Source organism: Channa argus, chromosome 11, assembly GCF_033026475.1.
Source record: "Channa argus isolate prfri chromosome 11, Channa argus male v1.0, whole genome shotgun sequence".
Classification (NCBI taxonomy): domain Eukaryota; kingdom Metazoa; phylum Chordata; class Actinopteri; order Anabantiformes; family Channidae; genus Channa; species Channa argus.
Window position 1 is genome coordinate 8,631,103 of NC_090207.1, and position 119,455 is coordinate 8,750,557.

General features: G+C 37.9%; 9 protein-coding genes across 19 annotated transcripts; 3 read left to right on the forward strand and 6 right to left on the reverse strand.

The window, feature by feature from the left end:
- Positions 1–342: 342 nt before the first annotated feature.
- Positions 343–7,238, reverse strand: cdc45 (CDC45 cell division cycle 45 homolog (S. cerevisiae)). The gene is made up of 18 exons (XM_067522432.1): positions 7,044–7,238; positions 6,806–6,865; positions 5,776–5,868; positions 5,542–5,679; positions 5,074–5,226; positions 4,921–4,979; positions 4,767–4,815; positions 4,075–4,136; positions 3,927–3,977; positions 3,650–3,769; positions 3,406–3,537; positions 3,216–3,314; positions 2,940–3,101; positions 2,414–2,552; positions 2,235–2,318; positions 2,030–2,148; positions 1,184–1,260; positions 343–672 (listed from the first exon to the last, which is right to left on the reverse strand). Exons 1-18 carry the CDS (start codon positions 7,092–7,094, stop codon positions 608–610), a joined length of 1,713 nt encoding a protein of 570 aa, XP_067378533.1. The 5' UTR covers positions 7,095–7,238; the 3' UTR covers positions 343–607.
- Positions 7,239–7,827: 589 nt separating this feature from the next.
- On the reverse strand, positions 7,828–15,588 carry plpp5 (phospholipid phosphatase 5). Of its 2 annotated transcripts, none has more exons than XM_067521725.1 (8): positions 15,425–15,588; positions 14,513–14,642; positions 14,277–14,385; positions 12,949–13,039; positions 12,795–12,858; positions 12,579–12,703; positions 12,096–12,266; positions 7,828–11,145 (listed from the first exon to the last, which is right to left on the reverse strand). In XM_067521725.1, the coding sequence occupies exons 2-8, from the start codon at positions 14,581–14,583 to the stop codon at positions 10,976–10,978; spliced, it is 801 nt and encodes a 266-aa protein (XP_067377826.1). In that variant the 5' UTR covers positions 14,584–14,642; positions 15,425–15,588; the 3' UTR covers positions 7,828–10,975. The 2 variants fall into 2 exon arrangements, with proteins under 2 accessions (XP_067377826.1, XP_067377825.1); XM_067521724.1 differs by having other exon boundaries at positions 14,513–14,647.
- A 1,859-nt stretch (positions 15,589–17,447) lies between these two features.
- On the reverse strand, positions 17,448–40,736 carry nsd3 (nuclear receptor binding SET domain protein 3). 4 transcript variants are annotated; one of them, XM_067521089.1, is made up of 25 exons: positions 40,257–40,736; positions 37,513–38,372; positions 36,131–36,379; positions 35,876–36,038; positions 35,613–35,767; positions 34,417–35,046; positions 32,690–32,852; positions 32,479–32,579; positions 31,898–31,943; positions 31,678–31,808; positions 31,099–31,224; positions 30,882–31,008; positions 30,590–30,790; positions 29,239–29,418; positions 28,348–28,494; positions 25,213–25,369; positions 24,627–24,829; positions 24,418–24,530; positions 24,168–24,314; positions 23,938–24,060; positions 23,238–23,354; positions 22,994–23,135; positions 22,792–22,898; positions 22,509–22,713; positions 17,448–22,178 (listed from the first exon to the last, which is right to left on the reverse strand). In XM_067521089.1, exons 2-25 carry the CDS (start codon positions 38,326–38,328, stop codon positions 21,907–21,909), a joined length of 4,821 nt encoding a protein of 1,606 aa, XP_067377190.1. In that variant the 5' UTR covers positions 38,329–38,372; positions 40,257–40,736; the 3' UTR covers positions 17,448–21,906. The 4 variants fall into 4 exon arrangements, with proteins under 4 accessions (XP_067377190.1, XP_067377191.1, XP_067377189.1 ...); XM_067521090.1 differs by having other exon boundaries at positions 28,348–28,371; positions 32,690–32,855; positions 40,257–40,735; XM_067521088.1 differs by having other exon boundaries at positions 32,690–32,855; positions 40,257–40,735.
- Positions 40,737–44,151: 3,415 nt separating this feature from the next.
- letm2 (leucine zipper-EF-hand containing transmembrane protein 2) lies at positions 44,152–56,111 on the forward strand. 2 transcript variants are annotated; one of them, XM_067522071.1, is made up of 11 exons: positions 44,152–44,414; positions 45,083–45,151; positions 46,525–47,059; positions 48,792–48,935; positions 49,668–49,811; positions 50,604–50,807; positions 51,168–51,287; positions 51,969–52,088; positions 52,507–52,605; positions 53,623–53,691; positions 54,184–56,111. In XM_067522071.1, exons 2-11 carry the CDS (start codon positions 45,105–45,107, stop codon positions 54,238–54,240), a joined length of 1,539 nt encoding a protein of 512 aa, XP_067378172.1. In that variant the 5' UTR covers positions 44,152–44,414; positions 45,083–45,104; the 3' UTR covers positions 54,241–56,111. The 2 variants fall into 2 exon arrangements, with proteins under 2 accessions (XP_067378172.1, XP_067378173.1); XM_067522072.1 differs by lacking the exon at positions 52,507–52,605.
- Positions 56,112–57,353: 1,242 nt separating this feature from the next.
- On the forward strand, positions 57,354–60,803 carry LOC137136577 (uncharacterized). Its single transcript, XM_067522075.1, has 2 exons — positions 57,354–57,457; positions 58,146–60,803. Exon 2 carries the CDS (start codon positions 58,153–58,155, stop codon positions 59,266–59,268), a length of 1,116 nt encoding a protein of 371 aa, XP_067378176.1. The 5' UTR covers positions 57,354–57,457; positions 58,146–58,152; the 3' UTR covers positions 59,269–60,803.
- A 423-nt stretch (positions 60,804–61,226) lies between these two features.
- On the forward strand, positions 61,227–65,896 carry prnpb (prion protein b). Its single transcript, XM_067522073.1, has 2 exons — positions 61,227–61,501; positions 62,885–65,896. The coding sequence occupies exon 2, from the start codon at positions 62,892–62,894 to the stop codon at positions 64,017–64,019; it is 1,128 nt and encodes a 375-aa protein (XP_067378174.1). The 5' UTR covers positions 61,227–61,501; positions 62,885–62,891; the 3' UTR covers positions 64,020–65,896.
- An 87-nt stretch (positions 65,897–65,983) lies between these two features.
- Positions 65,984–69,214, reverse strand: sprn2 (shadow of prion protein 2). Its single transcript, XM_067522080.1, has 2 exons — positions 68,844–69,214; positions 65,984–67,647 (listed from the first exon to the last, which is right to left on the reverse strand). Exon 2 carries the CDS (start codon positions 67,642–67,644, stop codon positions 67,075–67,077), a length of 570 nt encoding a protein of 189 aa, XP_067378181.1. The 5' UTR covers positions 67,645–67,647; positions 68,844–69,214; the 3' UTR covers positions 65,984–67,074.
- A 127-nt stretch (positions 69,215–69,341) lies between these two features.
- rassf2b (Ras association domain family member 2b) lies at positions 69,342–84,183 on the reverse strand. Of its 4 annotated transcripts, none has more exons than XM_067522079.1 (11): positions 83,915–84,183; positions 80,471–80,510; positions 78,269–78,342; positions 75,261–75,336; positions 74,923–75,074; positions 73,890–74,005; positions 72,442–72,581; positions 71,838–71,991; positions 71,584–71,705; positions 71,349–71,446; positions 69,342–71,130 (listed from the first exon to the last, which is right to left on the reverse strand). In XM_067522079.1, exons 3-11 carry the CDS (start codon positions 78,319–78,321, stop codon positions 71,061–71,063), a joined length of 981 nt encoding a protein of 326 aa, XP_067378180.1. In that variant the 5' UTR covers positions 78,322–78,342; positions 80,471–80,510; positions 83,915–84,183; the 3' UTR covers positions 69,342–71,060. The 4 variants fall into 4 exon arrangements, with proteins under 4 accessions (XP_067378180.1, XP_067378177.1, XP_067378179.1 ...); XM_067522076.1 differs by having other exon boundaries at positions 72,442–72,584; positions 83,915–84,182; XM_067522078.1 differs by lacking the exon at positions 83,915–84,183 and adding an exon at positions 83,423–83,883 and having other exon boundaries at positions 72,442–72,584.
- Positions 84,184–84,819: 636 nt separating this feature from the next.
- On the reverse strand, positions 84,820–118,765 carry slc23a2 (solute carrier family 23 member 2). Of its 3 annotated transcripts, XM_067522068.1 has the most exons (16): positions 118,467–118,765; positions 103,563–103,611; positions 100,970–101,187; positions 99,029–99,127; positions 98,237–98,353; positions 97,876–98,033; positions 95,845–95,933; positions 95,557–95,624; positions 94,583–94,764; positions 93,535–93,655; positions 92,620–92,776; positions 91,648–91,795; positions 91,415–91,520; positions 90,700–90,967; positions 90,273–90,368; positions 84,820–89,915 (listed from the first exon to the last, which is right to left on the reverse strand). In XM_067522068.1, the coding sequence occupies exons 2-16, from the start codon at positions 103,609–103,611 to the stop codon at positions 89,641–89,643; spliced, it is 2,151 nt and encodes a 716-aa protein (XP_067378169.1). In that variant the 5' UTR covers positions 118,467–118,765; the 3' UTR covers positions 84,820–89,640. The 3 variants fall into 3 exon arrangements, with proteins under 3 accessions (XP_067378169.1, XP_067378170.1, XP_067378171.1); XM_067522069.1 differs by lacking the exon at positions 103,563–103,611 and having other exon boundaries at positions 118,467–118,764; XM_067522070.1 differs by lacking the exon at positions 118,467–118,765 and having other exon boundaries at positions 103,484–103,609.
- Between the last annotated feature and the right edge of the window lie 690 nt (positions 118,766–119,455).

Genomic DNA, 119,455 nt, shown 5'->3' on the forward strand with positions numbered 1-119,455 from the left:
CTTCATTAATAGAAAGTATTATATTGTATTGGTCTTTTATGATAATTTCGGTGAAGATTTTACTACTGATGGTTTATCCAAACTTTCAATCAAACCCCTAATTTTAAGTAAACGGTCTTGACTTCTTGAAGGCCACTTCACTTTTACACAACTGCGCTGGTGTACAGAGCCAAAATTATGACAACTGTGCAACTGTCCAAATACACATGAACCTTAATAACTGAAGGCAACCTTTTCACCACTGCCTTGTAACTCAATGAGGGAATAAAGAGGACTTTGTTTTCTTTCTTGTTGATAACTATTAAAATAAGGGGAAAGAAAAGCAGTAAGTAGAGTTTAGAATTTAGCATTTAATATGATTTATTAAAAGTTTAAAATGCAGTTTAATATTAACTACATACACATAGAAGTTAAAAGCAAGAATTCCACACATTTACAAAGACTGTACAAAATACATACACAACTCATCAAACCTTTTGAAAACAAAGATAAAGCTGGGTCCTATCTGATGCAACTGATTCATTTCAGTCACATGCAACACAAAGATATGCACAGCTGTTCAAGACTACAAACACAATTTGCTCATGTTCTTTCCAAGTGGAGTTTCTTATGACAGGAGGGTGATGAGTGCATCCAGAAACTTGCTTCTGTCTTCTGTCTTAAGTACAATAACTACAGAAGAGGAAAAACACAAATTCTCACATGAAAAAAGTTTAATGAACATGTGAATGTCATCTCTCTGCAACATGTTTTCACTGGTTTCTGAAAACTATGAGAAATGTCAAACACAAGACACAACTGAAGGAATACATGTTTGTGGTAGAAAACTGGTGTCCCATTGATCTCATGAAGCCCGATGCTCAGTCAAACAAATACCAGGCTGCCCCCTAGTGTTCAACACCAAACCAGGGTTTCTGCAGTGTTGCCCTATAACACTCGTTTAATATCACATACAATTTGTTAACATTTCTGACAATATTTCCTAATATGAATAATCAATTATTGTCACCTGGACAAATAATTTGCTAAAAAGTTCTGCACAGTTCAATCAAATGAAAGTTTTGTTTCAGCAAAATTTGACACTTGGGCATGATGAGTTGATAAGCTACAGTGACAAATGACAAAACACCTGTAGATATGATGCTATACTGTGTACAATAAAAAAAATTATACAGTCACTTACTTGAAGTGTCAAAGCTGTCATGAAGAGTTCTGGAGCTGGTGCTCTCTGCAGCTTTCTCAAATGCTCGACCAAAGAAACTTATCAAGAACAACAAGAAAAAAAAAAAAAGAAGAGTGTAGGAAATAAGTCAACGACTCGCATGAACAACACAAAACACAGAAAAGAGGAGGTACATTTTTACAGAAAACTTTATCACACAACGTATTAAGCTACACCCTTAATACGTTGTTTGATACAGTTTTTCTAAGCACAAATGGCAAATATTTAAGTATTTCACATTCTAAAATGTGAAGTTGTGCAGCTTTTCTTTGATTTCTAAGAAGATTGTGTAGTAACGGTTTAAAGCCTTCGGATTCTGAGCAAAAACATTGTTTTCTCATTCAGTGTAACACAAAATTGAAAGTACATGTATGTGTACATAGCATAAACTACAGCCACAGAATTGATCGTTTTAGTAAAGAATTGCTCCAAAACATCTCAAGATGTAAAAAGCTGCTATCAAGGTCATGCAGACAATGCAGACATATTCTATACAAAATAATTTCTGTTTTACCATTAAGTTCTGCAGCATTCTTATTTATTGTAATTTCTTTTCACTATTATCTGAAGGCAGTTTCTCAGGAGGTGGAAGAGGGATGGTTACATCGATTTAATGCCTTATATTAGTTAGCTTAATCCCCAAAGGTTGTTCCTAAAAGACTAAATAGTACGTCAACTATTTTTTCACTAAAACCCGCTTTTGAAAACAGCATCTTAAGAGGTACAAGACATGTACATTATGTGAAAGCTGTCTTATCAGTTGAGCCCCTGTCATGCCAGGAGCAATGGTACAAAATAAGGTCCTACTTCTTCTTGTCAGATGTCACAGATTCAGGGGGGATTCCCACAACAATGACTGTTCCCTTCTCCACGTCCTTGGGAGCAGCCATAATGAGGGGGAGCAGTTTGCAGCGTTTATTCCTTGTCTAAACAAGAAAGACAAGAAGACATGAAACTTAAGTCTTTATTTCATCATTTAAGAATTAATTTACATTAACTATACCATACTCACTGAATGGACAAAAGCCTTCAGGAGGTATTTGCAGAGCAGACTCAAGGCCATAGGCTCAGAAAAGAGCTTCACATCTGGAGTTCCCTAAAAAAAACAAACAGCAGCAGGATAAATTTATCTGAGCAGGATATTGCTGCTAACAGCCACACACATCACACATAATGTACAAATAGTTGTACCTCCATGAGGTAGCAATAGAGGAAAGGACCCTGCGAAAGGATGAGGTTGGTACAGATGCAGCTGGCAACAGTCTGCTGGATGGCAATCAGCTTCTTCTTTGCCAGCTCAATGCCTGAATGTAGACGATCAAGGTTACTCCTGCACAAAGAAAGAGAAACAACTGTTATGTTGAGGACAAAACAACAACAGTATATGTGGTTTTCTTCTTTGCCAGAGTCATACAAACTTTTTCATTTGACTTCATTGCTTTGGTTTGTGTGCGCGCATGTGTGTATCTCTACTACATAATAGTAAAGATAGTACTATTATCTTTAATAGTAAAGATAATATAGTGCCATACTATATTTAGATACAATGGCATAAATTCCTATTATATGTTTGGAAAATATTAAAACTAGTAATGTACATGTATTGAATCTGCTAATCGGATGCATATTCAAACTAACAAACATGAGATGATATTAATGATGCTGTCCAATTTAGAAACTGCACAGTGTAAATGGGCCTTTAGTTTCTGCTACACACCTAGAAAGGGAGTCAAGAGCCTTGACAAAGTTGGAGCTGTCAGTCTCATCTTTCTCAGTGCCCTCCAGCAGGGCAGCAGCAGCATGCACCATGTCACTGGCTATGAATCGGTTCTTAAAGCCAAAATGAACACCAAATGTCTGGATACGGATGTCCTTCATACTAATAAAAAATGAGAAAAGAAAGTTGTTGTTTCTGTCCCAAAATGGATTTGCATGTAACTTATAAATGTAAAGAATGACAGCATGTGTCTTTAAGTCTTTCCCAAATGTATACCCATATTTATTAGAAGATTCTTCGATGACATCTCTTAGGTTCTCCTTGATTGACATGTCCATAGAGTTGAATTTCTGCCGTACTTGTTTCAAAGGCAGCCTATTACAAAAAGCATCAAAAAATATTAACTTGTACAAATAGTATTCGTCCTTTACCATTAACACAGACCAAAATTGATTTCAAGACTTACCCCATGTCAGCTAGGAACTCTTGGAGCTTCTTCTGTCCTTTTAATGTCCAAAGCTTAAAATGGCATGATGTGTAACATGAATTACAAATGCTTTCGTATAGAGACCAATGCTGGTAGAGGGTTAAACGCAGGCTGAAGAAGGGGGTTAAAGAAAACAGAAAACATAGCTACACATTTGGTATTAGGGTGGTCTGCACTTGTGAAAAAAAGTTTAATATAAAGCTCTGAAATGAATTAAGGATACTCATATTCAAAGGAAATCCTCATACAGTCAATAGATAGAGAGTTCTCCTCGTCCTCGTTTCTGTGGTTATGTCGGGAAACATGTCGCTGCATTGAGGCCACATCTGTTACATACTTCATACTAAAAAACAGGGCAAACAAAATGTATTTTGTGTTAGTAAACCACTTCATGTCAACACATAGTAAATACATTCTGTAATACTCCAAAAAGATTGCTCTATAACACCAAGAACTCCTGTTTAATTCTAAGGAAGTCAGCTTTTACTGAAGACACTTACTGTGTGATTTTATCATGAACCCACTGGTCCGTCAGCCCAATGATGGCCCACCTTAAAAAAAAAGTAAAAATAAAATAAGTAACTACATGTAGATGTTTGTAGTCCACTATGCATATACACAATGTTAACGTCATAAAGCTTAGTTTACCAGAGCATGTCCTTGGTATCTTTAGTCAGCACCCATGCAAGCTCAAAAAATATCATTGCAGCCTGAAAAAAAGAGGAAAATGTAAACATTTGTTTTTAGGAATCCATGAAGGATTAATAAAACAATAATAAATTAAAACCAACAGACAGTCATGCGTAGTAAACTCTTAACACAGGTCTGACTCTTCTCTTCCCCATGGCATAGGAGACAAATATTCTCCCATGCACCCTCCAAAAATGCTTGGTAAGCCACTGTACGTTCATTTTACCAGTTGGGCAAAAACAAAATGTTTCACCTTTAGCCAACTTCTGAATTTTCAGTGGGGATCCCCAACCACTGGTGACAGTAGAGAGCCAAATAACACACCAAAATAAGGAGAAGAAGCTACATTTGAAAATAAACCAAAGAAAAAAAAAAAAAACACAAACCGCCATACAGAAGCTAGATCGAGTTAATTGTTATTTTTAGCATCACAATGCATCTGCACTGTGAAAATGCAGTTAATCTGAATTTTTTTAAAAATTACTAATTTTTAATTATAAACTTATTACAGAAATTATTCTTCAAAGTGTAGCTTGGTTGATAGCTAGTGTTACTGGGAGGTCCATCCTCACTGCACTGGAAGCATTTGCGAACTGAGCTATGTGAACATTCAAATGTATGTTGATATAATTTAAAAACCATCTACTCACAGAAGTCCCATGATATTCATACTGCTCATAGTCAAACAAGATTTCCCTCCTGTGAAATGAGTGAAATGTTAGTGTCAGAAACTGTAATGTATAAACGACCAGCAACATTCCTACATCTGCTTTAAAATAGATACATGAATAAATAAAAATTCACCTTCGTGCCTCCCACTCCCTCCTCGCTCGCTGTCTCTCAATTCTCCGCTCAACTGCCCCCTGCAACAACAGTGTTGCAAATATTAATCTCACAAGCCTTAAATTTGGCTCTATACTGTTCTGACTCATTTCAGTGAATCTGCTCAACACTTACTTCATCAAATCTCCTACGTTTGCCAGATGGCTCAGAGCCTTCATCGCTCTCATTTCCAGAGTCACTTCCTTCTTCGTTATCATCTTCATCTCTGAAAATATCATCATACGAGGGCACCCCCAGGTCATCATCCTGTTTGATTAACAGCTTTATCTGTGGATGAAATTTAAAGAAATTACAAAAGTGTAAACACACCCAAAGTATTTCCACTTTGTTTTGGTCACAAACTTAAGTAAAGAGATCTTAGTCATTTAGGTGTGGTTGTCTGACAGTTAAGTCATGTCAGCTTGTATTCTTTCTTCTGTCTTTCCAATTAAGAAGAAAGAAGTCCAGTTGACATGACTTAACTACGAGATAAAGAGGACAAAGCAACTAACCAATGTAGCAGCTAATAAACACGAATAAATACGGTGCATTTTATTCCTTGTTTATCAATCACCTGAGCTCATTTAATTCCTTATCTCGTACCTGGGTGTCATTGTAGACATTGACCACATCTACCGGCCGGTGGGTGTCACAGATGAAGAAGATAGAGTCATCATCTGGCTGCAGCATCTCAAGTAAATCTACGTTTGCCCCACAGTTGATGAGAACAAAGAATCGGAACTACAACACAACATAAACCATATGAATGAATGTAACTCAGCATCATCAGTTCTTTTTGTCATTTGGTCTTTTGTGCACTCTGGCCTGATTTGATACCTGCTCTTTGTGTTCAAGGAAGGCCGTGCTAAGATCCTGCCACCCACTAACTGGCACAAGTGTATACTGGACCTGCTCACAATGGAAGAGTGCCTGATAAAGAGAGACAACATTTAACATAATTCAAATTAATCATTTATCATTAGCTTTAGGGACAGAACTGTGAATTTGCCACTTTTTAAACCTGCAATAAACCTATGCACTTTAAAATATTTGTACTTGCATCTCATGAAACAAAAACTTCTTCTCATAGCACATTGCTTTATTGTCTTCTCTGTGACTTAAAACATTTGCTTGCCTTGTAACTCACTTGCAAGTAATTTCAGATGAAAGCTTTTGCTAAATTACTAAATGTAAGTGTGAATGTAAATCCTAAAAAGCTTTGAGATATTACAGCAGTATTTTATGTATCTGGCTATTAACCTGGTATCAGACATGCAAATCAATAAACAGACATTAAACCCAATAGAGCTAGTGAAAAGTATTTTGATGCAATTAAAATTACACATATTTGAATAACTACTAAACAATTTCAAACCATTAAATTACTTCCCAAATTATTTTTCAAACCATTGGTTGACCTCGGCTTGCAATTAGACTTATTATTCAGTTTACCAATGAATCTCTGGATATTTAGCTGTCTAAAATAAATGCCCATCATAAAGTCTCAAATGCATTTTCAATGCATTAAACAATCAAACCGAATCTTGTTTACATTTACGTATGGCATACAACTGGGAGTTATTAGGTAAGATCACGTTTAGGAGGCTGGAACGGGTAAATATTTTTCGCATAAAATGACAAAACGATTATCGGGTAATCAAAATTGTTGCAGTTTCCTTTTACTAATTGATGAAATAATGTTGATTGCTCTCTTAACTGACAGTGGTGCGGCTCTAGACGGATCGTCTAGCTCGTTACGACTTGATACATTTCATTCAGAGAGATATAAGCATAACAAAGTGAACCTTGCCGTCAGAACAGAGGTAAAAGCAGCTAATGTTTGCCAACAGTTAGCTGAGTGTCTCACCTGTAGTATCTTACAGGCGCAAAGAGCGTCGATGTCTGATGCCACCAGGAGAGCGACTCTCTGTTAAAAGAACACCACGTACGACAGATAGCATTTAGTCAAGTATACCAAATACAGTAAATACTTTGCTTTACAAAATGATACCGCTAATTTACTTTGACATTAGCTATTTACTTAGTAGCAAAGAGTCGTCTATGGTTCAAGTCAGCTAACATAATGTTAAAGTCAAACTGCTTACCTGATTGGCAACAACATCATAAAATTCCTTTCTTATGTCTGTGATAAACATTTTTAGAATCCTTAAAAATCTGTTAAAAGCTTTCAGTGTAAGACAAGCTCAATAAAATAGTCTTAAAATTGCATAAACAGCGAGTTATTTTGGTTTGCTGTGAGGAAACGATGCGCTCTTGCCCCCTTAGAAATGTGGCGCCAAATCTGCACATCACGTCCAATCAAACAACTTAACGTACGTCATACGTTCAAGGAAACGTCACCACGTTGAGAAAACAACGCCTGCACAAAAGAAAAGCCTGGGAAGAAGTTCGATTGCCTTAAAACTGTTTTTGTCTTCGCAAAAAACGTGCTTAAAATATACACATTTTGTTGGCTAGATTACAAATTTCAAAGAGACCAAACCCAGTGGCTACAAAATCTATTCAGAATTCTCTTTTTTTAAATATTTGTATAAAATGCTAAAAAAAATGTTTTCCCCCCCAAGATCATATCTAATTCATTTGTAATATGCACTGTTAAGCAATAAAAAGATATTAATTATAACTAGTGTTATTTGCCCACTTTTCAATTTAACATTTGAATTAAACTTTATCTGAGCTAAAAAGCTGCCTGTAAGAAAATGCAGCTGTGCAGACATGATCAACAATCTATTCTGAAAATCACATATTATTGGAAACCAAAGATTGTGGACATTTGAAGGGAAGTAATGAGTTGTGAAACATATGTCGTATTTCTTAAAAAGTCAGCAGAGTATTTACATTTTTCTGTCTAAAAAAATCCCCCGGAAATCCAAGTACCCACAAATATTTATTTTAATGAAATAACATGACATCATGACATTTAGGGTGAACAAATTCAAGTAAAGAAAGTAATCTCCTACGTGCCCCCAAATAAAATACACTTGTGCACAGACCTGTGCATCTTCTCATTAAAAGCTGCAAGATTGACCAAGTAATCTACTATTTGTCTCAAAGGTCTGTGAAAAGTGACCCCCCCCACCCAACCAATGCCATCAGTTATATGTTTGACACTTACACATAGAAACATCCCCATTTAACTCCACTAACCATTGCATTTCTAGAAAGTAGGTAAGGAAAAGCAGCATGCCACATTTAAACAATGTATATTCACAAGTTAATCCTTTACACTGTAGAACAATAGAAAACTAAAGGTTCTAAACAAAGTCTACATGATCAAGAGCATACACTGTTACATGCAGCATATACTTCATTAAAAGAGAGCCATTAATTAATGTAATAAACAAAGGCACAAATTTGTTTGTTTTTACTCTTAGGTTTGGTGTGAAACCATGGTGATCCAGCTGTTCTAAGCCTGATTCACAACGATGGGCAAAAAGTGCTTTGACCCTGCAAAACTTTGGCTGGTTTTACATGCAAATGAAAACAACTGGGAGTTTAGCTCATTCTAATGTTTCAACTTGCCAAACCATTGCATACAAGTAAAACCTTTTGTTCTTTTGCTATTCAAAGCCACTGATAGAACATAATAGAATGATTAAAAAAAAAAAGTTGTAGAAAACTGAAAATATAATGACTGTAGCATTTGCAGTCTTAAATAAAATGTGATTGAGAAAAAAACAAACACCAAACTTCACTTGCCAATAAAACTACAGTATTAACAGGATAGAAAACCTGACCAGCAGAATCACTGGGAGGCTAGCACCATCTCCTGAAGAGGTTACAGTCCAACCCCATTTAGGTTCATCAGAAAGACCTGATTCCACTGTAACTCCAAAAATAAAATCTACAGTATACATGATGTTCCTCCAATTTGTGTGAACATTCTTCTTTTGGACGGCTTGACAAAAGACCCAGATAACTATGCAGTAAAGATAGTCAGACCTACAGGAAGTCTGGGACCACTGATCTAGTGCAATATGTATCTCAGAGTTCTTTTACAGTCACATGATCTTGTGCTAATATTACTGTAGAAGATGTACTGTTCAGTTAGAGCATCACCATTTATAGCCATCAAAATAAATGCAGCAGGCACAACAAAAACAGCGGGAAAGGTTGAGTGGAGTGCTACATCAAGATAGTAAACTGAAGATCTGGGCATATGAACCTAGATATCGATCAAAAAAAAAAAAAAAAAAAATCTATATATACACACAATAAACAACATGAAGACAGAGAAAGCGCCCATGATAGAGGCAGTAAAACTGCAGAGACTGAAGGTGTAATACTGACCAAGTTGTTTTCAATTAATGATGAAAGATGACAAAATATACTATGATAAATTGTCAACAGACATATTTAATCACAGTTTGTGTTTTCTACCCGTTTAAATTATTATTTTACTTAATAAATTACATGACCATTGACTTTGTTAGGAGGTGTAGTTGTATTCATTGCTGTCCAAAAAAAAAAAAGGGGGTGGGCAGGACTAAATGTAAATCCATTAGCAAATGAAAACTATCCCCAACAAATACACTACTCACGCATTCTTGAGTAACATCTATGAAAGGCTGTGCCTAGCTACTAAAGGAAATTCTTTAGCCTGCTTTCAAAATGAAATAACAGATATGACATCCTGATTTTAATCAATGAACAGGTTCTGTAGGCATAAAGGATTTTGGGACTAGAGAATAAAATGGTCAAAGTACTCAGATACTCATATTGTTGGCTTTTGTCTAATCATTGGGCACTGTTTTCGCAAAGAAGACTATATCAGAGTGATAAAGAACTTTGCTTCATGTACGTAATTTGCTGGATTAGAAAACATATTCACGTCTGGTTGTTCTATCAATTAAAAATTTCTCAAATGAGACTTCAGAACGAACAAAGTATAACATCACATTGGTCGGTGGCTTACCACGAAATGCTTCAGCTTTTCTGGTCCTTACAGACAGATGACGCTGTCTTTAACCATTTCACAGTTAGACCACACAGTGACAGCTATACCAACTCCAAGACCGTAAGAAGCGGTTGAAAATTAATAAGCAACAGGATCTTTGAACCTGACTTTCCTAACCATATACCCCAATCAGGCATAACATTATGACCACCTGTGCAATTTAATGCAATCCAGTAGCTCTGATATGAACTCTACGTGTACAAGGTTATAATTCCTCAGTATTTAGATTGAAACAGTCAGAAAGGTGATAACTCTACCATGTGTTTATTATTTAGGTCAAAGTGGGTAGTGGAGCCGTACTAGAGTGTGTTACAAGACGAGGTAGTTCTAATGTTTTGGCCAGCCTCTTCTTATAATTCACTTTAGTAAGACTCCACTACCCACTTTGACGTGAATAATAAACACACTGTAGAATTATCATCTTTTGGACAGTTTCAACCTAAAAACTGAAAAATTCTAACCTTGTACAAGTAGAGTTCATGGCAGAGCCACTGTATTGGATTGCATTAAATTGCACAGGTGGTCATAATGTTATGCCCGATCAGTGTATTGTTCCTTAAGGTCAAGATGTAACATCTGTTCACAGAAATCAAGTACTGATTACAAGCATTTTCCCTTTAAACCTCGACCTAGCTTAGAAAAAAAATTAAACAATCACCAGGTAGTGGCCTTACATGAAAAACTGTGTCACAGCAGCTGAGCCAGCTGAGCCAGCTGGATGTCATTGACCTGTTCAGCTGTTGTGAGTCTGGTCAAGCAATATCATGTCAATGAGAAGACCTCCAGTACTGATACAGTCAGTGTGTGATGGCAGCTTTTTGGGGGTTTAGAAATACACACTACTGTAGGTTCTCTGTGTAGTTTATCTTCACTACTTTCACAATTTAAACTGGAGTTGTGATTTTCAGCAGCTCTCAGATACTAAAAAAATGACAACAGTGCAGTTATACTGACCTAAGATAAATAACACATATTGTGTGAAAATTTAGAATTAGAATGAATACCATGTAAACCAGTATAAATAACACCAGTAAATAGCATTTTCCAGTTACAGCTTTTCTACAGTGGCAGGATGTAGTTGGAGTTGGCCAACTTCCTTTCCTGTGCAGTGGGAATAGTCTCTCTGTGACGCAGAGGTCTGTGGCAGTTGAGGTCCTGTAGTGGGGGGTAGTGCTGTCTGTAACACAGCCAGGCGAATAAGAGACCCAGCAGAGAACCCACTAATACATCTAGAAAGAGAAAGAAAAAGAGTGATTCGAAGGAGCACCAATGTTTATGTGAATGCATACTGTGAGAGGCAGTACATGCCATTGACATACATGACTGGGAGGAATTTTAAAACTACACAACAAAATTACTTCTTTTCTTGGCCACATCCTTCGATAGGTACTAAAAATAATGAAGACTTTAAGATGGTGAAAAAAATAGGGGTGTAACGGTTCTGAAACTTTGAAGGAAACTGCGACACAAGTGTTTATGCCATGGTCTCATGTCAGCCCTCCCCCCAACACAAAGAATTTACAGTATAAGTTCTCAAGCAGCTGCTATGAAAAGATGAGCAAACAGTAAACAATCTCTCTTCTTCAGAAAAAATGTCAGGTAACACTGAATGAGTGATCTTTAAATTCTCTGAAATACACTTTTATGAAGAATTAATAAGATTCCATGAGTTTCTACCTAAAGATTTGGTCTAAAACTCGATAATCACAAAAGTAAACTCAATCAAAAAAACAAACTATAAATCATCCACGTTTGTTGAGCTGATGGACATGCAGTGTTACAAAATGACATAACAATGGCTGGCAGTATTCCCCAATCTAAACTTAATACTGAGTGCCAAAAAAAGACAAAGCTATAACAAAAGAAATGCATCATTTGGCTTTAATAATTAATCAGATTATTGTCAGTAAACCTTTGTTTTTTTTTCAGGGGGGGATAAATGTGATACTGTAAGGGTGCTTAAATTGTATTTCTTCAAGAAAAACAAAAAGCAAAAAAACCCTCTGCCCCAGCTTCCATATCAACTGAAAAACGGTAACTCATCCGGATTTTGAGACTAGACTATTTTATTATTAAAATTTTAAGACTTTTTACTTAACCAGTCTCTGCTAATGATCACAACTGTCACGCAAATAGCTATATTTATTACACAAAGCTTTATGCCACTCTAAGCTCTGACCTTGCCAGTGGTGTTTGTAGTCACAGGTTCTAGAAAGGGCGATCACAGTCGCAACGAGTAAAGGGATGAGGAAGGTACAGAGCCGCCACGCTCTTCCTCGACCTGCTTCGCTAAAGCAACGCAGCTTTCCTGCAATGTACAGCGCTGTGAAACCCAAACCTGCAAAGGCAACTGAGAGAAGAGAAAAAGTTTTTATAAAGGAACAGATAAAACACAAAGAGAAAAGATTAAAAAAAGGGGGCATATAACAAAATAAGTGCTTGGAGAAGGGACAAGGATTAGAGGTGGAAAAGATACTTTAACTTTAAATGGCCTCTTTCATGTAGGATGAAAGAAGAGACCGGAAGAAACGATACGTTTGTAAACATATGCAATTTCAGATTTATCTCATACCCCACTTTATAATTTAATTTCCTTTCATTGTTGCCTGCTGATTAAAATGTAGCAGCTATAAAGGCATTATAATGTATCAGAGCCTCCTACAGGAAGAGTGTCCACTTGGGAAGCTCTTCCTGCCCTCCATAATGACATCTGGGTCACCGCTGCAGCGCAGTTCCAGGTTCATCTGACCATCTGGAAAACAGCGGTAGAAAAAGTCTGGTCGTGGCCTGATAGAAAAATCAGAGGCGATATTTAGGCATATTTATGCACTGTAACACTGGCTACATTATGATCTGCTGTGTTGTATACAGTGTTTACCTGCCAACAACAAGTTTGATGACATTGGTGAAAACTCCATTCAGCACCAGAGTCAGGGTTACAGCTGAATGACAGAATCATAAATAAGACAAAATTTAACCTCCCTTTTAAATGGGATTAATCAAGGGCTTGGATGGAGCTGCCTGTTTCTTACCAAGAGAAGCTTCTTTTACATCCCCTTGCTCAGACTTCTTCAGGAAAGTGAAAACCAGGATTACAATCAGTGGACTGAAAACTGCAACACTCTGAAACACACACACACACACACACACACATTATAAGAACTCTAATACAGAACTCTTTAAACTGACAAAGACAGTTAGAAAAATGATAACATTCTAATGACTTCAACTTTAATGTCTGTCTGCATGTACATGAATAAGAACAATTTTACTTGAATTCCTTCTTTGTGCTAATACTAAAAGAAACTACAGAAACATAAAATATTCACGTTGCTCCTCTGTAGATCCTCTAGCATTTTAAGGTTTGCGAATTTACAGAAAATGGAGTGCAGGAGAGCTGAAGTGGAGGCAAGCAGGGAGTGATGTGAAGATATTGTGTGGCATGAAACTCATGAGGACAGTGTGACTCAAACAGAGTGCAGATATCATCATTTCAGACATCCTTCACAATTAAGTTCCATAAGTCTGCTTAGAAGCTATATTATTGCCTGGGAAGTATCTCATTTTAAAAAACTTCTTTAAGTATCAGATTTTTATCCAAATTAAAATCACAGAACCGCACACCGAGACTCCTACCGTCTATTTGTGTAACTGTTTTTTACTATTAACTACAAATTGCTTGCACTTTGCAATTTTACAAAAACGACATTTTCTAGTTTCTGTTTAGTTCACTACAGGAAAGAAGTTACAAAAATGTACCTCATGAAGAATATATTTTAATCTCGGCCCATGTTAAGTTTTTGCTGAGCAAAACATGCAGTACTGCATGTAGAACCAAGAAACGACAAGAAAACTGCACTATCACTGAAGTTTTTGACAAAAATTAAAGATATTAAGTCAATATATTAGTCACTCCAGGAATTTGTGATTTTGCGATCACAAAAACTAATTCCACCAATCCCCATGAATCCTGTACAACCTTGCAATTTAAAACGTCATAAAAACATTGCAAGTTGAATCACAATTGATTAGAAAAGCTGTCACAGAATCAAGAATTTCAAGCTGCAGCTATCAAAACAAGGTCAGTGAAATCCTGGAGGGACTTATATATGGTGGATGTGCAGAAAAACATAATATGCTTGGAGAACGGTTGTCACAGTACAGTACCCTGTGTTATGAATAAGGTGCTAAAAGTAAACATAAGTATGATCCTTTAAGAACAGTGGGAGGATTGAACTGAGTTCACATTCTCTATACAAATAGTTGTTAGGGGTAAAAAAAACTGGATAAGATAACAAAAAACTGGACTGACATATTGATTTTATTCCAGTTGACGTCTAAAAGTAGATAGTTTACTTACAAACATAAGAGATGTGGGTACATGGTCGCGGTCCACACGGTGGAATTTATACAACCACATCTCCTCTGCCTGGATCTCACGGTAGAAAGGAGGAAGCTGCTCCGTCACACTAAGTGTAGCACAGACAGAGTTATACTGGTGTTCATTTAAATAGGAACACTATACCTGCATGAGGCAGTGGACCCATTTTCAAATGTTGCATTCAGAGATATAATTAAAATAGAGGACATACTTACAGGAAAACTACCAACAATGTTATCCGGATGGAAATTTCCGACAGGAAACCACGAAGCAGCCTCCTCTTCATTTTGTTTCTCGGCGTGGACTTCAGTCAACAGCAAACATCATCACTCCACCTTCTCTTAACTAAACTAAGAGTAAAGAAAAATTTGATTAATCTTTGTTAACAGGGTTTATAATTGTGTATAAGCATTATTTTCCAACTATGTTTCCCATTGAGTACCTATCAAATATATTTTAGGGATTCTTATCAAGGCTGTTTGGTTATGTTATATTTGTTATGTTAAAACAATATCAGCTAACCCCCTCGCTCCAAACACACACACACACACACACACAGATTTGTTAAACTATTGAATATACATAAATACACACGACGTCACAGCACTAGGAAATGAAGGGCCCCATACTAGAAGGGTTTTCCTGGTCACAGGGCATCTCTGGTAGGGCATGTGACTACTTTGCCTGGTTGATTGTCGAGCCTGATTGCTACTAGTCTATGTGCCTGTAGGAAGAAGGGTAAACACACCATACCTAACAAAAGGGGGAAATTGTACTTTAAGGAGTGCATCCCCCCTACTTTCAGTTTTGAGTATGAATCAGGCTAAGCGTAAATAATGGTAACCCGATTTAAAGGCCAACATGCTGCACCTGTGCCCTCCACTTCCTATCTACGCGGCTTAGGTGAATATAACATTAAGCCTTAATGTTTCAAAATGTTAAAGTATTGAACCGCGTGCTAGTCTTTGTCAGTACACAGAATAAGACAAAAACGCGAACATTAAACCCCCTTCGCGTGGAAACAAAATGACACCTGATCAAGCTAAGCTAGTTAGCAACATCTGTCAGACAAGACATCTGGCACATTTCCGCATTGTTAAACAAAAAATCCTTCGTCCTTTACTAACCTTAAACAGGTCGCTTTTGTCTCTTTATCCTCACACCAACATGAGTGGTTAACGAAAACCAAGTCCCAATACTCTCTATTTCTCACGAGAATGGAAATTGCACATTTCAGGACTGGAAGACCAAGGGATGCCACGGAGATGAGCGGTGTACGAAGCTAACGGTTAGCATTACATCTACATCCGGTTTGGGTTTGTCAAATTAATATGTGGGTTTCAGTTTTTAGGTTGAAACTGGGTTTGTCAAATTAATACATTTGACAAGCAGTAAGTGCAATTTCACAAACAATCTTATTTTAAGTTGCGCCACTTGGGTGTTTTCTCTGGACTATATCGCTATGATTTACATTTTAGAAAAATCTAAAAATTTAAAATAATATATATACGTTTTTTTAAACATTGGTATATTTTTTTAGGACTGAATAATCAGTTTAGTCCAGTTTTTTGCATTATGGACAGTTACTTGATTTTCATACTTGTTTCTTGGTTCTATTGCAGGTTTGTTAAGACTTTTACTAGTTAAAGTTTATACTGTCGACTAAATGAGCTTTTCCCTTTAACCATAAGGGGTTTGAAAAATAATTGCTATTTTTAAATGATTGAACATTTACCTGCATGTTTAAATAAACAATGTTTGATACGGACCTTAAATAAACAAATATATTTGACCAATTTATCTTTTGTATTTTCACTTCATAATATCTGGACTTTAAGTAAATGAGTTTCGAGTTTAATAGATTGGTAGCTTTGTAGCACGCAGTGCTTTATAAACAGGAAATAGTTCTACTGTTTCACTTGAAATGTTTCCGCCTTGACATGTGGATGCAAGAAGCCACGTCAGCTGACTGACTGCCATCCATACTTAAACCAGTTGTTTTACTTGATGTGTTTGCTTTTCCAGTTTCTCTAGTTAAACAATAATAGTTTTAACTTACGTTGCTTTAACCTTTACACCAATAAGTACATTTAGGTAAATTCCTAACTGTAACCACACTTTGTAAATCAGCTCCAGCTAGCATTTATTTTAAATTATCCTCTCCATTAATTCATTTTTGTTTGTTTTTTTATGCTTTGTCAGAACCTAAAAGGTGTTTCCTATCTTTTCCAAGAGCCCACAAAAGCTCACAGTTATTTCTAGAACTGAACTATAATTAGCAGAAAGTGGAGAGTAATCAGTGAAATTTTAAGTAATGTTTAATGTTTATTCACACATTTAGAATTGTTTAGAAAACGTGTTAAATTATTGATTAGCTGGATATTATAATAATAATAGAACTGGCTAATTTTCTTATTTATTTTAAACAGTTTTGCTCAGCTGTCATCAGCTTGGTGAACACACGGTAAAATCTGCCTACGGACACTTAAGAAGGTGGGTTATGTGTGTTTTTACTACATATACCAAAGTGTTTTCACAAAAATTAAAAAAACACATACAGTGAGTGTTTCACTGAGACAGAGTACAGCTTTATTAAAGTGAAACTTCAGGCATGTCTGAACTCTTCAAACTCAACTTTAGAATGAAAAAAGGACAGAATCAATACTGTCAAATAAAAAGACAGTCATGTACAAAAAGAGTGTCATCTCAACAGTCACACACATTTAGAAGCAGAATTGTACAGGCAAAAAGAGCACGCCACAGTAACATGATCCTATGCAAGTTCAATGCAAACTATTTACAGGTTCTTCAACAATATGCAGTATGCAATAACACAGGTTGAACAGTAATCAACATGGTATTTTGTGTTCATCCACTTTTAATTAAAGCAACACCAAGAGAGATACATATGACCCCAGTTAGTTATTGTAAGCCATTTTACTACAAGTAAAAAGAGATGAGCGCTTATGAAGGTGTATTTGTTAATTATTTCCAATGCTATTTCTCCCCTGGCAGCATTTCAACAAAAAACTCAGTGATAATCATCAACATTGTACAAAAACCAAATGACGTCACAGTGAACTGAAACATACCGTTTAACATACAAAGGTGGGGGTGGTCCATTCTACATTTAAGTGTTATAAAAAAATAATAACAGTTATAAAATTCCTGGACACTTCGAAAAAATTCCCCTCAAGCCATGGTCACTTAAATGACAACAAACATGCTGTCTTCTCAAACATATAAGCACTACACTGAGAATAAACCAAAAAAACACATACATCAGACAGTATTTTAAGTGAATTCAATTAAGAGACATTTAAATTTGGCGAATGTAATACTGCTGCTGTACCAGCTGAGAGGGGCAGACAAGGACAAACTGGCACAAAGTAATGAATGATCAGGCAAACTGCAAATGCAGAAAAATAAAAAAGGCTGTTTGGTTTTGCAGAATCTCTGTGCAAAACAAAAAAAAAATTATATAAAAAAAAACACAAATAAAAACATTGGCATTAAAATTAGGCATGTTGAGATTAAACCAGTGTCTGTTGATGGAAGCATGCATTCCAGCTGAACAGTACCCTTGAAAAGAAAGAGGTTAAGTCTTCATAAGAGAGACATTTCTCTTAAGACACAAGAGTCATGGATGCCTTCGCTCTGATAATCACATATATGAATCCTATGTTCAAAAAATATATATATTATAAATAAAAACATCATGAAAATTCAAGTTTAAACAGACCATTTTGAGTTTACAAATAAAAAAAGTGCATTAATGATGCACCTACCTGATGAAGAATCAGTAATAATAAAAAGTTTGGCAACATTTGGGAGCAGTGCCGAGTTGCACAAGAGAATAAGCAAGTTGTCTTTCTTCCCCTACATCCATTAAAACAGTAGGAAATGGGTCAATTAGGATAAAAATTATAAAATGGATAAAGGATAAAAAGAGAGGACCCTCTGAATGCAATGTAATTTAATATGGTAAATGTGTGTACAGCACTTATTGTCATAGAGACGGACAGAGTTTTTCTGTCTCTTTATGAATCCACTGAGTGGAGTTCATTTAAGATATTTAATGCAGGTTTAAGACCTTACTGTCCAGCAAATATTCATGTGACATGGACATCTTATGCTTAACAAACTTTTAGATTTTGTGTATTTTAACAAGGTACTTAAACATTTTTGTATAAAAAAAAAAATGTAAATGCAAAAATAGTAATTTTATATATTACATTAATATATAATTTCAGTCTTGTCTGGAATATTTTTGCTATTCTGCATTTAGTGACTCCCCTTCTTTTTACCCTCCGTAGTTGCACTCAGTTGTCAGTTTATTAGCTAGATATAGCTAAAATTAGCCTAGTGTCATTCAGTAGTGTTTCAGTTATTTCTACTCCACGAAGGTGGTAATGTTCCATTTTGTTTTAGAGAGGTGTTGGTTCGACTGTATGATCATTTTAGAGACGCTACTTTGTGCTGCTGTTGAACTGGATAATCTTACACAGAGGTGTGTTTGTTATTTAGCTTCTCATCCCTGATATAAATGGGAATAACAGAAATGACAGTCAATGTAACACAATACAATTCAACAGCAGTATAAACTGCATCTCCCTGAGATAGACTGTGACCTGTCCAGGGTTTACTCTGGCTCTCGCTTAATTAGGGCTGGTATAGGTTCCAGCCCCACACAACCATGAACAGGATAAGCAGGTAAGATAATGGATAGATAGATGGATACACTGCATCTTTCACAATTTTCATACAGTTGAATTAACACTTTAGGAAAGAGAAAGTTTTTAACAAGAATTGAGCATTATACCTTTCACGAAGGATGATTTATTACACCACTGTATTATTTGGAGCTTGGTGGCCCTAAGAAAATGTTAGTGGAGAGAGTCTACTCTTACATTTAAAACAGACCAAATATGAAATGAAATTATTTGAAAACACTGGCACCGTTTCTCCCTGCGGCTCGACTTTTAACATCATCCACTGCAGGAGGCCTAAACATTTTAAGGACAGGACACACAAACAAACTGTCATGTAATAAGGAAAGAATCACAAACAAAAGGATGAAGGCCACGGAAAAGCTTCCCCCTGTGATAATCTCTGGAATCCAGGTTAAAACAGCACTAAACGGCTCTAAAACAGAAATGTATATATTCCAATATTAAACTGCTTCACACTGCTTTTAAACAACAATTACAGTAATATACAGGTTCATGGGCAGCAGCTGTTACTAATTGTGGAATCATTACACCAAATATTAAAAAAAAAATATGCAATGACTAGATACAGATATATTATGTAAAATTCCCTATGTTTTTTAAATAGTCTATTTCACTTACACCATGGTGGTGGTGGAGACAAATTACTGCACTGGTGTTTGTAAAAGAAATTGGTATAAAATGTGGTGCCATAAATACAAAAAGTTTGGATCTGACAGATGAGCGATTAAAAACACTGTACAGAAGTTTGTATTTGTACATTATACTGGACTGGACTGTTGTTATACTATTGTGTCTTTATATAAAGTCCAGCCTTGAGGTGAAAAATGAAGACGTGCCCCATCCCCCCTCCCCCCTCCCAGAACACACAGGACTTTTTTTGTACAAACAAAGCCAGGCTGGCAGTCATTCCTACTTGTGCCAAAAAAATCAAAATAAAAACAAATACTAACCAAAAACAGAGAAAAACAAAACAAAACAATCGTGCCCAGCACTCACCACATTTTTGACAGAGAAGAAAGAAGTTACAACACAGTTTAAAGTCTGATATTACTACAAGGAGAAGAGGTATCAATTTCAAAACACTTGTCATATCTTCTTTTAATATACATTTCTGTATATGTATGACGTAGCTAAATGGTGTAGCAACAAGCTGTGTGAAAGTGCTTTTCAGAAAAGTTTGGCAACATAAAACAACCAGAAGTAAAAGAAATGATAAAAAAGAGAAAATAAAACCCATCAAAGCGGTCACAGTACACAATGTTATTAAAATGGACTGCATCTGGGCAGATCCTACAGCCAAATTCTAACTTAAAGGGCGACCCCACCAATTTTGCAACCTCCTATCGCCCTAGTTTGAGGGGTTCATGTATATGAATGATTTTAAATTTCCCTCTGCCTTCTATGTATTAAAAGATTTGTCCTCTTTTGCTGAAAAGCTCTTTTGGATGATGTTAAATGAAGGAGTTTGTCTGTATTTCAGTTCTGATGTTTGTCATCTAGTTGCTACAGAGTTGTTAATCTTGGTCAACACCTCTAGCTTCAGATGATGGCATCTGAAATTAAAAACTCCTCTGAAAGAGGTCATCCCGAGAAGTAAAGAAATATTTAGATAAAGCGAAGGCAGAATAAGTTTATTATCACTAATATACATGTATTCCTCAAACAAGACCATATAGGAAGCAAATGAAAATTGGTGAAGTCACCCTTCAAAGCTGGTTAACAATACTTTAAGACAGCACCAGTGATCACAAGCTGGGTCCCTCATCTACAACACAATATTTTGAAGGAAATGTCTGAACAGACCTTATAATGAAAATAAAATTTAAGAAATGATCTATTTCGATTTATGATCTTATGTTAAAAAAACAAAAACAAAAAACGTTTCCTTCTTCCAGGAACAACCAGAGAGGTGAGGCTCTATCCCTCCTGATCTTTAAGTACTTTACAATATTATGAGCCAATTATGTACACAAAGGTGAGACTGGCAATATGAAAATCACAAGTACTTCTGTAATGTCATAACATTACACTATATACCAATATATTTCACCTTAATAGGACTATTTTCACAAGGAGGTCTGCGTAATGCTTAACACCTAAACAAACAAACAAACAAACATAATACACAACTCACTGAGATGAAGTGAGAGAATCTGTCTGTAAACATTAACAAACATAGATACTGTATATAATTATATTCATCTATACCCATAAGTATATTAAAACCATGTTTAAGGTTGGAATGTAGTGTTGTCCTGAAAAAAATTGCACAAAATCTGTAATTACTCCTCCTCCTTTTTTTCTAGAAGAAGAAGAGATAAATACAATGACAGATCACGTCAGGAGTGATGGAGAAAAGCTGGCTCATCTCCGCAAAACCTTCCTATGTTTGAGATGCTGACCACAGCTTACAGCAGGTAAACAGGGAGAGGAGCAGAGCCCTGGCAGAGAGGATGAGCTTTACATGTCCTCCTCCTTCTCTCTGCCTCTCACCACCACCTCACTCATTGGGTTCTTCAAAGTGCCGGTAGCTGACAACGTAACAACACTTAAAATTTTCATCAACAGATGTAAAAATAATAAAAGAAACCTAATGAGGTGGTGGTTTGTGCCCTCCGATGGGTGCAGGCGAGCTGTGGAGAGCATTAATGGTGGTGTTTTATGGCAAGACAGGAGGAATGATGCCTTGACACTTCCCCTGCCAACACTCCAGTTATTCTGCGAAGGTCGACGTGTCCCGGCCCTGAATTGAGGCCGTCGCACTGGTCAAAAAACACTGTATTCCCTCTCGTAAGTGCACTGCCTCAGATCAGAAGGTGATCGGAGCCAACAGGAGCACACTTTACAGGGAATGAGGTATTTAGGGAGCTGCCGTGTCACTCTGCTGCCTGCTTGGTTAGCTCCATTTCCGGCTCCTCTTTGACCCTCACGGGGCTCGGAGCAGAGCAGTGCAGCTGGGCAGAGCTGGAGTTGGAGACCAGGGGACTTAGGGGGTTGTGACTGGTGCAACAAAGACGACCTTCCAGGGTGGAGGCTGTGAGCGCCCCCCCCTCGTGATCTCGGCAGAATGAGCGAGGGCAGAAGTCACAGAGAGATGAGGCTGGAGTGCCACAAATGCTGCAGTCGTGCCATGGACATTCCCAGCGCCCTGAAGACAAGAGGAAAAGTGGTTGGTATGGAGACAGTAAACACAGTTTATAGTGTATACAATAGTATGCAAAACATTTTACTTTAAAGTTTTACTCGTCTCAATCAAGATAAAGATGGTGACACGTTAGGCTATAGTAACAAGTGAGAATACATTTTTAATGTCTGCATTATCTGAGCTGTCATCATTAGAAATGGTGCAACAGGGAAAGTCCACAGAACATGGACAAAATTATAAACACTACTTAAATTACCTGAAAGTGGAAAATGTTATACTTTATAGCTAAAATTGTTACAGAATTACACACGTATAAGGTCATTTTGTCATTACCGTATGGTGGCTTAGTGAGGTTGAGACACAGCAGGTGGTACGCTTTTGGACAGTCCTTCCTGTCACACATCACTAGCTCTCCTCCTTCGCCGCAACAAAAACAGAAGTACTCGTGCGTGTGCTTGCCATCCGGTCGCAGCTTCCGCTTCTTCGGCTTCAGCTTGGCGTTTCTGGCCTTCTCCTCTTTCTCCATCACCACAGCACTCTGGAGCAAACATTATAAAAAGGTAACTCTCAGTACCGTACAACTAGATTCAAGATGAATAGGGGTAAATATCCTTACCGGTGGCTGCACCCCGAGGAATCCAGAGCAGTTGTCTGATCCACAGTGACAAGATGTTCTCCTGTTGCCCACACAGTGCAGGTTGTAATTGAACGTCAGCTCAGTACCTACAGGAACATTAAGGAAACATCCAACAGATCATCTAGCATGCTCTGCGAGCTTGTGTGGCAAACACGTGTGTTGTCTTTCCGTGTAGACTCACCAGCCTCTATATCACAAAGGGCGAAGAGTCCAATGCGAACGTCTCCATTTACTGTCCATTTTTGGGTTTCACAGTTCGGACTGCAGCTGTGGTTCATAAACCTAGACGAGTTTCCTTTAGGGCCAGCGTCTATCACACGATCCTACGAGAAAAAGCAGACATTAAGGTAACAGGGTCTTTCAAAACCCTTGGCAGTCTGTTCTTGGGGGCAATCATTCATATTTTTTGTGTCAAACAGTGTTACCTTGGTGAGTGTGAGCATGTAGAAGTTGGTCACGTGATTTTCGTGGGCACGTTTGATTCGCTGTTGGCACTCCTCTGAGTCTATTACTTCTCCCACGTACTCTTTCACAAAATCACCCTGGACAAAATAACATCATCACATTTTACACTGTTTTAGACATCACACACACACTACTCAATTACTGGCATTCTATATTCAATCAAAGTCAGACATATTTGGCTGAAATTGTTTTCATCTCTGCCACTGTTTCTTTTACTACCACTTGGCTAAAAAAAAACAAAAAAACAAATCACAGAAGAGTGTCATTCAATCCCCTGATGGAAACTTCATGCTTTGAATTTTAACCAATATTTTGGTATTCTTCTCCTCTTGACTTCATTGAAGTCAATAAAGAACATTTCATTTTTACTAACCTACAGTTCCTGATTGACTGTGAAGACCTTTCAGAGAGCAGTGCTGGTTCATAATGTTTGATTTTTCGTATACTGTAGGTTGGATTTTCCATTTACACTTGACTTTTAATGTCTGTTTTGTTTCAGTTTGGGATATATTGATTTAATTATAAGGAGCTCATTAAGAAATGCATAACAGTCCAAGCCATTAATGATTTAGGATTGGTTTAAGATAAAAGTACTTACTGATTAATAACTGTGTCATGCTGATGCTGTTTTGGGTGAGAGTACTACGCATTAACACCCACCTTCTTGAGAGCCTGGTTGGTCCTGAGGCCCCAGCCACGGCCCTCTGTCTTTATCACTTCTGTCTCTGCATACAGTCGCTTGGTAAAACACTGGTTCTCACACCTATCTCCTGCAGGACACACCTGAAGACAACAACATAAAGATAATAACATACAAGATACTCTTGTCATGATTGTCTGACTGGTTTAATTGGCAATCAAAACAAGGAAGAATACAAATGCACACAAACCTGTGGATGACACTCGTACTGCAGCATACGGTTGAGACACTGGGAGTCGACGCTGCAGGGATGCTCATCTGTTGGTTTGCAGTTGCATCGTGGAATTTCTGACAGGTCAGCTACATGCATTTGCACTTTCCCCACAGGTTTGTTGGACTGCCACAATAAATCAATTTCAATGAATAAGTAAAAATACTGGGTACTTAATACAACACACAGTTGTTGGGTCAATTATCTTGAGATTTTAAAATGTCATTACCTTGATAAATTTGTAAGGCGGGGGCTTGCGAGAGTTACGTTCCTGCTCTAGAGCCTCCCTGCTCTCCCTCTGTGCCTTAAGCTCCTGAAACCGTCTGGCTGCTTCTTCCAGAGCTAAAAAAACCCAACATCATTTCAAAAATTCATCACTCCTGCCAAGTTTTACAGGAAGAAAAAAAACAAAACAAATTTTTGTCTTAAACAAACTACCTTTCTTGAAGGTTTTGTTGATGTTGATCTGACCCGTTACAAAGTTCTTGTCATTCTCCACATAGGGGAAGACACGGCCCTGATTGATCCAGTAGTAGTCATGGGAGCCAAAGAAGAAGACAGGGAAGTCACCGATATCGTGGCGAAGGCTCTGAATGTTTGATGGCACCAAGCGAGGGTTGCAGATCTCAGCTGGCCACCACCTGCAAAGTAAACAAGGGAGAAAAGGAGGCCCAGAGAAGTTTGTGATAAAAACAAATGATGTTAATGTTATTAAAGAAAGAAATCGCTTTAACAAAAAAATATTTATATAATAATATAATTGAAAAGCTGGGCATTGTTGGTCTTAACAATCTTTTTCTTTGGTGGACTTTTTAGCAGCAGAGTAATTTGCACTTGGTGCTTTAGTGAGTACTATGTAGTAATAAGTTAGATCAGAATTTGTCATAATAGTTTTGGTCTTTTCATGGATTTTGATTTAAAAAAAACTAGAAAATATCAGTTACTAATACTACGACAAATGTAACTACCGCAAACAGACAGTTGCACAACCGTCAGCAGTCTGTAATCAGTCCTCTCTACATACCTGTAGTTGCCCAGTTTCACCCAAACAATTTGTTTGTAGTGAGGTTTCTTCCCTGCCCTGCAATCACTGCAGGACCACGCACCCTCTGGCATCTCCATCTCCAGACACTCCGGATGGAAGGAAGCTGGGCATGAGTCGCAGCACAGTAACTTGCCTCCTACATTTGTATGGATGTACAATGTGTGTATAGATGTGTGTGTTTTTTATATATATATATATATATATATATATATATATATATATATATATATATATATATATATATATATATATATATATGTATGTGTGTGTGTGTGTGTGTGTGTGTGTGTGTGTGTGTGTGTGTGTGTGTGTGTATGTGTTGTGGAACATGGGTATGCAAAGAGAGGAGGAGTGTATGATTAGGCGATGCATCTTAAAACCTGGACAAACTCTGAATCTCATTTGCAGACAAGCCTAACAAAAGTGTAAATAATAAACTGAAGCTGGCAAGCAAAGTTGAAAAGAAAAGACTAAATGCACAATTAAGAATTATATAAAAATAGTCTCCTTCTAGGAGAAAAACATTGAAAAAACATTGTAGCTGCATTGAAAGCTACAAGAATAACATTTGGCCATTATACTGACATAAAAATTAAGAAGCTTTATTTTTGAGTGAAAGCTCCTGTGACAGCTATACTGCATGAAAAAGACTGAACATGGTGAGAAACCCTTTAATCGGGTTTTCAGGTGAGTTACAGCTTATACTGCAGCAGTAAGAGCATGTCTGGCAATCAGATTCAGAGCACTGTACCAAGACCAGTCCATGGGAAATACATGCTGCAGCACAGGAATAAAAATGAGCTAGCAAGTTAACAATGAATCAGGGTTATACTCAAACAACAAATTATTGGCAAAAAAAAAAGCAGGCATGCAGTCCTGCCAGTAAAGCAAACTTTTCCCACCACACATATTGAATCCTGCACAGACCAGCTTGCATGGAATCATAGATTTATACTACTGCAATTTCCAAAATGTTTATCTTCAAAATATATGTTTAATTAATGATTAATTTCAAAAATGTTGTCCAAATTGATATTCCATCCAAGGCAGGTCAAAGCTCATGAAAATGAGATGAGCCAAATTTGTATTTCATTTCAAATTTTAAGTGAAAAATAAAACTTAGTTGCAGTCAGCATTAAAAGGTGAGGCTGAACAAGTCCTTTAAAATAAAAAAGCCCAAAGTGCTCAAGCAGAGTAGCAATGCATCACCAGCAGCAGTGTGTTCCACACTTTACAGACAGAATCTGAACTCACCCAACATCAGAGCAACATAATGCCCCGCATTAGGGCAACACACAGCTGCTTAACTACTGGACATTTAATGACCAATTATATTTTCCCAGCAGAGGAATTTTACTCACCGAAACAAGAATTTCATTTATGGTGTTTATAACTTTGCTACAGAGATGTGCACCCAGATATATTCTCACAATGGGCCTCATGCAATAACCACTCATTAGAACAAATGTGTTCATATATTTGTATTTGCACAAAAAAGTAATTTAACAGATTCATCAATTTCTTGGCAATTATGGGTATTTAAATGGATATAAAAACAATTCACAAGCCATGTAGATCTGTTGTATCATGTACAGGAAGAAATTATGGTTGTTTTTAGTATCATAATGCAGTAACATAAAACAATGTATTTTACAGTTTAAATATAATGCTAAAATCAAATATATAATTAAATAAAAATTATTTTCAACAAGACAAGGCAAACCTGCTACTTAACCTTATTCTTTAAAAGCTTTTTAAAAGTTTAATTTATGCTATATTTCAACTGCTGCCTCCAACAATAAAACTTTATCTTCTAGATACCATCTTTCTAAGTCACGTACCAAAGACATAGCCAGGGGGACAGATTTACCGGGTTTAGTGTTAATCTGCAGTGAAATTAAGTTCACATTTACAGTAGTTGTCATTGAGGCTGTTATTAAAGCCAAAATGTTTATTTCCAGGAAAAGGAAAATATTGCTTACTCTGTAGAACCAAAGTAGTTGTTTCTGGTGTTGTAAAGGGGTTATCAATTTTGCCACATAAATGTGCAGTAACTAGGTCAGAGCCAGTCCTCTATAATAGTGTTTTAATTTGACATACCAACTGTTAGCACTATGAACTCTGTGGTACACTTTCCATCCCATTTCACATTTAACATGGGGTTTTATGTGGTCATAAAACCCCATGTTAAATGTGAAACGGGATGGATGTCCTCAGTTGTCCTCTGTCACCTGAGGACAAGTGTTATCTGCTGAAGAAGATCTGCTTAAATTTTTAAGAATAACTAAGTAAATGAGCATTGAATTTATAACTTTTATCCAGACAATTCTTTATTTCTATGAAAACTGACCTGCCTGCTTTGGTTTTATTTTCTTCAATCTGATTCAATGCTGACCTGCAAAACTGTAACGTTCTCCAGTGTCCAACCAGTTTGACGTTTTATTTGTTAAACAACGTTTGTTTAAATTCTTGCTCTATGACTGGAGATAATATAATACAAGCAGCAGATAAGGAGATCTGCTGTAGTAAGAAAGAAGGTGGTGACAGAGCTTAATGAAAATGTTTGATAATGTCCTGTTTAACTTACAACTCTGAAGACTGCCATTTTAGCCCACTAGCTCCTGTAGGTTATTTTTATAAACCGGTCTGCACAATTTTCCCCCTCCGGCTTTTGCCACGGAGTGGAATTAAAGTAGGTATGATTTGGTCTGACTGTGAGCCAGTAGGTACAATATTAGGAGCCAGAAAGCTAAAAAAAAAAAGATTTTGTCATGTGCTTTTTATATTGTGACATGTCAAAATATCAAAACTTGACTGTTAAGGTTTGACAAAATTGATTTGTCATACAGCAGCTAAAGAAAGTGGGTGGGATGAATATACAAAGATGGTCTTGCATGAGGCCCACTGTTATTTGTTAATGTGTTATGGAACTTAGCTGGGGTTACTTTGTGCCGCTCTGCATTAAAATTAACTGCAAGTTTAATCAGTTAATTTACTTTGCACCTCGAGGCTTTGAAATCAAAGACGCATACAAAGGGAAAATCAGAATGGGAGCAGGCACAACACAAACACAGAGCAGTGGGACAAGGAGAAAGAGAAAAACTGTTCAGTTACCTTTCCCAACATTCTTTTTGGTAGCTGACGAAGGAGAGGGAATCATAGGTAATTTCAACTCAGCACGATTTGACTCAGTCAGAAGGTAGTGGGACTTATAGGCATATGAACTTAATATGGTGTCAGTAAGGTCTTGCACTAACAGCCCTACACAAGACACACAGGAAGAGACGGGGGTGAGCCTCAGTCAAACTCGAAATTACCCGAAGTTCACAAAAAGAGGAAGCACAAATACACACGCACATTCACACACGGTTATGTCACGAGAAAGAAACAAGTGAAAAAAAAATTGTCTCAAAACAAAAAGGCCAAACAGTGCACTCAACTTACTGTCTGACAGACAAAAAAGTCATATATAAACTGGGTAAAAGTTTGTTTTTTAATAAAAAAAAATCAGGGGGGGGTAGGTAAAATCTGTGTTTCTCACTCATCAACCTGGAAAATAGATTCTTAACAGTGGAGTGCAATGTGGTCTGTATCATTCAAAGTATTAGCATCGTGATGGATAACAAACATTTCACAGCACTGCTACTCATGAACAACAAATGGCAAACATTAAACATATAATATTAAAATATATAAATATAAAATGTATATAAAATTTATTAGGGTTTAGTTTTGATTCACTAGGTCTAACTACTGTATCAAAAATGCTTTAAAAAAATACTAACAAACACAAATGAGAATGGTGATCAGGTCTTGTTGATGCACCAATGTGCAGTGCAAGTAAGAAGAAATACATTTTTTCTTTGTCATTAAATCTGAACTCAGAGATGGTTGGAGGCAAAAATAATCAAACGTGGTGAAATTAACAACATTTGCTCCATCTTTATATGGTCACAGCTGTAGGAGACTAAGGCTATTAGCGTGTGTGTCGCTGTGAGAACTTACCTCTAGCACACAGGAAGCACCAGCCCACATTGACTGGGGAGGTGAGGAGGCCGTTCCTCTTGGCGCTGCTGTGATTGCTGCAGACCATGATGTGATGGGTGAGGATGACGCTGCCCGCTGCCACACAGTTGTCTCCTGTGTGATAGGCCAAGGGACAGCGGATACAACGAATCAGGCGACCTGGACAGCAAAGGAGGAAAAGAGTCAGTGATCAGTGTAGTCACACAAATCAAATAGCTGTGCAGCACATTGCAGTTTTTACAATGAATTAGGTCAGATTTCTTTACGGGTTCCATCTGTAATTAAATGAAATTAGACGAAAAAACATGACCCCTTTTGGGGCAAGACAACTGGGACTCAGAGTCTTCACTTTTAGAAGTTCAACAATAATGTAAAATGTGGTTTGTCACTGAACCTTCAAGCCTCATGTCGCTGATTTTAGTGGTGCACCTCAGCATCTAAGGTTAATTTTTAAATTACACCAATCAGCCATAACATTATGTCCACTGACACGTAAAGTGAATAACCCTAAATGGAAGAGGTTGCGATATATTAGCCAACAAGTGAACATTAGAAGCGGAATATATGAGCAAGCTTAAATATTTGAGCAACAATAACAAGGGTCAAACTCTGATGGCTTGAAGCTTGGATCAAAGCAACTTTAAAAACTACAGCTGTTGTTGGATGTTCTTACTTTGCAGTAGTCAGGACCTATCAAAACTGGTTTTAGGAAAGTAAGCCTGGTGAACTGGCAACAGGATGATGGACGCCCAAGGCTCACTGATGCACCTGTGGAGCGAAGGCTAACTCACGTAGTCCGTCCAGATAAACGAAAGGAGCTCAAATTTATGAAAAAGTTAATACTGATTCCAATCAAAAGGTGTCAGAACACATGCCCCAGAGGTCTAGTGGAGTCAATGCCTTGATGGGTCAGGGCTGTTTTGGTAGCAAAAGAAGGACCAACTCAATATTAGGTTGTTGTTGTTGTGCACAAAGTGTTTCGGTTCCTCCTTTTCAAGTGGGACATTACGATCAGAATGCAGCACCATCATCATCATCATCATCACCACATTTCAGAAACATGGCAATTACTTTAAATTTCTCCGGGGTCTGCAGCCTCCACGTGCCTCCCATCTCAAACCAAATTAACACTTTTAGTTTGAGGCAGAACCAGATGTTGATAGCAGGACCATATATTGTGCAGGATTGCAGCACAAGATTTAATTCAGGGTGAACTTATTAAAGTTTGTGTGTCTTTTTCAATCTACTTTCATCTCTACTAATATGCCTCTGTAACAAACACTATCAATTGCTCAAACTTTGCATTGCTGTGAACAACGGTCTGTTTTACCTTTACTGGCTCGTTGAAGGTCTCTCTCTAGGCAGCAGGTTGAGCAGATGTGCTGAGGGCAGGAGAAACCTCCGCTGGTACTGCTGGTGGTGCCTGAGAGTTTCCGAACACATTCGTCATGGTAGTAACAACCACATCCCGACATAGAGCATTGCGTCACCTCTCCGCCCACTGTTTTACAGCTGAAACAAGGATGATTGCCTAGAAAAAGAATGACAGAGTTTGTTATAGTAGAGCAGAACACAACAGTTGTGGTAATAAAGATGTAGTTGATTCATTCTGATTTGCTCACCATTTTTACATTCCAAGCAGGTAAATCTGCCTTCAGGTAGAGATGTCAGACCAAGACACTCCAGGTGAAACCGTCTGTTGCATTCCCCTTCACACACCACCAAACCCTCTCCATACACCTCACAGATCTACACACGAAAGCAGAGAAAAAGGATGAGAACATCATATTTCAGAGGAAGAGACACATTAATAAATGAACCATGAGCAGCAGCACTGACCTGACATACGGTGTCTCTTTTGCCGTTGCTGCTGTCCTGACGGGACAAACCAGAGTCCACAGACTGAGTGTCTGAAGCATCTGCGTCTGCTGCTGCCGGACTATCGAGATTCTTCCCAAATAAACCCTTTGAAAAAAAGGAGCGTGTACATTAAGGTGTTTTATGCTAAGGAATCCTTTTTCTCGTAAAGCAAAGAAGTAGCAAATGTTAAGTCACCATTCAGCAACTCTTTCAAGTTGAGTAGATTATCCAGGCAGATACGTAATGTGATCAGGGTAGAGACAAATTATTGAACTGTTACTTATTATTTTAGCGTCAGTTGTTATGTTTTGGTGATTGTGTAAATGTCCTCAACGTTGATGAAATTGGTAATTAAAGAAAGCAAATATGCAAAGTTAAATGCACACAATGATGTTTAGAAGACTGAAATTCTGACATCTCTGCAGTTAAGTGTAGAGTCTGTGTAAACTCCTTTCCTTTTGCCACTAGATTTATGTTTAAACATGCTATGTGTAGGACAAATGTAGTGCCTTCCTCTCTTTATTTGTAGCTATTCCTGTACATGTTTTCAACGGCTACCTGTGGGTCATTGAGGCCTCTAGAATCAGAATCAGAGGTGTCTCTGTACTGAGAAGAAGCCATCTCAACATCTGTTGACGCTCTGCTTCGCTTCTTCAAGGGCTTGCAGGCATCCGAGATTTCACTGGCACCTAAACAATCATAACAAGGTGAATTTCCCCTTTAGGAAATAGAAGACGAACCGACCACAGGTAGATAATCCTACTTTCTCGCCTCCTACCTTTTTGTGAGCCTGTCCTCAGTGTGGTCTCAGGAGCCATCTCAGCCTGTGAAGAGATTAAACAAAGAAAATTATGTTAATGGAGTAGCCATTTTGTTATTTCGCAACACTGCCAGACTCGGATCAACTTTAGCACACCATAGATTCACAAAGCCTTCTTAATAATTACATTAAGTCACTGCATTGATGCAGTAGGTTTGCTCATACACAGGGCTCTAGCAAAAAAAAAAAAAAAAACTGTTCAATTTTACATAGAGTAAAGAATTTATATTATGGTATATGCCTTTATAGAGTGAAAAGTGTAATTCCACTAATAAAAGGAAAGAAAAAAATATGTCCATTGTTGTAAAATCCTCTCTCTTAAGATTACAAATCCCTGAGTCTGTTTTAACATCTAGTAAGCTTTTAAAGCTCATAAATCTGTCACTTTCCATTTGTCTGCATACTTTAGACATTTTTGCCTTGTTTATTTGGGTAACTGTATAGAAGCAATAGAAAATGTGAAGACAGATGGGTATGAAATGCAAAACTCATGTACACAGCAGGAATCCAAATGGGGACTAAAATGGAATGACTGATACCTGTTCCTTTTTTGTTTTCTTCTTAGGGACAGGATCTGTGCCTCTCTCTGACTCAGACCTGCTCCTTACAGACCGCCTCTGCAGCTTCCTCTCCTGAGAACCTGAATACAAATAATATACAAATATTACACTATGTGAGTATATCTTACTGCCTTACAATTGTCATTTGACATAAAAAACAAACAAAATCAAACTGCTTATCTGTGTTTACCTTGTGGACTGCTGTGATGTGATCCAGGAGAGGACGTCTGCTGCATTCCTCCCTCTTCACTTCTTCGACTAGCTGGGGAGCCTCTCCTCTCTTCCCCCTCTTCCTCTCCTTCATCAGCATCCTCATCCTCCTCTGGACTGGGCTCAGGCTTAGCCCTGCTGTCCTGCTGAAAGCATCAACATTGAAATATCACCTCTCAGATTAACAGTAAGGAATAGTACATATGTACCATGACATGTCAAAGTTTGTGAACCCTTTAGAACTTTCTCTCTTTTTGCATAAATTTGAATTTCATTTGATCTGATTTACACTCAAATTATAAAACTAGACAAAGGTAAATAAAAAGTTCTACTCTGGTCTCAACTGTCCACAGAACATGCTTCAATTAGCCTCATCCATTCAGCCTTGAGCAAACTGTAGACCAACAGCAATGTTCTTTTTAAAGTGCGTTGGGTTCCTTCCTGTAACTCTGCCATGCACAATTGTTATTCAATGATCTCCCGATGGACTCAATAATATTAGCCAATGCAAGAGAGGCCTTTAATTTCCCAGACATTTCCTTAAGGCATCTTGTGAGCTCGTTGACCTTTGCAGGTCAACAATGGTGTTGAATATCTACACTTTGTACACAATCTACCCGACAGTAAACTGGTGAAGGCAAAACTCTTATGCAACCCTTATGAGCATCCACTGTTCTTCTAAGGTCTTCACAAATCACCTTTGTTCAAGGAATGACATTGAGGAATGACTTTTAAACTTTGTTGTTGCAAGAATGGAAAAAAGTGTTGGTGCCCCCCCACCGCCCCCACTTCGTTGAGGTATAAGTTTAACATAAATGCAAAAAAACCTTTCGAGTATTTGGGTGTGTGAACTTTTATTTTTTTCAAAACTAAAACAAAGGGTGTCCTTAGTTTCCAAACAGTGTGGTTAAATGAAGAGGCAATGCAACACAGTGATAAACATGCCAGGGCTCTAACTTTTTGACCACATTTTGACGGCATCAAATTCAAAATATTAAAAAAAAACAAAAAAACAAAACAAAAAAACAATCAAATTTCTCTGTTTTAACATTTGTAAATTTGCCTTTCTTTTACATAGAATCAAAAATACGTTTCAAATGATTTGCAAATTACTGCATTCTCTTTATTTTCCATTGTACAAAGCATCCCAACTAGGGTTTGTGATTTTAATAATAATAATAATGTTTTTAAAAAAAAAAGTGCTGAATTTTCTTTCTTTTTACCCAGTCTGCCTGGTGAAACTTTTTAGAATTATTTTTGTTTTCATGCTGGTGAGCATTTAATCCTCCTCTAAAGTCTTTAGAAGGTCTTCTCTGATGAGCCACACCACACGCTTCCACAAACCTGTGTTCTCAGAATTAGACTGATACTGAAGATGCTAATTTCTCTTCTTTAAATTAGACAGGCCTCCAATATTCACATCTGACTGTAATCCCACCTAACTGTAACTTCCCCTTCAAATGACTAGATCATTTCAGAAGTTCACAAACTTTTGCCACACACAAATTTAAGACTGGGTAATTTTGCACATTAAATAATATGAACTTTGTCGTTATTTGGTTAATTGATTTTCCTTTATCTAGTTTATCCTAGTTTATCTAGGACTAAATATGATTGTGCTTTTTAATGCAAAAATAAAGAAAATTCTAGTTTACAAACTTTCAAGAGTCACTGTAAATATTTTTTGTCTGCCTGAGTTGCACCAACCTCAGGCGAGCAGTATCCCAGGTCTGGCTGCCTGGCCTCCCTCTCCACTCTCTCCCCTTTCTCTTCTTCTTTGTCTTTCTTTGGAGACAGTGCTTTTTTCTGCAGGAGAGGCCAGTCACACTTTGTAATCTCCACATTCAGTCTCTTCATAGTGATGGAGAGAGGCAGCAGCTTTCTGGCAGCTGCTGTTTTCCATGCCCTGACTGGCGGCGGAGAGTCCTGCTGTACTTGTTCATCACAACCAGTGTTTGTGACTTTGGGGGAGCTGGTTTTACGCTGGTCCCCCCTTTGGTTCTTCTCTTCATTTGAAGCTTGGGAGTGTGTGTTATCATCTGTATTGGAAACACTACACTGTCTGCGTGGCAGCTGCCTTCGTGGTGGCTGCTCTCTGTCAGGCGACTTCACTCCTGCATCTTCCTTCTTACCGACTGAGCCACTTGAGCGCCTATTTCGTTTTTCAGCTCTGACATTGGGCTTCTTGCTGGATGGGGCTTCATTAGGGTCTGGGTCCACATAGATGAAGGTGTAGTTGTCAATGCGCTCCTGTCGTGTCATCTGGAAGGCATCCTCAGCATGGCCCACACCCACCTCCCATTGATTACGTTCCCGCTGAGGGATAGGCTTCAGAAGCTGGAAAAAAACATCAAGAAGATATAAAGTGGTTTAACTATTACTAAATTGACGCCCTATGTAGGGTTACCCAAATGTATCTTCTTTTATATTTCATTTTTTAAAGTCTAGTTTCCTCAAACTATTATGATTTTTTTGCTACTTTTTTAATCAAACTAATGAAATGTTCAATGATATTCACGTAGATTTTACGTCACCACAGATTATCGTTTTCTAAATATATAAATAAATTCAAGTAATTTTTTTATACTGAAAATAATATACATATAATTCAAAAGGATTACAGCTGACACTACTCTCCTAGATCTGCATCATTCTCAAAACTTCAGTATTAGTCAAGGTCTGTTTAAAATCTTCTTCTACACTAATAATATAAAGGGTTAGCTTTTTAAACAAGAAAACTGGGCTTCCAATTCCATAATATGATTTACTACATACAATTCAAAAAAATTAAGTCAATTTTTATCTTAATTTCCTTCTTTTAAGATTTCGTCCAAAAATACCCTCCTTGGAAAAATGATTTTATGTAGTTTTCATATTCACAGAATTTCTCCTTTCATACGTACTTTGTGTCTCTCTGTAGGGTTTGTCGTCTTGCGCAAGGTCTCAGCCTGAAGCTCATCAAATTGTTTCTTTCCCTGGTACATGACTATCCTCTTCTCGTGGATCCACGCTCGCTCAGCAACACTGCCAAAGAACTGGACGTGATACTCCCTGTGACCTGCGCAGCAACATCAAGAGTTGGGAAAACAATCTTGGGAAAAATCTTTACATTTTCCTACAGTTATGAAAGAAAATTTGCAGATGTCTAAAAGATGGGTTCTTTTACCTCTGGTGTTGATGCGAGTGTGGACCTTCATCTGCGGGTCCGAGGAGACCATGCAGGGCCACCAGGGATAGGTGCCCACCTTGGACCACACCAGATCTCCTATCACAAACTCCTTACAGAAGCCCGTCTCTTGGATAACTGATGGATGATGGACCTTCGGAACCTAATCGTGAATGAGACGTGGGTTGAAATAAAATCCAAACAATGACAAATAGGTTAAAGAATATAAACTGCAAATGAGTATGAAACTCTTGCCTTTGGCATCTTTGGTTCAGTTTTGATAACAGTCTTCTGAGGCTTCTCTGTCTTGACCGGGGATATTTCTCTCAGCTGGGGATGGACGTGGGTGTCCTCTGTCTGGCCTGTGGTACCTGCCTGTTTTTGGCTCTGGCCCAGGCTCTGTTCCTGGACCTGAAGTTGCAGCCTTGCGCTCTTTTTCCTCTTCTCCTTCTTCCTCTCATGTCTGCACTGCATCTGAGCTGCCTCATTCTTCTGAGACTCCTTCTGAAGATTAGAAAGTAGAAAAAAAGTGAACAGCGAAGATGAGACATCAGGCAACTTTTACATTTTCCATAAAAAGGTACCACAAAAATGGATGTCACCGTTTGCTGAAATCAAAACATCCTCAGATCTCTACTCCGTAAATGTTTCTGAAGAGGTGATTAAGAACAAACCAAGACACACACATTGTAACAGATTATATTTCTATTTGTTGTGTTTATTTATTGTAATAATGCCATTGTTCCTACTTAAGCTAACACATAAAGCCGACTGATACAGGACAGACACTTTACCTGGAAGAATTTTGATAATGGAACCATTTCATTTCAAAGGAAAATGCCACAAATTGCTTGTTCCAGACAAATGTGAAGATTCCCTGCTTTTCACGATCTGAACACCTTTGAGTTATGAACTATTATTTGGAAAAAAGCAAAACATTTGAAAATGTCACCTTGGACTCAAGAAACTTCTAATCGGCACATGTCATTATTTTCTTGTGATGTCAAATGATCTTTCACATCCAAAAAGATTATTGTGCATCACTTTTCTTCTGATTATTTTCATAAATAATTAATAGTTTATTATGAAAAGTCTGAAAAGTCCATCACAACAAACTTGTTATGATTGAAACCCAAAAATATTACTTTTATTATTAAATAAAAACAGACAAACAGCTTATTTTCTCACTTACGAAGCTGGGCCACAAATTTAGTATCAAGCATTTTTACTTAAACAGTAAAAAACGAATTCGGTAGCAGATTATTTTTTGGTACTAATTGATCACGTAATCATCTTCCTTTTAATATCAAGTGTGTTTTGTTTTTTTTATTTAGAAGAATATGTATTCCCCCTAAACTGAGAGCAACTTTGGGGGTGAAGACCATAAAAAGACAAATAATAACGACAATATACTACATAAGACACTGTCTTCAGTGATGGGGACACAATTAATTTGACACCATTGTTAAAATGACATTTTTGCAAGTAATGACTATAGTAATTAGCTGTTTTTGGATTTAGACTTGGTTTAAGGGATTGGGTTACAATTAGAGTTCGGGTTTAGTATTAAGTTAATGAGTGTCCTCAACTGTACAAAGACAACTGTGTGTGTGACAAGCTTGGACAGGATGCATTACCTGCAATTCTTGTAGTAGGTCTCCACAAAGTGCAGATTCAAACAGCTCTTTTCCATTCTGATACGTCTTTATGATCTTCAGCTTGATCTCTGGAGAACTGGTTTTCTTCAGCACCCCACTGGGAGCGATGGACGGGGCATGACAGGGTTGAGAAGAGGGGGTACTGTCAACAAGGGAGGGGGGAGGACTGGAAGAGGGCAGGTGTAATGGTGGAGGAGGGGGGAGAGTGTGAGTCATGATGTGAGGTGTCTGAGGCAGGTGGTGCTGGGAGGGCAATGGCGGTGGCGGAGGACTCTGTGGGTGCTGATGGGTTTGTATATGAGGTGTATTTGAGTGAAAGTGGTGTGTATGGTGGTGGTGGTGATGGGGGTGATGATGATGGTGGTGAAGGTGTGGGTGATGTGTGGGCAGTGGCGGAGACACAGGAGATAAAGGTCTCTCTTGGAGACCAGGGCCCCTCAGGACCGTCCCTTCTCCCGGTAAGAGGCTGTGATCTCCATAGTTACGTATGGCCCCGTAGCCATTTGCTGAGCCATTATGGAACTGTGAGTACATGGAAAACTTGGCCTGCGGCTCATACATGCCCAGAACAGGTGGAAACCCATTGGAGACCTGCTGTATGTCCTCGGATGCTGACGTCGGGTATGAGAAGTCTGCATCCAGGGAAGCATCATAAGAGGGGCCACCATCCTCACCCGGGTCACTGCCGGTGTCACAGGTGCCTTCCTGTCTGATGTTGGCGGAGTCAATGAGCTGAGGGGGTTGCTGAATTGTATTTCCCATGATCCCTTGCATGAAAGAGAAGGAGAAATCCATTGTTGGGCTCCTGCATCCTTAACTGTCTTTTTCTTTGACTGGACCTGTTGAGAGAGATTAAAGTGAGCTTAAACGAGACACAGGTAATTTTATATCCAAGAAAGACAAAAAACATTTTAATTAAAATAAAAAAAAACGTATTTAAGATCATCTCATTTATCCTTCTTGAAGACCGGAGATTTTTTTTCACCATGAAGCACCAACTTGACATCACATAGGTCATGAATTAACTTTATATTTACATACTGTAATATTATACATACCGTAAGGGTTATCTAGGCATTATACAATCTGGAATTTTAAAAATAGATTTTGAGACAGGGACCATTAAGTTAAAGTAAAATGGCATATTGGTGGCCTAATGATGAAGCCAAGTGTTTGCATTGCATAAGAAATGCAAGATCCTTGGCTTGATTAACACTAATGGAAAATGTCCTTATTTGCAAAAAAATAATATGTGGTGCAAACAAAATATTTATGAAGCAATAGACTACGGGCTTTTAGGGCTGCGATCCAGTATCGTACTTTGCCTAATGTATACTAAAGATGTATACTAAGTACTATGAACCATTTAGTAGTAGTAGTAGTATTGTAGGCAAAATCGGTTCTTGCTTTTCAAGTGAAACTATTTGTTTTTTTATTTAGTCCTCTATAATTGTAAACTGAAAATATTTGAGCATTTTATTGCTGATCAAACAAAGCCAGGAACTACATTATGTTGACTTGTGGAATCAGGAAGAATTTTGATGGTGCTTTTTTAAACTTTCATAGACATATGTTCAATAAAACAGCTGAAGTAATATGCAGATTAACTTGTATTACAACAGGTTTGAAACTGATAAAAATCACAGATATGTCTGAATGCAAGGTGCCAGTAGACAGGAACTGAACCTGAAATCTTAGCTGTTTCCCCCAAAACTGGACAAACCTATACCAAAATTCACCACCGATTATCTCACCAACAAATCTAATTCCAGGTAGCTTCTACTTGTGTCTGCTAAGTTTTGCGGACTTTTCTTCGAGTCAGCCATTAATCATCTACAGTGAAGATCATTATGTGTTTTTATGTCATCAACACAAACACATGGGCGCCTGCTCTGACAAACAAAACAAAGAGCAGCTACCAGTGGACGGTCCTCTTATATTTAAAACTTACTTATCTATGATTAATTAATCAGGACGAAATCGTTGAGCCTTACGATGAAAGGACCAGAGATTGTCGTTTACTGTGTGAACACACTCAGGCAGGGTAAAGGTGGATAACGGTGATGTAAACATCCATAACGTGTCAAGTAACGGTCACTAGATACGGCTACATCGGCTGCTGATTTCATCTTAAGACTTATATCTAGAGCTGTGAACTCTAACACCTGGTTACAAATGTGGGGTTGTAGTAACAATCCATTGCGCAGACAAAAATGTATCACTGAATGATCTTTTAGCTTTCTGCGATGTTAGCTTAAAGCTACCTGGCATCAAAGGGTTTGTGTTTAAAAAATGTGGACCGTTTTAAACATTGGAGCTAACTAGATACCAAACACATAACCGGGATGTGTCTATTTATCCATTGGCACACATGGCTAAACGCCTCGAGTTATTGTTTATCCGTCCATGTTAATAACACATGGAAGAAGATGAAAGGGAAAGCTAATGTTGGCTAGGCTAACGTTCCTGTGCCAATATGGCTGCCTTTGCCCCTTTAAATCAAATTGTCTGGCGTGATTATACCTCCATCATTGGCAGTTTAGAGGAAAATGTGCTTAGAAACTGCGCTTAAACGACCCGAAATCAGCCAGTGTGGGATAACAACATGCACCAACAGCCGCAGCAGCCATGGCAAGCATCGCTAAAGAGGAGCGAAGGAGCAGCAGAGATTTTAATGCCGAGTCGAGAGATGCAGGGAAATAAAAAAAAAACAATGTCAATACCTTCAGCGTGTCCCATTATAAACACATACACCAGCCAGCAGCGTTTCCTCGTTTAATCTATAGGAACAAAAAATAAAAAAAATTCCTGTAGTATTGATAAAGCGCAGGCCTTTCCTTTTCGTTTTAACGCAATTCTCCACAGAGAGGAGGAGGGGGTGTTACGCTATCTGGTTGCTACCCAATCCCAATGCTGGGCTCTTCCTCAGTGTAGGAACCCGAGCATTTCGTAAAAAGCCCCTGCTACAGGCACATATGTTCAACTCTCGCCCGCCTCCTGGGTGTAAGCTTCTTCACAATAATCTCTAGCTCCCTCTTCCCCTCGGTCAACAAAAGCAGCCTGCTCCTAGTCTGGGCCTAGTCGGTTTCTCCAGCTCAGCGCCAATTTACACGGATCCAGACTGCGGGGTCAAGAGGTGCACTCCGGGATGTGTAGTTTACTTCAGATGGCAGCACACACTTGAACAAGAAAAAGAAACTGGTCAAACGATCATATGTAGTAGCCAGTATTAAGTCACGCCTACACTAAAATGAAAGAGGAAATAAATGTTTCATTTGAAGAAGAGACTGCTGCACATAAATATTGAAAAACTGTCACAAAGAGGAGCTTATATAGTGCCATCGTGGTATTTTAGGATGACAATTGGAAGCAATGTTAAACAATTGTTTATTATATTTCTTCACCCTAACCACAGCGCGATGCATATACTGTGGTTACTAGTTATGTGTGGTTCGCGAACGAGTCGGCTCTAAGAGCCGATTCTTTGTAGCGAAGGAGAAGGGTCGATAATTCGCTTCAGCTGCTTCTGCAGACACGGGCGGGACTTTTATTTGAATGGGTACACCATGTGGCCAATCACATGTGAGGACACACTAGGATCATTCCATTATGTGAAAGAAAGAAGGGGGGGGGGGGGGGGGGGTCATAATGTTAAGACTTTGGCCACGTATGTTGTTTTTCATTTAAAGGTTTGATTAAAATGTTTAACAATAGTAAGTGTTTTTTGTATTGAAAAAAAAACAACATAAAAGGTCTAGAGCAGGGGTCCCAAACTCACTGCCGGGGGCCAATTGCGGCCCGAGACAATATTTTGTGGCCCATAGGACCATATAAAAGTTTAATGTTAGTGCTGCAGCAATTTTTAGTTGAATGGCACTTTACCTCCTTTTTTTGTGCAAGCTGGAGCTGAACGAGCCTGCCAATCACAATGGAGTATATGGCTTCCGGGGGGGGCATCGGCTGGGCAGAGAAACATTGCACAACTATGCCTTGCCCATGTAACATCATATAACTGTCATAGAATTACTACTTCTTACTGTGTTTGTAATGAGCATGTTTGACTTCTAACTGGACGAAGTCAATGTTACTTGCATTAATGACCAACACCGATTTTCTGTTGACAACGTCACCAAGGGGAGTGGACATCCGATGGGGCCACCTGCCCAGCTCCCGCCCGCCATCCCGCTTCGGAGTCAGGCTGGGTCTCATCTTCAAATGGAGCTTATTTACCTGCAGTGCAACTCTGACCTCAAAGCCAAGTTCAGGGAGGTGAGTGGAAAAGCAGACAAGCTTGAGCAATTTTTGAAAGAATTGACCCCCTGCTCCCCTGAGATTTCCAGAATGTTCAAGTGGACCATGTGCCTTTTTGGGAGGACATATTTGTGCGAAATGTTTTTCTCTAACTTGAACTTCAATAAGCCTAAGTACAGGTCCAGACTTACTGATGATCACCTTCAAGCCATACTGAGGGTCTCAACTACTTACTCCCTCAAGCCAAATGTGGCTCAGCTATGTGAGAGGAAGTGCTGCCAGAGAAGTAGGCAAGAGAAGCGACGTTCAGAAGAACTGTTCATGTTCATATTCAGAAGACCCCATTGAAGTTAAAGAACCGTTAGTAGTGATGATTGAGAAATTTAGATTTTTTTAACAAAGCTATTTTTGTGGAATACCTGATGTGGCCCAGCCTCACCAAGACTCTGCCTCCTGCGGCCCCCAGGTAATTTGAGTTTGAGACCCCTGGTCTAGAGGCAGACTTACTAGTGTCCGGTGGTCTGAAAATAATCCACTCCCGGGATCGTTGTATGATAAACTGAACATTTATTGAGTTCAGCGTTCTACAGAAAAACGATTCTCAAAATAATTCCACAGAACAAGGTAAAAAAAACCAGTACCTCCACAGGTACACACTCAACTTTCCACTATTACCTTGTAGTCCACGTTAATCAGTTAGCTCCAGAGGTTAAGCACATTTCAAAGGCCAACACTTCAAAGGCAGTTATGTGATGTCATTGATGACATCATCTGGGCACTTACACATCTGCTTCTTAATCTCCCTAACCTTTCAAGACACAGAAAAAACAAAACAAAACTAACACAGAAAAAACCCTCATTAGCTCATAGATAAGGCTTTTATGTAAACACCGAATAACAAATTGCTTAACTAGACACAAACCACCAAAATTGCTAAATTACGCTAGAATAATAGGCTCCAAGTGATACTAAATAAAGAGCAGGCTGAGCCAAAAGAACCAAATCTTTGAAAAGAACTGGAACTCCCATTACTAGTTCGCAGCAGTCTGATTGGCTTTTATGCCTTCCTCGCCTGATCCATGGCTGAAAGGAGAGGAAAAAAAGAGAATGCTCACTTTGACTGGTCTTTCAGCAACAGTAAATGTTGTAGTCCACAGTGTGTTTGTGAGAACCTTTTTTTTAAGACTTCTGCTGTATTTACTGCTAATTTGTCAAGATTTACCTTTAGCTCACACAACTTGGAATGTGATGAATTGGAATATACAGTTAAACACAATGCAAATGGAATTACAGAGCTTCCCTGCTACCCTTTGCATCAATGGTCAGATTTGTATTGCTTCTTTTTAGTGTGTTTGTTTCTACTTCTCACTAAAAAGACTTAGACTTACTTAGACTGTGTGGTTATTTCAAGACTGTAGCCACTTTGTTGTTATGTTTCATTTATTTAACTACCTTTCACATTTTAGCACATGATTTGTGATTGTCTCTCCACATGGACTTTGGTGGCCAAATCTGAGTCAAGTCCTGGGCACTTTTTTATTCCCACCCAAGCCCCCACAATCAGTGTACTAAAAGCCAGCCATGCCCTGCAGGGACTAACATTTCATGTTAAAAAGCTATTGACCACCAGAATATGTAAAATGACCATGAAAAGGGAATCAGAGAGGTGAAAAAAAAAATACAGATGCAGAATGACAAAACACACAATGGGCACAACAGGGCACAATTACGATCAAGTAAAACAAAACAACAACAAAAAAAACTATTGCAAAATAATCATAAATGCTAACAAAGATACAGATGGCAAAGAGATACATAACGATGGTTTCATGTAGCTTTCTGTATCCAGGGGTTCACCCAAAACAATAACACATTATTTGCATGTAGGCCTATAATTGTTGTCATGCTATAACACTATTTAGTTGTTTTGTGACTCTTTATGATCCAGTTCTTTCTCTGTGGATGTTTTGTGTCTCTTTACAGTTATTCTGTGCTTCTTTGTTGTTGTGTTGTGTTTTTTAGTTGTCGTTTGTGTCTCCTTGCCCACCCCACCTTAGTCTTTCTTGATGCCATTTGTGTCTTTTTGTCATTCAGTATCTTTTCATTTCATTCTTCATTTCATTTTGTACATTTCTTTTAACTAGGCCCTCAAACAAAAAAAAGTCACTCACTTCATACTGACGCCCTGGCACGTCCACTAATTCATTCATATAGCCATGCAAAACATGCTCTGATACAAAATAACAGTATAAAGATTTGCGTTTGGGATGACGCCCATTTTTCCTGAGCTTCGGCAGATGTAGATTATTTTTAGGCATAGAGTGATTCATCTTGTTGGGAGTGGACGATCTTCGGTGTTTACGCACACAACATTCACGCAAGTCCAGAGCCTCCGCTTAGTGCGGCTGCCTGTGAAGGCTGCGCACTCTCGGTCGATCAGTACTAATGACGGCGCCTTCACAAATGATTTAAACTATAACCCCGGTGTAAATGTCTCACCAGCTGTTGCTGTCGTCGTTACTGTTTTGCCTCGACCGATTTTTGTGGAAGGATTATATTGTTTTTGTTTCACCAAGTCTTACTACGCCCAGTCAGCCGCGGCAGCCATAGTTCGGTCCGTGACGCTGGAGGTTCGTGAGCTGCTGTTTGCCATTTCACCCGCTAGCTTCATGCTAAGCTAGGTAGCTAGCCGATTACGCTAGTATTAGAAGACAGATCTCGATATAGCTAACGGTGCTTTTACCAGCATAATATAAAGGGGACCCTGGTACATGTGAGGTTTTAAAGATTACATACTGTCGGCATAACTTTTTGTTGCTTAATTTATTATTGAGCTAAGTTTCTGCCTCGGACCCCGGCCAGCTTATTTGATTGAGTTCGACAGAAGTCTCTCTTTTGGTTCTTTGACACTGGTTTCAAAGTAATGGGATGCAATTGTCAGCAAACTCTTACATTTAAACCGTAAGAGTTGGGCTTTAGGACAGGTATCTAGATGTTGTAGCATCAACATAAGACACATTTAATCTTGGATACAAATGTCTAGCTTTCTTATAATTTTAAACGGAAAGCATATTGAATCTGCTTGTGTAATTCACAAATCAATCAACCATACACGATACAGGATAAAATATAAAGTATATCACGTCTTTAAATTAAAGGATGTGCTAAGATTAACTTTCCTTTGTAGTGTCAAACTCCTTTGAGTTTGCTTCTAGTATTTTTCAAGTTGACCTGTATCACCACTAAATCGAAGTAAACCGTAATCTGATATATGCTCTCTCCTGTTGTGCTTCAACAGAATATTGTAATCTGCCCCTGCGATGGCAGTCTTTAGTCAACAAGTGCTTCTTGCTGTCTCAAGATCAAGGTAAGTTAGCAGTACCTGACTACACTTAAAACACATTCAATTAAATAAGATCTCTGGCTATGGAAAGCAAGTGGTTTTCCTACTAATGTTAACAAAAAGCACATGTAGGCCTCTCCATTACACAAACTAATAGTAATTACAAACCCTTTGGTGCCGCATCAACTTTGTTGAAGGTGTGTCAGGGGCATGGGGGTATCTTTGTTTACAAAATGCTGTTCCCATGACTCTAGTCACACAAAAGAGGCAAACACACAAACTACTGTGGTTTCTGCTGATGGTGCAAAGTTAGAAACTGGGCTACCAAAGTACAAGGTAGATTTACAAGATCAGTTTAAGTGGCAACTGGTTGGCAAGGTTTGTCCAGTTTTTAGGTCACATTTTTAGTATGCTAAATTCGGAATGTTGACACCTGCTTTAAGAGTAACTTAAGCACATATTTGTATTCTGTGAATTGTTCATATTGTTCAAATATTTAGAGAGCTTGCCATGGGGGGAAACTGCCTCTTTATGACTTCAATAATGTAGATTTTATTGTAGTAGCAGTGAGTTTATGCTGTAGTGGAAGAAAAATTTTAGTCTCATCACTACAGAAACAGTTGAGATGATTCTGAACAAGAACTGTCAGCAGCTGATTGAGAAGCTTGGGAGGTGATTCACCAAAATATTTGAGAACGGAAGACATAGATTTACATAATGCACCAGTCATACGTTATTTTAGAACAGCTGTGATGTTTCAAGTGATGTTTTGTATATTTTTAACATGCCTAAATAATTCCCATTTCATCTATGTATCGAATTGGTTACTGGTTGAGTAAGATTTACACATTTCCACACATTTCTAACTGTTGTTGTCTGTGAATTATGATTATGTTTTTGGTTTTCTTTTTCCAGATGGAGCTAAGCCAGATACTCATACTAGAAAGGCTGTTTTTCTCATTTTTAAGTTACAACTTTACCACTGATTGTTACTCTAGTTTGGTAGCAACAGTAACGACAAATAGTCTATTTCATAGCTTCTATAATCATTCTGTTAAGATGTCAAAGCCTACAGGTTGCCATAGTCCAATAAGTGTGGGTTCATTAATGAATCTGCCAAATATCAGTTGTTGTTATGTTACTTAGTATATAAAAAGTTGGAAAATTCAGAAAAAAAACTTGTACTTAAGGAATTACTCATTTAACAATCAAGTTTCTTTCAACGACTCATTGTTAGCACCTCTAGAGTTTCCTAAAATTGACCAGCGATTTATGACATGTACTGATGTGACCTTAGAAGGCATAAACGGCTTTTAATATTAACTTGAATTATCTGAATTTCTATTTATCTTCTCCTTGCACAATATTAAACTTTTTTTTCTTTTTATTGTCAACAGGGGGACGTATTTGTTGTTGAAGAAGCACAGCTGTTCCTCTCTGTCTTCCAGAAACTATCTCCATATAGACCCTCCCCGCCACATCGTGTCCTTGCTCCCAATCAGGCACTCTCGCTATAGCTACCCCCACTGTTACCGAGGTCATGCCCTCAGCCACGGTCACAGCTCCGCTCTGCGTGCTCGCTCACTGCACAGCTCAGGTGCTTGGCTCCAGGATATAAAACAGGAGGACAATAAAGCCTCAGCATCTGCCACCCAGGATGCTTCTTCAGGAGTGAAAAATGACTCTGTGGCTGCTGCACCCCAGTCCCAGCCTCTATCCCCTCCCACTCCGGTGTCCAACAACACAGCAGCTGTCATCCCTCCAGTGCAGGAAAGGGGAGTGGTAAAAAAGTCTCTGTATCAGAAGATTGTGGATGAGTTGAAGCATTACTACAATGGCTTCCGTTTACTTGGCATTGACATAAAGATAGCCGGCAGAATGGTGTGGAGACTCCTGCATGGACAAGTGCTCACACGCAGGGAGAGGAGAAGGGTAAGGAAAACTGAATATATATGACAGTAAAAGATAATTTCATCTGGCTAATTTTACAAGATTTATTTTAATCTTCAGCTGTGAAACCCTGCAGTGTCATGCGCTGGAATACAGCTCGTATGGACTTTACATACACTTAGTTTATCCTGGAACCTGGTGGCCCAATGGCTTGGGCATTGACTTGAGATACAGAAGGCTGAGGTTTTGAATCCCACAGCACTAGGGACAACGTGGCTGGCACAAGTGGGACAGGGTTTTATAGAGGAACCTGATTTTTCTGATGACCCTTTACAAGAGCACAATTGTGACAATAGACTGCAGACAAGAACAGAAGTAGAGCAGAGTGGCTGAATGAAATGTGAGATTCTCACATGTGACAAAGCCTCCACATATTTAAAAAGAATCCGCCTGAAAATAAAACTAACAAAATGGCTGGTAGGAGTCTAAAGAACGTTAGTGAAAACTCTAGGGAAATTACTGGTTTTCAATTCCAGAAATGGTGATAAGTCTGAGTTATTTATCAAGGTAACTCACTTTGTAAACCTAACCCGTTCACTGGCGGGTTTTTCTTTGTCTTCAACCCCCCTGCTGAGTCTTAAGAAGCTGTCTGACACACCTAGACTTAAAAACTAGACTAAAAGTGTGTTTTGTTTATTTTCAATATTTATTTTAAAGCAAGACTTGAAGGGGACGGTTGTAGCTCAGTTGGTAAAGGCAGTCGTCTACGGACCACAGGGTCAGTGGTCGGCTATATGTCGAAGTGTCTCTGGGCAAGACACTGAACCCCCAACAGCCCCTTCCAATCCCCATCTGGGCAGTGCCGGTTCAACCCCGGTAGAAATTGGGGAGGGGGAGGGGGGAAGGAAGGAAGGGCATCCGGCGTAGAAATCGTGCCAAATCAACCTGCGGACAATTATTCGCTGTGGTGACCCTGAACTCACGGGATAGTTACGGGATTTAAAAAAAAATATATATATTTAAAAAAAAATATATAAAAATATATATTATATAAAAAAAAATATATTTTTTTTTAAGCAAGAATTGAAATATATTCACTAACTGTTGTTGATTTTATTAAAAGCAACCTTTTAATCTTACAATATATTACAAATGTCTATAAAACTTTCACTTGTGTGTTATATGCGTATTTCATTATCTCTCCCCATTAGATCATAGTTGGATTTCTTATGTTTAGGTGATATCATTATATATGATATGATTTATATTATTATTTCTTTACCTTTGACTACTTATGCCTTTTAATGAGAAATCTGAGTAAAAATGTCACAATACCCTGGAATTGTTGGGTTAAACAGTAAATCCCCCTATCCCAGGGTTGTTGGTTCACATGTTGATGTGTCCTCGAGCAAGACACTGAACCCCAACTTTGTTGCTCCTGGTAAGTGCAGGCCAACAGCCTAGCAACTCCCACATTGGTGTGTGTTTTTGCAACCCTATCTCTTGCTTATAATTACACATTTATTTGAATGCATCCTGATTCTGCTCATATCACTCTCGTTTGACTTTTATTGAACTCTTCTGTGCAGTAATTGTGTAGCTGTTGGCAGTCTACAGTCTGGCCCAGTGACTCATGCTGTGCACATATCATTGTAATATTATACTTGCTCTATTTTAGAAAAGGACTGGCAGAGCTTCTGTGCACGTGCAACACTCCACGGGTGGTGCAGTAACTGTCCACATTTTCTCACTTTGTTTTCTTTTGTGTTTACAGCTGATGAGGACCTGTGCTGACTTGTTTCGCCTGGTTCCCTTCACGGTGTTCATCATTGTTCCTTTCATGGAGTTTCTTCTTCCTGTCTTCCTCAAACTCTTCCCAGAAATGTTGCCCTCCACCTTTGAGACTGAGTCCAAAAAGGCATGTGTTAGCACACACACACACACACACACACACACACACACACACCCACCCTGCCCCTTAAATAACCTAGAGCCGGTTGATCCTGATTATGTAACTTGTCAGACATAGCTGCAGATGCATTACTAAAAACCTCTGGCCATGCAGACAGCAGACTTCTAATCTAATCTGAACAGTTTACTTTGGGAGCTGTGATGAACACATACAAGCTCTATACAACTGAAACCTGCACATGCTTAAAAACTTGCTGTTTCTATTTATGTAAATATAAACCAATAATTTGGCATTTCTCCTGTTAACTTCATGTCTGTAGAGGGAAAAACTGGCCTGTGAAAATCTGATGTTCTGTGGTTGTTCTGGAACATGGCTGAGCGATTTACAGATATGCACTCATGCTCCTGGAAAACACAAAAGGATGTCAGTTCTCAAAGAACCTGGCAAAACAGTAGAAGAAAGAGTGGAGCACAATAGTCATAGTCATTGACAGTGAAAGTAGTTGTAAAGTACATATCTTAAAAATAGGCTCTGAGTTCTGAAATAAATAAATAGCAAAACAACAAAGTAAAGGAAGTAGTAAATACTGTGGCAAGAGCGAACAGACCAGACAGTAGTAACTACACTTGTAGCATGTACAGCATGTAATGTGTGTAATATCATCAGATAGTGGTTGAATTTGAAGAAAATTTAAAACCGTTAAATTTAACCTTTTCTTGTCTCACTCTCTCACTGCAGGAGGAGAAGCAAAAGAAGGGTCTGGCTGCAAAGCTGGAACTGGCCAAGTTTCTCCAGGAAACTATCGCTGAGATGGCTCAAAGAAATAAGGCTAAAGCTCAGACACAGGATGAAACGCAGCGTTTCTCCTCATATGTTCAGCAGGTAAGTCACAGCTTAAGTAACTTCCATCACTCTGTGCAGCTCATACACAGAGTGAGTTTTTATTACTGCTGTGCTGTTTCTTTTAAACTAGTTAAGGTTTGACTACTGCCAGCTAATTAGTTTAAGTGTAGATGAATTTATTTTCATTTATAGTATAGCGACAAAAAGTTTGGAAATTATTTGGTTGGCACTTGAGGTTTATTTGTGCCTTTTTTGCAAGTGCAGACCTTTATCCAAATAAGGTTTGCGACTTGGTATTATTCTACATGGGCTGAATTACCAAACGGGCAAAGTGAGAAAGTGCCAGGAGCTACAGATCATTAGATTTACTCTACCTTGTTAAGGTACCACTTGAAGTACAATCTAGTTCAAAATCTAGTTTTATGACCTTTCATGATATATATTAATTATTTATTTTAAACTCAGAAATCTTTAGGCATGGGATTATTAATATGTCAACTTTAAAGCTGCAGTTGTCATTTATCATACACTTCTCTGTATATAAAATGTCATAAAACAGTGACTGTGCCTATATTCAGATTCATTTCTTTTTTTCCCCTGAGCACAATATAAATATTTGAGTTATTCATCAGTTATCAGAATCAGTTATTCATCTAATTGATTAATCACTTAAAAATTCCAGAGTACTGGTGGGTTTGTGGGAGCCTGAGGAAAGAGTAAAATTGTGTGATGATGTAAAATATAGAAAAGAAAAGAGCCCTGGGAGGATGAACTGAAAACTGTCAGGGCAGCTACCTGAAGATGATATTTCAATGCTACCTCTCATCTTAGGTTCGGGGCACGGGCGAGCACCCCGCTACGAAGGACATTGTCAGGTTCTCAAAGCTGTTTGAGGACGAGCTGACGCTGGAGCACCTGGAGCGTCCCCAATTGGTGGCTCTGTGCAAACTGCTGGAGCTGCAGCCCATTGGCACAAACAACCTACTGCGTTTCCAGCTGATGATGACACTCAGGACCATCAAGTCAGATGATCAGGTGAGCCGTAGGACTGGAACCTGGGAAGTTGTCAGTGAGGAAGTCTTGCCATCATTTTAAAATCATGAGAGGAAGAAACAGTCGAAGGTTGAAAAACTAAACTAAAACTACTACTCTGAAACTATAAAGACTCGCTCCAGTAGTTTTACTAATTTTCTACAAGCTGTCCTGTTTATTATCTTCTCAATATTGTTTATTATATTAAACATAATATAAAAGGAGCCGGGCTTTCACTATTACACTAATTACATATTGAACTAAAGTCAGATTTTGCATTAGCCCAGTTTTTCTTGATGTGTAGCCATAATCATTTTCAAACTCGCATAGTTGTTCTGACTTTCCTCTCCCACTTCTTCCCAGATGATTTCAGCAGAGGGTGTAACATCTATGAGTGTGTCAGAATTACAGTCAGCATGTCGCACTCGTGGGATGAGGTCTCTGGGTCTCACCACTGATCAGCTGCATGTACAGCTGCAGCAGGTAAACAACTGAGTGACCTGTGTTTCTCCATATTTAACACTACCAGAGGCTGTAAAGTTAAGATGTTAAATGTGATACCCTGTCACAAAAAGAGTGGTTATCAGCATGAACTGTATTCAGTTTGCTTAAAGGCCTTAAATTTAGGCCACCAAAATCATATTTTCTCCTGCCGCCTGATATTGGCAAAAGATTTAACCAATTTGATTTCATCCATTAATTCTCTTGTGCTTAGTTGGGTCCACATTGCATCTGCTTGTATTATTTTAGTATTAGGAATTATTGTTACTTTTTTAATTTTACCTTTTTTTTTTTTACTAGGAAAACCCTTATTGAGATTAAAAATCTCTTTTTCAAAAGTGCCCTGGGTTATATATTGAGCAAGAATATGAAATTATTAAAATATGATATAATAAATAACGTAGTCAAACGAAGTAACGAAGTCAAATTGTAGATAGTTGTTGCTTTGTCGGTAAAAGGTCAATGAAAGTAACATATTTAATGTGACATTAAAAAAATATTTATCTTGGTGAACCTGCAGATATTTTTGTGGTCATTTGTACCATAATATGGAGAACAAGAGATGCAATTATAATTATGATATAGGAACAAAAATATTACGTAATAAAAAATGTATGAAAGTGTGTGATTTAGCTTTACTAAATGTTGATCTCCTCCATCCAGTGGTTGGATCTGCACCTGAAAGAAAACGTTCCTCCATCGCTGCTGCTACTTTCCAGAGCCATGTACCTGACTGACCTCAAACCCAAAGCTCCTGTCATCCCACCTGTCCCTAAATTAGAGGTTTGACCTGTACAATCTACTTACAGCTGCATATTCGCTCTAATGCACAGTTTAGAGAAAGTTGTACCTGGCTAAAGAGCTGTTAAATAGCTGCTGTGCAGGGCTGATGTTTAGCACAGTTCTTACTAATCACCACAGTTGGCATTCGCCAATTCGTTCTTACTGTATGCATGGGTTATACTAAAGTTTATCTGAGCACCGATAACTTCCCCTTTTTGGGGATTGATATGAAAATGGCTACTTGAGTCATACTACTCTACAGTGGAAACCAAACCTCTAAATGAAATAAAAATAAGCAAATCCCATTTGTGAGTGAATAGAGACTTTATTCCAAATACTAACTTAAAGGAAGGAACGAACATGAGCAGCTAGTCTTTTTGTGGCATGGCAACTTCTTATTAGATGTTTGTTGTTGCAGAAATCTGTTGCTCCTCCTGTGGAAAATGCAGAAACAAACATGGCCTCAGTTAGTCCTGATGTGTTGGCGGATCCTGCTCTCATCATAAAAGACAGACCGGTCAGTGAAATTTTAAAACTGAACCGCACAGCTGAGATGAACTGTGCAGATAAGATGACAAAGAAATACAGCTACTGGTGCAACTGGTTTAGCACTAGACTAGATAGGGAATGACCAGCCTGGTTCTGGTTCTAGGTATAAATATGTTTTTACAAGTCTCGCTAAAGGTCACAAGTAATATGCATTACATACCTTATGTGTTTACACACAATTTACGCTTACACATTTCCTTTTTTCCAGTCATTGCGCTAAACTATACTATTACTATATGGCTGCAACTAATGATTATTTTCAGTATAGAATTGTGTTCTTTATATAGCCAAGGAAAATTGAACAGTTGCGTATTTACCACAGCCTAATGAGATTTATTCAAATTAATTGTTTGATTCCAAATAGGATGGAAAAAAATAATTTAATTTTCACATTTAAAGACCTGAAACCTGACAATGGGTGGTCTAATTTCTTCACCCAAAGTCAGAAGCCACAGTATGCACCAGTTTTGAAAAATGTGTTAGACTCTTCCTGTGAATCTTGGCTGTTGAATTAGCAGCAGTGCAGAGATTCACTTCCAGAATTTCTATGATTTTTAATTATTTATTTATTTTTGACAAGTAACATTTTTAAATTTAAGCCCTTTCACGTATTATGACTAATACCTGAAGAAGTGTGCAGCGTGTAGCAGATGTTAGAGAATGAGGGCTTGGCAGAGTAGAGTGAGTAGAGTTGAGTGGATTTTGAGTTTCATGTAGGTGCTAGCTTAAGAAGCTTATTGTTGCTTTAAATAAATTACTGTCAAACCAATTGGCCTCGGTCAGGGACAGCTACGATAAGGTCCAGCATCCTCACCACCCTTAACAGGATAATCAGTTAAGATTAGGGGTAAATGGAAAACAATTGGAGGGTCTAAAGTTGGATTGGAAACAAATTTATTATTAGAGAGATTTCTGAACATATAGATGAGAGTAAAACATGTACAAGCCTTTTTATCTCTTTGTCTTAATTTTCTCTATGTTCTAGGTGGAGGAGATAAGAGACAAGGCCCCTGTGGTCTCGGACAAACCTTTGACTCCTGCAGAAGTCCTTCAGGTGAGCACCCCTTTCTTCTTGTTCTGCGGTACCTACAGAAACCTGTATGGGACTTGATGCTAGTCAGGGTTTTGTAATCCATTTAGCTTTGATCTGCCAATCACTCTGTGGGACAGAGCTGCTCATTAAATAATAGAGTCGACTGTGACTATCACAGATGCAGAAAGCTATGGGCAATGTAGGGACCGAACAACAGAATGGTAATCTGAATATTAATAAACAGCTGATAAATATAGACTTATCACTGCTATCAACATTCATGTTCTCTCAGTCAAACACGGCAGAGAAATACAGGAAACACCACGTCTTAAGACATTAAGACCTTTGAATACCTTGGTGTTTTTTGGCTAAAAGCTGTCAAATAAGAGCAATATGCTAAAAACATTACAAAGAAATTTGATTCCTGCCCCGTGAAATCAATCTGTAACGAAGAATTATCAGAATTTCTTTAAGAACTAGAGTTAAATTAAGGTCTTTTTCATTCTTCCACAGGCTAAAGCTGCAACAAAGGTTTCCCAGAAGAGCAAGATGAGTGCCAATGGCGTGTAAAGAAGAAGAGCAAGGGGCACTGGACTGAAGGGGGTTTACTGTACTGGCAGACTATTGATGTTGTAATTTCTGCCCTAAGTTCATATAGGTGATTCCCAACCCACCCATTTCCATTTGTGTAATGGTGTTTCCCTGCAGTGTGGATGCCTCTGCCTCCTCCTCCTGTAAATGTGTAAATATTTTTTATTTCTTTCTGTCTAACATTGCAGCAGAAGCAGCTCTGTACAGTTTTATTTTCAGGCCTTTTTAACTGTTATTAAGGATGAGAGCGAACTCATCTGTTTTCAGAGACACTAAGCTTTTTGGTTCACTTGATGTCCCATCCTCTCACCTTTGCTGGACCAGGCTGACGTGTAAGGTCAAACACCAAAAAGTGACACTCTGAAGCTGCGATTGAATTAAATATAGATAGAAAGGTTCAGTCAAAGCATCAAGATGTCATCTTGCCAGCTGCTGGAGCAGCAGATTTGGACAGTTGTCTGAACAGTGTAGTGTTGCTGCTCTTTGTTGCTATTGTGATAAAGCAAACAAACAAGGACTGGTGCAGTATTAAGAGGTCACTCCTTAAACCAGAGGGGACTGTAGTAAGCTGCAGTCTGCAACCCCTGGTCAAGCACTGACTGGACAATCTGTAAAACAAACTACAGGTTTTATTTGCATATACAATGTATGTGTTGTATTTTACCACTACAATGCAACGATTTCTTTAAGCTGAAAAAAGTTCGGTTATTCATGAAGGTATACTATTAACATTGAGGAGACGCATAAATCCTAAGTCCTGAAATGAGAATATTTTTGTTATCGTGGCCCAGTTGTCAAATGTCATTAGGTTCTTATAAGTATACGACCCTACAAGTTGTAATTGGGATGTACCACATAAATGCGCACGATATAAATACAGTTTTGTGCGTGTTTGACAAAGCTTATAATATTGTTAATCATTTGACCCTGTTGTAGATTTTTTTGCAACTGGAGGAAATTCTTTCTGATTATTATTGGTTTTACACAAGGCTAAAGGGCGATTGGGTTTATGTTTGCATTTTGTCATCAGATTCTCTGTATTACACCCTGTTAATTAGCGCTTTGGTTTGCTCATTCACATGGGTTTATTTAAAATGTCCAGGTCCCCTTTCTCTTTAGTGGAATGTCTCATTTTGCTTCCTTTATTTGCGAGTAAATCCTAATGCAGATGAATTACTTGTGGTGTGATGGAGCTTCAGGAAAAAAAGTTTAAACTCTGAAATGTTGCCCTGTAGTTTAAAAACAGATTTCAAGATTACCCCCCAGGTGGATTTCAACTTCCTTTTTCAACATTTACAGCATTTTTCACTGGAAACAAATGGTCATTTTTAAAGAGTAACTTAACACCTGGCTGAAAAGCTTTTTTTGGGTTGGTTGGGTGAAATGCGTTCATAAAGAGGTGGAAAGAGCCACAGATAATAAGACAACTAACAACCATTTTTTCACCATTTGTTAGAATTCTGAGAAGTGGTGTGAAGTTTGCTCTGTTGCACATGTAAACACATCTAAAAGGGTCTTTGAGTACACTTACAACAAAAGGGGCTATTTGTTAGTAACAGACTCACGTAAGGTTCTAAAACTGTGCTCTGGGGAAAACTATGACCTGGGTAACAGAATTTCCACGGACAAGACAAACCTGTTGAACAGCTGATTTTCAGCACGTGTTAAGTTGCTCTTTAATGTGTGTCACTGACCTGAAGAGGAAGATTGATGTGTTGATCTACTTGAAGGTTTCTGGACATAAGTCTGATGACTGGTACCATGTACTGCAAGACTAGAATATTGAGCAGCATTCAGACACCAGGCTGATGCTAAACAAGAATTAACATGATTAAAATCATGAAACTCTTTACAGTTGTCTCTCGTCTTGATGATACTTGGGAAATTAGATGTCTGTTTTAACTTTGCTGTAAGTGTAAAGTGTGTAAATTAAGATACTTTTAACAGTTCGTTCAAAACAGACTCAGGATTTTAAATGTATGACTTGTCTTGGCCAGCAGGTGGCACTACAGCGAATCCACCCTTTTTGTAGACGGTCTTAAGCCGATGTACAGAAGTCACGATGTTTAACCACCTAGTAGAAATCATTTAAACTGTATATCAGAAACAGTAGAGTTCTTGGGACTTTATAAATTAATCTACATCTAAAGTTTCAAAATTTCCAGAAAAACTTTGGCTCTTCAATACATCTAATAATAGGTAATAATCTTTGTATAACCCGAGTAGCTCTGCAGTTTATTTACAGAAAAAGGTAATTGTGTGAAAAGGTTTTTTTTAAGCATCAAGGTTCAGGATTAGTTAATATGTTGCCTTCCAGTGTAACTTGTTGCACATTTTACAATCTTATTTGAAAATGTATTGTATTTATGATAGTTTTGCTTTGAAAATGTAAGTAGTAAGACCATGAAGCTACAGAGCAACTATTTAGTGTTGGATGCATTTTACTATCGTACTATACCCATGTATTGTAGTTAAATGTTGAGGTTTTTAAGAGGCCTACATTTGAATTTTATGTAACGAATAGAATTTTGGTCCAGATGTCTTGCAGAAAACAAACTGTGTAAAGTAGAATAAGATAACAATCTAAAGTGACAGGTGAAAATCTGAATGAGGATTACCCACATGTTGGTAAATCTGACGTAATAAAGAAGTAAATCATGTAATAGCTAATAATAATTAAAGGGGATTTAAACTCATCCCTAACATAATATTAATGTACATTCAGCTAATACAAATGTTCATCATCAAAAGTAACAAAACATTTCTAGTGTTAAAGGAAAGTTTTACTCATTTTGCGTTTCAAAATAAGGGGATGCAAACATTTGCACACAACTAAATAAGTCAAAATTGTGAATGCAGGACCTTGACTTTCTTGTGTGTGTATCTATTTTCCTTAAACATTTGCCCATTTGTTGATTAAATCCCATTTTGTTCAAATCAGTGGTTTATTTTACATGTTATGAACTACACTGCAACCTTTTAATGTGATTAGCGTTTTCATTAAGTAAGACATTATGAGCTGATGTTAAGTATAAGATCCCAGTAGGCGGGGTGATGGACAGGGGGAGGGGGGCTTAAATATGTTTCTAGCCAAGAGGGTAGAGGAGGAAGTGCAGTGGGGCTGTCACAAAAAGTTTGGGAACCACATGATCTAAAGGAAGAGGCAGCAGTGTTGTGGACAGACTGGCAGCACAAGGTCAGTAATGTGTATAGAAATTGTACATTTCTTCAGAAAACTACAATTTGTAACTGTGTCCACATTGTTTTTTGACAACATTTTCACTTTTTTGTCTCTGATTCATCATTAAAACCCCAGTACAATTAATACCTGTGCTTTTATGAAACATGTTTTTTAGGCCTGTCTCTAAAGAACAAAGCAGGTGACGTTGTGTCATTTCTATAGACATTTTTAAATGGTCATGGGAAATTTTAAGAAAAAAAACAATGTTAATTGCAAACGAGAGTAAAGAGAAACATTCAGCTGTGTGTGATAAGCTAAAAGACTGAAGGCTCTTTGCTATTTTAAGCCTGCAGCTATTTTAAAATCCCAGCTTCATGTTGAAACCATGGGATGAAACAACATGACTGTGTGCTGCACATATCAAAAGCAGTTTGTAATGCAGTGCAGAACATGATTCAGTTACTACTAAATAAAACTCCAAATACTCCAAAGTCTGTAATTTCTGTTTTAAACATTCAAGGGGGAATACATATGCCAAAATATTCCTTTGGTATCCTGTGGTAAAGTAGCAGGTCCAGTATTTGAGTAAAGGCACTTGTAATTTCCATCTATAGAAATGTCTGTTTCATTTCAGTTTTTTGTTTTTTGGATTTGTACCACCTCGTGTCCAGTTTACATTTCTTCCCTTTGCTCCTCTCTGCAGTACAAAGATGAAGCTCACTGTAATAGCTGTGTTGTCTCTGTCTCTCATTTTGGTTCACATTCATTTTTCGCTGGCTGTCAAAAGAATAAAGCTCAGTGATAAAATAAACCTCTTAAAAAAGAAAATTCTGGACACAAAGTCTAAAATTAAACAACCCAAACAAAAAAACCCACAGCCATCTGGCAGACCAGGGAGTTACCCTAAACAAGGAGGTTACCATCCAGCAGGGGGCTATCCAGCCCAGGGCTCCCGATACGGAGGGGATTACGGAGCATATGGAGGTTATCCAGGTGGGTACATGAACTACAACCCAAACAACAGAATCCTGAGCCCTCATTACGGTGGCAGCTTTGGTTATGGTGGATATGGTGCTGGGGGCGGCTCTCCATTTTCTCACTCGGTCCAGGCAATGGGCAGGTATCCCTCTGATAGCTCCAGAGGGTTTGGGCACAGTGCTGTAATGGCAGCTGCTGGAGGGGCCATGGCAGGAATGGCTCTGGGCTACGGCTTAGGAAGGTTCCCTCGTCCTCATTTCAGCTTCAACAGCCCCCAGGAGGAGTATTACTACAACCACTACATGTACAGGAAATATGGTGTCAAGTCTACTGATACTAATGACTACAGCAGGGACTACAAGTACACCCCTCCCCCCCTGACTTATGACCACTACATGGACTCGTGCATGAAGAGAACAGACCTTCTGCCTGCAGAGAACAAAAACCCAAACAACAAACCAGCTGCCACTATCGATGCCAAGACCACCACACCTACAGCTGCCCCGGGTGCTGGCACAGGCAGCAACACGACAACGACCAACAACACTGCAGCAGGAAACCCTTTCACTCTTCAACCTCTAAATGAATCTGAAGCCAATCTTGTGCCTCCAGTCAGAAAAGCTGCGACTGATAATGAGGATGATGTTGATGATGACACAGTCAGCATTGTGGAGATCGGCTACCCAGCACTGATCAGACAGGTGAAGGTCAGAAGATGTGTAGAGCTGTACATGGCCTACTCTGAAAAGTACTTAAGGAAACCGACAGGAGGAACACAGGGACTGGAGATAAACTTAGGAGGACTTTTAGCTGTGAGTATGATACTGATGTTACTGAGCGTGTTCTAATGCCTTTAAGGATTAAAGTTTGTATACAACAACTACCTGATGGTTCACCAGGTGTGTTATGAATTATGTATCTTCAGGAGTTTGATTTTCCATCTATTGCCATCATCAGTTCATGTAATTCTGTCCACTTTTGATTTTGACCAAACACAAACACAGCTAAAGAAACTTTTATCAGCCTTGGTTAAACCTTGTGCTCAGTGCTAATCAGATGCGATCCCAAAACCAAGATGGAGATCATAATCAGCATGAGCATACTGACATTAGCATTTAGCTCAAAGCACCATTGGACCTGTGGGTCTCACAGACCATAGCTGTGTACTTATTGAATCAAAAGGGAAGGTGTCACCAGTTGGAGGAATTAGTTTGCACCAGTGGGGCTGCTGTCTGATCTGTTTCTGTGGGGATCTGTGTAAATAAATAAGCAAAGTTTGCAATAATGTAGATATTAACTGTAACATACTGCTTCAGTATATGTTAAAAGAGGAAATTAATGAATGTTATATAGAAATTTTAACAACTTTAGGGCCATAGATAGAGAGGGTTCACAGGTAGCATTTTTACATCATTTACTAGACATAACTGAACCTTTTTGTACTCGCTTTACTGCTTGTTAAGTGTTGCTCTGTTGGTTTTATTGCGTTTTTTTTGTTTGAAACACAACACATTGTTGTTTAAACTCTTTAAATCCAGTTAGAGTTGCTGCAAAAATGTGTGTGATGTAAATGATGCTGGCAGGATGTTTGTTTTTTGGACTGGCGTCTCTCTCCTCTCTGTGCTTCCTGCTGTGGAACAGTTACATCAGATGTACTGATTTCGATCTTAATTCATCTCCAAACTGCTTAATGTCATCTTGGATTATCATCTGAGTCTGAGATTGAATTAGTGTGATCTGCAGCCTTGTTTGTTTCAGGTAAATGTTGCTTTAGTTTATGATCTCACTGTTTTACATTTATGCTTTTTGGGTGATGACACAAAACAAGCTTTGATTAAAAAATATGATTAAAACCACAAAATTTCAAATATTTAAATTTTAAATTATTTAAAATATAGCAATATAATTGTGAACACAACACACTCAAGGACCAGCAGGTGGCATCATCTGTATTCAATGATGTATTAGTGCACTGAGCTGTCTGTTGGCTCCCATGAGCAGCATCTTTTTCTCAAAGAAAGCTATTAAAACATTTGCTTTTTCCACTTTTATCACTATGATAAAAGCAGCTGAGAGCTTTTCGTCTTAGCTACAAGTGGTTGAAGGGTAATTATACCTTGTTCTGCATCTACGCAAATAATATGCACTACATTAAAAATGAATGAAGCAGATAGTTTATTTAAATATGCTCAAATCTTACCTTTAGTTTAGCAATGCTTATATTCTTGGGTCAGTGAAGTACTGTTGTTAGCGACATTAACAAAACTATTTTTGATAACTGTATATAACTTATGAATGTGGTATCATAACAGGAAATGACAATAAATTAAACTGAAGGAAAATTACATTAACTTTCCACTTGCTCTTTAAACTTCTTGCAACTGCTTTCTTCAATTATGTTTGATATTTGTGCCTTTTGGTAGGAGAGGAAGTGTCCTTATGTCTTCTTTGAATAAAAGCAGCCATACTACAGTTAAAAATGCATGATGACCTCCATAAAAGTACAGTGTTGCCCGTGGCTTTCGATGCCCAGCATATACACTCATTATAGTAACAAATAAAACGGTTACAACAGGCTGCAATGTTGTTGCACATAGACATTTAAATTGTTTGAATGGAGCCTTTGAGATAAACTGATGCAGATGAGAAGCACATGTATCGACTAATAAAAACCCCCACAACGGGGGGTTTCACATGGTCTTTCACATCCAATGGCATATGACTCTATAACAAGGTCTGTGGAACATCAAACAATACACATACATAAAAACAACCCATATCCACATATCACAGTCCCAGATCTCCCAAACCCCGATAGGCTTGGACTAAAAGGACTTTCTCCCCCCCATTGTATTAATACTGGAAAAAACGTCATCACGGGATCACAGATGCTCGTGAAGACCCGCCTCCATCGGCTCGCCTCACATCACATCGCTCGCGCGGCTATAAGTCGTATGGAATCAGAATTCACCAGGTTCCAAATCGTTTCCGTGATTTACGTCGTCACAGATCTTCTAATGGTGACGAAAGAAACGGTGTGAAAGAAAACAAGAACGAGCTACCAACCAGTCATCACTCAAGGTAAGAACAGTGACCCCACCCTGTCTAATGGATTATTCTATTGTATTTATTATTCACTATTATTTTACTTTAAGGGACAGTGTGTGCGCGCGCGTGTGTGTTTGTGGAACTAGCTCGTTCGCTCTCCTCAGTGTGTAAATTAAAATGTTACCTGACAGTATCGAGCGCCATCTTCCAAAGATTAAGGTCAGTGGTAACGTGCAAACCTGTGTTTCTGTTATTTTCCGGTCATTAGGTATTATCTATTGTCCTCCTACATATTTAATATTTTTGTGTCGTCTGGATGTTATGGAGCAGGACTGGGGCAAAAATATGCTTCACTGTTTCCAGCACTGACGGCTACGGCCGCTATCTGTTGCCTGCTCTGACTGATTTGTCAAAGAGGAGCGGTCCTGTTGATAAGATCATGAGAGGACGTATCGACATTTAGCACGTTTTTTTAATTTTTTTTTATTTGCACTTCGATGGAAAAAACATTGGCTTCACCGGCTCACGAAACACTCAAACTTTAATGAATATTTTTATAAACGAAGGAGGAAATAAAAGAAATGAAATTAGTGGCGACAGATAATTATTGTTAAATGGTAAAACTCTGTCTTTTTCTCATCTTTTTTGTTTTTTATACTAAACTAAATATCGTGTATACAAGGATTTTGGGTTCGGGGTGTTTTTATAAGTTTCTAAATAATCTCCGAGTAATTAAAAGAGGAAATAATTGCCCGATAAATGAACAATGAAAAAAATACCATAAGTCCATTTCTTTTGGACGCCTACAGCACTTTTTATACACAATGGCAATTGAAGGCGCATCACATCAGCATAATAAAAATCTTGTTATGGCATTTCTAATTTTAAATTGATTTGTAATTTATAGTAATAATTCATAGTAATATGTAATTGTAATTGGCCCTGAGATAGACTGGGGGCCTGTCTACCGCAGCCCTACAGGATAAGCGGTTACAGATAATGGATGGATAATGTAAATCCAAATCACTCACTGTTTGTTATTACCCACAAACCTAATGCGCATAAGTATTAATGTGGCAAAAACTCTGAAGACAAATTGATATCATCTCAATGTGTGTACATGTTAGCTACAGACAAATGGATATTTGGCGGCCTGGTTTGGTGTAGTTTGTGCTACACATTTACTCTAGACTGTCATCAAAAAACCATTGGACATGATTTAATGCTAATTGCTTCAAGTTAGCTGAACCCTCAGGCCAAAACAGACAGCAAAGTAATTAAGTTGGACTGCTCTTATGTTCCCAGTGTGCTCAGCTCACTGACACTTGGCTTAACAGATCAATTTAAATGTTTTTTGAAGTTTTCCTAATCCCTTTCACCCTTCATTTTCCTTTTCTTTTTCAACCTTTCCTACAGGGTCAAGATGAGGACCAATTTATTATTGGTGATGTGCGTGTCATTTCTTCTGTTTCATATACATTTCTCATTTGCTAAGAGGGGCGGAGGTGGCTTTGGAAAAAGTGGTGGCTTCAGAAAATCTTCCACATCAAGCCGAGGCAGCAACTCTAATGCAGGCCACAAACAGTGGGGACAAAGCAATCAAGGAGGCAATCCTCCCCAATCAGGCAGATCGGGATATCCAAGCAATTATCCCCGGCAGCAGGGTGGAGGTGGCTACTCTAACCAGTATCCAGCACAGGGATTCCCACATGGAGGTTATGGGGGTTATCCAGGTAGTTACATCAACCATAATCCAAACAACAAAGTCCTGAGCCCTCGTTACGGTGGCAGCTTAGGGTACGGTGGATATGGTGCTCGGGGCGGCTCCCCATTTTCCCACTCAGTCCAGGCAATGGGCAGGTATCCCTCTGATGAATCCAGATATAATGGCCGTAGAGCAGTAATGGCAGCAGCTGGAGGGGCCATGGCAGGAATGGCTCTGGGCTACGGCTTAGGAAGGTTCCCTCGTCCTCATTTCAGCTTCCACAGCCCCCAGGAGGAGTATTACTACAACCACTACATGTACAGGAAATATGGTGTCAAGTCTACTGATACCAATGACTACAGCAGGGACTACAAGTACACCCCACATGGTGAGACCTATGATAGCTACATGGACACCTGCATGAATAGACCAGATCTGCCTGCAGAGAACCAAGAGGCAAACAACAAACCCGTAGTCACCTCAGCTCAAGACACAGGCACAAGCAGCAACACAACAAAGACCAACAGCACTGCCACAGAAAACTCTGCAACTATAGGTCCCCGTCCTGGGAATGAGCCCGAAGCCAGTCCTGTGCCTCCAGCTTCACAGACAGTCAGTGAAGCTGAAGATGATGACACAGTCAGCATAGTGGAAATCGGCTATCCGGCACTGATTGAGCAGCTCAAGGCCCGGAGATGCTTGGAGTTGTATATGGTTTATTCTGAAAAGTACTTAAAGAGAGAGGCAGGTGGGGCTCAGGGACTGGAGATGGGCTTTAGAGGACTCTTGTCTGTGGTCGCCAGCATTTTACTGATGCTACTAAACAGCAACATGTTGCTGCACTGAGGCCTTTCTTAAAAGTTAAATGCAATGGAAAATGTGGTGAAGGAAGTGTGTGTTAGAGGAAAAGTAACCTCTCACCTTTTTAGGCTTCTTTATTGGTTGGGGGTTTCCACAGTGGGCTTTTCATGTTCGAAAATGTATGCATTGTAACCCGATGTGGTTTGTTGGCCACACCCCTTCTCTATGTTGCTCTGTCTGTCACCTGCATAATAGAAATTATGTTACATAATTGCTATGCGTAATTAAGAAACTGCTGGCAACTGAAACTCCCACTGAATAGCATGCAAACATTTGAGCCCGGTGATGTATTGCACATTTTAACCATTTAATTTAAGAAAGGAAGGAAAAAAGCTAAACTAGAGTGCACTTCCAGATTATCTGTCATATTATTTAATTATTCAGGAAAAAAACTGCCCAGGTTGTCTCAGAGAAAAAGCCATATGAGATTTGAGGGTTTGCACTTGTTGGGCTGGCAGAGGCTCTATAATGGTGATGAGCTGTGAAAATAAACTGCTCAGCTGTAATAGAGGTGCGTGTGTGCTTTACGCATTGTATGACTGTATTAACTCCAGGTGTGTTTACACTGGAGAACTGCCTGAAGTGACCGTTCATAGAGGTGGGAAACCGTAAAAATTATCTAATTTAAGTAATATTAGTGCTTTAAACTAAGCAGATTTACACTGTAGGCATGACAATTTATATTGGATCCTATATAGTTATGTTCTTGTAGCTTAAAACACATATATAGACTTTTGTCATATACGATTCAATACTAAAAGTTAAACTAAAACCAAAATGGCCCAGGATTACTATATTTTATTTGCATAAACAGGCCAAACAGACAGACAGACAATAGTATGCATGCTGAACAACCTGCCCTGGACATTAATGCAAACAGAGGTTTTTCCCTTTGTGCCTGCTTTGTAAAGTATGTTGGATATTTTCTCATGTATTCTTGATACTAGCCTTCCTCTTCCTTTCCCTGTGTTTTGCCTCTTTCCACCCTCTCTGGGTGGAGCTTGTGAAGTGCTCTTACGGTAAATATACTATTTCTGAGCTGAATTTATCTCCCAAGCCTACTGAATATTATCTTACATTATCAGCTAATTTTATAGTGACTAAGGCTGAGTGTGACATTTTTGTAATCATGGAAGATCTTGACTTTTAAAGATACTGCTGCAAAGACTTAGTCTTTGTGTGTGCATGTTCGATCTGCCCATGCAGAAAACAAATATATGTAACTTCAAAAAAAAGACAACGCTTCCTTCATGTTGGTACAAAGCTCTCATGCTCGTGTGCACTTCATGCACACAATTTATAACTAATTTTAATAAGAGAACTTTTTAGATATAATATCAAGTCGTCAGTGCAACTTTAATGTGATGTTTCATGTAGACTTTTTTCTCTCTAGCTTCAAAAGGTGTTTGGAAATGCACACGTGTCACCTTTAAATACTTACCCCACCTTTTACTATAAAGGAAGCTGGAGGTTCTACTAAAACCATGAGCTTTAACTTGCACTGTTTGTTTGTCCTGTCAAAAAACATCAACCGAGAATATTTGTTTTATTACTTTTAGAACTGGAGTTGGAAAAAGTGTAGGTGACATAAAACCAAAAAGTATACAGACAGCTTCTGTGGACATCCAGTTGATTATGAAACACATATGTAACCAAAAGTGAAGCTAGTTAAACTTCTGTGTGTAAACTTCTTGTTTTGTTATCTATGGGTTGATCCTCTGTATGTCACAGCTAATGGTACGTGTGTGTGTTTGTTTTTTGAAATGACACAATGTAACTCCCAATGTAACAAGTCCAATCATGTGAAGACACTGTGAATTATTTATGAAGTGGTCTGTAATAAAGACAATAAGACAAATGAACTTGGAAGTAATCAACTGTACTTCTTTATCTTAAACCTTCTTAAAGAAAAACTATTTTATCACTGATAAAGTATGTGATATATAAGGATTACAGTCAGCAGAAATACTGTGGAAAGAAGACTGTCTGGTCTGAGAGCATGAGAAGGATTTCTTTAAATGGCTTCTCTGACAGCAAACTAGCCCAAACACTCAGTAAGAGGTTTTAGTTGTCATGGAGTTATAGGTGTGTTATTTGTAACCTTGCAACCAGTGGCTGACAACACCTAAGTGCCAAGTAGTGACAGCGAGAGATGGCTCTAAGCACAGTGACAAAGACAGTTGAACTGCTGCTGTGGTTTGCTGCTCCTACAAAGTCAAGGATCAACTGTCCAGCTCCAAATTGTTACAGTTCTCCTGTGATAGTTCTGTATAAACTTTTTACACTTAGTGGAGGTAAAGGGAATAAAATTCAACACACATTTTTTGTTCTTTTAAAAAATGTATATAACATTATTAAACATGGAAGCACATTTACTTTTTTTTTCACACACAGTCTACAAAATGTTATAAAACATACTTAGGTGAATACTGGTAAAGTGTCAAATATTACAATTGTAAATTAGATAGAACAAGCTAAATGATTTTGTCGAGCTGATAAATACTGAGATGTTTTAGCTGCTCTTAATCTTTGGTCCTAACACGTTTTCTGATGGTAGACTTAATCAGAAAACACATTTAGTTTATTTCTGGTCCGTCTTTACAGGTTGCTTATGGAGAATGTGCTTGCCAGTAAACATACTGAATCATCACCAACGTCATCATCATCACCATTATCATCACAAATGTAAAAAGATTGGCCACATTAAAGGAGAAATTGGACTGTGGGATACACGGCCGACATTTATCCACTGCGTTAAATTACCTCATTACAAATATATACAGAAAGTGTTTATTATTTGTGCACACCTGCAGACTGGAGTACAGTGTCCCACTGAGACATAGTGGTCCCATTCCTCTTCCTGTCCTCATTGAGGGTTATTTAGTGGATGGGAAAACCCACTGGCCACAGTTTTGGTTTCTGTAAGGGTATTTTTTTAGGTCATATTTTTCTTTTAACAAACAATAACTCCTCTATACTGTCAGGTCATGGGTTGTTTTTAATTCGGGTTTGGTTGTGTGTCGCAGCTCTGTTTCAAGTTCTACATGACTGCCACCCAGTGGCCTATCAGCAGGACTATGAAGGAGCCAATGACTATGATGATACTGTTGTAGATGGGACCACTGGATGCTCCAGTGTAGTATTCCATATCTCCAGAGCCCTCTGGCTCATAGCCATGGCTGGAACCAAAACCACCAACACCTCTGTAACCCCCTCCATATCCTCCATATCCTCCATATCCTCCATATCCTCCGTGTCCTCCATATCCCCCATATCCTCCGTATCCTCCATATCCCCCATATCCTCCGTATCCCCCAAACTCGTGCCCATACCCAGGGCGGCTCAGGGCAGACCCGACCATTGCTCCTCCTATGGCACCTGCTGCAGCTGCCCCAGCTATTTTCCCTGCACTGGGGCCACTGCTCTGGACGGGTGCTGGTCTATAGGCTTGGCCACCACCACCTCCCCAACCCCGGCTGTATCCTCCACCACCTCGGTTAAAACCACCACCTCCACGTCCACTCCGGGCCTCAGAGCTGGGCAACAGTGTGGCTAGAAGGAGCAGGCTGAGGGCCACTGTGAGAGTGTGTTTCTGCAGGCCCAACATCATGCTCTGTAAAACAGGCCAAGGGAAAGTAAGTGTGCTGCCTAATCACTACAAACAGAGAAAGATGCATACAGCCTGCAAACTTTAGTCCTGCTGTGCAATATTTTTACATTGCTGATAAATTAGGAGCTTTAAAGATCATGGCTTTTAATCTAGCTTTAAAAAACACACCTTACACAAACACCAACACTGATGCAACCCACACTTTAGCTGACGTAGGATAAAAGTCAGCTTTCATAAGCTTGAGTGCCTCAAATTAGGATCTGATTAACAAAATGTGGTTCGGGATTTGTGAATACAACCTTCTGAATGAATGACCCCAGTGGTAAACAACTGTTTGGTAACATTAACAAATACTTTTAAGAATTAATTAACCACTAATTTGTGCTTAAAAACTTAATAGGTTTGACTGTGCAACTCCAGCAGCAATAATGTGTAGTTCACAGTTCAAATACAGCATATCGACAGTGAAATAGTACAAAGAAACCTATTAAATTATATACTGTTACATACAAATGCAAATATACAGTATTATGTATTATATAGTGTTAAACTGTCATAAAAGATGAAATTAGGATGCAATATTATATAGTAATAGGATTCAACACAACAAACTAAGACACTTAAAACACCACTTACATATTTATACATCAATAATAATGATCCAGTAATAATATTCTGCATAAATTCTTTAAATTATTGATAGCCAAACTACTTAAACAATTTAATACCACACTTTTACTTGTAATGGAGTATATTACCAATTATATGTAAGTAAACAATACAAATACTTCTTCATCATAACATAATTTGCTCTATTGTCAACAAATTGTAAACACTTTAAACTGAGTCCTCTTAAAAGGTGAGTCAGGCTATAATTACACTGCCCTAGAATAATCAAGAATAATCCTGAGACTCCCAGATTAGAGCTCTAGCGACCCACATTAACAAAGAAGAGAAAACATTATGGGTTTGGTGTAATTTGGACACCGATCTGCTTCTTTATCTGTGCATTAATAACTATACTTAATAGAGTTCAGCTGTGATTTAGATCATTAAACAGAATTTGTGCTAGATAACATTACATCCAAAGAGGAGACAAATAAGGAATAATTTCAATCTGGACCGTTCTTCATAGTTGTAAATGAAACATGTTTATTCTAAAAAATTATCTTCCTCTTCTTATCTTTCATGGGTCTCACCTGTTGAGTAGCTCAAATGAAGCAGTGCAGCAGTTCTGATGAGTGTGTGTTTGCAGCTCAGACTTCCCCCAACTGTCTGTAGGTAAATGTTTCAGGACCAGTTTGTTATCCTCCACACAATCTCCATCACGTTGAGTGGATCACACGCACCTATTGGCTGAGACTACGTTAAGCTGCTGTATCACCGACATCACACATAAGTACTTGCGTCTGTTACTAATTCTGTCTGAATTATTGAGTGAATTAACCAGAACAGTTAATGAGCTCTTCCTAACATTCTCCTATTATATCTTGTCTGTTTGAGCAAATTCTGTTATCATTTTCAGTTATACAATAAGAATCCAGCACGATTATATAACATAATTGCAACATGAGGTAGCTTTTCATTAACTCACCTGAATATATATATAAATATAAAACTCTTTTCTCAAGATAACATTTTTATTAAATAACATCGTATTTTCATCGTATGAAAAAAAAAACCCCCACATTTTTCAATTAGCGGCATGAGTTTTTAATAGAATAAAGACTTAAGTTGTTTGTTATAATGTAAAAGACACAATACAAAAGCAGGCAAATTGTTAAAGTCACCAAAAATATAACATGCACACTGTCAGAATCTCACACATTCAAATTGACATTGTCCACTGTGTTCTGTGTGACAAGTTGTTGAAACAGGACGATGCAAACAGACTAAAGCAGACATATTTAAAGCTATGTACAAGTAGATGCAAACTGTACTGCTTTGAAATGTTCATTCAGCCACTCATCCATTCATCATCTTTAACTTCTTGTTCTGTTCGGGGTCATGGGGGCTGGAGCCTATCCCAGCTGTCATTGGGCGAGAGGACAGGTAGACAGCCCATTGAGAGGGTTATTCATATTTTCAAAACATTCCATTTGAATTCAGTAATTTATTGTCTTGTTGGGTTTCACTCTTGTTTTATGCTTTTTTTCGCCATTTTTGATGGATGTAAAACTAAAAAAATCCATTGGTTTTGTACACTGAGGTCGATGTCCACATCTAACAGGGCCACCTGCATGAAGGAAGCTGGTAAACTGTTCTTTACTGTGCTTATCATATAAATAAGGCAGAAATGTAAACAAGGATAATTACACAACAAAATAACCAAACATATATTACGTATGTTTTGCAAAATATACGTATTATATGTCTGGTTGATAAGACAAGCTGTAGCAAACTCATATCTCTATTTGAAGCTACTGTAAGGAGATTGATTTAAGCCAGGCTACTGGTTTCAAATTGTTTCTAATCTTTATGCTAAACTGAGCTATCTGGCTTCATATCCCCAGACTTAAGTTTGAGAGCAAATGTTTCAGCTAACTAAGCAAAACAATACATGGGTCTATTTCCCAAACTGACAAATTATTTCTTTAACTTCAATATAAAACGTCTGCAGAGCAACTAGTGACAGTGTCACCAACAAACCACCAAACTGATGGACAGAATATCTGTTTCTACAGCCTTTAATCCCTGCAGCGAATGCTTTAGCTACAGCAGGACAGAAAGGTGCAAATACAGTCCTTCCTATTACAATATTTTACAAATTCTTAAAACATTAAAAAACACCCAGTGCAATGTGAGACTGTTGTCAGTTTTTGAAGCCATAAGTCACTGGCCTGTGGTATGATGTGGAAATACTAAAGGTTTTATTGTAAACTTTTAGAGATTTTTAGTCTGTTACCCACAACAATGACTTCAAAATATTTGATCCTTTCCCTTGTGCTTAAAGAAACCTTTTACCAGGCAGTTTGCTGAAGGTTTGTGCTTGATACTTTTTGACTGGTTTTAGGTCAGAGGACGTCACAATATTAGGCTCATTCTGCAAAGTCCTTTGCTGAAAGGACAATAAAATTACCCCGGAGTAGTGAAATGTAAAGTTTCACTGTGTATTGTAAATTATTAGATGAAAATAAGCGATAACATGACTGGGTCTCCATTAAGACTCTTCACAAGGCTGCATAAATTGGTATGATTATTGCTGCAATGGTAACACTTAACATGTACAAAATATAGCATGTTAAAAGTAGGTCTGTAGGTTGACTGACTGAATTATTTGAAAAAGACTCCATGCAAAGGCAGGAATTAAGAGGAGCAGGATAACTGCTGAAAGACATACATTGGGTTCTTGTCAGCTAATTCACGGTCGCTCCCTTGGTCACAGTTGGGTAGAGTAAGTCCTCACCACGAGCAGATCACATACATGTTCCCCTTTCAGGAAAACAGCTGAGCTGCTTCTCAATTATACACCTCAGACAGTTATACCTGCAAGATAATTGCACATGAAGAAATGTAAAAAAAAAAAAATTAATTAAAAAACATATAAATATTGACAATATTAATAATACTAATTATTAATAATAAACTATATCTACAACCAGGAACCATAACTTCTGATGCAGATGAACATGTTGAAGACTGTGGCTTTTACGGGAATAACAAAAATAAACAGGTTACTGCAGAGATCCCATATCTTCTCGTACCTTCTCCTGAGCTTCAGCACCTCTCTATCCTCTTCTTCCTTCAGCTTGGTGATAAAACTCTGCAGAACGGGCATCTCAAACTTGATATACTGTGCCACCTAATGGAGGAAAATAGAAATGTCATCACGAAAAGGAAAAAAAGGGTTACTAATATGAGGTAAGCAAGAGCGTGCTGGACACAGAAGCACAGATTTGTGGATTTACAAAAAGTCACATGCAAAATGTGGTGATTTACATCATACGTGACTTCTTCTCCCAGGTCTTCTTCCATGAGGAAAACTTTGCAGACCTGTTCACATGGGCCCTGTATTATTCTCAGCACCAGAGGATAGTCACTGCGCTTCAGTTTCACACGCTCTGAAATGTCATCACAAAGGTGTTGATGAAAAAAAAAACCCAAAAAACTAATACACACAGGGTTGTTTTTCTCAATATATCTAAATCTGTTGATGCTGCAATGCATGTTTGACAAACATAACTAAAGCTCACCTCCACTTGCATGGACAAGGTAGAGTGCGAAATCATCTGGGCTGTTTTCGATTTTAAACTTGTTGAGGAGTACTCGTAGGACCTGAGGTGTGGTCATACAGCTGTTAATCCGAACATTGGTCACTGAGCCATAGGCAGGAGTAAACACTGCTGTCTAAGAGAGAGAGAGAGAGAGAGAGAGACCTTAAAATTATTTGGCTTTCTTTATAACTTAATTAGTATATACACAGTGCAGGGATCATGTGGAAACCTGCCAAACACATAAATAGAATTTTTTGTAAATTTGTGTATTTGTTAAAACTTCCCTATAATTAGAATATATATTGAACACACTATAATGTAGTTATTGAATGTTTTTAAAATATAACTCCTGCTCTACTCATAAGTTCAGGCTGCTGTCTATTAGAAACTAATATACAAGTCCTTTGAAAATAAGTCCTAATTGCTGACAAAAACAATAAATAAAGATTCAGTCATTCAGTCATTTATATTTATCTGCGTACAACTATATTACAATGTGTTATTAAATTGTTTTATACTGCCAATAAACACAACATAAAAAGTAAAGTGTTACCACAAATAGAAACATCACATCTGCCATCACCTTATGGTTGTAAAAGTGTCCATTGATGGAGAAGCGATGACGACGTAGTTTCCTCTGGTCACTTGGTGACCGTCGCTGGCCGCGTCTTAAGACCCCTGCATCACTTTTTGTCCTAAGGAGCTGAGCGGAGCTTTCACTGTCTTCTGTCCAATCAAAAGATCATTACATTACATTATCAGTATGTAGTCAGTGTGTTTAACATGGCAAAACTCAAGCTTAGAATAAAGACTTTGCAATGAAACAGGTACTGCATTCTGTGTAGCTGCCCACATCAGGTTCAAAGCTTCTGTCTGTTGCCTACAGGATGGTCAACTTAACTGCTCCCGCTTAGCTCAACTCCCTCATTCAAATCTAAAATCCCTCTTAGCCACTGTGCTCTTCCAGTGAACGGCATCTGCTGGCACCGGCACCGCACAGAAAACACTGAGCAAAATTCTTCAGCTCAGTGAAGGCACTTAAATCCATTATTTAAAAGAAAGTTATTGCACTTGCATCTCATGAAATGGAAACACTTCTTCTGATAGCACTTTGCTTTGAAGTTTTCTCCTTGACTTAGCTTTTTGCTGCCTTGTACATCATGTGTAAGTTACTTTGGATAAAGCATCTGCCAAATGACTAAATGTAAATGCAAATTAAATGGCTAAATTTATTTCCTGTATATGTCAATCAAAGTTAATGCATGGTAGAGAGAAAGATGCAAATATGAAAACAAAAGCTTTGTGTTTTTATTTAATCTATTAGAATTATACAATATATTCTTCTAGGGCTTGAAAAACAACAAAAACAAAAAACAAAACAAAAACAACAACAACAACTGTAATGCTCATGAGTAATTGACATTTTGGAGATAAGATGATTCCACCTGACGGTGTGAAAGCATATATAGATCTACTGACAGTTAATTAGCAATTTGGTCCTAAGCATTTTTGTGTTTTGTTAAGCTAATTTGATCCAAATAACCTTAAACAATGTTTCATTTATTGTCTTGGCAACTGATAACACAACACAAATGAAACAAGTGAAAATGTATTTAGTTATTCATATTGTTCCACCAAGCATACATGTATGATGATGTTCACTGGATATTTCATCCAGCCAAGGAAAAATTAGACAACATGCAACCAAATTTATACAGTCATAGTCCATCCCCTTTGTCTCGAAAGTTGGAAGTCAGAACTCAGAATGACATCACATCCAAGTTTAAAGCATTCCAGTTGACCAGTTTAACAGACCAATACCAGTTCTAGCCAGGTTAGCAACACCAGTTAATAAAAACATACCATGCAATATTTTGTGCATAAAAATGCTGCAACAACATATCCACAGATAGAAGCTGAACATTACTGTGTATGACTTTTTTAATGAAACACAGATAATAGAGTGTTAATAACAGACTAACAGTTAAATGTTAATAACTAATGGAACACACCATCTGTAAAGCATCTCACCTTCTGTGTATTCCTCTGTAATGCCATTGTCCTCTGGTAGCGTGTCAGGGGGTGTCACTTCGACTGTGGGTGGGCTCTGTTGTGTTGTCTGCTGACCATCCACATTGTTGGGAGAACTTAAAAATTAGAACATAGAGCGCGTGATGAGAACATGAGTAACAGATGAAGAAACATCTTCATGAAGGACAAGAGATGGGTTCTGGTGAAATGATAACCAGGTGAAAGTATTAGGTAAATATAAACTTTTATGATATTGTCTATAGATGAAGAACATGGTAACAACATCACAGCTTCAAACCCTGATACAGATGTATGTTCGTAACAGGATTTAGTTTATCACACCAAATACTGTATTGTATGTATTTCATACCCGTTGGTTATGTGTAAAACTGTTCCTCTTACCTGTTCTGTCTGTATTTATATGATATGTTTAAAGAGGTATTCACTGAATATATTAATTCATTTAGCAATTGTGAATACTGTAAGCTATACAAAATCAATTTTTTTAAACCAGACTTCTGTTATTGGTGATAATTGCTGCTCAATGGCATTGTAAAATACACATTTACAGCTGTGCTCAGTGTGATTTAGTTACTTCAAAGCTACATTTTTTTCCATTAACGTACTAATGGCTGAGAGGTGGAAACTGTTTAATGCTTAATAATGCTTATTTTGACTGCAATTTGACAATTTGACCGTATATTTAGTGTTTTGTCAACTGTTCTAAAGACATTTTAGACATTAGGACTGTTCTCTCTAAAACAAGAACAGCTTAATTTTAGGAATGGAATTAAGGTACTGAAAATGGGGCTTCAGTCTGTAGTAGCGTGGGGCAAAATATAAAATAGATGGATGAAAGTATTTACTTTTTAGTACCACCAGAATTTTACAGACCTTTTTGAACAATAGACCAATAAATACCCGATCATTTCTCACACTTAACATTATCTACATCTGCCCTTGCTGACCTACTATATACAGTATCACCATTTCCAGTCAGTGAGGTGCAACTGGATCTGTATGCACCTCTTACCTTTGACTGTCCAGATTACATCCAGAGTGCCAGGATGTGGAAGATGGGGGTGGTCTGATTCGCTCATTGTCATCCTGCATTTGAAGTCTGATTGGCCGTAGGAGGCCCCAGAAGATGTTCAACAAGCCCTCGACAATCAGCTCTCCCTCTTCCTGTTGAGAGAGTGGAGCACACACTAGTACATACAATGGGCAGTTAATAACCCTTTGGGCAGGAGTGTATAATGGGTAGGGTATATTAAATTGAGTTGCAAGGTTTCTGGTGAAAAGGAGGCTAAAATTTCAACATAACAGTAAACACACACACACACACACACACAAACTGGAGTAAATACTCACTTCTCTGTGTCTGAGTTGTAGATTTTGTCCTTCATAGTAGAGATTGTACGTTTTAAGATGTGAGAGGATTGTTGTCCTGGAGACAGAAATGTTGAATCACTTAGGAGGAAATGCTGTTTAATAGTAGATGCTGCTGATGTAATATTATATAATTCTTCTAAAAGTTATGTTACTTCATGTAAATGTTAAGCATTTTCCAAAGTATAATAAATGTAGTTAGCCTGATTTATTGCCGTCCTGGCAACTGTTAAAATTAATTACAGTATAAATACAGTAAATAGTTAAAATATTGATTGTATACTATTTATATTTATACATTTAAAGCCTTCTGACTTTGGAATTTTGTCCAACTCGCTTTTAATAGGCCACTGAATGTCCTGATTCAGAGCTAAATTATTATTTTTTTTTTTACATGACATGTGCTTTTAAACTGGAAGATTCTGAAAAGAGAGTTTGAGAGTTTCTGCAGTACAGAGTAGTAGTCAACCAATATGGATTTTTCAATGGCCAGTGCTGATCTTTAGAGAACTGTTAGATTAAGCGGACTTACTTTTAGCTGTAGGTGTACCTGATTATTTTTTAAATGAGTAAAGAGTTGTACATAGAGTACAACAAAATAAACTAAATATCTTTCTTACATTAAACACACTAAATAAGTAATAGTCTTGACATTAAACACTGGGTAAAGTTAAGAAAGAATGAAGGATATAGTTATCAGTCACTCTCACATAATCCCTTACTCATTGACACAGTAACAATAATAAGTTTGTCCTATTTACAGTGTATCCAGAAAGTAATCACAGCAGTATCAACTTTTTCCACATTGTTATGTTACAGCCTTATTTCAAAATGGATGAAATTCATGCAAATTCATTTAATTTCCTCAAACTTTTACGAACAATACCCCATAATGACAATCGGAACAAAGTTTTTTAAAAATCTTTACTAATTTATTAAAAATGTAAAAAAATCACATGTGCATAAGTATTCACCGCCTTTGCTTAATACTTTGTTAAAGTCTTTTTGAGTATGATGCTACAAGCTTGGCACATCTATTTTCTCCCATTCTTCTTTGCAGTACCTCTCAAGCTTCATCAGGTTGGAAGGGGAGCGTTGGTGCACAGCTATTTACAGATCTCTCCAGAGATGTTTTATTGGGTTCAAGTCTGGACTGGGCCATTCACAGAGTTTTCCCGTAGCCACTTCTTGTTATCTTGGCTGTGTGCTTAGGGCTGTTGTCCTGTTGAAAGATGAAGTCAACCCAGTCTGGATCAGGTTTTCATCAAGGATGTCTCTGTACATTGCTGCGTTCATCTTTCCCTCAATCCTGACTAGTCTTCCAGTTCCTGCCGCTGAAAAACATCCCCACAGCATGACGCTGCCACCACCATGCTTTACTGTACTGATGGTATTCGCCAGGTAGTGAGCGGTGCCTGGTTTCCTCCAGATATGACACTTGGCATTCAGGCCAAAGAGTTCAGTCTTTGTTTCATCAGACCACAGAATTGTGTTTCTCATGGTCTGAGATTCCTTCAGCTGGGCTGTCATGTGTATTTTATTGAGGAGTGGTTTCTGTATGGCCACATTACCATACAGGCCTAAAGGGGGGAGTGCTGCAGAGATGGTTGTTCTTCTGGAAGGTTCTCCTGTCTCCACAAAGACATTCTGAAGCTCTTTCAGAGTGACCATCAGGTTCTTGGTCATCTTCCTGACTAAGGCCCTTCTCTCTTGATCACTCAGTATGGCCTTCCAGCCTTGGAGGTATACAGACAATTCCTTTAACTCAACGGCTTTGACAGGCACTCTTAACTGTGGGACCTTATATAGACAGGTGTATGCTTTTCTAAATCATGTCCAATAAACTGAATTTCCCACAGGTCAACACCAATCAAGTTGTAGAAACATCTCAAGGATGATCAGTGGAAAAAGGATGCATCAGAGTTTTGAATATCATGGCAAAGGCCATGAATACTTATGTGATTTTTTTTTAAATACATTTTTAAAGATTTCAAACAAATGGCTTTCACATTGTCATTATATTTGTAGAATTTTGAGGAAAATTTAATACATTTTAAAATAAGGCTGTAACATAACAAAATGGGGAAAATGCCACATTATGTATTGTGTGAACATAATGAGAATATGTTAACATGTAACGTAGACAGTGAGATGTAAATACAGTGATACCACCTGGGTATATTCTATGTGTGGGAAACACTGATGTTCAGTACAACTTTTATCCTTCAGCACAAGTGTTCGAGGTTTTATTTTATATTAAAAAAATTATCTTTCATCAAGGATCTTACTAAAAATAGATAAATCTTAATGTAGGCATGCTCATACTCATGTTCTGCGTATTTCAACTAGCCTGTGAATACCCCACTTTTTTGGCAGTCAACTCACATATTTTGAATGCAGGTGAACACAATTCAAATCAATTTCAATTTCTCCTTCTACTGACTTAATTTTAAAACTGTGACAAAAACAGTTAAATTGAATGTGTTCATTTTGACTGTGTTCATTAGCCTAGTTGTATTTTATATATACCATTCAACTATCAACATCAATTTTCAGGCCTCTGTAAGCTGGTTTTTAATAAAGAGTATTGAGTAATGGATAAGTCGTAAACCTGTATGAGGAGGAGGAGTTGCTTTGGTGTGTGATTTGGTGGATGCACAGGTAGATATAAAGGTGTTTTTTCTTTTAACATGGTGTTGGTATAGATGGATTTCACTATTTTTCTAAGCAGGCCAATTAATAAAAGGCCAAAGAATCCAGATGTGTTCAATAAATGCATGTATGATTAAAAAAGGTCAGCAGTGAAATATACACGTAGTAAGACTGTAAGTAGCTAACATTTCTCTTCATTAACACTTGTTATTCACAGCAATAGTTAAAATAATACATTTCAGACTGTTCAACAAAGGTCTGAAATCTAACTATAAATTTAGTTCAGCTCCTCCATAAGCTATATAGGCATGTGTGTATGAGTGGTATTTAATTCTTACTTGCTGATGAATTTATTCTCTCCGATTTGAACCCCATGCTGTGTATAATCCATTCTTAGTAAGAATGAACGGCACTGAGAGAAAGAAGTAACACAAACAGTTAATGATTTTCATATGTCGGAATCAGTCTCATGACTCCTCATGACCAGCAGTTAGCAGACAAGAAGAGAACAGCCTAGAGAGGAGGAAAGTGATTGCAGGAAGAGGAGGAGGAGTAGAAGGAGGAGGAGATAAAGCTCCAGAGAGTAAACAACTACAGATTATACCAACTTTCCTGTAAGCTATTTTCTTCAAGACACAGAAAAACTGATAATTAAACCAGCACTATTACATGTCTCTCTAAATAAAGGGAGTGATGGACTGAGGCAACTGCTCTCCACACTGTCCTTTCTCTTGCCTACCGTGTTTCCTGTCTTTTCTGTCATCCCTTAAATTCTGTCCTTATGTCTTTCTCTTTTGACACACAAACACTTCAAGACAAATGCACAAACACACACTTGCAGCTGTTTAACATGGCACTCTGCCATTGCCATGTTTTCCTTCCCTCTTTTACCGTGTGTGTGTGTGTGTGTGTGTGTGTGTGTGTGTGTGTGTGTGTGTGTGTGCTTATCTACTGAAGAGACAGGACAGAAGCCTCAGAGAGGAGATGAACAGGTGCAGGACACATGGGCCACCCACTATCACAAATGAATTTAGCTGCCTAAATCTCATATTTCTAAGCACTGGACATTTACTGTAGAAGATCCATTTAAGACTTTCATCAAAGTGGATTCATCTCAAACTCTAAATAACTGGAAAGAATGTATTGTACCTTTCTCTGACCATCTATTGTTTTAAATAGAAAAAATTTACATGGTTGATAGCTTTTTTGAGGGCATTGGTAGCAAGTGAAAATATTCAACAACTCTTGGACAGATATGAAATTACATTTTATACATACATTTATGGCCTAATGATGAATTGTAACGATTTAAGTGTTTTGCTGACTTGTCTTGACTTGTTCCATAGCACATTTTTTAATGGATACCATTTGTTGCAGATATCCATAGTGCCCAGAGGAAAAATCCAGATCACTTTGACAATTGTTAGTTGTGTTCATATGGTTTCAAATGAAATAATCACTAGTGACTATTCCACTGATTATTTTCTTGAGAAATCTATTAGTATGAATATAAAATTTCTCATTTTATCTGACAAACAATCCAAAAGTATTATATTTTTTTATGATACCTAATAAGAAAAACTGGACAAGGAACTGCAATTGCTAGTTAAACAGTTCTTAATCTTTTTTCAATTAGATAATTGAGACATTAAGTTGTAATTTTTCCTCTAGAAACAGCAGATTCTGCCACATAATTAGGTTCAGACCTGTATGTTCAACACATAATGATCTGTAACTTTTGTGAGCCTCTGACTTTTCACCTAGCACCATTATCAAGTCAGAATGTAACACTTTCATCAGCCTCAGTCATACTTTATGTTTACAAACTAAAGTAAGATGGTTAATGCAATATCAGGGTCTTAACATTGAAATTAGCATTTAGTATAAACATTTTCTTGTGGTTTGAGACAACCACTAGATTCCATTCACTTCTATATGGTATAAAAATTGGCAGCATTATGTCAGTCTAGTTCAAAGACATGCTATTTGCTTAACTGCTGACTCTAAAATATCGTGTAGATGTGAATCTGAGTGTGAATGATCATCTGTCTTCACGTGTCTATATGTCAGCCGTTAGAAAGACCCTAAGCAGGATAATTGGTTATAGATAATGGATCAATGCATGGATATTATGGTTGTTAGAGTTTACAGTTAGATATTTTATTGCCTTACTACCGTAAAGTTTCAAACCTTTATTGATTTTGTCTGAAAATGAATACTAAGGTTAATGTTAATAATTGATTTCAAGGATAAGTTTTTTTGAGACACTAAACACATAAAATACACCTGATTTGTGTTAAATGGGTTAAAAGGAGCAAAACCACTAGTGTGGAGCTTTAAATTTCTGTTTATTAGCGGAAAACCCTCTCTCTTAGCGTCAGTTAACGTCCCATGGGACCGTACTGTTAATAAAACATTGCAAACACTATTGTACTATGCACTAATATGTCAGTATAACAAAATATTAGTATTAAAAATCAGCAAGACATAGGTGTCAAAGTAAAGTATAGTGTAAATGATAAGACTACAAGTGACCATACCTTACTGAAGACTGATATTGCTGGTTCACCAGAGAGGGTGCTGCATATATGGAGAGAAAGTCAAAAGTTACATAGGTAGACTTTGCTAATATTCTCAGGTATTAGCAGTTTTGTAGCTCAGGTGTCGATTTCAAAAAAGCTTATGGGGTTTTTCTTGCAAATGTGACAGTGAAAAGACTGGGTACAATGGGGGTGTTTAAAGGAAGTGCTCCCCTTCCGTTGAATCACTTCCTCATTTACTGAGTCAATCACACAGGAAACTGACACTAGCTCCTACACAGCCGAAAACTTCCTCAATTCAAGCAACACAGATAAACTATCATGTACACGCAAACGCAGTTTATACACACAAGCATGGGCAGAAAAACTGATAAGACTTGCACATAAAACAGCCTTCTATTTTTCTCCTTCTTTCCACATTGAAACATTCCAACCAGGACCTACATTTAGCAAACTGAAAGCAAATTTTAAACTTAAGTGAAAGATATAATTAAACATTTGTTACTACTACAACTACACAAGACATGGCAACACTAAATTAGAAACCCACAACACAAAACCCAGGAAACCCATAAATGTTGATGTGGCCAAGAGAGAATCTCCCCAAATGACAGCAGCCCCATTCTGATGACTCTCAAAGAAATTGAAAAGAAAAAGACTATGGCTGACTGACTGACACTATGTTGTTTATGTAGAAAATATATATATATTTTATGTATATCTTTAATATGGGCCAGAAGTGTAAATACAGATATTTAAAACCTGTGAACATGTGAAGTAATGTAGTAGATAAAGCACATGGTGCCAATTAATATCCTAAGAATGTCAGTCTCTGATACAAATGTGTTCAGTTGTTATGACAAATTAAATATTAAACACTAATTAGACCCGCCCCCTGCTAGGGTCTATCAATATTTTAGTGCCGATATTATGCCTGTCATGCACTCAAACACTCACCATTGACCTACATAATTGAAATCATTAGTCTTTAATAGTACGGTCGTGGTCAAGGGCTTGCGGTGCTCGATTCATTACCAGGTGATGCCAGAGGTGTAGCTAGCTTTCAAACCAAGACAGAGTTTTAATTATCACAAGTAACAAGACCAACATCAACAGGCTTCAGAACACACACAAAAAAAAATAAAAAAACAGATCCCTGCTGTTAACTCAGGCTCCTGAAAAAAAAAATCTATATAATAATTAAAGCTGTTGCTGTTATAATGCTGTTATAAAAATATTAACATTAATAATGAATATGTAGTGTGTGGTTGATGTTGAAAGTTTGCAGAAACATGTACTGGTTTAGGTTTAGTGTGCATTTTTTTGGTCAAAAGGAAAGTCAAGGGTTTTCTTCAAATGAAGACACTGACGTTGGGACACTGTTGTGATATGAGGCTACATAGGGATTTGTGTTTTTTATGATATTGCGACAAAGCTGCATTTACCCTGGCTATATGCCCACATTACAGTTGAAGAATGGAGCTTGTTACAAGCCTCTTTTACAGAAATGATGATGAAACCAACAAAGAATTCTTTTGTTTATTTGGTCATCATAACCACATGCTGTTGTTCTGTCAAAGATCATGTTACTGACCCAGTATGAATTAGAAATACTGCATTGATTACTCTATTGGTCAAAATGGAAAACACTCATCCCAATATCCTAGAGTATCAATAAAACTTGTTTTGTCCAAACAACAATCCAAAACCCATAAAGTTTTTAAGGAGTCCAAACATATTTTATAATTTGAAATCCTGGAACCATCATATTTGAAATTTTTGCTTGAAAAACTACTGTTATTTAAACATGAAAGGATTGCATTGCTAATTCTTCCTAGATGGAATAATTTATTATTCACGTATGTATTGGAGCTCTAAAGTATATAAGACTATAACTCTATAACCTTGACCTTTAACAAAACAGTTCCACAACAGTGACCTTTATGATGTAAACTGCAGACATCTGGCTTCACTTTGTGTTTTGAAGCAATTAAATGCAGCCAGATTGACGTACAGCTGATCCTGTTCTTTCATATTAGCCAGCTGGTGTATACATTTGGTCTGGAGTCCAAACGTAGACCTCATTGATCGCCATATTCCCCTGAGCCTCATTACAATGTCAGCCAATACTCTGTCTCCATCTTCCTCTTGTTCTCAGTATGTTCTTCCTTTTTCTATGTTTTTTTTTATTTTTTTTTTTTTAAATCCTCTGCTCAGTTGTTTAAACTACAGTATTTTAATTTACAGCTTTATGTCCATTAAGATGACTAGGACATTCTTGTCTCTCTGACCATCTTCCATTCAACATTCTCCCCTCTCCTTCATTCTCCAGTTAAAGACTAGAACCCATTCACTATGCTATTAAAACTCATGACCACACCTTCCCGACTTTTCTCTCGCCACACGCTTTCACCAACACACATGCAGGCTTGTTTCTGCCCTCTTGCCCTGGTACCTCTGAAACTGCTCTGTCAATGTCTTTGGGTGAAATGGACGATTAACAGCTCCATATCTCCTGCCTGCTTCCAAACCCACTATGACCCCAGCTTTCATCCCCCTTTTTGCTACTGCTCTGCCTCACTATTGTCAACATTGTCATAGCAACACCAAAAACATCTGAGCTCCATCAATAAGACCTCAGTACAGAACCAAAAATAGAGTTGTGTGTTTGTCTCTCCTGCTCCTTGTAAGGCACATTAGAGTTGTCAAAAATGTTCCCATGCTCAATTCAAATCTTGAGTTCTGACATAACCAGACTGATCCCCCCCCCAAAAAAAGCACTACAAAAAAGGAATTTCCAGTTTTTAAATGTGAATATGGCATTTAACATTTAAGGACCCGCTGAACCTTTCATCTTAGGCAAAAATGGAAAACTTTCGACTCAGTGACCACATTGATCATAAATCTGGAACTTGTGGTGATGTTGGATTGTTTTAATATAAACATTATTACCTTCATCGTGAAAGCATTTACTGTAGGCATGTTGTACTGGAGTCCATCGCTTTCAGCAAAGTATAATGGCAAATCAGTTGACTATACACTATAGGCCAAAACGTTAGGTACTGACTTATTAGCAGAGTCTGTCTTAAAGCATTCCCCCTGTCTAGCCAGCATTCTGTGTGCAATGAGGGGTCTTAACTATGCATTGATAGTTATATAACCTGTCTTACTAAAACAGAGCTACGATCTCTCCATAGAGGAAACCAAAGTGAAAAGAGAGTCAATTTATCTTCCTTTCGACATTTAGAGAGGACCGTCAGAAAGTGCCATGGAGCACGCCTATTATTACTGTATGCGAATAAGCTATATTCCCTACGATATTCTATGCGTTTCTATTTAATTTTATACCGGTAAACATGTAGCTAAGTCTTCTTTTTGGATAAACGGCCACGCAATCTAGAAAACTACACCCACACCAACCCACAGACATCATGATCAGCCTACTTAGCTACAGTCCCCCGATGCTTCTGCCCGATTCCTGTCGACTTTTTTGGAGCTCCTCTCTCGCCTCACCAGATCAGGAACGTAGGCTCTCCGGTTCTCCTTCTTTTTATTTTTTATTGTTTACGTCCTACGTCTTTACCCTTCTACCCGTTACTGTCCGGTAACGGTGAACTCTTGTCAAGTCGCTCGTGCTTCTGCCGTTAAAAACAATCACAGAGGCGCGTGCTGGTAGAACGAGGTGGAGGAGGAGAGCGCGAGAGGTCCATCTGTGGTGGCGGAGCTCACGCGTGAGAGCTCGGGGCTCAGCAGTGTTGGGGGGCGGGGCGTGAGCCAATCCGAGAGCGACTCTGACGCCCCTTTGTTCGCGCTGAATGAAAACCAAAAACAATAGACGAGCCGCTGGAAAGTAAGGCAGTCGTTAATATTCACTATTAAGCTACATATCCTGGAAATGCTAATAAGTTTACATTTGTTTTTAAACACGTCAAACTCGACTAACCCAATAACTAAAAATTTAACATACGTTTATCATTTTCATATAATAGGATATGGGAGTTTATTTCCGTCAAAAGTAAAAGCTTTATTTTACTTGTCCATATCTTATCCAATATCAATCAATCCATAATTTGACATACAAGGGACTTTTTTATTTTTTTCATTCCTACCATTTATTCTTCCTGGCAGAAATGAAACTAGAGCCAAGTAAAAAAACTAAATAAAAACAAACGAAAAAACAAACAACAACAAAAAAAAAACAGACTTTGACACAACACCAGTAGCTAATGGATTAGAAAATATTTGGGGCTAGTTTATAAAGCAACTGGGGTACTAAAAAGTTAATTTTGTTATACTTGATTAATTTTGGTGGGGAACAAGTTGGGGACCAATAAAGACACAAGACTTCATTAATTTGGTAACATCTTATTAAATAGTTTTAGGAACAAAGAATAAAACATTTGCTACAATTAGTTTACACAATTGCTCTTACAGGAAGTTTAGCAAACTTTATATCTTTAAATATACATGTACTCTTTGTTTACATCTAAAGTTTCTCAGCTCGTTCTTTGATTTATACTGATAATGTGATAACATGGACAGAAAGCAATGTTAGAGTAAAAAAACAATATGAAAAGGTCCTAACAAACAATGATTTCACCATACCACAGATTCTAAATGAATTAAAATGTATTCTTTACTTTTTAAAAATAAAAATAACAAAATGGTGCGTTTTCAGCATGATTTAAGATTAAAAGTTATGATTTGTTTCTTACAAATATTTGCTTGAAAAACATAAACTATGTATAAAAAACAAAATTATAAAGATAAAACGATACACAACAATTATATTCTCTAGGTACCCCCTTCAAAATAACTGAAAGGGTTGATGTCTTTGTGTTACTCATCCTGTGGCCACCTTCTTAAGAGCCATCTGTTGGTTATTCTGAATTATAGTAATTCAAACCAGAAAACCATCAAGGAGGAGTATATGCGCTTGTGACTGGGCTATTTCTGTAACAGTTATGTGAAGACACATATGCATCTAAACGAGCAAAAGTACACTAAAAACCTGGGGGTAAATGTTAGAAACCAAGAGAAAGTTGCATTTAGGCACCAAAACATCCTACGTTCGTAATGTTATTAAAAGGTAAGTCAGGTTCAATCAGCTCCCAATGACCAACAGACTCTTAATAAAGTGGCCAACGTGGCGTCTTCTCCTACACCACAAACACATCAATAGTACAATTTCCTTGACAGAATGTATACTAAACATGAAAAGACACATATTTTCACTAAAGAACTGGGAGGGGGTTAACCAAGACTGTGTGGAATGAGGAGAGGGGATGGGAGTAGTAAAGGCTGGTTGTGTGAACATGATACTGAAAACAAGGTTTCACATTGTGCATGTCCATATATTAAAGAACACCCTACATGTACGCTTTTTCCAAGAGGGAAAACACAAGAGGCAGTCACTGCTCTCTGACCTCCTCCCTGCTCCTGGAGCAAGGCTGTCCAGCCAAAGAAGCCAAAAGCATCATCTGGTGTAAACTGTATATTTTACCTAGCAACCTTATAACACTGCTTGTCTACTGCTATCCAGTCCTGAGCACTGTCAACATTAGATGTTGATAATAAGATTTTAGATTTACAGCTTTTGCACAGATCAGTTGTTACTATTTAGCTCAAGCACCACTTGTGACCTCAGCATTCCTTATGTTTCTGTATCCACAGTCCATCCAGAATAATAAAATATTGAGTGAGAAATTGATGTTTAGACCAAACATGTCCACATTTTGTATTCACTAAACTGCATGACATCTCACATTCTGTGACATAATTAGGAATTCCAGCTATATACCACTGAAAATGTTTCTATTCTACTTAATAACATACTAGATGTGGTAGTTGTCACTAAAAATGGTGTCTACAAAAATAAAAACAAAAAACAGACAATAGCTTAAAAGGTTATTCTGAGGGACATGGTATTTTACTGCTCTGAAAGTTGCACGAACAATGAATAAAAGCAAACTCGAGTTCAAGCTAAAATTTGGCTTCTACAGAGTGGATGGCACTGTAGTCTCTCGCTTACCCCTCTATGAATCTATGGTAGTTGGATAATGACACAGCCAGATTTTATTTTGTCAAATCATTAACATTCTAAAATCAACCATATGAAAGCAACAGAAATGTGTGACCTTTTTGGATAGCATTGACAGTGCTTCCGTGTGGAGTGCTAAGGTCACAAATGCAACTGTAGCTAACAAAGCTATGAGACTACAAACCTAAAATATGCAATCACAAGTGGTTCAGTCACTTGTCTTCAGGTCAACACACAAAAATATTCGTACTTGATAAGGAATCTGTACAAGTACTCTTGTAATAGTAGAGTCTCAGGTTGGTATATTTCATTCTAACCCTGATGTTCTTGGCACAGTTACGTATGCAAACAGTTCTTGTAGTAGAAAGGCCCTGACCTGCACATTTTACTTAACTATTCAAAGTGTATTTTCTTGTTAAAAACAAAACAAAACAATAGAATAGAATATAATTGAAATGAAATAGAAGCAGCTTGGATCTTACATTAGAAACTACCTTATAAAAAGCAGCTTTCTAAAAGCACCAACTGTAGCTCCTGCTGAGGGCAGGAGAGGTCAATATTTACCACACCAATCTCAAAAGGGTCCAATGAGCAAACTAATAAATATATTGTTTGCAACATTGTGAATGACACACAAACCTGCTTCAAGGAATCATTAAACACCAACCTTTTTCTTATAAATAAATAAATAGTTTTAACAAAAGAGAAAAGATGAGAACATTTGGGGGAAGAAATTTAGATTATGATTATATCCTGCCAATGCTCAAAGTTTTGGTATAAGGTGACAGAGCAAGAACAAATAAAAATAAAGTTATTTAGCATTTTGGTTTTGTAAAAATCTCAGTTGCGCTAAATATTTAGCTTTTTCTTTTATCTTTCTCTTGTGCTACTTTTTACTTTTACATCTATAGAAATAAGACAGTTGCAAACTTCCATGTGAAGCAGCAGAGGCACATGGTGTGGTCAAATTAGAGACGTATCATTAACACTTGTGTTAATAACATACAGGCTGCTAATGAACTGAAACCTTCTGATACACAGCATCATACATCCGCAGTTTTCTAACTGATGTGGGGTAAGAGTGGGAGGTGTACAGGTGATGGAGGATGGGATGAAGGAGAAGGAATGTAAGGAAAAAAAAAGAAAATCAGATACTGCAAATCTACTGCAAATCTGCTCAATATGGGAGTTGATCATCTTAACCCCACTTTTACTTAAATTATATCAATACAAACCACCACCACCCTTACAGTTATGCAGAAGCTAACTGAACATGCTAGTGGAAATACCCACTAGACCTGGATTGTAGCAGGGGTTTCATTACTCATGGTGCAACCATTTAAAATCCTACATAAACACAGCTAAAAACTAAGCAAGTGACCGTTAAAACAATGTGGGATCCACACACAGCACCAAAGGTCATTTATAGTGGCAAGAAAAAGTATGCTGACCTTTTAAAAGGACTTCCTTTTCTGCATTAGTTGGTCAAAGCATGTGATCTGAGATATTAACTTAAATGGTTCATATAGTCATTGCTCTGGGCTTCATCAATATTGTGCTTTAGCTGGGCACCCAAGTCTAGGGGATTTAGTCATATTTATTCTGCATTCATAGACACATTGTCTGTGGATTAAGAAAATCTGAAAGTTGTAAGTTTAGGTTTTCTGAGATCCAATTTGTGAAAGGCAAAACTTCCGTTTTCATCATCAGATGGTTCTTGTAGATATCAAGTTCAAACTATTTGTAATTTTTGTAGTCACAGTAGCTTTAACTGACATCACTCCTGACTATAATTAATTACATATTTTTCCAATTTACACAGGCCATTAAATAAAAAGGGCTGTTTTCTTAACAGTTTCATTTAGACAAGGACCTGTTCGTATTTTAAGAAAATGTTAAAATAAATGCAGATAATTAACTATTTTCTTGCCACTGTAACTGCCACAGCTTTTTTTCTTCCTTTTTTAAGCCTAGTATTCATTTAAATAAAGTCTTTAATAAGGCCTTGGCTGTGTTACTGTGCATCAAATGCTCTACATTTTGTTTGGGCACTGCTGTCACCACAGCTGTAGAGGCAGTATTAAAAGCGTGTTCTGGTTGTACAGTTAGGAGACGCCAATTTACTTATAAGGTTATAAAATAAACATTTCGGAATTAATCATCCATGATGGTGACATGTTCAGAAAAAAAGCTGAGTTTTGGTCTTTAGGTAAATGAGGATTAATACTGTTATAGTGAAGTAAACTGGTAATTCATTGAGTTTTTACATACTAAAGCTGTTGTGATTATTTAAACAAACCTAGGGATGTGAGGTTTTTTAGCATGACATCAGCTAATGTGAGGCCAAACGGATCTTCGAGAAGCTTTACAAAAAAAAAAAAAAAAAAAAAAAAAAAAAAGGGGGGAGCGTATTGTGGAGTGACATTCTTGTTTTGAAGGCAGGAGGCAGAAAGTGCAAAAATAAATTTCACAATCACTTTGCATGGATAAGGGCACCTCATAAACTACTTCCATCAATCTGTGTGACCCTGATGTGCTTTACAGCACTCAAGCTAGTTTTGGAGCGGTTTCTGAGGAATGTGCATGTGTGTATGTCTTCAGTGTGGTTGCATAATGAGTTTAGAGACAAAATATTCTCAGTAATTTTTGCATAATCCTCAAATGCTATTATTAAATGTTCTCTTTTTAGTAGAATGTTTTACAAAAACAGTTTAGCAGTAAAAGGTAGTGATTACGAGTCATTGAATCATCAAATGACAGTTTGATGTCCATCTGTCATCTCCTGTGTTATTGGAAGTAAATGAATACATTATCCCTTTATTTCTTTCTGCACAGTGAGTACACACACACACACGCACTAACCTCTGCATAACGACATCTTTTATAGCATGCTGTGACCTGCTACAGCATGCCTAAAATAGCATAGTGGGAAGTGGGAAAAGAAGTCAAGCTAAGGAAAATACATACAGTACTGACACGGGGGCGGGATCTGGTGCATCACATTTTCTTCCACACAATCCTGACACCTTGCACTGGTTTCATCCTGCACTCTCAGGCTTTTACCTTAATGTATGAACCCTTGTGTCCCAAGCTCAGCCACATATTAGACTTTTCAGAACGAGCCCTTTGGCTATACCCGACTGTCCACTGGTGCTGTGCTTCCCTCCCCTCCTATTCCACCTCCCTTCACTTCTCCATGTCCCATTCTGCTCCTGCAGGCTTCCTGTACCCTCCCAAACTGGTATCCTGTGAAAGTGGGGCTGATTGGGATGTACTTGAAGATTGAGTATCTTCTAAGGAAGTCCATTCCAAATGGTAGGTCATAAGATCTCATCCCTTCCAGTTCTGCTGCACTAAGACCAGAGCCCCGTTTCAGTTTTCTGATGCCTCGTTCTTCAGGAGTACCTAACGAGAAAAGGGTTAAATATAAGTTTCCTAAAATCTACAGTTAAATGTCCAAACTAACAAGTAACATCCTTCTCCCAGTCTCATCCTCCAGCTTTACCACACATCTTGATATCTTTGTGGACTGCCCCTGCATGTTCTGTCTTTTAATGTATACATTACTTGTAACTGCTTGGCATTCATAGCCTTGCTATGATTTTCCTCCCTTCACAAGATTAAGGATTCACATACTTAAAATTACCTTTACATCAGAGCCAGTATCACTGAGACACAAACTTACAAACAGTACAACATAAAATGGATTTTAGGGTAGATTTACTCTGAACATTATCGGTTCGATAAATGAAAAAACCTTACCAGGGATAGTATTGTCCAAAATTAAGGCAACAGAGCCTCCGACAAACATGGCAGTGGTGAGAAGCACGTTCAGCACTTGATCAACTTCAATTATGCCTGTCAAAGATAAAGAGAAAGGAAATTAATATAGTTTGCACTGCAGTTGGAACCGAATTAGAAATAAATTCAATAATTAACCTACTTTCAGACACTATATAAATCACCTTGCCAGGAGATGTGATATTCACATCTAGTATGTTATTCTTCATTCCAAGGACAGTTCTTAACGACAGACTGCTAAATTTTACAGAGTCGCAATCCATTTGTACTCCCCCAATTTATGAATCAGTACAAATAATAGAATGTCTATAGCAAGGTCCAATAACTCTCGTTAGAACATAGAGAACATAGTCCTAGTTACATGTGGGCATCTACTCCTTGCACTCACCAGTGACCAGCGGGTTCTGTTTGAGGTAGCTCGGCAGCATCAGCCCAAAAAAGATAGAGAATCCCAGGACAAAAAGGTTCCTGGAGGAGTTAAGGTCGACAAACTGCAGGTTGGACAGTCCCACTGCTGTGATCATACCAAACAAGGTGCAGAACAGAGCTCCAAGGACAGGATCAGGCAGAGACGCAAACAGGGCGCTGAATTTACCCACAAGCCCCAACAGCAACATCATGGCAGCTCCATACTGAATCACACGTCTGCTACCCACCTGGAGGAGGAATTGGAGATTAAGATAATCTCAGGGGCGTATTTTGTTTAATGTAAGGGTGAACATAATGTTTGACACATTTTTCTAACCCTTTGACAATATAAGGTCAGAAAATTGAACAGTAATGTCTATCAAAATTTCATAAAGCCAGAGACTTAAGATGCTGGTGCTTGCAATCTGGTGACATTCTTGTTTGAAAAGTGTTTTATATGAGTGTTGGATCTAACAGTTATCTGTATAAAGCAGACTATTTACAGTTGCTAGTCAATTTTCTGCTAATTATCTAATCAATAAAGGGGCTTATTGATTCAGCTTCAGAATATTAAAACATCCCATTAAAAGAATTACAATAAGTAAATGAAGTCTCCCCAAGACTTTGTAACATTAGATAAAAAGAAAAAATATAATAAATAATATATATTGTTAAAAAAAGTCAGTGTGTATTACCTTTGTGATTCCCAGCACACCTATATTTGGACTGGAGGATGTGGAGCCATTTCCTGTCCCAAAAAGACCATCCAGCACACAGGAAATACCCTCCACAAAAATCCCTCTGGAGAGACAAGGAAACAGTAAATTGCTGTTGTCATGCTTCAGAAATATCTCCAGTATAAAAAGGAAATGGATAACAGCAGTAACATCAATAGTAGAGTATAAATGAAACTAAAGAGCTTCACTACCTGTTAATGGCATGGATGGGAGGTGGAGGTGCACAAGACAGTCGAGCACAGGCATAGTAATCTCCAATCGACTCGATAATGCTGGCCACAACAGCACTCATCATGCCGATTACGCCTGCAGCAGTTACCGTGGGAACACCCCACTGGACTGTAAAGGTACAAAAAATGCAGGTAAGAGCTGAGAAGTAGCTGGATTTAAACTGAAAATATCCTTGGAGATACTTTTTATTTTATCGCCTCTGGCAGGAGTTGAGGTCCATAATTAGAAGATTCAAGTTTTTATGCCAATGTTACACTATTTACTTTCCTGTTTTTAGACTTTTAAGGTTATTTGTCAGTATATTCTGCCTTTACTCAATTTACACAAATAAACTGCATTTTACAAACCAGAGTCCTTCCCCTGCATTTAAAATTTAATAGTTCCTGTCCGGGCTGTACCGGACATAGTTCCATTACTGACATAGCATATCTGTACTCATTAGCGCAATACATTATGTATAGTGTTTTTGCGTATCAAAAGGGCCTACGTGTTCTACCCCTCTATTTATTGCCTTTATTGCTCTTATTTTTTTTTCTGTTTTTATTTTACTTTACTATACGGCATTTATTGTGGATGGCAAAGTAAGAACTTCATTGTGCAGGGAAACATGCTTTCTGTCTGTGCACATGACAATAAACACTTTGAATCCTTTGTACAAGTTTCACATATAAATAAAAATATAAATTTGAAGACATTAAAAAATTGGTAATACTACATAAATATCCTTTTTTCACAATTAAACTGATAATAGTACTATGTGATGGAAACCCAAAAGGGCCCAAAAAAGCCTACAATTTATTTTTATGTTTATTATTACCACCTCTGAAGTTTAGCCAAGTGGTATACATAATGTCCACCAGCAGTTTGATTGATCACTGCTACAAGAGGGTTAGACACATAACATCAACCAAACTGCCCAAAAACACACTTACAGGGATATGGGATCTTGAACCATGGTGCGGCTGTGAGGATTCCTTGACGTGCATCTGTGCGTGCATAGAAACCATACTTGTCCTTTTCCGGTGGAAAAACATCAGTCACAGTGAAAATGAAGCACAAGAGCCATGACACCAGGATGGCCATGATTATCTAGGAGTAAGGGAAATTCAAACAGTGAGCCACTGAGGCATTCACATTAAAGAAAAAAACAAAACAAAACTGACCACAGCTGCTTAGATATGAAAGACTGTACATAACTGTACAGTAATAACTAGACCTTTCTAATCCGTATACTACAATTCCAAACATTTACCGCACTCAGGTGAGATCTGTTGAACTTATGTGACATTGGAAAACAATTGGCTGCACCAGTGATTATTTAAATTTGTTAATTTAAAGTTGATGAGTCTTGTAAAAAAAAAAAAAAAAAACTACATTAAATCGACCACAATACAAAGTTTAAAATAAAATAAAATAAGAAGTGAAGATAAAGTGTTTCTATGACTAATTGTAGATATTTGAATTCAAATTTAATTTAAAAGTATGACTATTTAAAGTCCAGTTTAATAATGAATCAGATTGATGGAAAACTGGTATGAGAATCCAAAAAGTATTTTTCATATATCACCAGCAGAGGGCAGGAAAAGATCGATTTACACAAGACACAATAGCATGCAAAAGTAAAGCCTCTTTACCCCCCTTAACTCTGTACCCCATGCATCCATCACTAACATTCATCAAATTCAAAAATTATTTAACAGTCAGAAATAAAGGTCAAATAATAAAATAAAAAAAAAGAAAAGAAAAAGAAAGGGGGGTTAAACTATTAATTAAATAAAAACAAAGATCCCAGCCTTTTGTATAAACAGATTAGGTACTTTTTCTGTACTGTGGAGTTGTGTACTTACAGGAAACATTTTGAAAACCTGCAGCCTATAGGAAGTCCACCCTTTTTTGGCTTTGTAGATCGGAAGAGGGAAGTGAACATTTCGGGCATACTGAGAGAAGAGCAGGACCAAGAAGATAGTTCTGCAGACAGAAACATCAATCCTCAGTTTGTGGATCACAGTCAGACAATTCTGTCTAGTTATTTACACTACTGTATATTCTTCTGTGAGAAAACGTATCCTGTATGAACATGTATCGTTGTCTTCCACCTACGCCTAACTATGACCCCAGAGGCATCAGAGCCAATTAATTATCCTAAACTGCCTGAGAAAGAGCAAACCAGTGGCAGTTATAGGCACATATCCATCCATGTCCCTGTGGAATGAGAGGAGAGGCCATCCAGCTACACTGTAAACAACTGTGAAAAAACAGAATCTTATGTCACACCACCTCATCATCACTGTTTTGAAGTGGAGTTCCCATAAGCCAATCCTCTGCAAGACTACATGAGTTGCAGGAACATTATTTTGTTAAATAAAAGAAGTGCTTTGGGCCCGAGCTTTTTTTGTATCCCTATTCTTAAGTTACATAAATATTTGTTGAGGAGCAGATCTAGAGAGCTTATTTTTCTGATGCTATTATTGTAAATTAGTTGCATAAATAAAGAATAAAAGCAAATATTATTACACATTGTTGTAAAAAAGTTAAAGGTGAAAGTCCACCCAAAATTTGCTGAGCAGGAACCATATGACTGAAAACAAAATAAAAATAACAGGTGAATAATGGTTGCATTTATTTAATTCAGTTAAAGTGCTTTACAGTGGTGAAACACTGTTTCATAATAGAAAAGCTTTATAGAAACCTGTTATGCTACTTCTGGAACATTATACAACAGCTGTTTTAAAAATAATGCACCGTTTCCCTGCTGTAATTTGATAGAAATCCAACTGAATAACGATCATGAGAACAGACAGAACACAAGTGGATAACATGGAAGTGCATTTTAGATGCAGTGTCACATTAAAGATGTTTTTTTGGGGGGGATTTTTGTAGGGAGTCTGTACTTACAGCATTGCAATGCCCCAGTGTTTTCCAGCCCTCTCCCCTGCAGCCTGGAAACCAGACAAGCCTATGAGGGCCACAGTGGGGGTAATGGTCAGCGGTCCAATGTACTTAAGAAGGATCCCAGGCAGACCCAGTGCTCCGATAAACACCTCAACTATTGATGACACAATGATAGCTCCCTGGATCTGTCATTTAAAGACATTTTAAATAGAGAGAAAAAAATTAATCTGCAAGTTTATCGCATAAATTTGATTCAAAGTTCAGCTCTGTTTAAGTACCCGCACAGAAAAAATTTATTCCCAACATCATAAGAACATTTTTCTATTATAAAAATATATTTGGCTTATTAAGTGGCACTAAAATCACAAATTGTTATTTTATGAATGAGTCATTTGTTAAAAAAATAATAAATTCACAATGCCCTGAAATGTGTATCTATTTGATTCTTATATTAATCAGCATTTTGCTGGCAACATGGATATTGCCAGCAGGAGACAGGGTCATAGAATCACCAGATTTTATTTGATGCTTCTTAGTGATAATCCTGTTTGTTACGTCTTTATCTGTGTTCGTTTCTCACCCGCACGTTGTTCCTGAGCACAGACACATCGATGTTCCATTCAATCTGAGTCAGTCTGATTAGATTTGTCTCACTCAAGCCTTACACAACTATTATTCAACTGGCTTTCTGAAAAGGTTAATACAAATGACCAGCTCCTGCTACAGAAAACCAGACCCGGCAGCTATATAGAAACAGTGCCACTGATTTATTATCATCTTAGAAAAGGCCTGTTACTCAACTTGTTATTCAAGTTAACTGAAAAAATTAAATAAAATCTTGTGCTACTATTCAATCTAAATTCAATTGTTTTAATTCATCCAACATATCCATCTAGTTTACTTTCTCCTTTAAAAAAACAAAAACAAACAAACAAACAAACTTCTCCCCCATGCCCCTTTTACTATCTTTGCCTTACCTCTCGTATCCTGGGGTGCCAGATGTGTTCTGTGTGATGGAGCTCTGTGCCGTTCAACACAGGAATCTCTGTTTGTGGAAAAAGTTGAGGAGATGAGAAAATAAGAATACAATAAAATCAGTATGTGAATCACAGCTCAAGTCAATAATTCAGAGCACCCAAATAGAAACCAGCTGCCAAAATATTTAATTCTGTTGTCTTTGACTGAAATTAAGCATGAATACACTAACTCACAAATGGAGTCTGTACAGAATGAATCACTAGTGAGAGACAGAAGAAGCAAGTTACCTGTATTATTACACTTCCACTTCTCCAGAGATAGGATGGCTCTGGCTGGTGCAAGGAATGCGAACGCACTGGCCTGGAACAGAGGCAACCTAAAGCATAAGAAACGAAAGCTTTAGAAATAATGTTTATTTAAAATATCGCATAACATATTATTTCCATTTATTTTAATATTATTAACTGTGGGAGAGTGGGATTCCTCCTGGTCGTTTGTCATCTGCAGTGAAAGGCAAGTAAATCTGTTACCCAACAGTTTTCCCAGGTAGCTGACAAAATCTGAAATATTTTTGGTCTTTATAAAAACCACTAACCAAAACATAAAAGCAAACAACAGCCGTGATACCTGGTTTAACCTCAATTCAAAGAAATCAAACAAGTTATGAGGAATGTTATTGAGCGTCATGGTTGAAAGGCAACAAAGAGGAAGTCACTAAGTCTGAGAAGTGTAGGATTAAAAATACCTCACACAAACAAACAGAAGACTGTTTACCTTGAACGTGTGTGCAGTACATTTAAAAATTTTAGTTAGGTTTGCATGGATTTTTACAATTCTATAAAATGATTTAATCCATACAAGGAAATCAATCCTGCCTTAAAGGCAGCTTCTGTGAGATGTTTATATTTAAACCGTTAAGAAGGTTCTCTGAACCTTCCACTGAATATTTAAACAACAAAAGTAGATAGGGCAGTATTTGCAAATTTTCATTAAGGCATCAGTCAAGGCCATTGAGTTGTTGTCAAATGAACAGTGGGTGACTGTCTGAGATTGTATGAATGAGGAGATGGGTCTGCTGCTCTACACCAGGAGCAGTAGCGAGACACTAATCTGCCATAGCACGATGGAAAGATCAGGTTCATTACAAATATGGCAAAGGGAGGGGGCGTACTTCATGGAGCTGCTCTTCTTTTATGAAAGAAAAATAATACCTCATGCCAACACGACCTGCCTTTCATTAAAGCACTGATCCAAAAGATGGGATTATAGCCATAGCAACAGGTAAGTTCTTACCTCAGAAGTTATTTTATTGACAAATGATTGGGCTGAAACTCTGCGATGAATCACGTGGATGAGTGATTACAAAACACATACGCACGCACATAACATTATGGCTTATCAATGTTATGTACATGTGAGAGCAAAACAAAAGGTGGCGAACTGTAGGACTAAACTGACAGGATCGGGGGGGGGGGGGGGGAATGGTGACAGAGGAATGTGTGTAAGCAATCAGTGGGGTGAGGTGAGGTAAAAACCTACCTAATAAGGTGCCTTAGATTAATATAATGTTATAAATGTCAGAGAAACTGGGTCAAATGAGCTTTTCCTGACATGTGCATATAGGTGTGGCTGAATGCACAGACTTCCCTTTTGGTTAACAGGACAGTGGCAAAGACTTGGTTTGTGTGCTTAATCAATTATTTCGTTGCACAGAAGTAATGCCAAGTTAAACCACGTGTACAGTAGCTCACCCCTCTGGAATGCAATCACATTCACCATGTATTTAATTGGAAGTGGAATCTCTCCTACTGCTATTTTGCTGTCTCAACTGAGACACACAAAAGGCTACTTTGGGGAACCTTCTCCTCTCGAGAAAGAAGTGCTGCAGTCATGCAATTAAAACGAGGAACTTAAACGTTTAATTTAATCATCACGTTCAAACAGACAACACGCACATACAAGAGTGTGGCTGAAAGTCCAAAAAAATCCGTGACTTATTTTTGATGAACAAAAATATATTTAAAATGGAAATTTAACTATGTACCAAGACCTAGCATCTACTTGTGCACATGCACACACACAAACACACTCCAGAGAGATGTTGTATGAAAGGATGCACAAAGAAAAACTTCACATTCCCAATGACCCTTGTGTTCAAGTGCTACTTAATGATGAGAGGGAGAAAGTGGATGCAGGGTGGTGGTGGTGAGTGTGTGTATGTAGGCACATACCTGTCATACTCTATGGTCGTATGTTTGACAAAATATTTCCCTCGTTGGCAAGTAATGTGAGACAATATTGCTTTTGTGTGTGTATACCTGCAGCCCAGTGTGGTCTGTAGCAATGTGGTGATCCCCACACAGAAGAAGATGGTCCCTATGAGTTGGCTGGTGGCCCACTGATCAAATCCAACACACATGGCCTCAGCAAGGAGAAATGGCACTGCAATAGTTCCACTGAAACATGTCAAGTAGTGCTGCAAAGACAAAAGAACAGTAGATGTGGATCTGTGTGTCCATTGTTTGGTTTGAACAGCCACTGTGTAGGTGCATGTTTTTAAATCCACGTGGAAAGATAATTTCAGTTTTAATAAACCAGTCACATGAAATACACGGATGAGCAACATCAAAAATAAGTATTTTGATAATAAAACAAAAGAAGTGCAGTTTACACTTTTACCTGTAAGCCTAAAAAAACACACAGGTACCAGGGTGGGGTGTCTTCAATGGTGTAGATCATGTCCATCCTCCTTGCATCTATACTGTCTGTGCTGTCTAGTGTCTCAGACATAGAGCTCTACAGACATATACACAGAGATGTATTATTATTTTGCATCTCTATATATGTTTAGATCCTTATACTTTACTTCCCTTTGTGTGAGGGGTCAAAAATGTAATAATACAATGACAATTTATTTAAGTGAAAGTACAGGTTGACAATTTCAAGATCATACATGTCAAATTTTCATGTAAGTCATAGCGGTTCAGTCAGATGCTCAATTTAATGAGTGACAACAATTAGTAAAAAAAAGTTAAAGAGCATGAGAGAGCATGATGTGTTATGTCGTTCTCCCAGCAAAAGAAAAATGCAAAGTCACAGTGACAAAGTGGAAAATGGGGTTGAAAAAAAGCACAATGACAGTTTGATGAGTCATTTCTGGTTCACATCACATAAGCTCTTGTCTGAGCTCATAACAGTGACTAACAAGCACGCACACACAGAAGAACCACACAGACAGACGCCCACAGAAACACACACACACGAACTTTCCTGATGTTTATAGTGCAGAATTCAGGAATTACTTTTTGGCTTTATATACTGCTGTGATAGAAGATTTGTTTTTAAATGTATATTTTCAATCTGTAGCCAGCAAGTTTAAAATGTACATAATATGTAATGGAATGATAATGCTGACCATGAAAAACACATGACAATGGTGTTTCATTTCTCCATTTTATCTTTTTAAGTTACCTTTTCTGCTCCTTGATTATCTTTAGTGTAGATGGCCATGAGTTCTGTGTTCTCTGTGTCTTGGTCTCCGCTGGCACTCCCCAAACCGTTTACCACAACCTGCAGACAGACATTTGTGTATTGAATGTCAAACTTTTTCCATTCATTGTACATACAGTACCTACAGTACCTAAACAGAGCATTTTTTATTACAGGTTGCAAAAGTGTGCTGGTAAAAACCAAGATGTACAGTTCCAAGACTAAGGACACACACACACACACACACACACAAATAAACAAAGCCAGGCAAGGTGAAGGAGTGTAAACGTTTGTATTACTGCCTGTCTGTGCACTATGCTATCTGAAAACCTGACAGGCAATGTCTAATTTAAGGCTGAAGGGTTCAAAAACTAATCACATGTGGGAAAAAAAAAGAAAAAAAAAAGGGTGATCCACAATTGGCGTGCATTTCCTACAGGATGCAAACTTGTCACTTTACAAACAAATGTGTTCCACATTAAAATGTGCATGTGAGAGTACGTCTTTCCTGTAAACAATGCAAATAGCCAAACAACCTGTGTCACATTAGTAAACAAAGCATTAGGGGGGGGAAAAAAAGAGGGAAGAGACAATGTGAAAGATAAAAAAAATATTTTTGAAGACAGAACAAATAACTTTCAATGTTTCCATGCCTGAAGGACATTCAAGAAAGATTCAAAAAGGTGCGAGTATTCAAACATGCAATGCCACCAGTCTGTCTTTGCTGTATCGAGGAACATGTTTTTACAGCCAGGTTTTAGTGCATAGTCCTGAGATCCCTTCAAACAAAACACTGAGAACTGTGAACTTTCCATATGAAAATCTAAACTTCACTTTCTACATGCAGAGTCCTCCAAATAGAACATATGTAAAAGAATTTGTCAAATCATGGAGAGGAATTTCAAGAGGTTAAACAGGGTGACAAACATCTCATAACAATGCTTCAATAGGACAAATAACTGCATGTCTCTTGGATTATCTGTGTGCTGCTGTTTGGGTTCAAACAATGACACAGAAGAGAAGGGCTGCATGCATGATATTTGGGGAATAAAGAAAACTTGCAATATTAAAATGTAATATGTTTCTTTCTGTGGTATATAAAAAAAAAAAAATTCAAGGATTTTCAATAAATCCCCCCAATTTGCTAGTGCTAAAAAAAAACAAAAACAAAAAAAACAAAACACATTACTTCTTTTAAAAAGTGGAGTATTTTCTACATGTTTTGGCCTTCTTTCTTTATTTGATAATGGTTGTATACATACAGAGAGGATCTGAGGGGAGAGACAGGGGAACCATGGACTTATGCCACCTTAGCTAAGTTTTTGCCTACATTATATTGCCTTCTTTACTTCCCATTTATTGACCTATTTTCTATATAAGGTAATTTCATTCACCTGTATGAACAAGGTAATTGTTTTTTTAATAGCATCATAGGTGAGAGCTGTAATGTAGGTCAGCTGAAAATTTCAGAGCTTTTTATTAAGGCTTTTTGCCCTTTTGATCCAGTACACCTGCGTTAATGCTGATGGCGCACTGATTTTCATTCTACAGTGGATGTGCCCAGTGAATGTCCACCACTTTTCGCCTTATGACGTACATGAAGCACTGGACTACTGCCAGGCAGACAAAAACAAAGAGTGGCATGCACCAACTGGCCCTGAACTGGACCGTCTGAGCGTGTACATCACCACCCACTTCATTACGTTCAAAGAAAGAAAACAAAACAAAAAAAAGCAAATCTGACAGTGAGAGGCAAAGAAAAAGTTAGACAGGCAGGGGTAGGAGAAAGTAGAGAATAGCAATTATAAGATTTGTGCAGACACTGACCAAACCCTGTCTTTTGTTTATTATGCAAGCTCGCTCAGGCATGTTTGTTGCGTCTCTGTGGGTAACACTAAAAAGACAACTAATACAATCATGTACCGGAATAGGGTAGAAATTTGCGCCATGTTTGCTCTCTTCTTCATATTTTCCTCCCTCACTGCTGCTGTCCATTGACTTGGAGGTGGTGTTCTTCCCCACACCCATCCCTGTGTCTTTGATGCCCTCCTCCTCTTTCTCTGTCCCTCCTCGGTCTCGCTCTGGTGTACACACTGCAGATGAATCCTTCGATCTGATTACATTGTCCAGGTTGCCCTCATCTGTTTGGAAAGGGAGAGACAAAAGAAATTAAAAGCTTAATTTACAAGTCTTAGGGCTTTAATTTTCCAACTTTAGTGTGACGCTCTGACAGAGAGGGATGGACTTTTTATGTTTTTTTAGTAGAAACCAAGAGGTTAGCAACTTCTTGCTTCCCTCGACAAAAAGTCAATAGGATTTTTCTATTAGCATATAACAGACGTTTATTTACATGTTTTGTTCAGCAATATATGGACACACCCACTTCTGTGTTTTTTTAAAGCTTGAATGCAATCGCCAGATGTAAAAAGCTTTTGTTAAGCTATAAATGAATTTCACTTAGATGATTTGAACGTCAACCACTAAAAATCTAATTCAATTTAACTCACTTGCCTTTCCTACAGACGATTTATTCTTATGTTGACCTGATAAAGCTAATGATAGGGAGTTAAAACTAAACAAAGCTAAAAAAGAAAGACGGTCTCCTACAATCTCTGCGGTCTAAATTTAGCCAAGCAGTAGCAACTGCCTTTTTTATACTTGTAAAAGCTCAAAAATACTTTTAGTCCATCCAGCAATTATCTGTACCGCTTATCCTGTTCAGGGGGGCTCTGGAGAGGTCACCAGTCCAACACGTGGCCAACACAGAGAGACATACACAGATAGACAACCATTCACACTTACATTCACACCTATGGGCAATTTAAAGTCAACAAATAACTAAGATTTTTCACTATTTTAACTTTTTCACAGGCCAATCGATGACCTGATTGAACAGAAAAACACTCCAGGGCATTCAACAATGACGATAATCAATGATTGAACAGGCTGATAGAAAAAAAAAGAAGAAAACAGACTTTAAGAGGTGATGTTACGCAGGACATTTTTGGGCAAAAAAAGAACATGGACATGTTTGTTACAGGAGGCACAGACAGATCAGAGATAAGGAAAAAGGTAAAGAAAGAAGAATGTCAGTGTATGTTGTAGTACACACACTATGCTGTACTCCCGATTTCTGGTACCATGTCAACTTACCATGTTACTTGACTCTGTACCATCCCTACACTTTTGCTCACAGTGTTGACACTTTGAAATTGCTACTAAAACAACATCTGAAATGTGCAGGATGGTTTAGTCTCCAATAAGTGATAATTAATATTTTCTACACATGCCAGCAACACAGGAGGATGAATTGAGCTTTGGACATCACACAAACATGAATTCTCTGGTGACATCTTCGACTCCACTGTTTAGAATTAACATAACTGGAAGGACATTCACCTTTTTCAAAATGAGAGTAGTTCGGTCTAAAACCTACTGGATCACTCAAGTAAGGTCAGCAGTTTAATGCTGTCCTCATCTCATAGTTTAGGGTGGCACTGATACCCCTTTCAGGTCTGATACTGCCCTCATGTACTTGCACATATGGAAGTTATGCAATATAAATTAACCAATGTCACTTGATGGCAACATTACATTAACCTTACAACCGCCCAAATTTTCATTATGAGAGTGACATCCTTTACATTCTTATACGTTTAATAATTCACCCTTTTTGTTTGTGCCTTTGGAAAAAGAGGGGTTCTATTGAGTACCTAGTCAATTGTCTACAATTGGACCCATCATTATTTACGCTGCCTTCTGGTTACACTGGTTGCTATACTGCTGCCAAACTAATGCATATATAAAACCCTCTAATGATATGTCTCACAGGTTTCATATTGCAAGCCTTAACAATATAGAATGTTTCTGAATTTTCAAACAAAGTTGTTTAGATATAACTTGAATTATGAACAACTTTAGTCATTTGTAACCACTGATTTTATAACACGAAGACTGCCTATTAGGGAAGTATTGTGTCTTATACCACAGAGACTACCAATATAGTCCTAGATATTAATTTACACAAAATAAATGCAATTTAAATAAGGTAAGATGAACCTTTATTCATCCCACAGGGGAGACATTTCCATATCGATAAATCACCATATTGTTCAGAAGAATTACAGTCAGTCTTGGGCTTATTATTATTTACAAATATCTGATTTGAGTCCAGCTGAAGTATTTATTTATATATCTGGTAAATCTGTCCTCATTTCCTGTCGTCTCTCTGCTGATCACCAACCAATAAAAAGGCAACAGTGCCCAACCTTATCCTTTATATTAGAGGAATTTATAGTGTAGTTATACCTATAAAAGTTATACACACAAATTCTTCTCCTCCTTTTACTTGCACATAACATTCTCTACCAGAATCTGTTTTAACAGATGCACATTTACAGGGCGTAGTCCAAATTCTTTTAAAAAGGGTTTAATTACTTGATCCCAAGAACTATCTTCCCACCCAGCCAGCCAGTCTCCTTGCTTGCAGTGTAAAATGTTGGGATAGGTGTAATACCTAGTTGACACATCCCATCACTCCTGTCAAGCTGGGCGGCTGGGAGCATCTGTGTTGAAGGGGCAAGGGAGAGGGAATGAGGAGGCAGAAAAGAAGAAAAGGAAGAAGAAGAGAAGGGGAACAGGTAGAGAAGCAGAAGGATAAAGGATAAATAGGAGGAAGGTGAAAGATTTGTTAGTTTGACAGGTAGCATTTAATTACAAGCAAACATTTAGTGTGACTTATGTGTTGAGTATAACAGACTAGAAAAACCAGCCAGAATCAAGTGTTTTGAAATTCTGTTTTAAAGCTATAAAGCGTGTGTGTAATTTTTACATATAATAGAAAATGAAGACCATGTCACAGGTGCCAATCAGGATTATCAGGATTTTTATAAAAACTAAATCTTAAGAGAGAGTTCAGTTGGGGTTGAGAATGTTTATTAAACTTAATACAAATTAATTAATGTAGATAAACTTGTAAAATACGTTACATCAAGCTACCATTAAGATGTTTGTTGTTGTTTTTTTCCCCCCCACACAGTCCATAATTCCCAAAATATTTTATTTAAAAATGTAACTAAGAAAAGCACATTCCTACACTTTATTATCTGCAATTGGAGAATGATGATTTCCTTAACAATTTAACTAAAACTAATTAACTGACTATAAAAATTGTTGCTGATTAATTTTCAACTCCATTATTCTCCTAGTCATTGTAGCTCTTTAACAGTAAGTAATTTTATTACATAAACAATGCCACATTAAGAAAAAAATAACTAGAACGTCCGTTGTTACCCAACAAGGTATTTTCTGATCACTAAATATTGCATAGAGTTACAAATGGACAATTTTTCTGCATACTGCTTTTTCTTCTGTTAATTTACATTTAACCTCCTCTTAAACCTATGAATTCAATTAGGTACATTTCATGTACAATGTACATTTTAGTGCACGTCTCTCCATACTTATGATTTTCTGTCTCTCTCATTTATTTAACTGCTTTTCTATAACTCATATGTCCCTGGCTGACATTCAGAACACAAAGGACCTCAGGTTCAATCTCAGTAGCCCTTGGGTGACTTTGATGTAACGAGGCATGTGCTGACACCAGAGGGGCATGCTACTGTAGCGTGACAATCCCAAATACCCTTGTCTGCTGCTGCCTAAAAAACAAAAAACCCTCTCCTATGCTTTTTTTTTTCCTGTCAGTTTGGACAGATTCCACATTTACACAAACACACACACAAGTCAACCAAGAGAAAACAAGCGAGACAGAGACAGAACAAGAGCAAGACCAGAGAGAGAGAGAGAACCGAAACCATATTCATGTGATTCTTTAAAAGAGGAAATGTGCACTTTCAAAAGCATAAAACACATTTTCCAGTTATGTAAACATAACAAGAGTTAGAGTAAGAGAGACATACTGGTTGGGTAATTTTGACTCATCCCAGAATACTGGATTGAGTTGCCATCTGGATCTATAACCATGGTAACACAATATGTGGATCTTAGTACCATGTTGTGTGGGGCTTTGCAACAGATGTTTGTGTTGGCAGTTTTGTCTAAAGTGCCAAATTTGTTTGTGTGAGAGTGCATGTGTATCGACTCCATGCCCTCCAGATGTTAGTCAGGACCTCAGGCTTGCAGCGATATTAGATTATTGACAATAAAGCATTTCATGTAGTTAAAAGAATAGACAGCCTGGGGTTCTGTCAAAGGAACCAAATGAAAAATGCACCATTTCAGTGACATTCTTTGTCAAGAATCATAAAGTCACAACAGCAACATAATACCAAGTCGTCAATTTCATGTAAAATAATTGTTAAATTACAGATTTACCACAGAACAACAATCCCAATTATTTGAAATAGAATAGTCATTTATTCATTTCCTGTCTCCCGCCCTCTTCAGCTTATCCCTTCAACTTTAGGTAGCAATGGCGGATTGTTAATTTGGTACAGGCTTTTAGTGCCAGATAGCCTTCCTGATGCAACTCTCCTCAGTTTTTTTATTTAATTATTTTTTACTCAAAGGGCTTCACCAACTTTCAAGTTGCTTTCTGGCTTTAGTTTAGGGTGCAAATGTACATAAATGCTTGTATACTTCCCTCAGTTCACTATATTAAAACATTTCTCTGGTTCTTGCTGTAAAGCTCCTGCAGATGACATCACTGACATGTTTTTCATCATTAGGAGTTCAGATGATTTCATTTGGGCGAGCTCTGGAAAAGCAGGTTCACCATGATTACAACGTCCATTGTATGAGCAACAAGATAACAGAATCTTAACTGAAGTTTCTCTCAAGTGATGTCATCTGGAGGCATTTTTCAGCTAGAAGTAAAGATATTTTGATATAGGGATGTCAAAAGGGGTGTTTAATGGTATTTATGTACATGTACTACCCAAATTAGAAGCAAAAGAAACACGTTCAAAGTCAGTGAAGGTGTTCTTAAAACTAGCACTTAGAGTGCACCGACTTGCGCAGCCTCAACTTCAGTTCAACAAATGGTCAGTGGGAGTTTGGCCACGAACTAACGAGCTTGCAGTTGATCGCTCTATTAACTGAGCCCAGACAGACAATTGAATAATTGACCTTAGCATCAGATGCTCACCTTTTTTTATTAATTTAGGTAGTTGTCAGAGTATCATAGTAGACCTTAAGTGTGGATGTATTAAGGAGAACTAGATCCTGCATTCAAAAATGACATCCAATTATGTGACTGACAACTGTTTGCCTGCCACATGAGCCAAGTTTACTTTTGATTTGTGCTCACAAAATGAGCACACATAAGTGTTTCCCATTCTTGCTTTACCGGCTGGATCCCATCAGCCCAGACTGAAAAAACTCTTTTCACTATCTTCTTTTGGGAAAGTTAAAAGACATTAAATGTTTTTAATTGGATTGAAGTGTCCTGCCAAACATTTTACTGATGTCTGTTTGCATGTTCTCCCGATTCTTGGGTGGGTTTCCTCCAGGTACTCTGGTCTTGCATCTTAGGTTAATTGGCTAATCTAAAATTGCCTGTAGGTTTGAATGGTTGTCTGTCTGTATGTCTGGCGATAGACTGCCAATCTTTCCAGAAACCAATAAATATTCTGGTCCCCTTATTTACACAGTTTAAGACAAGGTGTACAAAGTAGGAGACCATTTTCTTTTTTCAAACTAGTGCAATTTGTAATATGCTTAATGTCATCACCTTTATTGTCCTTCAAAAAAATGCTAAAACTTCACAGATTATTTTTTTCTGAGCCTGTGACTAACTTGCTGATGACTTTTTTTTTTTTTTTTTTTTTTTTTTAAAGGAACCATGCAATATCAGAATAAGCTAAGAGATGTAGACCTGCAGTATCCAGACATCTAATTCAATTGTTATTTAATCATATTTTATTTTCTGGGTGACAGGGAGTGTATTTAACAGGTGTGTTTACTAGCTGTAGCTAACTAGTCCGTAGTGTTACAGGTAGGCACATACATCCATTTGATTAATAACTTAACTGTAGGATGACTATAAAATTTAATTTTGAAAGGCACCACCTCATACATGAAAACAAAATGTCTTTATAACCACTATCCACCCTTTCTTTGATTAAAGTTATTACAGCAGTGCAATAACTGTATTACAGTGTATTAAAGGTTAATTATTAAAGTGTCATTACTCCTGCCAAAATAGCAGTGTTGTCATATCACTAATGAGTTCTACAGATTATGTAACACACTCCCAGTGCTCTATAGGCTGGAAACACAAGAAAGACCCCAAGAATGTAGGAGGTTCCTTTAGTCTAGTTTCTAGTTTCTTTAGATTGATGGACACTTAAACAACACAAGTTATACATATTTGGAATGCTTTAGGATAGTTAGGGCTGCTTTTACACTTTTGTTTTGCACCCAGAAGTCATTTAACATGGGCTTCAAAACATTGCAAAATGTTTCAGTTTGGTGTTGATTAGAGGAAAGAGATTTTTAATTCATGCCACAAATAAAACAGAAAAGCATTCACATTTTGAAGAGCTACAACAGTTTACCAATAATCTGCTAACTGTATAACTGCTCGAACTGAGAAAGAGGGGAAGGCTTTTTACAGTGTCAGTTAACAAGGTTTTAGCTGCAACGTTTCTTGGTCCAAATGTAGGTAATAGCCACCATCACTGACATTTTACAGATGCAGCGTCTGTGACCACAGACTTTAGCTCTAGAAAGGGACTTGCAGAGAAACAAAAACAAAAAAAATTAAAAAACAAAATGTGTTAAACCCTGTAGCACAACGAATTTCAACAAGATGAAGATCAACTAATTAATAAAACAATCAGTGAGGTATGTGGTCATAAACATTCTGGTATCTGGCAAGATACTAGTTTCAGGGAAATGCACACAATCGTGTGTTGTATAACCAAACCCCAGATCAACGTGGCACCTGCCAGGGGCGATAACGATCAAAATAAATGGGACGCACAGAAACAGCCATAGCGCTTAGCAACACATCCTTTACACAACGTACACACAATCTATCTGCTGATTCATGCAGCCACACGAACACCTGCACAACTAAACATTTATCATTGTGTTCATCAGATCTGATGTTGTTTTCCCCTAGTATTGATACTTCAACTTCTCATATATAAAATTACAATAAACAAAAATTGTATTGTGAGGTACAAGCAAGCAATTTTTAAAATGTTGTTATATATGCTAGCTTTCTTTTAATATGTATGATTTTTAGCAATAGAAAACATTCGTTTAATGTTATTATATGAAACTGTTGATTTATTGTTCTTTGCAATAACTCATAAGGGTCATTGTAAGTGTTAATGTCAGACTGTTCAGTCATTGAGATTGTAGTGTCTCAGTGTGTGAGATAGGCTGCACTTACTGGAATTTGTTATTCACAGTATAAACTAAGTATGACCTTGTCTTTATTGCAAAGTGTCCTGGATGCAGAATTAAATACATTTAAAATGTGACATGAGTATTTTTATTGTTAATCAAGTTTTGACATTAGATTGAAGTAAGCATTGGGGAACCTTACATTTAATTAAACTAACACATGATTAATGTGTTTCATTGTACTAAGTTAAATTAGGAGAAAGAAATTCATCTTCAAGATGAAAAGTACACTGGCCGATCTGAAGCCAAATTATTCCTGCTTTCTTTAGTAACCAGCAGGTGGCCTTCACATGCGGTGCTGCACAAACATATTTCTCAGTTAAAGAAATCAAAGCAGCAGGAAAGACAGTTACATTTAGATCAGGGGAATAGAAAAGTTCAGCCTTTAACTGTATTTCTATCAGTTCTGAAAGCAACACCTTCACCCACACAGCATGCCACCAGCTGTACACAAATAGGCATTGAAGGTCAGATACAAAAAGTAAAGTATCTCACATCTGTTCTTAGCCAAAGTACACATGTACTGTAACTGTACTCTTTACCTGTAGGTTGTTCCACCATCCACAGCCTCAGGCAACCTCTACCTCTCCCAGCAGGGATATTTAAGAATAAAGGTATTCACTGTTGCTTTAAGTTGATGAAATCCTTTAAGCCTACACCCAAGCCAGACTCCCGCTGTTGCTCACAGTAGAGATCCAGTTTCATTTGCTTGTGCGGTGACAGATTACCTTCATTTAGTCACCATTTCATAATAATGAACTCAGAATGCCTAATTCGAGATGTTAAGATGCCACAGTGTCTATAACAAAGTTACTAATTAAAAGTGGGTTCACTGAGAAAATGTTTTGATTGTTCCCATTACAACAGCTAAAGAGGTAAACTACTAATCCAGATTTTGTTTTAAACAGTGTAATACAACAGAGGTTTTTTTTAAACAGCTGCAGTTAATGATTGTATAAAATATAATAATTAGATTTAAAATAAAGTCACTTGGAAGAAATGTATCCAATATTATTTAAAAGCTGAGTCACACACACACACACACACACACACACACACGATGGACAACATTAACACAAAAAAAAGAAGTTGACCCCAGGCTCCTGCGCAGCATACCTATCCCTACACACTAATTTTATAAGTACAACCACTACAGTGCTAAAAGCCAGTGTAGTAAAAAAAAAAAAACACAGTGAGGTAACCCCAGATTATATTATTAAGTATGCACAGCCAAGCTAACTGTCTTGACGTATTTTCAGCATCTATTACACTAACTAATCACAGCAGCACTACGTGCAATATATAAATAAGGCCATTTCAAAATACATGTCTGTAAAGGTTCTCAGCCATCCAGGTTTGGTTATCCGGTGGTTGAGTCATGTCATGTAATTGACATGACTTAACCTCCTGAGAATAACCACATTTAAAAACACTCTTGTAGAGGATGGTCTGTGGTCCATGTTAAGTTTGTTGGTATAACAAGACAGGACACACTCTAACACCAACAGATTTGAGGACTCTCATAACTAGCTTAGGCTCCTTGTAGCTAGAGGGGAGGATGATGTTTCAGGTTAAAACCTTGACCAAGTCACACTGCTTTACATGAAAATCTTTATTAATCTGTATGTTCAAGATGTCCAGCGAGGACTGAATTGAGACTACACCAGCTGTGAGAGACCGCACCCATACAAAGGTGAAAAGAACACTCAATTAACAGACCATTAATAAACTCTCATACTTCATATTTCATTCATTTAAAAAAAAAAAGAATCAATGCTAAAAAACGGCAGTTTTTACTTTTATAGACAAAACCCCAAATTGTAGATTCATGTTGTTTGGACAGCATACAGTATTGGGTGTGATGTGCCCTGTAATTACTCAAGAGTAAGCCAGACAGTGTGCTGAAAAGTTTTTCCCAAGTTCTTTTTATTTGATTTTATTTAAACTTTAAAGGGCGCTTTATTAATGCTTGTTGATACCCATTATTATGTTAATGAAATTAACATTAAGACAATGACAGAAAATAAACGTATGAAACAAAGCATAAAAACATTCAGTTTAAAATTTCTCAGGAGTTTCTGAAGATTTTTTTTTGTTTGTTTTTTAATAAAGCAACCTGGGAACGTGAAGATGTGTTCTTTCAACTTTACATTTTTGCTATAAAATTCATAATCACATTAATAATGGTTTTAGTCCATTTCATTGGTCATGCTGCTGCATAAATCTTTATAAATATTATCTGGGTCATTGCTCTGCTGGATTATCAAAACTGCACCAATTGGCCTGAGGGAATGTGACATTTAGCTGTCTGTCAATGAAGCAAACATTCAAGTACATTTTTAACGGACTGTGCTTTATACATTTATACAATTATCATCCTGATGCTAAGGGTTTCCAAGCATTTCCAGAGTTTCACATTACACATTATAATTTTTCACACCTGAACTGAAAGACATTTACTATTACATAAGACAGAAAAAACAGGAAACCCTCAAAATTAAAAAGGTATACTTAAAGCTGAGGCTGCTATAAGTCTCTAAATCTCTGATTTAAAAGGAATTTAAATTTAGGAAAAGTAATAAAAAAGAAACATGCCTTTACTACACGATCGCCAATGATCTTTCATCCTAATCTACATACACACACAAACAACAATCTAAAGAATATTCATTCATCATCCAACTCATTAAACCAGCCCAGATGTGACACAGTAAAAATCACTGACAGTTTTTCTAAATAGTAAAACACTGCAAAACCACAATTGGACACACACACACACACACACACACACACACACACACACACACACACACACACACACACACACACACACACACACACACACACACACACACACACACACACACACACACACACACACACACACACACACACACACACACACACACACACACACACACACACACACACACACACACACACACACACACACACACACACACACACACACACACACACACACACACACACACACACACACACACACACACACACACACACACACACACACACACCTTCCTGATGGATGGCTGATTAAAGGCTATATTAACTTTGAGGCAGTGTGCATCCTCAGACAGCAGATAACTAGACCTTTTTAGAGAGATGAACGCAATTTACCAAGTTAAAGCTGCTGGCTACATTGCCCAGGCCATGTTATGCAAGAATCATTTGGCAATAATCTCCATCGTACTGCAATTTTTTTCATCACACAAACACAGTGAAAATTAGAAACACACAGTGTAGCCTTGTGAAAAGAAGCAGCATACCAATACTGATAGTAAAAGGGGAAAAAAGAAAATTCTATTTCAGGGCACACACTATGGCCTATGCTAAACTCTCACCACATACACACCTTTACATAACAGAGTGGGAAGGCACAGCATGACCCAGCACTTCACTGTAATCTTAGTCACATGCAACCTACAGCAAACCGGGTCAGGAATCCATTTCTGCGACCCAGTTTGCCACAGTGTGCCTGCTCCTGACTCAGTCTGGCCTGGCACCCTGTGAGGTGATCCAATTCTACTCTCTCCCTCTCTCTCTTTACTGCCTAAGAGGAGTTACTAAGTGTGGATTAATATCAACTGTCACTAAATTTACATACGCGTAGGTAAACTGGTTAATGTGCAGCATCTGAGTTCCAGACTGTCATGTGAACAAGACACCTGGTTGCTTCAAATTAAAAGAGGAAACAAGCCCTACGATAACTGCAATTTTACTGCATGTACAAGCTAAACATAGCTGCAAATAAAAGTCTTCCTGTGTTCAAGCAAATGGGGATTGAAAAGATTGGTATAATTTAGAGATTGAAGGCTGCACTGAAGGCACTGAAGAAGAACAGGAAGAAGCATCTGGTCAGCAACTGTACATCTTCATCTTTCAGCACATCCACTTTTGGGAAGCAGTACTTGCCGTCACAATAACCATAAACGAACAGCAAGCCTTAATTATACTGCGTGTGTTGACTTTAATCATTGTTAATACAAATGATGATAGGAGAACCTGCATTTTACTAACATTTACAAGACAAAATTCAAAACCAAGGAAAGATATGTTCAAAATTTTCAAACTCCCTGGTCTCACTTCTTAGGCACAAAAATAATATCTGAACACACACACACACACACACACACACACACACACCTCAACACATTTTTGTTTATTGTTGTAAAAAGTGGAATTAGGACAATTTGAAACAAGATGCTCAAGTTCTTCCATAGATATTAAAAAAAACTGCAGCAGTCTTAATTTTATGTAGATTAAGAGGAACAGTAAGTCTGGTCAACATGTATATGCACATGAACAATATAAATCACTCAAAACAAAAAAAATGAAACGCTTTAACAAAATGTCACGTTGTTCAGACAACTTCTAAAGAAATCAGCTGCTAGTGTGACGTAGACATTTACCAAAGGTCTCACAGTTTGTGGAAAGAAAATGCAGTCCAGAACTCCAAAAACTGCAGCCATCTTAATCTTGTTGAGGCTGACACCTCCTTTAAACTATGTTGAGACAATATTTAAATGCACATGGTAGGCATCTGACAGCATCTTTAGGATTAGCATACTCACCTAAGAAACTTAATTCTGGTCAATTCATTGGACTCAAGAGTCACTCAGCAACAGCACTAAATGCTTAGATAAGTGGATCACAGCAAACACCTCTTGTATGCGTGGTCAAACGTAATGCTCACGGTTATTTGCAGTGAGTCAACATACTACCTGTGCATTACTGTCACCAGTAACATTACCGTTACTGTTTTGGTTTACAACATGTAGAGGAATTGACTGAACACGAGAAGAGTATTAAAAATAACCACTGGCGGAAACCGGCACCAGTTTTAATTTTGCTTTCACACACCACTGTGGTCCAAGGTACAATTTATCCTTCCTGCAACTAGTGCAGAGAACACATACACTTGTGGAACACTTATAATGTGCACAAAAATGTTATTTTGAGTTAAAGTGGGATGTAGAAAATTACTATGTTGCAAACATTGAGTCAAATTGTCACCTATTTTTTTTTTTTTTTTAAGTCACAGGCATATGCCTTGCATTGGTCTGTTGCTTCTCTCCATTTTGCAGACTCCTGCTCAATCGGCTCTACAAATTCTGGAAGTGCACGTCAGAACCTATCTTGTTAAAACGGTGCTAGCATCAATTCAACTCCCACATAAGTTACAAGATTGAAAACAATTGCACCCAGTATGCTATGCTAAGAAATTATAAACACTGAAGGGACTTCAATTATGAAGGAAAGACTCAGAGGAAAAATTATATCTTAATCGTAAGGAACATGCCTCTGAAGATTATCTTACTGGAAAAATCGTGCAAGTATCATAACTTCAAGCAATTTTTTTGGCTAACCTGGAAATTAGCAAATTAAATTTGTTTTTTTCGACAAAAAGGCCAAAAGCAGTTTTTCATTGGAAAATGGATTATTGCAGAAAATAAGCTCCATAATAAACATAACCTTTCATGTATTGTGACGCTTAAACACAATAGCCACAAGTAACAAGCTATTGTTAGGCTATAAACATACTACACCACAATCGCAAGATTTAAATATCACCACTACTACACTTGCAATCTATAATTAGATTTAGTTGTTTCCATCAACATTCATAGCCTCATTTAGTCACTTGTTGGCCAACATCTTTTTTTAAGTGATGTAAAAGCTCAAAAATAGCAGGACTGGGGTATTCCTTCATGGATCTTATATCTGAGAATAAAAACAAGAAAATCTATAGATTTTATGATACCTGCAGACCTACAAGCCTTTAACCACAAACAAAATAAAGTAAAATTAAATTAATTTACAACGTGGGAACGTAAACTGCTAACAGACTCCAGGTTTTAGAACTCACTCCTTCGACACTCTAGTAGCTGTTTTGAGTCATGGCAGTGTTGTAAACGGTGACACGAACTGCTGTCTATGCAGATCCTCAACAGTTTATGAGACTTGAGTCCTGCAAGTCAGCTGACTGTGGCTACAGCAGCTCTAGAGAATGCTTTTTTCTTTTAAATCCATTTTTGAAGAGATATTATCTCTGACTATGAGACATAAGGTGATAGATTTCCATGGTGGTGAGCTATCTAATAGCTATCTTCAGACAGAGTGAAAGTTCGTTAACACCAATACTGCAAATGCAGATGTTGACAGTTAGGGTCAGTTTCTGTCCCACCTGTGTTCAAAGTGATTATTAAAGTAAATATGCTGTAGCCTACTTAGCTAAAGCATCTGATACTGACACTATGTGTAAATAAATAGCATTAATAGCATTTGTTTACTTACATATTATACCTGCCTAAATGTTTTGTGCATGTAAACCTTAAAACATTTTAGTCATTTGCATTTGCTATGGAATATATATAAATCCATGTTCAGAAAGTTTTTAACAAAATCTACAGTCAAGTCTGTAATGTAAACTACAACTTTATTATAGAAAACAGCTGCTGCGACCCAGAACGCCCTTTAGGAATTATACATTAAGTAATTTAAAACTGATGAAGTAACTATACATGTGCTTAGTTTTTACACGTTTTGTAAGTTGTGTTAGGCAAAAACGACCTGTTTTAGACATTACTGTGTACAGTGGCTTCTTCTTTATATTTGTCTGGAGAAATATAAAATACAAACTATTTAAGGATCGGAGTGTCACGCGTTGATCTGGCTGCTCCCAGTCTTTACAGATGGATTCCTTTGATATACAGTATGAACACAGTGCTGATGTAGTACACCGACTGGAAGAGAATTTATTTTATGCTCCATGTGTAAATGAAACTTCCCAAACAAAAAAAATACCCAAACAAGACAAACCAGGCAAATATGACAAGTTTGATAGTTTATTCACTATATTCAGACATTTACTATTGTCTATGTCAGGTTTGTTGCTATTGCCAACAATTTCACAAACTATGTCTTGTTAGTGAAACCAAACCATATCATGCGGCTTTAAACTTAAATGAGGAAAACTAAACAAATTTACTGGAGGTTGGAATAATTAAGATGTGAGGTTGGGTTAATTGATGAGAGAAACAATTCTTAGATTCATCTGGATGACCACCATCCTCAAATAGGACACTGTGTTTATTTGTTGTGGTCATAAACAAATTGTCCATCAAAGTCCTAAATCTGCCATACAAGTCAAATATGCTACTTTGGTATTGCCAACCACTCTCTGTGTCAAATCCATCCTAATGCTGCTAGTTTTGGAATAAGATTATCAGCAATAACATGGTGGATAATGCAAACTGCGCACCGGTGGACCAGGATCGCTAACGTGTTACGTTACTGGTTTCAACAGCTGCCGAAACTACAAACAACCATCGACACATTCGGAAGTCAGGTCACCAGCTAACGTGTTCATGGGTAAATTTGAAACACTGGCAACTTTTAACTTTAAATTGTTCTTTGGCCTATACGAAATGTGGAATTGGACTTATGTGAGACTGAAACCAATCATCTATCCTCAGACTACCAACGATTCAGTTGTCACGTTTGTGTGTGTTAGCGGGATAGCATTAGCCTAACTGTCTGACACATAACCTGGTTCCTTGACCACATCCGGCCGTAGCAGTAGACAATAGGGACCAGCAAGATTCTTTCTGGTCTGCACTTGCCTGGATTCTCCTGTCGTTCATTCAACAACCCGTGGTGGGTCTACTCCAGCATACAGCTGCCGAGCTCCTCCGGCTCTGCTGACACCTGTCTGAACTTCCTCCGGCAGTGCTGCAGCTTCGCCTGGACATCAGTGTCAACTTCGGTCTGCTCAACGTCTGCTCACTCACGAGCAAGGCACACCTCATTTAGGATGTCCTCACTGACTGCAAGTTTGATTTTCTCTGTTTGACCTAAATATGGCAACAGCCCAATTACCTTTCCCAACTTTGTGACTCTTCTCCGGGTTTTGTTTACATCCGTCAATGAGGAGGTATCACGATGAATTGTCGCTCTACTCACACATCTATCCTCTCTCTCACCAAATCGGTGAAACTCAACATCCATATGGAAAATAGGAATCTTTCTCTCACCAGAGACATCGTGCCTTGAGAGTTTTGTCTCCCCCTACACCTGCACAGCTGATGAACTCCATGTAACATTCAATGTCACACTCTGCCTCTCTGTAATCAAGCCACCATGTCTCATCTTATCTCGGAATATCAAGGAAATTAATATTGATACCCTCTCCTCTAGCATTGATAATATTCTTATCCTGGACCATCTATCCACCCCTGATGAGCTAGTTGACTGCCTTTACCCCTGATCTCCGGTCAATGAAAGCCAAAGGTCGACAACTTTAGTGACTATAGGAAAACTGGTCTTACACAGAAATGCACAAAACATATATATTACACTATAAGGACTCAATTTCTCAAACATATCAAACTGCTAGTCTGGCCTATTTTGTTCCAATGAAGGTAATACCAAGACAACTATAATACCCTCTGCCTCATCTCCAACTTACCTTTACTCTCCAAAATACTTAAAAAAAAAATAGTTGCAACTCAACTCTACTGCCATTTAAGCCATAATTCCCTCTGTTCAAACTGTTCAGTCTGGTTTCAGCCCTCGCCACAGTATAGAAACTGCAGTCTCTAATAATAATTTAAAAAAAATCTCTTAAAAAAAATAAGAAATAAAAAAATCTCTGTGTGGTTTACTCTCAATTCTCATCCTCCTTGATCTGAGTGCAGGCTTTGATACAATCTCCCAACGATTCTCCTAAATTCTTCCTCTTCCATCCACCTCACTGTGTCCCCTGCTCGCCTCAGCACCATGGGAAGCAGAGCTTTTAGCTACTTTGCTCCCAAACTCTGGAACTCACTCCCACCAGCCATTAGAAATATTGATTCTCTTTTGGCCTTCAAATCCAGACTAAAACCCTACCTGTTCAAGATTACCTACTCACTATAATCTGTAATGCATTGTCCTGTCATTATCTTCAGTTTTATTTATTTGTTGATTGTTTGCACAGTGTCCCTGACAGTATTGAAAGGCGCTTATAAATAAAATGTACTACTACTACTAATACTACTACTACTATTATTATTATTTCCAACTCCAGACTCCTAGCAACGCAACATCTTTATCTTTACATGGTTTCTTTTACACTCCTAACACCTCAACCCAACTTTTTAATATGGGCATTTGTCTCGAACATATGCCTTTCTATAGCTGTAAGGACACTTATTTACATTAAGCATTCTTTATCCCCTTGGCCTAGCTTTAAACATCACAACTTAATGCCTTAGCTCAACCCTTTCTGTAACATAGATCTAACCAGAACTCTAAATTCAAGCTTTAAACTTAAAACAGTTCTTTAAAATTGTAAGGACTGGATAAAATGTTCTCACAACCATTATATCAAACTACAGTATGTCCCCACAACTAAATAAAGCATTAAGCATAAAGCACATAAAGCTGCCAATCCAGGTTTCCCAGACAACCCCCATCATCAGGAGACAATAAATCCTAATGGCCAAATAAGCTTTAATGCCCTGGATTGAGCTTCCTGGTAGCTGCAATTTCTTACAAGCTCTACCTTTAGGGTTCATGCTAAATTAAATGACGCAGAACACAAGGCATGCATGTCATTCCAACATTGTGTTTCAAAATCACAATAAAGGACACCTATCCAAAAACACAACAGCATCTGATTTTCACACCACAAACATAAGTTCCTGCTTGGGTGTTTTGTTTTGTTTTTTCCAACAGTGTTTTGTGCATCTACAGAGAGGATAACTTAGGTAGAGAGTAGAGGATGACTAACTGGGCCTTGTGCTTTCCGGTCACACTTTAGCATCAGCCGGTGTGGGCCCACTAAATTATCTAGCTATCATAGGAGACCTATAACGTTGCATCTCTGAACGCGTCTCGTCACCTACCGCCAGCTTGAGCCCCGGCTCCGAAGACAAAAAGAGGACACGCACAGTAGTAGTTTGTAAATATCCTACTTCCTAACTTCCATCTGTATTCTAAGTCTGTAATTGGAATGCAAATAGAGACTATTTGAACTCACCTGCCTGATGAAAGAGAAGCCCACTTCCCTTCTCGGCTAACGTTAAGTCGTTGGCTAGTCCCCGTGGTTTGTGTTGTAGAAGCTGAGCTGAGGGAGTCGAGGTAAACACTACACACAGACACACGGAGAAAAACGAAGATGAGACAGTCTTCAAGCCTCGTTCTTCCGGGACGAATTCTTTCTTCTGTATTAACTGTGTTTGTAACAGCTGCTTAACTAGATGCCTCTGGAGGGATTTCGCCTTTCATAAAGCCACGGGGTTGACGTCCGTCATCACGCATGCTCCCGTATACCTTTGACGTCAGGTCCCTGCCTCTCGCTCCGCCTTGGAAGAGTAGCTTTGCCAATCAGGAGCAGTTTAGCAATGATCTGGCTCTCCTCCTTCCCCGGTGCCTTCAGCAGTTATTTGTAATAACAATATTTTCTTGCATAAGCTGTTTTTTCTGCCGTTGTACAGAAATTTAACCAGCACGTTTACTGCTACCTAAAAAATACCGTTCTTTCACTCGCCCTCCACTGTGTGTTTAGGTGCATCTATTCGATCACACTGCCATCTTATGGTTGTTTAGTCGCGCTGCCTGTATTGTTCTATATTTACACACTTGGTGGTATAGTTATCCTTACATAACCCAGGTGGCACAAGGTTGAATAACAGGCCCAAACCAGCAAAAGGTAGTGGAAGAAAGTGGTTATTAACAGTAGTTATTGCAAGTAGTTAAGTAAGTATGGTATGTGTACTTTAGTTGAGTGTGTTATTCAGTACATATAAACACCCGATTTTAGCATCTTGTGGCCTACATGTCAATGCCTTTTTTTTCTTCTTTTTTTTTTTGTCGTTTCGGCTTATCCCGTGAGTTCAGGGTCGCCACAGCGGATCATTGTCCGCATAATTATTTGGCACAGTTTTTACTCCGGATGCCTCACAAAGCTTAGACTAAAACAACATTTTGTCACAGAACACCACCACCTAGGGGTAATGAGGAGGTGGA

Bases quoted from the DNA above. Each gene is read 5' to 3' on its own strand.
- nsd3 (XM_067521088.1), bottom strand. From the start codon at position 38,328: ATGGATTTCTCCTTCTCTTTCATGCAAGGGATCATGGGAAATACAATT. The intron at 24,061-24,167 runs GTTTGTGTGCAT...TGTTGTCTTCAG, and splicing joins AGTACGAGTGTCATCCACAG to GTGTGTCCTGCAGGAGATAG. The intron at 23,136-23,237 runs GTAACACTGTTT...TTTTTCTCGTAG, and splicing joins ACATGCTCACACTCACCAAG to GATCGTGTGATAGACGCTGG.
- plpp5 (XM_067521725.1), bottom strand. From the start codon at position 14,583: ATGAAGAGGAGGCTGCTTCGTGGTTTCCTGTCGGAAATTTCCATCCGG. The intron at 14,386-14,512 runs GTAAGTATGTCC...TGCTACACTTAG, and splicing joins ACATTGTTGGTAGTTTTCCT to TGTGACGGAGCAGCTTCCTC. The intron at 12,267-12,578 runs GTAGGAGGCTCT...CTCTTCTCTCAG, and splicing joins CCCAAGTGGACACTCTTCCT to TTGCCTTTGCAGGTTTGGGT.
- sprn2 (XM_067522080.1), bottom strand. From the start codon at position 67,644: ATGATGTTGGGCCTGCAGAAACACACTCTCACAGTGGCCCTCAGCCTG.
- cdc45 (XM_067522432.1), bottom strand. From the start codon at position 7,094: ATGTTTATCACAGACATAAGAAAGGAATTTTATGATGTTGTTGCCAAT. The intron at 2,553-2,939 runs GTGTGTAGCAGA...TTCTTTGTGCAG, and splicing joins GCTCTTGACTCCCTTTCTAG to GAGTAACCTTGATCGTCTAC. The intron at 1,261-2,029 runs GTAGGACCTTAT...GTTCTTGATAAG, and splicing joins GTGACATCTGACAAGAAGAA to TTTCTTTGGTCGAGCATTTG.
- letm2 (XM_067522071.1), top strand. From the start codon at position 45,105: ATGGCAGTCTTTAGTCAACAAGTGCTTCTTGCTGTCTCAAGATCAAG. The intron at 48,936-49,667 runs GCATGTGTTAGC...CTCTCACTGCAG, and splicing joins TTGAGACTGAGTCCAAAAAG to GAGGAGAAGCAAAAGAAGGG. The intron at 51,288-51,968 runs GTAAACAACTGA...TCCTCCATCCAG, and splicing joins TGCATGTACAGCTGCAGCAG to TGGTTGGATCTGCACCTGAA.
- slc23a2 (XM_067522068.1), bottom strand. From the start codon at position 103,611: ATGCTCCCAGCCGCCCAGCTTGACAGGAGTGATGGGATGTGTCAACTA. The intron at 99,128-100,969 runs GTACATGATTGT...GTCTGTCTGCAG, and splicing joins CAAATTTCTACCCTATTCCG to GTTGTGGTAAACGGTTTGGG. The intron at 94,765-95,556 runs GTAAGGCAAAGA...TTTAAATGACAG, and splicing joins GGCACCCCAGGATACGAGAG to ATCCAGGGAGCTATCATTGT.
- prnpb (XM_067522073.1), top strand. From the start codon at position 62,892: ATGAGGACCAATTTATTATTGGTGATGTGCGTGTCATTTCTTCTGTTT.
- rassf2b (XM_067522076.1), bottom strand. From the start codon at position 78,321: ATGGATTATACACAGCATGGGGTTCAAATCGGAGAGAATAAATTCATC. The intron at 75,075-75,260 runs GTGAGTATTTAC...CTCTCTCAACAG, and splicing joins TACAACTCAGACACAGAGAA to GAAGAGGGAGAGCTGATTGT. The intron at 72,585-73,889 runs GTGAGATGCTTT...TTGATTGGACAG, and splicing joins TACAGAGGAATACACAGAAG to AAGACAGTGAAAGCTCCGCT.
- LOC137136577 (XM_067522075.1), top strand. From the start codon at position 58,153: ATGAAGCTCACTGTAATAGCTGTGTTGTCTCTGTCTCTCATTTTGGTT.